General features: G+C 39.4%; 1 protein-coding gene across 1 annotated transcript; it reads left to right on the plus strand.

The window, feature by feature from the left end:
* Positions 1–19987: 19987 nt before the first annotated feature.
* On the plus strand, positions 19988–78344 carry LOC136335525 (tetratricopeptide repeat protein 6-like). Its single transcript, XM_066276722.1, has 11 exons — positions 19988–20045; positions 20470–20630; positions 24665–24799; positions 30342–30455; positions 33685–33804; positions 39899–39972; positions 56102–56312; positions 60012–60164; positions 61003–61173; positions 77559–77784; positions 78214–78344. The coding sequence occupies exons 1-11, from the start codon at positions 19988–19990 to the stop codon at positions 78342–78344; spliced, it is 1554 nt and encodes a 517-aa protein (XP_066132819.1).
* Positions 78345–144179: the final 65835 nt, after the last annotated feature.

Consider the following 144179-nt stretch of genomic DNA (forward strand, 5'->3'; position numbering starts at 1 on the left):
TTCACTCATAGTTTTTGTACAGTAAAAGAAGGCATGTGTTCAGAAAAGTGTACAAAACGCAAATAGACAGCTCAGTGACTACCGCACTGTAAATGCCTGTGTAACTCTCACTGGTCAAGAAACATTTCCCGCACTACAGGAACCCCAGTGTGCCTTTGCTTCCCCAAGAAGCTCATCACTGTCCTGACTTTTAATTTAATCACTTCCTTATAGTTCTTTATAATTTCATCATGTAAGTAATGTAAATGCCCCTTACATTCTTAGTTTAGTTCTGCCTTTTTTTTTTTTTTTTTTTTGTATTTTTCTGAAGCTGGAAACGGGGAGAGACAGTCAGACAGGCTCCCGCATGCGCCCGACCGGGATCCACCCGGCATGCCCACCAGGGGCGATGCTCTGCCCACCAGGGGGCGATGCTCTGCCCCTCCGGGGCATCGCTCTGCCGAGACCAGAGCCACTCTAGCGCCTGGGGCAGAGGCCAAGGAGCCATCCCCAGCGCCCGGGCCATCTTTTGCTCCAATGGAGCCTTGGCTGCGGGAGGGGAAGAGAGAGACAGAGAGGAAGGAGGGGGGGCGGGGGTGGAGAAGCAAATGGGCGCTTCTCCTATGTGCCCTGGCCGGGAATCGAACCCGGGTCCCCCGCACGCCAGGCCGACGCTCTACCGCTGAGCCAACCGGCCAGGGCCTGCCTGATTTTTTTTGAACTTTCTGTAAATAGAACCATATGGTAGCATTCTTCCACATATTGATTCTTTCACTGACTATTATGTACTGTTGCACGTGGCTCTAGTTTACTTCTTTTAATTCTTTATAGTATTTAGTTGCATGAATGTAACAATTTACTTATGTAGTCTACTGCTAATGAACATGTGACTGTTTCTGGTTTTCGATGATTAGGAATAATGTTTCCGTCAACATTCTTGAACATGTGTCTTATTAGATACATATAGTAGTTCCCCCTAATCTGCAGTGTCACTTTCCTTGGTTTCAGTTACCTGTGGTCAACAGGGGTCTGACAATATTAAATGGACAAGCTTAGAAATAAACAATTCATAAGTTTTAAATTGCATGCTGTCTGAGTGTGATGAAATCTTGTGTTGTCCTGCTCCGTCCTGCCTGGGACACGTATCACCCCTTTGTCCAGTGAATCTATGCTGTGTGCACTACCGCCTCTTAGTCACATAGAGCCGTTTGGCTTATTAGACCAACTGTCACTATGCTTGTGCTCAAATAGCCCTTAGTTTACTTAATACTGTCCCCAAAGTGCAAGAGTAATGATGTTGGCAATTCAGATTTGCCAAAGAGAGCCATAAAGTGCTTCCTTTAAATGAAAAGGTGACTGCAATACAGTAAGATATTTTGAGAGAGACCATTCACATAAGACTTTTATTATAGTTTAGTGTTGTAATCATTCTATTTTATTATTGTTTTTAAACTCTTACTGTGCCTAATTTAGAAATTAAACTTTATTATAGGTATGTATGTATGTATGTATAGAAAAAACCACATGGTTTCAGGCATCTACAGGGAATCTTGGAATGTGTCCCCCACAGATAAGGGAGGGTTACTGGTAACAGCATTTTTGTTGGATGTCCAACTAGTAATGGACTATTTGGTTTGTAGGATATACAAGTGTTCAGCTGATGGGCCAAACTTTTGTAGTTTGCAAGTTCCGCACCAGAACTAGATACTATTACAACTTTCAAATTTTAGCTATCCTCGTGGTCATGTTGCATTAATCACGGGATATAAATTTTCATTCTCTTCATTAGTTTTCTACATATGCTTCCAACCCTGTGCTTGCATGTGGACTTTTAATTCCTTAGAATACATAGAAACTTTCTACAGCCCTCACTCTCTAGGTATCTCCTGCTCCCGAATCTTCTTTCCCACATTGTTTGCTCTGTCTGTGGCTTGCCTCAACTGTTATCCTTTGCCCCAGATGGCAGCAGTGAATAGATTTGCTTTTGAGTATTCATGATAAATACCATCCCAGAAACCACATTAGCCCTGGGAAAGCTCTGAGGCAGACAAAACAAAGGGAATCCTTTGAGCCAGTCCTTCAGTGAACCACCAGCCGGCTCAAAACACACAACCACAGTTCTTTGAGAATAAGGTTTGTATCGCTCCCTCTCATACTAGTAACTTGCACCAGAAATGAAGATTGCTGCCCTCAAGGTCACCACTGAGCTGGAAAGCAGGAGAAGGAAATAGCTTAAGTTAGAAGACCACAGAGCTCTTTTACTACAGTTCAGCCGTTTCCCCCTTTATTAAACATCCCTTTGGTTGTTTCAAATTTTGGTTATTAAGTGAAAAGTGACTACTGTACAATAAGGTATTTTGAAAGAGACAATTCACATGACTTTTATTATAGTTTATTGATATTCTTGTTCTACCTTATTATATTATATAGATTCAAGTTCCAAAAAACCCCATTTCTGCCAGCTTTTGCCAGATTACTCATTGCTTTCATAGAAGGATGGAGTTGTGGAGTTTCCTAGGTTACTGTGTTTGCTCCACTCCTAACTCTTTATCATTGCACTGACTTTAACTTAACAATAATGTTAGTGATAATAAGAATCTTCATCTTTTGAATTTAATAAATGTGACTGGCTTTTACCAAAAAATATCATAGTTGTAAATTTTGAGCTGTGTATTCTTTAATTATTTCAAGGAATTATCTTTTTATTCCTGTTTAATTTGTTCCCCCTATAATCCACTTCTAAGAATCTCATGTTAATAGGCTAATTTTGAAGGATAAATGCCCATGACCATTATACATTTTTAGATAGCATATTATTAAACTATTCTGAATTCTCTTTGTCTTTACCTTCTTTAAGATTTATTGGTCTATTCTGGTTACCTACTTCTTGATTTAAGGGGAATTAGTTGCAGAAAGGCATTAAATTAGTTGAAGTTAACAAGAAGGTTGTTAATTCAAGGTGCCAAAAGATGCTGCTGTCTTATGGAGGGAGGTTTCTATGTTGTTTTAAAGAACTTGGCCTTATCCTGTTGTCAACCAGGGGCTGTAGAAGTTTTTTTTTTGTTGTTTTTTTTTGTTTTTGTTTTTTACAGAGACGGAGAGTCAGAGACAGGGATAGATAGGGGCAGATAGGCAGAACAAAGAGAGATGAGAAGCATCAATCATTAGTTTTTCGTTGTGACACCTTAGTTGTTCATTGATTGCTTTCTCATATGTGCCTTGACCGTGGGCCTTCAGCAGACTGAGTAACTCCTTGCTCAAGCCAGCAACCCTGGGTCCAAGCTGGTGAGCTTTGCTCAAACCATATGAGCCCACGCTCAAATGGCGACCTCGGGGTCTCGAACCTGGGTCCTCCGCATCCCAGTTCGACGCTCTATCCACTGTGCCACCACCCGGTCAGGCAGTAGAAAGTTTTTGAGAAAAAGTCTTTATTATCTGATAATCAAATCCTGTCACTCTAGAATGAGGAAAGGAGAAATCAGTAGCCCAGATGTGAGCTGAGGGTCACTTCTGCTTGATACTTCAGAGGAGGGTCTGAAGCATTGAGGTAGTAGAAATGAAAAAAGGACCAGATGCAAAAGTTAGTGCATTTGAAGAATTGACATGACTTAACAGCATCCCACAAAAATATTACTAAAGGTTTATGCTGTAAGATTTTAAGTTCAGAATTATGTATATGCAGTAAAATAATTAGCAGTATTCTCCAGGAATCAGAAATAATGAAAAATAAATATAAAATTCTTGTATTCATTAGAAAATTAATCATATATTTCTTTTTTTTTTTGTATTTTTCTGAAGTGAGAAGCGGGGAGGCAGAGAGACAGACTCCCACATGTGTCTGACCGGGATCCACCTGGCATGCCCACCAGGGGATGATGCTCCGTTGTAACCAGAGGCATTCTAGCACCTGAGGTGGAGGCCATGGAGCCATCCTCAGCACCGGGGCCAACTTTGCTCCATTGGAGCCTTGGCTGCGGGAGGAGAAGAGAGAGACAGAGAGAAAGGAGAGGGGGAGGAGTAGAGAAGCAGATGGGTACCTCTCCTGTGTGCCCTGACTGGAAATCGAACCCGAGACTGAAATTGGAGTCAAAGTTAATGGAGATAGAATACGGTTCACACTGTTGGTTTAAACGCTTTCATTCCTGTAGAGCAGCTTTGTATTTCTTTGGGCAAATCTTGAGTGTCAGGGGGAAAATGCCATAACAATTTTACCTAGGGAGGCCTATTTTGTTCACAATGGACTATTTGATTTTTTTATAGAACAATCTTGTATGAATTTGATAGAACCTTACATTTGAGTACTAAAAAACAATAAAAATTTTAAAACCTTATATTTATTTTATTGACATGTCTCTGGTAAATGTAAGAAAAAATCAGTAAGAAAATGATAAACATGGAGCTTATTATTAATAAGCATATTATTGTAGACCATAAAGTATAATTGATTTATTTAGAAAAAGTTCATATCCTTTTTGCTATTAACTTTTTTTTTTAAAGAGACAGAATCAGAGAGAGGGACGGATAGGGATAGACAAGAAGGGAGATGAGAAGCATCAATTCTTCGTTGCGGCACCTTAGTTATTCATTGATTGCTTTCTCATATGTTGCTATTAACTTTATGATAAAACTTTCTTGGGAAGCAAGGAGAAATAATCACAAATTAATAAGTATGAAACTTTTGTATAGGTTTGCCAAAAAGAGAAGATGTGCATTTTGTGATACATGTTAAAATGAATTTTTCTTTTTCTAGGACATACCGAGGGAGAGCATATTTTAAACGGTGCTTTTATAAGCAAGCAAGTGAAGATTTTTCTGTTGCAATTCACTTAGATCCTAATAACTGGTTAGCACTGTATTACAGAGCCTGCTTATTTAGAAAAAACGACCCCTTTAGAGCGCTGCAGGATTACAGTGTCTCAGGTACTTTGTCTTCAGCTGCACATACATAGGATTTGATCTAAGATTCAGCATCTCACCTTTATACAGTAGAATAATAAAGTGGGATGACTGATGAAATATGTATATTATATAGTTATATGTATACTTATATATTAATGTACATTTATATAATATATATTTGTATATGCTCATAAGCTATAATAGTTTAACTAAAAATATTTCTAATATGCCCTTTTAATGTGTGTGATTATATGTATATTTACACATGTGTGTAATTTTGGCAAAAGGAGAATAACATAACAAAGAAATCTCTTTCTACATCTTGAATTCTGAGGATATTTCTGGAAATTTGGGTCTGTTTCCTAGTCATCTTGCTAAAATGGTAATGGATTTTTCTGGTGGGCTGTGTCCACTGCATAGGCCCACCTCATGGATTAATCAAATTCTAAGTTTTTTAATCCTTAAACTAAAAGTGGGCTTTGAGAATCTTTAGTAAGATGACAGTTATCAGTACATTCTTGGTATATGCATATGCCCAGCACAATTCTGGGCATAGATAAGTGCTTGGTGAACAGCCCTCAGCTAAATAAATTTGACTGATTAGCAAATTCCACCCAACACTCCAAATATGGCAATGCTAACTTGGGTGCTAAGCGCTAGAATCCTAGATGAGGCAACAGCTAGAAACTAAGAGACAACTAGACTCACAAAGAGAACACAGAGCTCCTTAGGGCAGGCAATCTCAAATGATTGCTATTTGATGTCTCTGAATCCATTTGCTTTCTGAGACCAACCTTTTCATGAATATTCAAATAAAATTTACTCCAAGCTCACCTGACATGCTGAGAGGAGTCTAGTGCCCCCCTGTTCTAGTTCCAAGATTTCTTTGAAAAGAGGAGTATGGGTTCCTGTTTAATTATCTTGTAATTTTTGTTGTTAATTTATGTCCTCTGATTGACTCTTTGTTCTTTGCTTACCCACTCATTCCTTGTGGCCACTATTACTGAACATTTTAGGGTTCAAAGGAAATAAAGTTAGACAATTTAAATTTGAATGTCAAATACCCTTATTTCTGTAAGTTATCTGACCGTCAGCTCTGTCCATTTGCCATCTGGACAAACCCCTTTCACTCTGAAGGCCCCTTTCTCACGTTTTGGGTTTCTTGTATTTTTCTGAAGCTGGAAACGGGGAGAGACGGTCAGACAGACTCCCGCATGCGCCCGACCGGGATCCACCCGGCATGCCCACCAGGGGCAACGCTCTGCCCACCAGGGGGCGACGCTCCGCCCCTCCGGGGAGTCGCTCTGCCGCGACCAGAGCCACTCTAGCGCCTGGGGCAGAGGCCAAGGAGCCATCCCCAGCGCCTGGGCCATCTTTGCTCCAATGGAGCCCCGGCTGCGGGAGGGGAAGAGAGAGACAGAGAGGAAGGAGGGGGGGGGGAGTTGGAGAAGCAAATGGGCGCCTCTCCCGTGTGCCCTGGCCAGGAATCGTACCTGGGTGCCCCGCACGCCAGGCCGACGCTCTACCACTGAGCCAACCGGCCAGGGCCTGTTTTGGGTTTCTTATCCCCTTTTCTAAACTATTGCAATAATACAAAATCCTTGTTATTTAATTACTAGAGCAGAACAACTTGATTTTGGATTTTCCTAGTCTAGCCTAAGGAGTTTTATCTTCCACAATCAAAAAGGACCTTCAGGATATTTTTCTAAGCTAAGAATAATATCTACTATTTATTGGACATTTTATTACTTCACAAGCATTATTCTAAGTGCTATATATGGAGCGTCTCAAGCAATATTCAGTATAATGCTATGAGAGGTTTTAGTATCATTCCTGTTTTAGTGATGAGAAAACCAAGGCACAGAGAAGTTAAGTAATTCTAACATTATTTTTCCCTTAAGAAGAATTTTCCATTTTTCTAGAGCAACTGCCAACACTGCAGCCTACTTTCTCCTTGCTAGCCAACTATACCGTGAACTGAAGAGTCAGATAGCCTTCAACTGGTTATTTACTTAATCTGTATGACCGTATTTTTATGCTAGGTATGCTTCCTAAAATCTAGTACTGTGAGTATTTGTGTCCAAGACTGTGAACATAGTGCACATTTTTGGTAAAACTCTCCCTTCTGAGGCAGAACAAGCTTGAGAAGCTTAGAAGACATAGATAGAATATTGTGGAAAACTCATATACTTCAGTATCATGTTTTTGAAAATGAAAGAGGAATCTGTAAGTGAGGAGATGTGAGTAGAGCCCTCAACTGGTTACGGATCTGAGCTTTAACCTGAACTAGTGAGAGGAGGCTCTTGGCTTCATGCCTCGGCTATTCGGGACTTGCATAGTCAAGTTACCTGCCTTCACTCCAAGTCCTACTGCCCTTGGAGTAGCCTCTTTGAGCTGCCAGTCCTGGTTTATGTGTGTCAGCTGGAACCCTGCTGTGTGTGCCCCGGTCTGCACTTGTATTACACCCTGTTCTTTGTCCATTAGCAGAAGAAAGTCTCCCTGTCTTCCACTAGGGCCAAGGGCAGTGGCACCCTTCTGACTGCAGTCCACTGAAGTGAATTAGAAATTGGAGTCTAGATTCTAGGCCCATCTTTGTCATGGACTTGTTTGACAAGTATGGTCAGGGAACCCCCTCCGAACTGGGCCTTAATCCCCTCATCTGTAAAGTGAATGGACTATTCTAGATGACCACAAGATTTCTTCCAGCTCAAGGAGTTTGTGAACCCTGTTTGCCACAGTGTTACATTTTATGTGAATACTTTTGTTTATTCTTCAGCTAAGTGTACTCATTATAAATATGTTGTATTTTATATAATGTTAAAAAAACTAGGAAGGGTATAGGCTAAAATATAACTCAGATATGTTTGTTCAGAACCTGCATAAGAAATACATTTTTGTTTTTAAGCTCTCATAAATGATGGCTATGAGAATTTTGGTTGTTTTCTACATCGGGGCATAGTTTATGTGGATCTAAAGCTTTGGTTGCTGGCAATTTGTGACTTTGAAACTGTTATTTCTTTAGAAAGGTAGGTTTTCCTTTTTCATTTCTACTAATCTTCCTTTTGTATATATTTTCTTAAATGAAAGAAAAAGCTTTCCCACCTCATCATTAATAACCTGGTAAAAATTAGACAATTATAAAGTAATGCTAGAATTAGAATATTACTTCTAAAAATAAGATTACTTCTAAAATAAGACCTGTTATTAACATCTGTCTCAGATGCTTTTGAAAATTTTAGAGATTGAATGAGTTTCTGACGAATGAAATCCATTGATAAGAAAGTTAACAAGTTTTTAAAGCAGCTTGGGGATGCTTGGGGTTAGAGCTTTTTTAGGTTAACTTTATGGAACACTGTCATCAAATATTTAAATAATGACAAAATATTCTGCTTGATAAATCATTGCTATGCACAACACACATCTCAGTAGAAGGCAACCTCTGTTTAGACCTTCTGACTTCATTTTGCATAGTAAAGCAAAAGAAAAGAGCCAGTAACATATAAAACATGTTCAGGAAGGACCACAGACTGAAAGTTACACACCCTAGTCAGAAAGTTAAGCTGCAAAACAAAATTCAATTAAATAATTCCCCCTTTTCCCCATTTATTAAAATGGAAGATGTCAGAAAGAGTAAAAATTCATAAGAATTCCACCAGACTGTATAGTTAGCTTATCAATAAGGTAAATTTTGAACTTGACTCAGGAAAGACACTGAGTACGACTCTGTAACAGCCACAGTGCTTTCCTTTTGGATATTTCTGAGCTGGGAAGGGAAAGATGAGTTTCAGTTGCAACAAGCCAACAGTGCAGGCAGTGGGGACTTGGATGTCCTGTAGGTCACCTTTTTAGGGTCCAGGCTTCTATTAAGGATCTGTAGTTTCGTCATTTTGAAATAGAGGCATTGAATAAAGTAATTTTGTTTGATTCTAAAAGAGAAAACATTTATTTGATATAGAAAAGGAGCTGGTTCCTAACTGTGGAGAGGATACTTAAGCACAACCCTTGAGGCTATCGTTGTTTCTCGTTGTTACTAATGGCAAATATACTATAACCTGAGGCAAAATTTTTCAAGTTGAGGAAAACTAAGCTTGTAATTCAGAACAAATCAAGCTTAAGTCAAGGAAGAGTAAAGTATTGCTAAGAGTCTAGAACAGTGGTCCCCAACCCCAAGGCCGTGGACCGGTACTGGTCCGTGGGCAATTTGGTATTGGTCTGCAGAGAAAGAATAAGTAACTTACATTATTTCCGTTTTATTTATATTTAAGTCTGAACGATGTTTTATTTTTTAAAAATGACCAGATTCCCTCTGTTACATCCATCTAAGACTTACACTTGACGCTTGTCTTGGTCACATGATACATTTATCCGTCCCACCCTAAAGGCCGGTCTGTGAAAATATTTTCTGACATTAAACCGGTCCGTGGTCCAAAAAAGGTTGGGGACCAATGGTCTAGAAGACTTCAGGAATTTCATTCTTAGCACAAGCTCAACAAATGTTGATTCCTCGCTAAGAATTTTATAAGGGTATTTATAATTTTTAACTGAAAGTAATTCATTAATTTACTTTGCTGCAGTAAGACATTTAAAAACCCTGCGATATATTGATGTATTTCATTATGTTCATTCATAAATGGAGAACATTTGGAATAATTCAAATGTCTAACAAGATTTTACTTTCTGATGTTTTTAGAACTGTTACTTTGGCTTATATAAATATTGGCCTCATACATCTGCTGCACTTGGATAACTACACTGAAGCCACTTGGTATTTTTCTGAGGCTCTTAAATTTGATCCTTTATCTATTCAAAGTTATATTTGTCGAGCAGAAACTTATTATAAGGTATTTAAGGTTTGAGAACCTTAATTATATATTTTAAGGTTTTTAATTTTCTGGAATATGTTTAATAAAATTTAAGTTATATTGATATATTCTTTTTTCAGCTAATTACAGAGGCTAATGCATTTATAAGCAATAAATACTAAGTAGATATAGTTAACTATAATGTTCCAGTTACAAAACCTGTATTAATGAGATATGCATTTTTGTCTTTCATTTTCTTTAAAAAATGTTTTCTCCTTATTACAGAAGCAATATATATTTATTTCTATTAAGAATTTTATTGGTATATAAATAAAATAAATTTAAAACTATAATTTCATTAGCTAGAGATAACTGCTATTAATATTTTGGAGTCTACCAGGTGTGTGTGTGTGTGTGTGTGTGTGTGTGTGTGTGAATATCAATGAGTGGGTAGAATGGAATTTATGCATAGAATAGGGTCCTACTCATTTATACTTTCTTTTAGATTTTGTTTACTGTGTTTCCCCATGTATAAGATGCTCCCATGTATAAAACTCATCTTAATTTTGAAGCCCAAATTTTGAAAACAAAATGTATTACATAAAGTTATTGAACTCAAGTTCTATTCATCATAAAATTTATACAACTCCTCATCACTGTCAAAACTCCCATTCATTAGCTTGTCCTCATCTGTGTCTGATGACAAATCACTGTCTTTAACAATGAGCACAGAGAGTGACATGATGGGAGAAGGAGAGATTAGGGAGAGAAAGTCAGCAGGAGATTCCCTGCAGCAGAAAAAGGTGGATCAAGTTTAGCATTAGTAGCAGAAAAATTGGCAATGGAGTAGGTGGATGTTACAACTCCCACCTCCCAGAACCAAAGTGGATTATAACTTAAGAACAATCATCTTGAAAAATCAACTTTGGACTAAACTAAGAGGAATCTATAACCAAGCATCACTGAAGGAACCACACTGAGCTGGCAGGAAAGATGGAGAAGCAGAAAGAGCTGCCCCACTCCCAGGAGTTAAAGGTGGCCTGGAGGGTCTCTCATTGCAGAGTGGGATTCTCGGAGAGTTGTGGACCCTCAACCCTAGGACTGGAGCCCCAGCTTGGAGCCCCAGAGACTAGAGGAGGTGTACAGACAGTAGTTAGCTGAAAGAAGAGCTGGGTTACTGTTTGTGAGAGGGAGACAGAACTCTCAGACACAGGCTCCATCTTAAAGGGACTATGCAGAAAAATTCATTCACAGCCACTTATCTAGGGCTCTGGGAGTGGGGAGTGCCAAGAGGACTGGAGTTGTGAGAGGAGAGTGTAGTTTTGGGGGCACAGAGAGAGATTGTGGGAGACAGTAACCCTGACCCTTGTACTGGGTCACTCCCCAAACCCAAAGTGCCCATTCTTCCTGGGAGAACCAAGCCAGCAAAGGGAAGCAATTACCCCACCCACCAGAGGCTCTCCTGCTCCAGTCTGTGCAGAGAGACACTTAGAAGCAGGGGGTGCATCAGAGACACAGAATTTGAGTGCTGAGGTCTGGGCTACATGGTACCTCCAACCTGCTGAGTACCCTCTGAAGGGAGAGTACACCAGCTGTGGTGGTGGCTGTGGCACTTGGCCCACATGGCAGGCAGAGGTGGAGCCCAGCAAGAAGCTCGTGCAGTTACGGTGTGGGGCAGAGCCCAGAGAGGCCTCCCGTGTGCCCAGAAGGGTGGAACCCTGTGGAATGAGTAGTCCTCTGTGCCAGCATGGGGCTGACCCCAGCAGGGTTAGGCATCCCACGTTCCTGTGGGAGGTGGAGCCAGGTGATGGGTGACGTGTGCCAGTGGGGGCAGAGCCAGGCAGTTTGCATAGAGATGGCAAGGGGTGGAGCCTGGAAAGGCTTCTTGTGTGCCTACAGGGGGGGCAGAGCCTGGAGAGGCAGCCCAAGCACCAAAGAAGGGCAGAGCCTGGTGGCCTGCACTGTGAAGGAGAGGGGTAGAGCCAAAGAGGCATCCCACATGCCCGCAGGAGCAGAACCCAGTGAGGCAGCCTGTGTGCTTGCAGGGAGCAGAGCCCAGTGAGTCAAGGAGTCACCCGCGCCTGCGGAGCAGCCAGAGCTGTGGCCTGCGAGCCCACACGGGTGCCCGAGTGCCTGAGGAAGCAGAGGCAGAAGGGGGCCAGAAGGAAGACCTCACATCAGGAATAGAGAGGCCACAAACACTGGCCAAGAGTAGGTAAAAGCTAGCCTAGGAGTGCAGCTGACAGTCACAGTGGCATCAGGGTCCAGCAGAGGCAGCCACAAATTCTGGATTGCCTGTAGCTCCAAGAAGGTTACTAAGGGCCAGTCAAAAGCAGTGACCCCAAATGGTCTGTGCCAGGTTCCGGCCAGGTTCTGGCCAGGGAGGTCCAGGGCTGGTACATTCAATGGTCAGATATGGAGAGCATCAGCTCAGGACCTAACAACCATAGTTAGAGTGGTATCTAGTCTATACATAGACAAAATGGAAGACAGAGAAGTGCAATTCAAATGAATCAACAAGAGAAATCCCCAGAAAAAGAACTGAATGAAATGGAAATAAACAAGATACCAGATGCAGAGTTTAGAATAATGATTGTTAGGATGCTCAAAGATCTTAGGGCAAAAATAGATGGACAAAATGAGCACCTAAATAAAGAGATAGCTGACATAAAAAGGACATTGAAATCATAAAAAGGAATCAGAAAGATATGACAAATACAATATCAGAAATGAACACTACACTAGAAGGAATTAAAAGTAGGTTGGACGAAGCAGAGGATCAAATCAGCAATTTAGAAGAGAAGATAAACGAAAGCACGGAAGCAGAACAACAAAAAGAAAAGAGGATCAAAAAGTCTGAGAAAACTATATAAGAGAGCTTTGTAACAACATGAAGAGAAATAACATCTGCATAATAGGGGTTCCTGAAGGAGAAGAGAAAGAACAAGGGATAGAGAATCTGATTGAAGAAATCATAGCTGAAAACTTACCTAAATTGATGCAAGAAAAAGTCAAACAAGTTTAAGAAGCACAGAGAATCTCCTTAAAATTGAACACAAAGAGACTTACACTAAGACACATAATAATTAAAATATCAAAGTTAAGAGATAAAGAAAAAATACTAAAAGCTGCAAGAGAAAAGCAGTCAATCACCTACAAAGGAGCACCCATAAGGATGACATCTGAATTCTCAACATAAACACTTGAGGCCAGAAGGGAATGGCAAGAAATATTCAGAATATGTGCCTGACCAGGCTGTGGTGCAATGGATAGAGCGTCAGACTGGGATGTGGAGGATTCAGGTTTGAGACCCCAAGGTTGCCAGCTTGAATGCAGGCTCATCTGGTTTGAGCAAAACTCACCAGCTTGGATCCAAGGTCGCTGGCTCAAGCAAGGGGCTATTTGGTCTTCTGAAGGCCCATGGTCAAGGCACATATGAGAAAGCAATCAATGAACAACTAAAGTGTCACAATGCATAATGCAAAACTAATGATTGAGACTTGTCATCTCTCCATTTCTGTCTGTTCCTGTCTATCCCTCTCTCTCTATCTCTATACCAAAAAACAAAACCAAAAAAAAAAAAACAAAAAAAACAAAAAAGAAATATTTAAAGTAATGCAGAACAAGAGCCAATAACCAAGACTTCTTGATCCAGCAAGGCCATCGTTTATAATTGAAGGAGAAATCAAAAGTTTCCAAAATAAACAAACAAAAATAACTAAATGAATTCATTACAACCAAACCAATGCAAGAAATGTTAAGGGGCTGGTTGTAAACAGAACAAAGGGGGTGGTAAATTTAGTAAAAGAAAAATGTAGATTTAAAGAATAAAATGGCAATAAACAACTGTGTATCAATAATAATCTTAAATTTAAATGGATTAAATGCTCCAATCTTAAGACATAGGGTAGCTGAATGGATAAGAAAACAGGACCCATACATATGCTGTCTACAAGAGACCTACCTCAAGACAAAAGATACATATAGGCTGAAAGTAAAGGGATGGAAAAAATATTTTATGCAAATGAAAATGGAAAAAAAAAGCTGGGGTAGCAATACTTATATCTGACAAAATAGACTTTAAAACAAAGGCTATAGTAATAGATAAAAAGGTTACTACATAATGATAAAAGGAACAATTCAACAGGAAGATATAACCATTATAAATCTATGCTCCTAATATAAGAGGACCTAAATATATAAAGCAGATTTTGATGAACATGAAGTGAACAGCAATACTATAATAGTAGGGGATTTCAATACCTCATTAACAGCACTGGATAGATCCTCCAAGAAGAAAATTAACAAAGAAACAGCAGACTCAAAGGACATACTAGATCAACTGGATTTAATAGATATCTTCAGAGCCTTTCAACCAGAAGCAGCAGAATATATATTCTTTTCAAGTGCTCATGGTACATTCTCTAGGACAGACCACATGTTAGGACACAAAATAAATCTCAATAAATTTAAGAAGATTCAAATCATATCAAGCATCTTCTCAGATCACAATGGCATGAAACATATCAACTACAATAGAAAAACTGAAAAACACTCAAACACTTGGAAACTAAATAACATGGTATTGAATAATTTATGGGTTAACAATGAGATCAAGGAAGAAATAAAAAATTTTCTTGAAACAAATGAAAATGAACATACAACAACTCAAAATTTATGGGACACAGCAAAAGCAGTCCTGAGAGCAAAGTTCATAGCATTACAAGCATACCTTAAGAAGTTAGAAAAAGCTCAAATAAACAATTTAACCCTGTATCTAAAAGAACTAGAAAAAGAACAGCAAGTAAAGCCCAGAAGAAGTAGAAGGAAGAAAGTAATGAAGATCAGAGAAGAAATAAATGACATAGAGGCTAAAAAAACAATATAAAGGATCAGTGAAACCAAGAACTGGTTCTTTGAAAAGGTAAACAAGATTGATGAACCTTTAACCAGACTCACCAATAAAAAACAAGACAGGACTCAAATAAGTAAAATTAGAAATGAAAGTTGTAGTGGAATAACCCATTGCATGACCTTGAATGGGAACACAGCCAACAAGAAAAGAATGTTTTGCTCAGAGAATTGTTTTGTGACTCGAAGACAAGTCACTGGAACAAGTCTATGTGACTGAAGGCAGTTGCTAGACTCTCTTCACAGTAAAACATTCTCATAAGATTTTACTGTTTCCTTCAAGGCTATTCCTTGAGATAAAGAAAGGAATATTGTGAGAACTATAGAAGCAATAACAGTTAATGCCTTTTGATATTGTTTTGTTGTGAAGCTATCATGCAGATGTATTCCATGTCTCTTTAAGTAAAGGTTATACTTGATGCTATGCCCATTTCTAAGAAAACAAGATTTTTGAAATCTTGAGAATAAAAAAAGGACACAGCACAAACTCGGCACCATTTGTCTGAGCAAGCTGTAATCTTTTGCTAGTTGACTGACATTTCGTCTGCTGATCTCTCTCTGCACCCCCGACTCACAACAACAGAAAGTGGAGACTAAAAACTGACATAGCAGAAATACAAAGGATTGTAAGAAAATACTATGAAGAACTGTACGCCAAAAATTAGACAACCTAGGTAAAATGGACAAATAACTTGAAACATAATCTTTCAAAAATCAATCTGGAAGAATCAGAAAACCTAAACAGACTGATTACAACAAATGAGATTGAAACAGCAAAAAACTCCCAACAAATAAAGCTCTGGGCCAGCTGACTTCACTGACGAATTCTACCAAATATTCAAGAAGAAGTAACACCTATCCTTCTTAAGCTATTTCAAAAAATTTAAGAGGAGTGATAACTTCCAAGCTTCTTTTATGAGGCGAGCATAATTCTGATGCCAAAACCAGGAAAAGACAATACAAAGAAAGAAAATTATAGGCCAATATACCCAATGAATTTAGATGCTAAAATTCTCAACAAAATATTAGCAAACTGGATCCAGCAATACATGAAAAAAATCCTACATCATGATCAAGTGGGATTTATTCTGGGGAGGCAAGGCTGGTACAGTATTCTCAAATCAATCAGTGTGATTCATCATATAAACAAAAAGAAGAAATATCACGTGATAATATCAATAGATGTAGAAAAAGCACTTGATAAAATCCAGCACCCATTTATGATCAAAGCTCTCAGCAAGGTAGGAATACAGGGAACATACCTCAACATGATAAAGGTCATCTATGACAAACCCACAGCCAATATCATACTAATGGGCAAAAATTAAAAGCAATCCCCTTAAGATCAGCAACAAGTCAGGGATGCCCCCTTTCACCACTCTTATTCAACATAGTTCTGAAAGTCCTAGCCACAACAATCAGACAAGAGGAAGATATAAAAAGCATCCAAATTGGGAGGAAGAAATGAAACTATCATTATCTGCTGATGATATGATACTGTACATAGAAAACACTAAAGTCTCAGTCAAAAAACTACTGGACCTAATAAATGAATTCATCAAGGTGGCAAGATATAAAATTAATATTCAGAAATCAGTCATTTTAATACATAAACAGTGAACTGTCTGAAAGAGAAATTAAGAGAACTACCCCTTCACTATTGCAACAAAAGAAAATAAAGTACCTAGGAGTAAATTTAAACAAGGTATTTAGAGACTTGTACTTGGAAAATTATAAAACATTGATAAAAAATCAAGGAAGATACAAATAAGTGGAAGCATATACCATGTTCATAGATAGGAAGAATGAACATTATTAAAATGTCTATCTTACCCAAAGCAATTCATAAATTCAATGCAATTTCTATTAAAATACCAATGACATACTACAAAGATATAGAAAAAATATTCCAAAAATTTATATAGGACCAAAAAGAACACGAATAGCCTCAGCAATCTTGAAAAAGAAGAATAAAGTGAGTGGTATCACACTTCCTGATATCGAGTTATACTACAAGGCCATTGTACTCAAAACATCTTGGTACTGGCATAAGACAGGCAGATAGATCAATGGACCAGAACAGAGAACCCAGAAATAAACCCACAACTTTATGAACAATTGATATTTGACAAAGAAGGTAAGAGCATACAATGGAGTAAAGACAGTCTCTTTAAAAAATGATGTTGGGAAAATTGGACAGCTACCTGCAAAAAAATAAAAATAAAATAAAACTAGACCACCAGCTTACACGATTCACAAAAATCAACTCAATATGGATAAAAAAGTTGAATATAAGTTGTGAAACCATGATCATCTTGGAAGAAAACATAGGCAGTAACCTCTCCGACATCTCTCGCAGCAATATTTTTGCTGATTTAACTCCACGGGCAAGTGAAATAAAGGACAGGATGAACAAATGGGACTATATCAAACTAAAAAGCTTTATACAGCTAAAGACAATATGAACAAAATAGAAGAACAAACCACACAATGGGAGAACATATTCAAAAATACTTCTGGTAAGGGGTTAATAACCAAAATTTATAAAGAACTTGTAAAACTCAACACCAGGAAGATAAACAATCCATTCAAAAAATTGGCAAAATAACTGAATAGACATATGGATAGCCAATAAGCAGATGAAAAAATGTTCAACATCAATAATCACTAGAGAAATGCAAATTAAAACCACAATGAGGTATCACCTCACACCAGTCAGAATGGCACTCATTAACAAAACAACAGATAATAAGGTGCTGCCCAGGATGTGGAGAAAAGGGAACCCTCCTGCACTGCTGGTGGGAATGCAGACTGGTGCAGCTACTGGAAAACAGTATGGAGATTCCTCAAAAAATTTAAAATGGAACTGCCTTTTGACCCAGCCATCCCGCTTTTAGGCATGTATCCCAAGAACACCACATCACTGATTCAAAAAAAGAAATGCACCCCCATGTTTATGGCAGCATTTTTTTACAATAGCCAAGATCTGGAAACAGCCCAAGTGTCTGTCAGTGGATGAGTGGATTAAAAAGCAGTGGTACATATACACAATGGAATACTATGGGGCCATGAAAAGAAGGAAATCTTACCTTTTGTGACGACATGGATCGACCTGGAAACTATTATGTTAAATGAAATAAGCCAGGCAGAGATAGAATAATATCATATGACCTCACTCATTTGAGGAATCTAATGAACAATATGAACTGAGGAATGAAATAGAGCAGGGGTCGGGAACCTTTTTGGCTGAGAGAGCCATGAATGCCACATATTTTAAAATGTAATTCCGTGAGAGCCATACAATATGTTTAACACTAAATACAAGTAAATGTGTGCATTTTATGTAAGACCAACACTTTTAAAGTACAATAAGTCTCTGAATTCTTTTTAATAACGTTGTTATGCTGTTGCTAACCAATGATAAATAAAGTACTTCTTACCATTAATGCGACTTCTGGTGCTGCATGGATTTGCTGATGGCTTTGTAGTCTGGTTGATACGTGGTGAGGTTAAGCTTTATGCAGGCGTTGAGACTTCCATCCGTTAAACGTGATTGTAGGTTGGTCTTAACGTTCTTTAGATGTGAGAAAGACTGCTCACATGCATACGTAGAGCCAAACATTGTCAGTACAGCAATACTCACACGAATCTAATGGGAACCTGCAAGTGAATGGCGGCCATGACAGGCGTGACTACTGGCCATACAGGTGTTATAAATGAAGGTGAAAAACTGGAAAGCTAAACAAAAAGGGAAAACAAACTACGTTGTATTATGTAATTACATTTATGTAAAATTATATATGTGGGTATTTGTAAAAATTCTTCAAAATTAAAGATAAATAGTTTTAAAATCCAAAAGGCTACCTCAGGAACTTTTCACATTTTTATATTCCCGTTTGCTATAATTGTTCAGAAAAATGTGTAATAGGAGATGTTTCTACACAATTCCTGTATTGAGGATGAGAGGGAATAAACATCAGAAAAGAAACAAGGGATGTTATTATGAGCTATATTTCTGTTTATTACTCAATAGGTGCATAAATTGAAAAAGTCTGTAAGAGAGTTATCGCGTGCTATCCACCTTCAGCCAGATGGAATCCAATTATATATAATAAGGTATGAGCATAGAAATAGAATTCTTCAAACTCTCTCTTGAGCCTTCCAGTTTCCTCATTTTACATTTAATCTTTCAACAGTGGCCATCTCCCAACTAGCAAGTCAGATACAGTTGTTTTTGTTAAGCTTCAAGATAATTTATAATATAAGATAACCAGATCTTTCCCTTTGCTTTATCCTTGCATCAAACATGACTATTTGGTGTTTTAAAGTTCTCTGAGGCCTCTCTAGATTACTGCTTATATAGTTATCACATGGCTCATGAAAGTAAGGTGACATATTTTGAAGTTGTATGATTGTGTCCACAGGGTTACCAAGTGTAAAACTCAGCTAATTTAGTAAGACAGAAAAAGTGATACATTGAGTTGTATTTCAAATGCTGTAGAGCTTTGTTATGAGTTATCACTCACTGCAAATTATGAGTTATCACCACCAAAAATGTATTACAGCCTTTAACATGGAAAATGGACTTACAGACGTGAGAAAAGGGACCATAACAATGCTTTCTGATAAGGGCTGGCTTTGCCTGACCAGGAGGTGGCGCATTGGATAAAGCATTGGATGGACGTGGAGGGCCCAGGTTCAAAACCCTATGGTCGCCAGCTTGAGTGGGAGCTCATCTGGTTGTAGCAAGGTTCACCAGCTTGAGCCCAAGGTCGCTGGCTTGAGCAAGGAAGGGGTCACTCGGTCTGCTATACCCCCTCCACCCCCCATCAAGGCACATATGAGAAAGCAATCAATGAACAACTAAGGAACCGCAACGAAGAATTGATGATTCTCATCTCTCCCTTCCTGTCTGTCTGTCCCTGTCACTCTTCTGTCTCTCTCTGTCTCTGTCACACACACACACACACAAAAAAACACCAAAAAAAACCCCCAAAAGCAAAAACAAACCCGTAAGAGCTGGCTTTGTTTTTAAATTCTTGAACTACATTTTAACAATTTATGTAAATACTTTTCTACTTTTATTTCCCTTGAACTGTTTATCTTTTAGTAATTTCTCAGCAACAGAGCATAACATTTTAAATATAGTGTTTTTCTTTCAGCTTCACATTTCCTTGCTGTTTTCTCATCATATCTCTAAGCTCATTGGTCCATTCAGACTACATAAAGTGTTTATGATTTTCACATTGTTTTTATCACACATATGTCAGTATAAATGTATTTAATTGTAAAATTTTCAGTAACTGGTTATAAGACTCTTTGTTGTAGAAAAAGTCTTTTTAACTACTTAGAATTAAAGAGGCATTATTTCTTCCAGAGGACAATATCTCCTAAAGATGAAGTGTTATGATCTTGCAAAATTCACTATTTATCAAGTAGCAGAAATGAACAAAGGTAAATATAATTAATGCAATATTATAACCATCTTAACTTAAAAGAAAACACCTCTTTAACATTTTTTGTACTATTAGCAGTAGCTATGTATAGATAGCTTGAAGGGTTCACTTGAAAGTCAGTTTGATTTTGAAACCTTGAAGCTTTCATTTATTTTTACATAATCAATTTGTAAAATGCTTCATGGCAGTGGATTTTGTGAGACAGATCATTATAGAAAAATACCAGGTTTACCTTTTATTTATTTATTTTTATTTGTATTGGAAGTCTCATTTATTGATAGTAAATAGATTTTAGTATGTTATTGATTTGTTAATTCATATGAAAAAATAGATCATTGAGTTGCTTGGCTTTCTTAAATTATTGCATATATTTTCAATCTTAGATACTTGGTAAACATATTGATAATAAACTTTCCTCTTAGGCGCCATTGACTTGAGCCCTATACAGCAAGCACTCATTTATTCATTTTGTGAAAATCATGACAAGGCCATTCAGATTTTAGAAGAGGTGGCTTTGAATAGACCTGAGGTCACCATGTATGCTCTGTTAGCAAAAGCTTATATGAAGGCCAAGAGAAACAAGGTACAAAGTCTTGAGTAATGTTTACTAAACCTATTAATGGAATTTTGATATTTTGCTTAGAATGACTGCTTACATATCTTTTTACAAAACTAAATTTTATCATTTACTGATTGATTCTTTAGTTAACATTTGGTTTGTTTCCCTTCATCCTTTTTTATTTCCTATTAACTGTAGGCTACTATAAACACTTTTTTCATGTCTTTGATTAACACAGTGGTTCTCCAAGTGTGTGCCAGGGCACAGTGGTGTGCCCTAGAAGATTTCCAGTTGCCCCCTATGGTATTCCAGAGAAATATGTGCCTGTTGAGGACCAAAAAACCAACAGGGTTTTTGGAGTTTAGCTTTTTGGGGGACAGAGGTGTGGGGAATATGCTGTAAGCTGACGGTTTGCCCAACCTCCTACCTCACTTGCCTGATTAGGTTGCAAAAGGCTGTTAAGCTGTGGTGCTGGATTGTTTACACTACCCCCCATATTCCCTGGAAAGGCTGGAGACCAGTTTCTTCTATCCTTTGTTTGGTGTGAAGTTAAGATGATATGTATGATGGGAGTTTTCTGCACTCAACACAATTAAGAATAAGAAGAGAGAAATGCTTCAATGTATTGATGAGGAAATGAGAATTTGCCTTTCAAATATATGCCCAAACATTGAAGAAATTGCTAGGACACATCAGGCTCATGTTTCTCATAAACACAAGAATGAAAAAACTTAACACATTCACGCCAGACCTGTCAAATTTACTAGAGAAAGTATCTATCTATCTATCTATCTATCTATCTATCTATCTATATAAAAAGAATGTATTTATATATAAAAAGAATCTTACTGAGAATGTATGTATATACATGTATATATATATACAAAGATAACATTTTTGTCGTTTTTTATTTTTTAACCCCTCTTTTTTATGAATTCTAAAAAGCATAACTCAGAAAATGTAACATAAAAATATTTTTTAATGTCAGGATAAATTTAATTTTGTTGTATTTATTTTGTTTAATTACCATAAAAGCATGCTTGGACTTTGTATTTTTTCTTTAATATTTGACTTAATTATTATAAAATATTTCTCAGAAATTTGTATATAGTGTGCCTACAATTATTTGTAGAATTTTAAATGTGCCCCAACTTCAAAAAGTCTGAGAACCACTGGATTAACATGGGGAGTAGTTTTCCCAGAATTTCTTTAGAGTAGAATTGTGGTATGTAGAGAATGTCAATGCCTATCTTTCAAGAAAATGACACATCGTTACAATAGGATTGGTCAATTTATTCTCCCACCTGCAGTAGGTGAGTGTAAGACCTTACTCTTACCTGCATCCTCTACAATAACTGCTAGGGTCAGACTTTATTTTGTCAATTTGTTGGATAAAAACTGATTTCTCTTTGTGGTCTTAATTCACATTTCTTAGTTTGAGCACAGGTTGAATATCTTTTATATGTTTATTAGTCACTAATATTTCCTATTCTATCAATTTCCTATACACATTTTTTGTCTTGTTTGTATCAATTTTAGACATTTAAAAACTAAATTTTGTTATTAATTATTGGTTGGTTATATGTGTGCCACATATCTTTTTGAAATTTAGAGCTGTCTTTAATTTTATTTTTGTGGTGCCTTTTGATGAACAGAGGTTCTTAATTTTATATGGTTGAATATATCTGTTTTTTATTTTGTTGTCAAAGCTTTAAAAAACTTTAAGAAGTTCTTCCCTACTCCAAGGTCATAAAATATTTTTCCATATTTTCTTGTAAAAGTCTAAAAGTTTTGCTTTTTCCATTGAAGACCTTACTCTACCTTAAATATATATTTTTGAGTGTGAGATGGATAAAATTTCAATTTTTTTCCATATAAACATTCATGTATTTCATTATCACTTATTAACATGTTCTTAATCCAAAGATCTGAAATGTGATGTCTGTCATATTATGTTTTTATGAATGTGTGGATCTGATTTTGAGGTCTATATTTCTTTTTTTTAAGCAAGAGAGAGAGAGAAAGAGAGAGAGCAAAAGGGACAGATGGGAGAGACAGGATGGGAGAGAGATGAAAAGTATCAACTCATAGTTGTGGCACCTTAGTTGTTCATTGATTGCTTTCTCATATGTGCCTTGATTGGGGGGGCTCCAGCCAAGCCAGTGACTCTTTGCCTAAGCCAGCTACCTTTAGGATTAAGCCAGAGACCATGGGGTCATGTTTATGATCCCATGCTCAAGCTGGCCACCCCTTGGACTCAAGCCAGTGACCTTTGGACTCAAGCCAATAACCAAAGGTCATGTCTCTGATCCCACATTCCAGCCAGTGATCCCCTGCTCAAGCTGGTGAGCCCACACTCAAGCCGGCGACATTGGGATTTTGAACCTGGGTCCTCAGTGTCCCAGGCCGATGCTCTATCCATTGTGCCACTGCCTGTTCAGGCTGTAATTCTTGATATCTAGTAGAAGAAGTACTCACACCATATTCTCCAGGAAATTTCTGGTTATTCTTCAGCCTTTACTCCTCCATATATAGTTTGAATTCAGCTTGTCAAAATCCATTAAAAATCTCATTGGAATTTTGATTGAATTTTATTGAATTTCAAGGTTACTTTTAGGGAGAATTGACACCTTTATGATATCCAGTTCCTTTTAGGAATGCTCTTATATTTACTTTACCCCCCCCTCCCCACTCGTGTCCTCATTGCCCTGCTAGAAAACTGGCAATGAAAAATTGCCCTGTGATGCACAATTAGTAGTGATTCTCTCCCTTCTACTTTCTAAATATCTTTCCAATCTTCTTCCTTTCCTGATTTCTGTGATGATTCTAGACCAGAACATATTTTTATTTTGCTTGAATTATAGCAACAGTGTTTCACTCTTCCAAGCATTTATCTACACAGCAGCCACAGCACTGTTTCCAGAATGTAAATAAATATATTTGACTTGTAAGTCCCCAAGAGCTATCAAGGAGACTTTTCAGAGTAGGGATAGAGAGGAGGGTATCAGCCAGAGGAGGAAGCAGGAGGAAGTGAGGATGTGTTCATTTAAATTTAAATGAAGGGGAAGACTCTGTGGACTCAAGGAGACAGTGAAGGGTTGGAGATCCAAAGGAGGAAGGAAATAGGTTGTGGTTAGGCCAGGCAGAAGGAGATGGGGTCACGGGCATAGCTTGAGGAGTTAACTCTGAAAAGGTGAAGAAAGGAAACCATCAAAGACAGGAGAGAAAAAGATAGCAATGGAGGTAGTATATTCCTTCACAAAACGTTAAAAGGCAGTGAATTGAGGTGATGATTTTCCTAAGGCAAGGGCATATACTGAGAGTGGGGATAGAAACATGGATGTTGGGGTGGGCTGTACACATGGAGAAAATACTAATTTACTTAAATGGACATATGGCATGTTCAAGTTAAATCATTGTTTCTTTAGCAGTTTAATTAAAACAATGGGCTAAAGAGTCACAAGTATTTATGTTTCTGTATAGATGCGTATATTGATGAGGTAATTATGAATAGGCATTTCTATCTGGAAAATTGAATGTTTTTCATTAATGAGTTTCAGCTATCTGACTAAATAGTTTAAATGGGTGATTTTTTATGTTAGTTTGTTTTCTGGTGTCAATGGGACTCCATTTAGAGCACAGCATGACAAAATAAAGGTTAAGTAAAATGACATTAGATATTATCATTGGAGATTTTTTTACTACCTAAAAGCTGCTCAGTATGCCTTTATCAGGAAAATTATGAGAAAATTGGTCATAAACTAGTCTGTAACTATAAATTTAATTTAAGACTACAGAGAAATAATCTTTAGAAATTAGAAAGTGTAGGTGTAGAAGTCCTCATGTATAAGCCTGCTTAGGGACTGGCTTGTCGGACAGGCACCTGGTGGGGCTGCATGCAGTCAGGCAGGCCTGGGTCCTCTTCTTGCAGAGGTTCAGCAGGACCTGTGTGTGGGTAAAGCTGAGTGCTCAGGATTCCTTTTAGTGTTTAAGGCTGTTATGTTAAGTAAATACTAGAAAGAAACCTTCTCAACCCTCTTTCTCTTTTACCATTGTAGGAAGCTGTGAGAAAGTTTAAAAAGGCATTGGATGTCTTTTCTTATTCTGATATAGGACCAAATGCCTTAGAGGCATCCGTGGACTGTCTGTACAACTTGGGTCTTTGTTACATGGATGAAGGCAACTTACAGATGGTATTTTGTGTATTTAAGAGCATGGGTTATTTGTGATTTTAGAAGTTGCTTGTGTTCTATTTCTGAAAGCTACCTATGCAGAGAATAACCGATACAGTAAACCAAAGCTTCTTATAAAACTTACTACACTCAGTATACACTTTGCAAAACCTGCTACATTGTTTTATTTGTCCAACACATTTTATTTGGTGCTTACTTGTCAACAACACTCTAAAGCCTAATGTATGTCCCCTCATCAAAACAATCAATAGAATTATAAGAAAGTATTATAGCAAAATAATTTCATCACACTAATATGATTAAGACACATATCTTTTAATGATAACTGAACAGTTCAAACCAGATTGAAACAGGTTATTTAGACAGCCAGATTCATTTAATACCAGTTGATTTAATATTTTTATTCTTATCTAATATTTGGTTATTTTGCACAATTCTCCATTTCAAAATTGTCAATGATACGATAAATATGTGAAATAATTGATATTTTTCAATGGCTAATGTTAGATATATTAAAACTGTATCTACACACACACACACACACACACACACACACACACACACACAATATTCCTGTCCTGATAAGAGTGGATTGTATCTGAAACTTGCATCTCTAATCTTGAAAAAGAGTTGCACATGATTAGTTGTCCCATTAGGAAATTCCAATAAATATAAGATTAATTACAAATCTTTTTTATGTTTTTAGCCCTTTTGGTCAACTAGAACAAACCTAGCTTTACAATGTTGAGAAACCTTTTGGAATACTGTTGTTCTGAAATTTCATAACTATGTAGCTGCTATGAGTTTCTTGTCCCTCATGGAAAACAAATGTACTGGCTTTGATTTCTTTGAAGAAACACAATATGAAGAGTAATGATTAAATTACATCTGCAAAAGTATTGTCATCTAACAACATGGATTATGTAGACATTAATCTGGGAGTAAAGAGACCTGTAAATTATAATAATAAACCTGACTTGTTCATAAATATTACTTTTGTTTGCTTTGCTAGGTTCTCTGGGGAAAATTTATTTAAAATGACTATAAAAATGAAAATTTTCAACTGTAGTTATATACAGTAACTTCCTAACATTATAAATAAATAAATTCTACTTATTAATTTGCTTTGTAATACTATACTCTTCTAGGCTTTTGATTCTTTTACAAGAGCTGTGAAAACAAATCCTGATTTTGCAGATGGCTTTTATCAACGTGGTCTTTGTAAAGCAAAACTCCACAAGGATAGCTCAATCCTGGATTTTAATCGTGCAATTACCCTCGAGCCAAAACATTATGAGGTACATAAATGAACATTTCCAGTACTTTAGAGTGTGTTACATGTTTGCTAAAACTATTAAATCCCTTATATGTCCTTGTTATTAGTTAGCAATAATTGGTTACTTCTACCTCCATTTCAGACAACTGTTTTGATATTGCAAATATCTGGATTTTCCCTTAAACTAAAAATATTATTTCCAACAGTAATATTATATATGCAAAAGCCTTTTGTAAATTGTGATATATAAATATTGTTAATATTTTTATGTATCTATTAATAATTATAATTTTATATATAGTGGTCCCTCATCTATTATAGGGATTAAGTTTCAGAACCCCCCATGATAGGCAAAAATTTGTGAAGTATTGACCTTATAATTATTTTACTATTTATATATATTTTCAGGCTGTATAAACCCTCCCCATACTCTTCTAAACCTTTCCCACAGTGTTACTAAATTAACCTTTCCTACACTCTTATAAACACTTCCTGTGCTCTTAAACACTTTCTACATGCTTAAACCTATGTAATTTTAACCACATATAAAATTCTATATGGGTACTCACCAGTGAATACTAATATGTATAATTAATACATTTTATATTTTTTATATTGTTTTCAAATTTTAGGCTAGAAAATGCTTATTTTTACCGCAACAATAATTAAAATAATAAATATTGAAAAATACCGATATACCGTAAAATCCTGCAATATAGCGAAAAATCTGCAATAGAAAATTAGATATATACAATTTAAAAATCTGTGATACAGTGAGTCTGTGAAAATTGAATTGCAATATGGCGAGGGATGACTATACTGTTACTAACTTTATTTAGTTCTTGTTTTGCTATTGATGTTACACTTTTTACTTACTTTTAAGATACTGTAGAGACAACATGGAATTCAATAAAGGAGGCTTGATTGGCTCCTGAGTTTAAAAGTTCATTAATTTTATATATGGACCGAATAGAAGATGTTTCGAGGGCAACACTATTAATTTTCTTAGCTATATTATGGTAGTGAAACTGGAAGAATGACTTCCATGTCTGGCTGCCTGCCATGACTAAAAGTCAGTAATCATAGGACAGGTGCTGGTGCAACAGAAAGGTTTATTCAGGTGCCGGCCACCTGAGGAGATGGGACTCCTGTCCTCAATACCTGTTTCCCTCTCTTGGTGCAGGCAGGGGCTTTTATAAGGAGGGAGAAGGAGTGGGAATAAGCTAAACTAGAACAAAGGAATCAAAAGGAGGGGTTAGGAGTTCTTTATTGAAGGGAGGACTAGTGCAAGCTAGCTGGAGTGTTCAGATAACAGATTGAAGGAAACACCTCTCTCAGAGCTGCCTATCTGAAGGTCGGAATCCATTTTGTTGGTTGTCACAGGAACTGAAACTAGCAAGTAATTTATAAATTAGGGTCTTTGTTCCCTATAACAGGTTTCCACACATTTCTCTAGTCAGGCTATCCTCATGGCCTTGAGCAAGAACCAGAACTGCAAGCCTAAGCATGGTGGGTGTGAGACTGGAAGGAGTCCCAGGTGTAGCTCCTGCTCATGCTTATTCTTAACTGTTGGTGCTTCTTCTCAACCTTTGATGCCCATAAGCTAGAGGAGAACAGGCCTTTTAACTATAGCAAGAACTTGGCCAGAGATGAAAGCACAGGATTGATTACCTACTATTGATTTGTTACAGAATACATAACTGTCATCACTAAACCAGTAACATTAAATCATGGTAATAAGAGCAACAAACTGGACTTAACATTTTACAGACATTCTTTTATAATACTTTGTTAGAATGTTCTTGTTTAGCTCTATTTTATAGCTACTCACTAAGATCAGTGAATCAGTAATAGAGCATCTTTATTCCGAAGTTACATGTGTGTGATTGTACAGGAGAATATCGTCTTCTCAGGAGATGCATACTGGAGACTTGGGTGAATGGTATGATATCTACAACTTATTTTTAAATGATTCAGGAAAAAAATCGAAAAATATTGCAAATATGATAATAGTATTAAACCCAGATGATAAGCATATGGATGTTCTTTGTACTTGTCGTTATTCTATATGTTTGACTTTTTTTTAATAATAGAGTAGAAAAAGGCTACATTTCATACTATCTTTGGGTGGCATAGATTGGTCTAAACTGCCATCTATTTTGGTAAAATTGATGCTTGTTCTAACGCCCATTCCTGCTTTCCTCCTTTCTTCTCTGAAAAGGCGTATTTAAGCCGAGTAGCCTTCTATGGGTTGAAAGGTAGATACTGCAAAGCAATCTTGAACTGTAATGAGGCCATCAAAATTTATCCTCAGAGTGTGCGAGCTTACATCTACAGAGGCGTTCTGAAATACTACAACAAGGTAAGGAAATTTTCTGTCTTTTTTATGAAAATTTCAGAGTGAGTGGGTGCTCGGAGGCTAGTAGGGACTCACTTCCTTTGTCCTCTGTGAGAGAAGAAGCACTGTGGTATTAAGGGCAGAGCTACATAGAACACCTCATGGGTTCACAGTACATCAAAAGAGTTACAAAATAGTCTTTTTTTGACATTTACATTTTAAATAACACTTATTATTTAAAAAGTAGTATGTATTCATTCCAGCACTCAGGTGGGTCATAAAACTGAGACTGATGGACATAGATAAAAGTGCATTGGTGGACCTGGCAGGTTGCCTCAGCAGTAAAGCATTGGCCTGGTTTGTGGAAGTCCCAGGTTCAGTTCCTGGTCAGGGCACACAGAAGAAGCAACCGTCTGCTTCTCCACCCTTCCCCCCTCCTCTCTCTCTCTCTTTATCTCTCTTTTCACCTCCCAAAGCCATGGCTCGAATAGTTTGAGAAAATTGGCCCTGGGTGCTGAGGATGGTTCCATGGTCTTGCCTCAGGCACTAAAAAAAAATAGCTTGGTTGCCAAGTAACGGAGCAGCAGCCCCAGATGGGCAGAACATCAGCCCCAGAAGGGTGTTTCTGTGTGGATCCTAGTTGGAGTGCATGCGGGAGTGTCTCTCTCACTTAAAGAAACAAATGAACAAACAAAAGAGTGAAGTGGTTACTGGGGGAAGAAGATATGAGGGAGGGGGTGAGGGAGGGGGAGGGTGTAAAGAGGGACAAATATAAGGTGATGAAAAATGATTTGACTTTGGGTGATGAGTATACAACGTAATCAACAGTTCAAATGCTATAGAAATGTTTACCTGAAACCTATTGTACTCTTATTGATAAATGTCACCCTGTTAAAGTTAATTTTCTAAATAAAAATTAAAAATTAAAAAAAGAAGAATTTGGAAAATACCAAGAGAGACTAAAAAAGACTGAAATCACCTATTATCTCATCATCAATTGAAAACTCCTGAGAGCATTTTGGTATATTTGCATTGTCCTTTTTTCTAATAGTATAGGATATATATTTTTCTTAAATTGGGATTATGGTACTTAAATACTTTGTCTTGTGCCCTGCTTCTCACACTTAACCTTTGAAGATCCTGTTTTTAATGACTGAATAATATCCCATCACAGTTTATTTTTTACCATTTGATCATTGGAAATTTGGGTTTAAATAAATGTTTTTACTGTTTTATTACTTTAAACAATGCATTATACACACTGAGAACACAGTCGTTTTTTAAGTATCTAGTTGGATCCTGAGGGGGAGTTCCTGGGTCACAAGGTGTGTGTAGCAGCATTGGTATCTGATACTTCATGGAATACTTGATTTTCTTCCTACTTTTCCCTTCTCACCTTCTTTGTAGCTATTTCATGTGAAATATTTTGCAAATAATACATTCAAGCAAATGTAAGACCTTGTATTATGCGTTAATTCCATGAAAATTACTATCTATAGGAATGGATGATCTAAGGTATGAGAGATGCATCAAAGAGGAAGCAGAAGGGATCGTGGGTAGAAAACAGGACAGCCCTGTGAGATGACAGGACCAGTGACAAAGCAAGCCAGCCCTGGTGACTTTGCTGGAGAATATGGCTGGATTTTTTTTTTTTATCAATAAGAAACATGATTTTCTCCTTGCTGTATATCAACATTAGCAATAAGATAATCATCTCAATAAAGTTCTTTATATATTTAATTTTACTTGCAAGTTAATTATAATTTACCAAGGGATTTTCTTAATTAACTCTGTGAAAGATTAGTGTGTCTTAATATCACAGATGTTACAGTGTTCCAAAAACTCTGATAGACTCAAGAATTTATTTCACAATTAAATTTCTATCCATTATGACTAACCCTTCTCACGTAATTATTTTTTCTTTGTAGACTTATAAGCTAGCGATTACAGATTTAACTATAGCTATCAACATGGACAAAAGCAGTTTTATAGCATTTTATAACAGAGCACTGTGTTACACCAAGATAAGCGAACTTCAAATGGTAAGATGTAGTTAACAAAATGTTAAAGCATTTGTAAACACATTTAAAGTATATGTAAAGTATTTTTTTTTACGTTGTAATTTTGAAAAATAATTCGTGTGGAAATACACCATACACACACCCACACGCGCCCGTGCGTGCGCACACATACACACACACAAAACTTGAGGCTAAAGAACCATTTTAAATTATATTTAATTTCTTTGTTGGTGTTGACCAAATTTTCTTATACAATCTCAGCAATGTCAAATAAAAAATTGATTTTACAATGCTTAAATATGTATTTAAAGGCATATATAAAGTAAAATATATTATATGATTTTCAGTAGAGTAAATCATTCTCATTAGAGTAAATTCTCATTAGAGTAATGATACAGTGTGTGCAGAATTTTTAAGCAGTGATCGTTAGCAATATTGTTGCTTCAAAATCTCCATCACTAGAACAGTTTGTTGAGGTATTTTTGGTACAGTGCTCAAACCATGGATGCAGTTGGGAGTTTTGGGTGATGGTTACCAGCCCCAGCGACCAGTGACCAGTGTGACCAGTATTGCTTGTGCTTTGTGCAGGCCTAGTTGACGACTGAAATGAAACTTTTTCTCTTTCCTCTCCAGCTTCTTCCTGTGCAAGCCCCTTCTTTCTATTTTCTAACCTTACCCCTCTTTTCTGTCTGTGTCTGATCCTTTTGCTGTCCGAGCCTCACTGTGAGCAGCTGGCCCTGGTCTCCTTAGCGTCTCCCATCCTCTTCTCTCTCCGTCTCCCCTTTTTGTTTCCGTTCACATCCATAGACAATAAGGTTTTCCTTTAAAAGACCACACCCACGTTCCTGCTGTTCTGGGTGGGCATGCTCCCCCACTCTCCTTGAAACATGGGCAGTTAAATCTGTTAAAAACATTTAGAGATTTTGAAATTTATTTGCTGTGGAAAGGAAGTTGAGCAACATTGTTTGTACCTAAAAAGGATGTAGAATTCCTGGTAACTAGAGGATCAAGTTTCTTCTAGAAATGTTTACAAATGAACAACAAATTTTTTAACAAAGGAGTTGTTAAGATTCTAGGACTAATTAAGGGATCATTTATCAGGTGTCTTTGGTGACTCCCTCCCCACCCCCACTCCTGCTTTTCTGGGTAACTGAAGCCACAGACAATGGGCTGCATGGGGGTAGGGAACTCCCATTTTTGTTTTCTCCTCTATGTAACAGTGCCCAGTGCTCTATGATTAAGGAAAACGAAACTCTACCTAAATACAGACCTAACCAGTAGAATAAATCATGTTAGCTGTTTTAGAGCTGCCATGTACCCAGCCCATTTCATCCACTCATTTTACAGATGGGGAAAAGGAAGTGGGGAGAGGTTAGAAACACATCCAAGTCACACAGGGCGTGAAGACCTGTCCTGGTGTTCGCAGGTTTGTTTGCTTCTGGTGAGCAGTCCTCAGGCTGCCTTGTGAAAACATTTGGGCTTCAGCATGTGAACCGGATGTCATTTAACAGTGTCACCTCCTCCCTTTCTGTCTACTTCCACCTGTTTTTCAGCATTCCTGCCGACACTATATTGAGATTACCCAAGTGTTTTTCTGTAGAAAATGCACTTAGACATTTTCCCAAGATACTGTTTCATAAAAAGTAAGAAAAGGTGAATTCTGGTTCCTATCACCTTATATTAATAAGAGGAGTAACAGTTACCACTTACTTGGGGCTTACTGTGTGGTAGGCACTGGCTAAATGCTTTACCAATAAATATATCATCAAAATGGATTTTTGCAATGATATTGCAGGTGAGGAAATTGAAGCCTAGTGTAGAGTAACTTATCCAATACTCAAAAACTAGTAATAATAGCAGAGGCATGATATGAATCCTGCTCATTACCCTTCATGAATCTCATTTTATAGCCTTTGTTTCTGCTTGTGTCACATATTCAGCTGCTTAGTGGATCTTGCATCATCTTACAGGTTTTACATTCTGTGATTCTATGAAAGGAAAAGTGCTAACATTCTAGTTTTCTTTTTCATAAATATTATGAATTGTTTTACAGTTCTGGCAATGTTCATTAATAATTTGCTACAGTATACTTGTAGGATCTTTAACTGTACAATTCTTTTAGACACTTGAGTGTGTAATTATGAAACACTAGAGAACCACTGAGCAAATATAGTAAAATACTATTCACTTGCATTTTAAGTTACCACATGCTATAGGCATTTAAAATTTAGCCCTTTTCTGTTGAAATTAAATGGCTCTTTTGGACAATATCTTCAGTAAAAAAAATGAGTTAAAAGATTCAGTTCTAACTCAAATTTGGGATGTTTCTGGTATCTGGTACAGAGTAGATGACCAGTAAAACTTTGTTTATTCAATGAGTGAAAAAAAAGATAAAAGTAACGGAGAAAGTGTCTCTGAGTTTATTTATTCTCAACTAAGATTAATGTCTTAAAAAAAAAAGAAACCTAGTAAATCTATCAAAATATTTTAAAGTAATTTTACAATAAGTGTTTATTTGTTAATTTTATTAAAACTCATTTTCATTGATTCATGATTTATTCTCTCAACAAAAATTTATTGATTGCCTATTAAGTGCAGGTATGGTGCTAGTTACTAGCTTTACAGCGGTGAAAAAATGGATAAACTCTGCCTCCATAGAATGTAGGTTTCCATGAGGAAAATGATAAATACTAAAAAGAAATTAAATCACAAAATGTAATACCCTACTTTCATGTCAGTAGCCCCTTGGGGGAACTACTGAGTGAGGGAAGCTTGTTGTGTGCCCCCTTCCAGCCCAGAAATAATAAAAATGCTTAGGATGCATCACATATAATATGTGAGGTGCAAGCACAGTCAGCACCACTTATTAAAGAGTAGCAGTATTCAAATATTTAGGTTAGGGTATCTTTTAAATTCAATAACTGATTATTCTGGGACATCATTGTAAGTCAAGTTAAATACTAACGATGGGGTCCTAGTTTGGGCATAAACACATTTTTCCTTGGCCAATGTAATAAGGCTCTAAAAAGTTGAATCTGCCTGACCTGTGGTGATGCAGTGGATAAAGCCATTGACCTGGAACACTGAGGCCCCAGGTTTGAAACCCTGGGCTTGCCTGGTCAGTGCACATATGGGAGTTGATGCTTCCTGCTCCTCCCCTTTCTCTCTCTCTCTCCTCTCTAAAGTGAATAAAGTCTTAAAAATATATGGAAAGTTGAATCTAAGTTGTAAATGATTATTTTATTTTTAGGCATTAACAGATTATGGAATTGTGCTTCTTCTTGATGCTGGAGAAACCGTGACATTAAACACCTTCATTAATCGTGGACTCATCTATTTGGAACTAGGGCAGCACAGTTGCGCATTAGAGGTAAAAGTTCCCGATTGTTTGTGAAAATGCACACACTTGTTTGTACATGCTTACTTCTGAAAACAGTGAACAAGTTTTTCTTAATGCCAAATGGCAATGTTAATGAGCAATAACTCAACTTTAACAAAAATTATATTGAAATACTTTGAATGACTAATATAATTTTTGGGAAAAAATGTGTATTTTTACTTTGTTTTGGTTACAGGCAAATAGCCAATATATAAAAAAGAAAAATGTTTCCGGTTTGATGAAGTATCAGGACTCTCATTTTCCCCCAAAGAAGTACCTTGACTAACACAAAATTCATTTTGCAAATAAAATTATTTATGTATTATTTATTTTGCTACTTGGTACTAGCTTTTTCTTATTTACAATTGTCCTCATTACACACTGAAAATATATCAAAATAAATTTGCTTGATGTGTATAAAATGAAAAATAGCTGCTCAAAATAGGCTCTGAGAGTAGTGGGAATAGGCACTCAGAATGGGGATAGAAGATAACAGCTGTACTAGATCAAAAAGAAACAGATGGTTAAAAAAATGTTTTTAATAGAACAATTAAAATTCATCATTCTCAGTTTTAATCTTATCTATTTTAAATTAACTTTGGAATCAGGATTAAGAGATACAAGACAAATAGCAACTTGGAGGTTGCCATGCAACAGTGGTAGTTTTGCTTTGTTTCTGAGGAACCACAACAGAACATGATATGGTAGAATGTTTCCTACTTTGGGTTTGTATTATTTTTCTCCATCTGGATTCATCCTTTGGGATTCTGCCCCATAGAATGATATATTATTAAGAAAATGTCTGAGAAACCTTATTCTAAGTAATTTATATTATGAAGAAATGTAATTCCAAAAATCAAACTCCTTTAAGTTTTGTTTTTTAGCTATACCATTTAGAATTTCCACAGAGAGAGGGAGCTGAAGAACTTCCTTGTTTGGAGAAGGCAAGAAAGTTATGGGACTCTGGGCTGGGTGACACTGTTGGGAGTGAGGAAGTGAGGAAAATGAAGATCAGGAACAAAAGACCTCACCTGTTGGGGAGTTAAATGCAGCGCCTATGTTATCTACACAGTAAATATGATATTAATTTAGTATTTACCATCAACATACTAAGTTTTCAACAGAGCTGCACATTTTATAATTATAACTTATAGATGAAGAAGCCAACTTTCAAAAGAGGTTGAATTAGTCTTTAAATACTTTTTTAAATTTATTGAATTTCAGAGAGAGAGGAAGGGAGACAGACAGACAGAGAGAAACATTGGTTTGTTGTTCTACTTATCTATGCCGTCATTGGTGGATTCTTGCATGTGACCCGACCAGAGATCAACCTTGTGACCTTGGCATATTGGAATGATGCTCCAACCAACTGAGCTAACTGCCAAGGCCAAGGTTGAATAGTCTTTTAACCAAAAAGTTCTGGGGCAAGATCTGATTTCAGGTCTCCCAGATTCAAAATCCTATGTTCTTTCAGACAAGGCAGGTATTGCATTGACTTTGAAGATATGGAGATATATAAGATTGATTTCCAGTTCTTAAGTTGCTCATAGACTACTTGCAATCGTTCTTGAGCCTTCTCTTTCTTCATACCCTATAGCTGTCTCATAAGCAAGTTCAGTCAGCTCTACCATCAAAACTTATTTTCAGTTCAGTCATTTCTCGCTTTTGCCATAGAAGAGTCCTTTTTCCCCTGGACTACTGCAGGAGCATCCCACTGGCTTCACCACCATTGCTCTGGTCCCTCCCTCTACATGCTGCTCTTCAAACAGCAGCCAGACAGACCGCTTAGAAACATAAAGCTGATCAATGTATTCTTCTTTTCAGAACCTGCCAATGGCTTTCCCTCATATTGAAAATAAAATCTGAACTCTTGACTGTGGTCAGCCAAGAACCTTCATGATCCAACTGCTGCTTACTGATTTGATTTCATTGTCAAACGTTCTACTTTTCTGAACTCAGGTCATTCTACTCTGGCATTTGCTATTCCTTGGAAATGCCAGGCCTCTTCCTGCCTCAGGGTCCTCACACAAGCTGTTCTCTATGCACGGAGCACCTTCCTACTGAATGGTGCATGGCTCATGTCCTTCTTTCATACTCGGTTTCTGCTCAGATGTAACCTCTTCAGTCATAAGAGGTAGATTAATTAAAATGGAGAATTAAATTAAAATAATAAAAAATAAGTCTAGACAAGGAAAACAAAGAAAAAAACCTAAATCCAACCATGTTAGGGGTTATATTTAATTGAAATGGTAAAAATATACCAATTAAGTTAATGAACGTCAAATTGGAATTTTTAAAGTCCCATTATATTCTGGCTATAAAAATCACACTTTAAATACATTGATATAGATAAGTAAGGTAAAAGGCTAGAGAAATATGCCCTGCAAACACTAATTAAAAGCCAACAAAAAGGAATTTTTCTTTAAGTAAAAAATTAATTTGAAAAATTAAAGTAGAAAAATGAGGAAGAACCAATGAAGAAATATAAGAACTAGATAAAGAACCAGGAGAAAACAGTCTGTAAAGCTCCCCAGGGAAAATTTTAAGTGAGAACTGTTGATTAACCGAGAGGTCAAGTAGGATGAGTGCTGAAAACATATTAGTTAATTGATAGTTGTATGACTTTCACAGGCACGCCTTGATCAGGAAGTAGAGTGTGGCATTTAGACTGGCATTGTTTAGGAAGTTAATGGTTAAGCTTGTTAGATTGAGAACATCTGTTTATCTCTTTATCTTCCTGCAAACCTACCAGGAAGACAGTAAAGAAATAAAAAAGATAGAATTCCAAAGGGTTAAAGCTAGTGGAGGAGAGATGTTCAGACACCTAAAACTACCCTTTTATATTTTAACGCCTTTAACTTAAATATAAATGGTAGCAAAAGGTCCTATACTTGAGGGAGGTAAATAGAGACTAACAAATCGTTATCGGGATAAGGGTGGTGGGAGAAGGGGAGGTGTGTGGACTGATGGGCTAAGATAGCTTAATTCTTTCCTATGTGGAAAGTTAAACATGATATAATTCTCATGTTTGAAATTTGAAGGTAAGTAGCAAAAGAAATAAAAGCAAGATGTAAAAGAAAGATTGACTTTAGGGAGTAGGACTCAGGGGTAAGGAGAGGTGGAGCAGGGACCCCTGCAAGCATTGTACTTTTATTACTCTCACTAGAGCCTATAAACATTGTACATGGGTTGCCTTGATCAGAATAAAAGTAAATAAATAAAAAGTGTCCTTAGGTGCAGTTTACAAATGACAAAATAAAATTGGTCTTAATTAAACAACACCAGTAATAGGAAGTCGATGGAATTGAGGGATTTGGAGACAGGGGGTGCTAACAACACTTTTTAAGCAGATTGGTAGTGACCAGAACTAGAAAGACAGGGCCCTGTGTAGTTTGCCTGCATGGAGGCTGGAGGGAAGACATGCTACGTCAGGGCAGTGAAACGGCTTAAAGATACAGAAGTGAGCAGGAATATGATGGAGCAAGTCCAGAGGCAAAGGGAAGGAACGAGGTTAAGAGCGAACTTCCTGACACAGTTAGAAACACAATTTGGGTGAAAGTCCTTAGGAGTAAACTCATCAGTGGAGGGAATTTGCTTTATTTATTTTGTTTTGTTTTAGATATATATGTTATATATATATATATATATATATATATATATATTTGTATTTTTCTGTAAGTTGGAAACGAGGAGGCAGACAGACTTCTGCATGAACCCGACCGGGATCCACCAACATGCCCACCAGTGGGCGATGCTCTGCCCATCTGGGGCATTGCTCTGCTGCAACCAGAGCCATTCTAGCGCCTGAGGCAGAGGCCATAGAGCCATCCTCAGCGCTCGGGCCAACTTTGCTCCAATGGAGCCTTGGCTGCGGGAGGAGAAGAGAGAGACAGAGAGGAAGGAGAGGGGGAGGGGTGGAGAAGCAGATGGGCACTTGTCCTGTGTGCCCTGGCTGAATCGAACCTGGGACTCCTGCACGCCAGGCCGATGCTCTACCACTGAGCCAACCGGCCAGGGCAGTGGAATTTGCTTTATTTAAGAGTGGCCATTTGTGGCTTGTTATTTATGATCCTCATATTAGAGAAAAATTAATGCAGAAGAGAAAAATCACCTAAAAACTGTTCATTTTATTCTAAATAATGCTAATATGTAGTCATTACTTCTATTGTTGATAATTATGTATATAGAGTCAGGTTGACTTTTGTAAGTTTTATCTGATTACACAATTAAACTTGGTATTCTCAGTTTATTAAGTTCTTGGTTACTCCTCACAACTCCAAAGTAAACAGAAATGTTTGTAACAAATCTCAATTTCACTTGTAAGTATGCCTCTACTTTAACAAAACAGTCCTTTTAGGGGAGTTATCTGGTAATAAACTTGATTAGACAATAGATTTCTTATTTTCTTCCAATAGTTCTATTTAGTATCAAAATGTGCTTCAGGAAACTAAGTGGGGATTCCACACCACACTGATCACTGACTGAAGCCTTCCGTCCTGCAATAGGATGCCAGCAGCTCTGCTTGACTACTACTCCGTCTGCCACGCCCAGTATTTGTAGAAAACTCATTCCATCCCCACAGACAGCCAGATGCCCCCTCTGCAACAGCCAGGGATGGTTTGTAGAAGGGGGAGGGAGAGAAGGAAAATGGAGAGCGAGAGAGAGAGGAGAGGGAGACTATGGGTTATGGCTAGCTTCTCTCCTTCCTACAGGGTGGTCACCAGAACTCCACCACTTGCCCTGTGAGGCTGACCATGCGGGTGTCCCAGCCTCTAGGAAAGGAGTCTGGGAGGAGTCCCTTACGCCACTCCAGAGGAGGTTACAGTTCTCTGCAACCACTTTTTAGTTACATCACAGGAGGCTACAACCAAAACTGCCCGGGAAGATTACTGCCAAAGCAGTACTTCGGGGAAAAGAAGAATTGTTGCAGTTTACATATTTTAATTAGGAGATATTTATTTAAATATTTTATAAATTTCAAGTTAGTGATGTTCTTATTTTGCTTCAGTTCGCAAATATTTTTGTAGGGCTTTGAAAAGCTTATGCACCTTGGACATTGTGCCTCTGATGCCTAATTGAGGACTATGTTTAGGGACATAGAGGGAAGATATGTTGCAGACTTTCAACACTCTTAAAATGACCTCTTTCCCAGGGCCATCAATGTCCATGCTAGCTAACATTTTTATTTTTTGGTGAGAGGAGGGGAGATAGTGAGGCAGACTCCCGCATGCAACCTGACTGGGATCCACCTGGCAATGCATCTGGGGCCAATGCTCCAGTACTGAGCTATTTTTAGCACCTGGGGCTGATGCACTCCAGTAGAGCTATCCTCAGCACCCAGGGCCATACTTGAACCAATTAAGCCACTGGCTGTGGGAGAGGAAGAAGAAGAGAAGGGGGGAGAAGAAAAGGGCTAGAAGCAGGTGGTCACTTTTTCTGTGTGCCCTGACCAGGAATCAAACTTGGGATATATATATGCCCAGTCAGTGCTCTATCCACTGAGCCACAGCCCAGGGTCCCGCTAACTTTCCTAACTCAAAATCTTTGGGAATTTTTTATTGCTCCCTCTAAGAAGCTGCTAGGGTCCCTAGACAAAATGATACTTTTCTCCCCAGAAGTGTGAATTCCAAAAGTATGAGCAGCCTTAGCTAAACCACAAAAAAATGCCCAGTTATGCACTAATCTGAGCCTGGGTATGTGTTTGCCCTGTAATGCCACAAGTTCTCTATAGGTGAACTTCCATTTCTATCTAAATGGGCAAGTCTCTGGTGGTGTGCACTGGGAAAATAACCAACAATAAATAGAATGCAAATGAAATACCTCATTCCATATAGCAGGGCAAAACCATAGGAAGAGTGGAGACCAGGAGCACAATATGCTAAGTGAGTGTTCAGTTATGGGTTTCCTCTGCTCCATCCAGTCTCGCTAGATGTGATACTAAAATGAAAAAAAAAGTTCTAAGATAGATGTCTGTTTTAATGCTTATGTTAAGTATATTCATGGTAGAACCGAAGTTAGAAGGAGGTTTCAGAAGGTACAAAAGATAATGATGCAAAATTAATAAAAATTTATAAAACTGTTTCAGGATTTTAAACAAGCTGCGGTGATGAGCAAGACTAACGTGAGCCTCTGTCAGGCAACGGCCATGTGCTATCACAGGTACGGAATGCGATTTACGCTGACGCAAAAGCAAGTGGCACTGTTTGATAACTAGAAAAATGGAAGAAAGAGAAGAAAATGTGGAAGTGAGAGAGTACGAAAATGGGGAGAGACAAAGAAACCCTGTCCAGAAGTAGGGAGCACACCTATGTGTGTCATTAGCAGCCTTTTACCATCTAATGACATATTTTAATCAAGTCCACAAGTAAATACCTGCATCATGGCATTGGGGTGCTCCTCTGATTCAGGACCTGGGTAATATACAGAATAAATCATACACAGCTTAAAAAGGCTAAGAATAAAATCAAGCAATAAATTTTGTTTCTAAAATGAAACTTTTATTAATTAATATATTTATTTTTAATTGAATTTTATTAGAGTGAGACTAATGAACATAATTACCCAGGTTTCAGAAGCTCACTTCTAGAATACATTTTAAAAAACCTGTTTTCTACAAGATTTTAAAAAGTTAAATATTTTCAAAAATATTTTGCATTTAGAAAACAATTTTAAATCTAAAACCAATTAAAACAATACCAGTAAATATCTACAAAGTACAATAAAATCTACAAAAACATATTACTTAAAGGATTATTAACCTGTTTCTGCAGGGATTACTGCAAGAATAAGTTGTTATTGAAGAGGATAAGAGAGCAGTTACATAAGGATAAAATACAGAAGTTTAAAATTTGTTCTGAGATAAGATTACATGATTTTTTTTTTTTTTGAGAGAGAGACAGGAAGGGAGATGAGAAACATCAACTCGTAGTTGTATCACTTTTGTTGTTTATTGATTGCTTCTCATATGTGCCTTGACCAGGGGGCTCCAGCAGACCTCTTGCTCAATCCAGCGACCTTGGACTTCAAGTCAGCCACCTTTGAGCTCAAGCCAATGACCATGGGATCATGTCAGTGAGCCCATGCTCAAGCTGATGCCCCCACGCTCAATCTGGTGAACCCAGGTTCAAAGCTAGCGACTTTGGGGTTTCCAACCTGGGACTTCAGTTTCCAGGTTGATGCTCTATCCACTGTGCCACCACCAGTCAAGCAAATATATAGATTTTGCTAGCTATAATATACATTTGACATCTAATCTACATACAGTGGTACCTTGAGATACAAACAGACCAACATATGAATTTTTAAGATACGAGCTGCGACTCGGCCCATATTTTTGTTCAAGATCCGAGTGAAATTCCGAGATACGAGTTGTGATTCGGAAAGCTGCAGCTTGTTGGCATGTTGGCACATGCATCCAGTATTGGCAGTTTGATATACAAGTTGACTGACTGACTGACGAGCTCAGTTACAGAACGAATTAAATTCATATCTCAAAGTACCACTGTGTATATTTGGCATCTGAAAATTAATTTCTGGTCATTTTGCTTTTAAAAGTATAGAGATTCAGAATGTGAGGATTTTAATGTGGGATAAATGTGTTTGGTTAAGTAATAGTTTACAGCAGGGGTCCCCAATCTACGGCCTGCAGGCCGCATGCAGCCCCCTGAGGCCATTTATCCAGCCCCTGCCACACTTCCGGAAGGGGCACCTCTTTCATTGGTGGTCAGTGAGAGAGCACAGGATGCATCCTGTGCTCCTGGAGTACTGTATGTAGCGGCGCTGCAAAGCATGGCATTTCTCATTTACAGTACTACTTCCGGTGATGCGGGACGTTCGCGTCATGGCTCTGGAAGTGCGTCATATCACTTGTTACGGCTAGCAGTGACAAATATGAAACTGGACATTGACCATCTCATTAGCCAAAAGCAGGCCCATAGTTTCCATTGAAATACTGGTCAGTTTGTTGATTTAAATTTACTTGTTCTTTATTTTTTTTATTTTTTCTGAAGCTGGAAACGGGGAGAGACAGACAGACTCCCGCATGGGCCTGACCGGGATCCACCCGGCACGCCCACCAGGGGCGACGCTCTGCCCACCAGGGGGCGATGCTCTGCCCCTCCGGGGTGTCGCTCTGCCGCGACCAGAGCCACTCTAGCGCCTGGGGCAGAGGCCAAGGAGCCATCCCCAGCGCCCGGGCTATCTTTGCTCCAATGAAGCCTTGGCTGCGGGAGGGGAAGAGAGAGACAGAGAGGAAGGAGGGGGGGTGGAGAAGCAAATGGGCTCTTCTCCTATGTGCCCTGGCCGGGAATCGAACCCGGGTCCCCTGCACGCCAGGCCGACGCTCTACCGCTGAGCCAACTGGCCAGGGCACTTGTTCTTTATTTTAAATATTGTATTTGTTCCTGTTTTGTTTTTTTTTACTTTAAAATAAGATTATGTGCAGTGTGCATAGGGATTTGTTCATAGCTTTATTTATAGTCTGGCCCTCCAACGGTCTGAGAGACAGTGAACTGGCACCCTGTGTAAAAAGTTTGGGGACCCAAACTTATGGGTTTACAGCATTATGCTGGTTTACAGCATTATGATTTAAGAGCAAAATAATAACAATTAATTGGAGGGGGAAATTAGGATAGTTCATAAACTATAAGATTAGGCTGTATGAATATCCAATTTTGAATTATTTGAAAAATTAACATTCTTTTTTTTTCCCTTTTAGGATATAGCACAGCTACATTTCTCTATGAGAGTTAGATTTTGTATTTTATGAACATAGTAATATAACTGAAACTTGTCAAGCTCTCTTTGAGTTTAAAGGCCTAAACCGGGACCTTTATTGTATATAAACAGCAAAACATAGTCACACCAGTGTCTATTTTAATTTAGCAAACTTCATACAATCCATCTCTTGAAGTAATTGTCATTCTTTAAAAGCCATAAAATAATGATGACTGATGTGTTTGTTTTGGTAGATGAGCACAGAACAAAAATGTCTGAGGTCATTGCATTTTCTCAAAATTAAAAACAGACTTCAAAATTTCTCTCAACCTCATTCCTATATTTAACAACTATTAGAGTCAGTCAGTTTCTCTGTGTGTCAGTTCCCAATCTCTTTCATGAAATGTAATCACTGGGTGTACTATATGGCAGAGCCTTCTTAAGCTGATTCTACTTTGCAATTCCAAATAACCAGCTTTCATCAGTCGACGAGAATCTCTATTGTCCTTTAATAAAAGTAGAATTTAAACCAACAGTAAATCCCTCCTAACTCAATTCCATGTGTTTTGAGTTTTAAGAGTTTTACTGAATTCAACACTAAGAAATGTTCAGTGATAGGTTATATTTATTTCAGAAAAAATTTTTGCTTTTCAAGATAGTCTACAACATACATCATAGCAGCATGGTTTCTCAGTATTGGAGATTCATTACTGGTTTCCTAGAGTGAGGAAAGTAAAATTTTTCCAATTGGAAAAATTTTTTTTAAGGAGTAAATCTTTAAATTTTAGAGCTTTGGTCTTTGAACTCATGAGGTTGCAGACTTTTTAAGTACGCCTTTATATATCTCTCGTTCTCACTCTTGTGGTTGCTAGGAGACAACATTCCTTAGGCTGAATATTCCACTTGTTGCCCAATTTGGTCACTACGAGTGTTGTACTAGAGTTAAGTTTTAGGTCTCTTTGAGAAAGCCACCTTTGTATAAAAAAAAATGTCACAGAGGGAGAGCTTGATCACTCAGTTACACATTCTAGCCACTTGTCACTTCAAGCAAGTTGATTTTACCATTCTTATATTTGCATGAAATATTTTTGGATCTTTGACTCTGCAAGTCACATTCTTTAGTTTTGGGAGGTATTTATGATTTATTTGTACAACTCAGTGGGGCCCATCTGGTCATGTATGTGATTAATTTAGAAAGTTTGGTGAGCCATCCTGTCTGGCCTCGCCTGTGGGCTGTGCACATGGTCCGGAGCCATGGGCACCGAAGGGAACCATGCACCTCTGTCAGTGGTCACACTGTTTCATACAAACACACTTTATTTTAGAAACATTAATATAATGTGCTTTTACTAAATGTGCTAAAATGTGCTTTTAACTATAAAAAGCACATTATAGTTAAGTTATTTGTGGTAACTGATACTTAACAGTTTCTGTGCTAATGAACATGTGTCCTAACATAACACATTGTTCCAGTTGAACTGTCATGTGATTATTTAACAAGAAGTTCAGTTTACAGGACACCTGGTGAGATACACATCTTCAAAAAATGAAATGACCATTTCTCTAGCGGCATTTGTTTCATTTTACCCCCCTGTTGATGCAAGGTGCTGGGGATACTGGCTTTGACACTGTTACCTCCTCTGGACTTTATTTTTAGTTCTCTTCTTTTAAGAGCTTAAAAGGTGGTTTTCAAGGTCCCTTTCGAGTGATAAAGTTCAGTGATTATTTACTTAGTCAAAACAGACTAGATGCTCATTAAATGCTAGTGCTGATAACTAAAGAAGTATAGAAAAATAGCTTTCCCTATGTTGAGATTAAATATAATTGTTAGATATGCGTATCAGATGGAAAAGTGACTTCTTTATGAAAAATATTTGATTCCATTGCTTCCCTCACCCTACTGCAAGAGAAAAAATAGGGAAGAAAAAACAAGTTATTATTTAATCACTTATATTTACAAATTAATAAATAAAATAAATTTTTATTCTATTCTCTCCTGGTGTTCAAAAAGAAAGAACTCGCCCTTATAAAAGATCTGAAGGACTCCCATGTATAAAAATTTGGTTCATTTTGTTGTATAAGGAAATATTTAATACCTATAAACTTATTATACTCTGCTTTAGAGTATTCTGTCAAAAATAGTATATCTTTCTATGTTGACCACTGATAAGGTATTTTTTTAAGTGAGTGGAGGGGAGATAGTGAGACAGACTTTTGTATGAGCCCTGACCAGGACTCACCCATTAGGGGCCAATGCCTGAATCCACAGAGTTACCCTCAGGGACCACCTGGGCCAATGCTGGGAACAACTGAGCCACTGGCTGCTAGAGGGGAGATGTAGGGAAGGGGAAAAAGGAGGAATGGAGAAGCAGATACTTCCTCTGTGTGCCAAGACCTGGGATCAAACCTGGCACATTGTATGCTGGGACAATGCTTTATGCATGGAGCCAGGGCCCTGATAACTATTTAAAACAGATTCGGGGGGTGGTGGATGGCAAGATAATGATGGAGAAGGCAGATGTTCCAACTTCCACTTCATAGAACCAAAGTGGATTACAACTTAATTTTAAGAACAATCATTTGGAAAAACCAACTTTGGGCTAAACGAAGAGGAATCTATAACCAAATATCACTAAAGAAGCCACACTGAGACTGATAGGAAAAGTGGAAATGCGGAGAGGGCTGCCCAGCTCTTGGGAGTGAGCAGCGGCCTGGAGGGGCTCATGTGGCTGGGTGGATTTCCCCGAGAGGGGAGGGTCCTGGGCCCCAGGACCAGAACCCCAGCCTGGAGCTGTGGAGCCTAGAAGAGGTGTACAGACAGTATTTAGCTGTGAAATGAGCCAGAATACTGCTTTCAAGAAAAAGACAGATTTCTCAGACCCAGGATTCGTCTAAAGGGACTGTGCAGAAAACCTCTTTCACAACCACCCACCTGGGGCTTTGGGGGATGGGGAGAGCTGAGAGGACTGGAGTAGCAGGAAGAGAGTGTAATCCAGGAGGCACAGGGAGAAACACTTTGAGGGATAGCTACCTAACCCCTGGGCTGAGGGGCATTGTAAATCTAAAGTGAATATTTTTCCTGGAACCAGCTATACCAGCAAAGGGAAGCAGGTCAACAGCCAAACAGAAGCTCTCCTGCTACAGTCAGAAAAAAGAGTAGCTTAGAAGCAGGGGACCATCAGGGCTACAGTATTGAGTGCTGAGGTCTGAGTTGCATTGCCACCTCCACACTACTGACTGCTTGCTGGAGGGCGGGCGGTGGTGGACTGCGAAAGCGTGGTCTCATCTGCAAGGGGCGGAGGCTGGGGGCTGGCTGCGGTGGCCCCAGAGTGTGAAGACAGTCCCGGCCATGGGGGCAGAAGCTGGGGGCTGGCTGCAGCTGCAGACTGGGCACATGAACACAGTCCATCCCACAGCTGTAGGATGAGTGTGCAAGTGTAGTCCGGCCTGTGGGGGTGAGGCAGAAGTCAGAGAACTGGCCAAGGCTTGTGGCCTGAGTGCTTGAGTGTAGTCCTGCCTTTGGGGGCAAGGCTGAAGCCCAAGAACCGGCCAAGGATCGCAGCCTGGGTGTGCAAACACAGTCCAGCTCGCAGGGGCAAAGCAGAAGCTGGGGAACCAGCCAAGGCTTGTGACTGGGTGCGAGAATGCAGTTCAGCCCACGGGGGTAGGGCAGAGTCCAAGGGCCAGCCATGGTGGAGGCCCGTGTGTGTCTGTGTGTGCGTGTGCATGTGTGCGCGTGCATGCACGCACGCAGTCCCACCCACTGAGGTGAGATGGAAGCCACCAAAGCTACAGCGGAGGGCCAGCGCCAGCAACATTGGTGCCCCAATGCTTGAGGTGGTGGCAGCAGTGGTGGCGGGCATACAGACAGACACTCCTTGGGAACACAGAGGCCACACCCATTTGACTCCTGTGGCCACAACCTTCTGAGGGCTGAAAAAGAAGAAAAATATAAAAGGAGAGAAAAGAAAAAAGAAGTCTGGATAGAATGACACCTGAGGCTAAGGGACAAGCCACATCCAATACCTTACCTAACCCCTGATTTATAATACTGAGCCCAACAAGTAGCCACCAATAAGAGATGGCAGAAAGCAGATCTCAGAGGAACCTGAACATTTAAATGAACACCCTTTAGGCCAAAAGTAGATAAAAGCCAGCCTAAGAGCGCAGTTGATATTAACAATGACACCTGAACTCAGCAGAGGCAACCACAAATTCTGGATTGCCTGTTGCTCCAAAAAGGTAGATAAGGGCAAGTCATAGGCAGCGATCCCCCTCTGGTCAGCATCATGATCCCGCCAAGAAGGTCCAGGGAGGGCACATCCAGAGGTCAGATGTGGAGAGCATCAGTTCAGGACCTAACAACCCTTGTTAGAGTGATTTAAAGAAAGTCTTCTCACACTTGACCCAGTTAAGATATAGAAAACACCAGTACAAATAACAAAAAGAACAGTGACCAAAAAAATAGCCCACAGCAGTTTACAAACAGCAGGTGATGCCAACCCAAGAAGTTCTAGAAAAAACACAACTGGAAACTGGAGGCTGACAATACCAACCCTAAACTCATCTAGCTATACAAACAACACATCCAAAGGAAAAGTCTATATACAGACAAAATGGGAAGGCAGAGAAACACAACCCAAATGAATCAACAAGAGAAATCCACAGAAAAATATCTGAATGAAATGAAAATAACCAAATTACCAGATGCAGAGTTAAAATAATGATTGTTAGGATGCTCAAAGATCTTAGAGCAACAATGGATGGACTTAATGAGTACCTAAAGAGACAGCAAGCATCAAAATGGACATTGAAATCATAAAAAAGAACCAGTCAGGAATGACAAATACAATATCAGAAATGAAGACCATATTAGAAGGAATTAAAAACAGGATGGATGAAGCTGAGGATCAAATGTATGGAGAAACTCTAAGAGAGCTCTGTGACAACATGAAGGGAAACAACATCCACATCATAGGGGTTCCTGAAGGAGAAGAGAAAGAACAAGGGATAGAGAACCTGATTGAAGAAATTATAGCTGAAAACTTCCCTAAAATGATGAAGCAAAAAGTCACACAATTTCAAGAAGCCCAGACAGTCCCATTAAGGATAAACCCAAAGAGGCCAAGACCAAGACACATCATAATTAAAATACCAAAATTAAGGGATAAGGAAAGAATACTAAAAGCTGCAAGAGAAAAGCAGTCAATTACCTACAGAGGAGCCTCCATAAGGATGACATTTGACTTCTCAACAGAAACATTAGAGGCCAGAAAGAATAGCAAGAAATATTCAAAGTAATGCAAAACAAAAGCCTACAACCAAGACTTCTCTATCCAGCAAGACTATCATTTATAATTAAAAGAACAATAAAAAGATTCTAGGCCAAAAAAACCCCAAACAAGCAGACAAAAAATAAACTAAAGGAATTCATTACAACCAAAACAATGCTGCAAGAAATGTTAAGGGGCCTGCTATAAACAGAACTAAGGGGAAAAAAATCTAGAAAAAGAAATGTAGATTTAAAGAATAAAATGGCAAGAAACAACTACATATCAATAATAACCTTAAATGTAAATGGATTAAATGCTCCAATCAAAAGACATAGGGTAGCTGAGTGGATAAGAAAACAAGACCTATACATATGCTGTCTACAAGAGACACACTTCAAAACAAAAGAGACACACAGACTGAAAGTGAAGGGATGGAAAAAAATCATTCAAATGGAAATGAAAAAAAAAAAGCTGGGGTAGCAATACTTATATCTGACAAAATAGACTGTAACACAAAGGTTATAGTAAGGGAAAAAGAAGGTCACTACATAATGATAAGAGCAGCAATCCAACAGGAAGATATAACTATTATAAATATCTATGCACCTAGTATAGGAGCACCCAAATATATAAAGCAGATTTTGATGGACATAAAGAGTGAGATCAACAATAATACTATAATAGTAGGCGACTTCAATACTCCATTAACATTACTGGATAGATCCTCAAGAAAGAAAATTAACAAAGAAACAGGAGACTTAAAGGACACACTAGATCAACTGGATTTAATACATATCTTCAGCGCCTTTCACCCTAAAGCAGCAGAATATACATTTTTTTCAAGTGCTCATGGTATATTCTCTAGGATAGACCACATGTTAGGACACAAAACGAGTCTTAATAAATTTAAGAAGATTGAAATCATATCAAACATCTTCTCAGATCAAAATGGCTTGAAATTAGAAATCAACTACAATAGAAAAACAAAAACACTCAAACACATAGAAACTAAATAGCATGTTATTAAATAATGAATGGGTTAACAATGAGATCAAGGAAGAAATAAAAAGTTTCATTGAAACAAATGAAAATGAACTTACAACAACTCAAAATTTATGGGACACAGCAAAAGCAGTCCTGAGAGGGAAGTTCGTGGCATTTACAAGCATATCTTAAGAAGCTAGAAAAAGCTCAAATAAACAATTTAACTGTATCTAAAAGAACTAGAAAAAGAACAGCAAGTAGAAAGCCCAGAGAAAGTAGAAGGAAGGGAATAATTAAGATCAGACAGAAATAATGACATAGAGGTTAAAAAAACAATACAGAGGATAAATGAAACCAAGAGCTTGTTCTTTGAAAAGGTAAACAAGATTGATGAACCATTAACCAGACTCACCAATAAAAAACAAGAGAGGACTCAAATAAATAAAATTAGAAATAAGAGTGGAGAAGTAACAACTGACACAGCAGAAATACAAAGGATTGTAAGAAAATACTATAAAGAACTGTATGCCAAAAAATTAGACAACTTTGGTGAAATGGACAAATTTCTTGAAACATACAATCTTTCAAAAATTAATCTGTAAGAATCAGAAACCTAAACAGACCAACTACAACAAATGAGATAGAAAACAATTATCAAAATCTCCCAACAAACAAAGTCTTGGGCCTGATGGCTTTACTGGCAAATTCTACCAAATATTCAAAGAAGAACTAACTTCTGTCCTTCTCAAGCTATTTTAAAAAATTCAAAATGAGGGAAAACTTCCAAGCTCCTTTTATGAGGCAAGCATAATTCTGATTCCAAAACCAGGCAAAGACAATAAAAAGAAAGAAAACTATAGGCCAATATCCCTGATGAATTTAGATGTTAAAATTCTCAACAAAATATTAGTAAACTGTATCCAGCAATACATGAAAAAAATCATACATCATGATCAAGTGGAATATATTCTGTGGAGGCAAGACTGGTACAATATTTCAAATCAAACAATGTGGTTCATCACATAAACAAAAGGAAGGAGAAAAATCACATGATTGTGTCAATAGATACAGGAAAAGCATTTTATAAAATCCAGCATCCATTTATGATCAAAACTCTCAGCAAAATGTGAATACAGGGAACATGCCTCAACATGATGAAGGCCATCTATGACAAACCCACAGCCAACATCATACTCAATGGACAAAAGTGAAAAGCAATTCCCTTAAAATCAGCAATAAGGCAGGGGTGCCTCTTTTCACCACTCTTATTCAACATAGTTCTGGAAGTCCTATCCACAGCAATCAGACAAGAAGAAGATATAAAAGGCATCCAAACTGGAAAAGAAGAAGTAAAACTCATTATTTGCAGATGATATGATACTGTACATAGAATACCATAAAGTCTCAGTCAGAAAACTATTGGACCTGATAAATGAATTCAGCAAGGTGATAGGATATAAAATTAATATTCAGAAATCAGAGTGATTTTTATATACCAACAATGAACTGTCTGAAAGAGAAATTAAGAAAACAATTACCTTCACTATTGCAACAATAAAATAAAGTACCTAGGGGTAAATTTAACCAAGGAGGTAGAAGATTTGTACTCAGAAAATTATAAAATATTGATAAAAGAAATCAAGGAAGATGCAAACAAGTGGAAGCATCTACTGTGTTCATGGATAGGAAGAATAAACATTATTAATATGTCTATATTACCCAAAGCAATTTATAAATTGAATTCAATGCTATTTCAATTAAAATACCAATGACATACTTCAAAGATATAGAACCAATATTCCAAAAATTTCTATGGAATCAAAAGAAAACACAAATAGCCTCAGCAATCTTGAAAAAGAAGAATAAAGGGGGTAGTATCACACTTCCTGATATTGAATTATACTACAAGGCCATTGTACTCAAAACAGCTTTGTACTGGCACAAGAACAGGCATATGGATCAATGGAACAGAGCAGAGAACTCATAATAAATAAACCCACACCTTTATGGACAATTGATATTTGACAAACGAGGTAAGAGTATACAATGGAGTAAAGAAAGTCTCTTTAACAAATGGTGTTGGAAAAATTGGACAGGTACATGCAAAAAAATGAAACTAGACCACCAATTTACACTATTCACAAAAATAATCTCAAAATAGATAAAAGGCTTAAATGTAAGTTGTGAAAATATAAGCACCTTAGAAGAAAACATAGACAGTAAGTTCTCCGACATCTCTCGCAGCAATGTATTTGCTGATTTACCTCCATGGGCAAGAGAAATAAAGGACAAAATCAACAAATGGGACTATATCAAACTAAAAATCTTTTGCACAGCTAAAGACAATAAGGACAGAATAAAAAGACAAACCACACAATGGGAGAACATATTCAAAAATACTTCTGCTAAGGGGTTAATAACCAGAATGTATAAAGAACTTGTAAAACTCAACACCAGGAAGATAAACAATCCATTCAAAAAATGGGCAAAAGAAATGAATAGACACTTCTCCAAAGAGAACATACAGATGGCCAATAGGCTGATGAAAAAATGTTCAACATCACTAATCATTAGAGAAATGCAAATTCAAACCACAATGAGGTATCAACTCACACCAGTTAGAATGGCGCTCATCAACAAAACAACACAGAGTAAGTGCTGGCGAGGATGTGGAGAAAAGGGAACCCTCCTGCACTGCTGGTGGGAATGCAGACTGGTGCAGCCACTGTGGAAAACAGTATGGAGATTCCTCAAAAAATTTAAAATGGAACTGCCTTTTGACCCAGCCATCCCACTTTTAGGAATACATTCTAAGGACACCACATCACTGATTCAAAAGAAGAAATGCATTCCCATGTTTATGGCAGCATTTTTTTTTACAATAGCCAAAATCTGGAAATAGCCCAAGTGTCTGTCAGTAGACGAGTGAATTAAAAAGCAATGGTACATATATACAATGGAATAAAATAGGGCCATGAAAATGAAGGAAATCTTATCTTTTGCGACATGGATCGACCTGGAAACTATTATGTTAAGTGATATAAGCCAGCAGAGAAAGAAAAATATCATATGACCTCACTCATTTGAGGAATCCAATGAACAATGTGAACTGAGGAACAGAACTGAGGCAGAGGCAGGATCAAAGGGACCAGAGGGAAAGGGGATAATAGGATGGGATCAGAGAAGGGAGATTGGTGAACTTATATATATAAGGTCTACCAGAAAGTTCTGTCCATTTTTGGAATAAAACAAAATATAAATTTTTCTTACCGCCAATAAACTTTATTAAATAATATATTTCCACACCAATCCTGTCTTCTGAATATGGTCCGAAATGGTTTGCTGAGCTGAATTAAGCCTTTCTGTGATCTCTGATGTTGTCAGAAAAGGATTTTGCTTCAACATGGTCTTAACAACATCATCATCGATCAAAGATGGTTGCCCAGAACGTGGCTTATCAGAAAGGTCGAAATCACCTGTTTCGAATTTTTCAAACCATCTTCTGCATGTCCTATCAGAAACTGTACCTTCACCAAACACTTTCAATAAATTTCTACATGCTTCTGTAGCATTTCTTCCTTGTTGAAATTCGTATACAATACAGTGGCGTAAATGAACTTTATCAGTAGCCATGGGTACACTATCACTTCACACATAAGACTAACATGAATCAACTTTGTTTTAGTTAATTTGCTATGTCAGTATGTATACATTAAGTGATAAAAATAGAGAGGCACACATGCGCCAAATAAACATGTGCTTACGTGTCAAAACTTGTTGTGATAGAAATGGACAGAACTTTCCTGTAGACCTTATACATAACACAGCGTTATAGAGAGCAGAAAAGCAAATCCTGGAGGGAAGGGTGGAGGGTGGCAAGGGAGAAGTTGAGAGGAACAGGGGTGTGGGGGGGATGTATTTGGTGGGACACTTGAGTCTATGTAAACACAATAAATTTAAAGCAATAAAAAAATAAAAAATAAATCAAATTCAGGAATGCTATTCAGCCTTTTATAATTCTGAGAAAAGGACTCTAGAATATTATCCCAGCTTATTCTGGTATGAAAATTGCTCTTATCTTCTTTTTTTTCTTTCATCACAATCTTCAAAGACCCCTTCAGCTTTTCTTAGGTTGTATGGACTCATGTACTTACTGTAAGGTATTTTCCCTGCCAAGGAAGAAGGAAGAGCGTAGCCATGAATTATGGAACAGCAAGAGCTTTATTTACAGTAGAGCACTTCTTGGACAATGTTCTCTGCTCCACAAGACTGGGGCCAGAGAAGTCACACTGATTCTCCCACGTGAGGGTAATTTATAGGGTCGTTAGGGTGGTCGAGTTGATATGACGTGATGAAATTTCATTGGCTGACAGATGGTCGTTCTTTTTCAAAGGGCTTCTGGGAAGTTTCTTTTAGCATGCATGGGTGTGGGCGGTTCCAGCCAAAGTTCCCAGGCCTGGTTCCTCACGTGACCTTCCCCCATTGCCAACTGACCTCATATTCTGACCCTTTATGTTAGAGAGGGGCACCACTATTTGTCTGGGTACTTCCTGCTGGTTAGGGGCATCGTGGGGAGAGGAGGTCAGAAGGCTGCAAGCAGCCCGATCACTGGCAGAGCAATTGCCCCTTTTGGGCAATAGGCTTTTCATCATGCCTCTACGTGGAGGACAAGCCACTCAAATGGGAGGCCAAGTCAGTCAGGTAGGCCCTGAGGGGAGTTGCGTATATGGGTGTAGGAGCATCTGTTTGACCATGACTTGAGAAACCTCGCAGATGTGGCCCTGTAAGAATTTAAAAATAGAGGAGTAAATATGAGTAATATGTTGATAATTAGAAGAGGACCTAGGATAGGGGCAGCCCAGGTGAGGATGGGTGGCTGCTACCAGGAGTTAAGCGGGTTGTAGAAGGAGAGATCCTTGCACAGTTTCTCTTGCAGATGGTGGAGGACCCCGATGCTTTCTTCCATTGGGCCAGTCTCATTGAACAGCATTGCTCCCTGCTTTAGCTCACTCTGGTGGCAGGTTCCTGGTGGAAGGGACAGGAGCAACAGGGGAATCTGCAGGGCCCAAACTTTTAGTGAGCCAGAGACAGGTAGGGCGCAGTGGTTCCAACTGCCAGTGGTCCTGCATGGGAGCAAGCTTGAGTCGATAAACATGGTATTAAGATGTTTGTCCTAGGAGTTTGGCTGCAGTAGGAGTAATCAATATTACCGTATGGCATCCTGTCCAAATTGCATTTCAGGGGTGGCATGCAAAGGAGAAAAGAAGGGGTCCCATCTATACTCCCATAACAAAGACCTGTGAGGGAACTAGAGGTTCAGAGTGTGCTGCAAGAAATGAGATGGACTTACCTGCTACCTGTAGCATTACCCAGGGCTTGGCAAGGGTGATGGGGGTCTCTGAGTCTGGGCCGCATCAGTCGTCCATGAGGCCTAGGAGTTTGAGCGATGGGCCTGCCTGACTGACTTGGCCTCCCATTTGAGTGGCTTGTCCTCCATGTAGAGGCATGACGAAAAGCCTATTGCCCAAAAGGGGCAATTGCTCTGCCAGTGATCGGGCTGCTTGCAGTTAGGGCAGGGCTTAGTGGGCGGCCTCGGGCATGGGGCACTGTCAGGCCCAGTGACCCTCCTTGCCACATTTAAAGCAAGTTCCTAGTGGGGTTCCTCTTTGCAGTCTGGACTTGGGTCGGGCACCTCCTATGCCTTGACCCTGATGCTCTGCAGGCCTCAGGGCTGCCACAAGAGCCTGGGTTTGGAGCATGCGGGCCTGGTGAGCAGCCTTGGTCTTTTTCTACTAGTTGCAACCATTAAAAACTTAAACGCCATGTTCATCAGGTCTCGGATAGGGGTTCGGGGGCTGAGAATAAGAGGAGGGGGGCTACTGGGGAGCACTCAGATCTGGCTGGAAACGCTGGAGCCATAGGTAGGACAGGGCCAGAACTTCTTGCAAGAAGACCAGGGCTGCGCCGTGGGGTCAGGAGCCCTGCAAACCAGTTTGAGGACCAATGGCCTGTGGAGGAGAGGACCTTATGGGGGAGGGGTTTAAGAACACAGTGGAGAAGGGAGGGGCCTCTGGCCAGCAGGGGAGGAGAAAGAGGGACTGGTATTTGCAAGTGAATGAGAAACAGGATCCATCGAATGGAGGGGAGGAGCTGATAGGATGGAGGGAGCCTGCAGGAGGGGAAGAGAGTTGGGGGTCAGCGAAGGAGGAAAGATCAGGAGTGGAGGGTTTAGCTGAGGTTTCTCTGGCCAAAAAGGGCCTGTGCCATGGAGCAGGTGGCACAGAGATTAGGACGGGACTGCAAATACTTGAAACACTGAATGTAAGGGGTCTCCAACCATTTCCCAGTTTTTTTGGCAATAAATTGGTGAGGATGTTAAAATCGAAAGTCCCTTCAGGAGGCCACCTGGTTCAATTATCCAGTGGGAATTGTGGCCTGGCCACAGTGGAGAAGAAGAACAGTTTCTTCTTCTTTAGGGAGGGAGAGATTTTGGATAAGGCACTCCAGGAGTATTTTTGATTCTTGTGCCTCTATGGCCACCTTCAGCCCTTGGAGCGATCAGAGATGAGAATTGGCATCCCACCACTCAAGCTCTGGTCACTGGACAGTTAGGAAGAGTGGGTGTGGCCTGGATGTCTCCATGGGCACACATGCACTCGGAATGGATAAAAGGTTCCTGACACAGCTGCGATTACAGACAGGGAGTCTTGGTGGAAAGAACTGAGGGGAGGCGGGAGGCAGGGGACTTACCGCACCATGTGCCGAAGTGGGTGGAAAGTCAGAGATCCTGGCTCTTCCTCGGAAGGGAAGGGGAGAGGAGCGGCCCCAGTGGGCTTCAAACTCCTCCCAGGTTTCAGCACCAAATGTAAGGTATTTTCCCTGCTGAGGAAGAAAGAAGGGCATAGCCATGAAGTGTGGAATAGCAGAAGCTTTATTTAGTAGAGCGCTTCCTGGACGATGTTCTCTGGTCTGTGAGACAGGCGTCAGAGAAGTCGCACGGATTCTTCCATGTGGGGGTAATTTATAGGGTCATTTGGGTGTCAAGTTGATATGACGTGGCAAAATTTTATTGGCTGACAGATGGTTGTTCTTTTTCAAAGGGCTTCTGGGAAGTTTCTTTTGGCACGCATGGGTGTGGGCGGTTCCAGCCAAAGTTCCCAGGCCTGGTTCCTCACATGACCTTCCCCCATTGCCAACCGACCTCACACTTACTTTCTATCATGGATAATAAAGTAAAAATTTTTAATAAGGTTCCGTGCAAATCTTTATGAAAAGTTTACATACAAGAAAGTATCAATAATTTTATTTATTTTCAGAAACAAAGAGTTTGAAGAAGCTGTTGATTTCTTCACCTGGGCTCTTAATATTAATCCTTGTTTTGTGGATGCTTACGTTGGACGGGGAAATTCTTACATGGAATATGGTCATGATGAAGGCAACAAGCAAGCACAGAAGGACTTTCTGAGAGCCTTGCATTTCAATCCAACGTACACAAAAGCCAGAATTAGTTTAGGCTATAATTTGCAGGTAATATTATTTATTAATAAGAACATTTTGTGCCATGAAAGCAAATTTTGCACCAGAGAAAGAATATATTTGGCTCTTTTCTGATGATGAGGATGCATGCTTTCTTTCTTTTCTTTTTTTTTTTAGTGAGAGAGAGACAGACACAGACACAGACAAACAGGAAAGGGGAGATATGGGAAGCATCAACTTGTACTTGTGGCACTTTAATTGTTTATTGATTATTTTCTTATACATGCCTTAACTTGGGGGTTCCAGCTGAGCTAGTGACCCCTTGCTCAAGCCAGTGACCTTGGGCTCAAGCCAGCGACCACGTGGTCATGTCTATGATCCATGCTCAAGGTGGAGACCCTGTGCTCAAACTGGTGAGCCTGCACTCTAGCCAGATGAACCCGCGCTCAAGCCAGTGACTTCGGGGTTTCAGACCTGGGTCCTCAGCATCCCAGGTCTATGCTCTACCCACTGCAACACCACCTGGCCAGGCAATATTTCTTTAGTTTTGAACATTTTACCTTTCCCTTGCTATTCATATCTGAACAGCAGTGGGAAGCAGTTTCAGGGAGCTTGCCTAGGGAGCACTTCTGAGTACTAGGTACAGTAGTGAGATGAGGATCTTTTGAATCTGAGCTTCTTTAATACCTTCACCCCTTTCTACCTTACCCCCACACTTATAGACAACTTTTAAAATTTGTCTGATGGGTTTCACATGAAAGAACCTGGCTAACATTTGTTTCTTGAGCTCATACCTGGGCTGTATAGGTTCTGTCCTGCTGAATTAGTGGAAAGCTAAAGAGGATGCACAGTGTATGAAAGTTCTGAGGTGAACTCTAGCCCTGCAGTGGGTCAGACAAGCACTGTACAGGGACTTCAGAATTCAGATCATTTCCCACTGGCAATGATTTAGAATATACCGAGAGGGCAAGACATCAGGCATTTGTCCTTCTGGCAAGATGGAAGAGTGCAGCTCTGTGTGAGGCCAGGCAGGTCTCTAAATGCTTTCTGGGACACTTGAACTTGACCCATGCACTCACCAGGTTCTTTGCACTAATAGGAGATGTAGTGATATACTTGGGATAAAGTGCTATTCCATTCCAAGTGCTATTCTCCATGAAAAGGAAGTAAGTAATCTTAAATCCTCTTTTTACCCTTTTTAATATTCAAAAGTTTAAACAAAAAGTATGTTCAAATTGCTGAAATTCCTATTAATAAACTTCCATTAAAGTTGAATTTTTAAAAATTTAAATATAAGTGGGCTTGGCTGATCTCAGGCTAATAATGTTGGGTGGGGTTATTGGGATTGGTGATTGTAGGCCCCGTAGTCACGGCCACCGTCACTGCCATGCACTGCAGGTTCCTATTAGATTGAGGCAGACAGTAAAGAAGCAGTGGAGCCAAAAAATGGTGGGCCATTCCTTTATTCTACTCTCATACTGGCGATCGAGCAAACACACAGGACTCCAAAACCCTGACACATTCTCTGGTTCCACAACCAGGAGGAACTTTTCTGCTTTTTCCTAGAATCAAAGGCCACACCAGTCTTAATCATCTCTGGTTCCCTATCTGCACACCTTCTCTCTTCTCCTCTCTGCACAGACTGGCTTCTCCTACAGCACCGGCCATCTTGGCTTCTCTCCTCCTTCCTCACTCTGCGAAAAAAATGGCTTCCTTCTTTCCTTCTTCTTCTCTCCTTTGTAAACTTCTTTGGTGCCAAAAACTTCTCCTCCAGTGACATTAGCATAGCAATGACCCTTCCCAAGAAGGAAGGTAATTAGCAGTTTCACAGACCAGCACCATTTTTAACAATAAAAGTGAGCAAACTCAAAAATCATATTTTAAAAACTCATTTGCCCAACAGTGATTATAGTGAGGTATGCCCAAGAACTCATTACTAAGAGACATAAGATTGCCTTCTGAGAATTAAACAAAAAATTAGCCATTATTGGATCACAGTAGAAATTTGCAAAGTCAATTTAAAAAGACACGATGACTCCCAAAGCATGCAGAGCTTACTACAGTCTTACCAAATGTGTTACCATTGTTTACTACATTTTGATAGGCATTTACTGACCACCTATTATTGACAGGTAGTGATCTAAGTCTAAAGATACAGAAATGAGCGAACTATACTTAGTTCTTTCTCCTTGTAGAGTTTGCTACCTGAAGAGGTAGAGGCACCAAGCAATCATAGGATTCATTATTTAGTTATATGCATGATAAATGCAACAAAGGAAAAGGATGGGTTTTAGGACAGTTTATAAGTAGGGAACCTAGCTTTGTTTGAGGAGTGAAGGAGGGCTTTTTAAGAAATTAACATTTAAATTGAGGCCTAGAAGACTAGTAATTAGTCAGAGGGAGGGGTTTGGGGTGGGGTGAGACACAGCGTTCCTGACTGATGAAGAGGTGGAGGGCCCAGGGGAAGAAATATTTTGGAGGGGGCAGAAGTGAAGTGAGGTGGGTCTAGAAAATCGAACAATGACTGGAAGTGAAGGGCTTGCAAGCCAGTTAAAAATGTATCATTAACCAGAGCAGTGACATCAGATTCATGTTTAATGAAGATGCCACTGGGTTTGTATCAACCTGGAAGAGAATTGGGAACACATCAGTTTGAGGAAGGGTTGAATCAGGAAAGGAAAAGCGAGAGTTAGAGAGCCCACACCCAGTCCTGCTCAGGGGAAATAGTGACCTGATGTGCAACAAATACTTTCAGATTTCCCTACTGTGTGCTTAGCACTAGGGATGTGAGAGTGAGCATAACAGTTGTTGTCAGGAACAGGTTACAGATATAATCCTACTGTGAGGCTGTTTGCGGTTTGCTATTCTAATAACTTAATCTCAATTTGCCTGATTATTAAGTGAACTTGTGATGATGATGGTGAATCTCGCAAAATTTGCCAAGAGGGAGAAGATTTGCTAGTTAAAGAACAGTAATCTTATTAGTTATATCTTAGTTATACCCTTGTTAGTTTTATGTCAAAGTCAGTGGGCTTAGCATGGTTCATGTGAGTCAGTTTCCTAGATGCCGTGGACTGTGCTGAATTCATCAGCTTGATGCCCTCCTGTAATGAGGTACTCAGTTTCCTGTTGGTCTTCTCTAGGAAATATTCTGATATCATTCTATTCATGATGTCCCTCTCCTGACCTTTTTTTCTTGTTTTCCAGTTGTCACTAAGGTTGGAATAAATAGATGTTTGGTAGATTTGCATGCATTTTCCACAGAGTATGTGAAGTGATCCTAAAATTCCAAATGCTGGCACAATTTATCAATATAGGTTTTATGCCTGTGGTTTATGCATTTATTTATTCAACATATATTATGTATATTATGTATAACTGGAGGTTCAATGCCAAGCAAATAAATATAGTATCTGCCTATGTGTGCAGACAGAGCTCAACGTAAATTTTGTGGTGATTTCCAAAGCATAGGTGCTTCACATGGTGGCTGTGATTTTAAATTGTCCAAGATTGTTATGCAATTATTCTGACAATTGGATTTATTTTTATTAATTACAATTTCAACATAAACTCTCAGAAGTAATTAGTTGATTGAATCCACTCACAGTACAGCCTACTTGTTTAAAATATCTTAAATTTAGCACTGTATAAATAGACCCTTTCTAAAGGTTTTATTTGATTAAATCAGAATCAAACAATTGTCATGTTATGAATAATATCCTATTTCATGTAAATGGAAAATTATTTTAGGCCCAAGAAAAATTCCAGAAAGCTTGGACCCACTTTACCATTGCCATAGAAGTTGATCCAAAGAACTACCTAGCCTATGAGGGAAGAGCTGTGGTCTGTCTTCAGATGGGTAATAATTTTGCTGCAATTCAGGATATTAATAATGCCATAAAGGTAAAAATCCATTTAGATTATATTTTTAGCATTATCAGTTAATAAGATGAAATAAAATATTCTCTTGTTATCTCCTAAAAGTGACTTGTAGAGAAAATGATATTTGTATTTTTGTTGTTGTTATTCCTAGAGTAAAGAGTTATTATGGCTTACCAGTTCTATAACCAGAAGGCATTTAAAGTTCAAAAATCAAAAGCCTGATAAATGATTCTCTCAGTAAAAGCAGTTTATAGTTTCATGAGACATCAACATTATTTTGTTATAAACAAATGAATGTAAACAATAAAATACCATTCTGAGTGTGAAGGAACTACGGAAAGAACAATGTACCATAAATCCCAGAGTCTTCTGTAGTGAAACGGCAAATAAAAATCTCAGGTTTTGCATATGGTGACAGGTCTTTTTTTTTTTTAAAATAAATAGAGTTTTGGATGCTGTTTCTGTTGATTTATGTAGATATTCCAACCTTTGACATGAGAAAAAGGAAAGAACTGAAAGATAATTTTTACTGCTTAGGACAAATAAATGTGTTTAATTTACTTTCCAGCTTTAACAGAACTAAGCAGATAAGCTTTTCCCCCATGTCTGCTCTTTGGAGAGGAACTGAGTAAAGCAGTAAGATTATTTGTTTTATTACAACCAAGTCAACAAAGTTTTGACATTGAACCAACTTCATACTGAGCCCTTTCTCAAAATATTTGCTCTATTGGGGCTTCATCTGAACTATAAAATTACTAATTGCCCACAAGTAGATTTCATGACGTTCATTTTTTGTAGACTTGAAATTGGAAATAAATAATATTCTCAGATGCTAAATACTCATACTGTTATATTGCAGATCAATACTACAGCAGAATTCTTAACAAATCGTGGTGTAATTCATGAGTTTATGGGTCAGCAACAAAATGCAATGAAAGACTATCAAACAGCGATTTCTTTAAACCCCACATACTCATTGCCTTACTTTAATGCAGGAAATATCTACTTACACCACAGGCAGTTTTCCCAGGTAATGTGAGTTTTCCTTAATATTTTCTTTTTGACACTAAATGCTTTCTTCGTTATATATACAGTGTGTCCATAAAGTCATGGTGCAATTTTTTTTTTTTTTCCTGAAGCTGGAAATGGGAGAGACAGTCAGACAGACTCCCGCATGCGCCCGACCGGGATCCACCTGGCACTCCCACCAGGGGGTGATGCTCTGCCCCTCCGGTGTGTTGCTCTGCTGCGACCAGAGCCACTCCAGTGCCTGGGGCAGAGGCCAAGGAGCCATCCCCAGCTCCCGGGCCATCCTTGCTCCAATGGAGCCTCGCTGCGGGAGGGGAAGAGAGAGACAGAGAGGAAGGAGAGGGGGAGGGGTGGAGAAGCAGATGGGCGCTTCTCCTGTGTGTCCTGGCCAGGAATTGAACCCAGGACTTCTGCACGCCAGGCTGACGCTCTACCACTGAGCCAACCAGCCAGGGCCTCATGGTGAATTTTGACCGGCCACAGGAAAGCAACAAAAGATGATAGAAATGTGAAATCTGCACCAATTAAAGGAAAACTCTCCCAGTTTCATACCTATTCAGTGCAGTTCAATGTGGGCTCACACAGATTTTTTAGGGCTCCTTAGGTAGCTATCCCATATACAGACTCGTCACTGACTGATGGCCTACCAGAACGGGGTTTCTCCACCAAACTGCTGGTTTCCTTTAACTGCTTATCCCACCGAGTAATGTTATTCCTATGTGGTGGCGCTTTGTTATAAATGCGCCAATATTCACGTTGCACTTTGGTCATGGATTTGAATTTAGCGAGCCACAGAACACACTGAACTTTCCTCTGTACCATCCACATCTCAACTGGCATGGCCGTGGGCTGCTCCGCTGTATACACGGTGTTACATCATCATCTGTGCATGCGCACCTGCTGCCACCTCATCCTACAGAAACTGGAAGGGTTGTCCTTTTATTTGCTGCAGATTTCACATTTCTATTGTCTTTTGTTGCTTTCCCATTACCGGTCAAAAGTGCACCATGACTTTATGGACACACTGTATTTCGTTACTCTTAGTTCAAATTTTCGTCTTAGTTCTCCAGTTAAGTATATTCAGTTCTCATCATCAGACTGTTTGCCAGTTTCCCTCCCAACTGATTGTTTCTTGGTTGTCTGAAATGAGCCATTTCTAAGAGTCCTGAGGAAGGGTTCATGGGAATAATATTCCTTGAATTTTTCATGTTCATTACTGTTTGCCTGTAGCCTTTATATCTTAAGGAGGCATGTCTCGGTTTAAAATCCTTGGCTCACTTTTTCTTCCCTTGAGTGTCTTGTGTAGTTTCACTGTTTTCTGTGTTGTACATTGATGTCAGATAGCCAGATGCAAATTGGTTTTTTTGTTATTTGTGACTTTTTTTGTTTGGATAATCAAAGTTTTTCCAACACATGGGTCAAAGTTAACAAGTACACACTGTGTGTTTTCTATATGTAGATTTTAGAAAGGTTTTGTTCAATCCAGTAGAAAATTTTTTTCTATAGTATTTCATAGTTCTGATTTTCTTCATTAGGAATACTCTATAGTCTCTCTCTCTCTCTCTCTCTCTCTCTCTCACACACACACACACACACACACATATCATGTCCTTTGACTTCTAAATAACAACTATTTTCACATTATTTTAAGTTTTTATTTTTAATTTACAGTGTTGACATGGTTTCAAGCCTCCCACTCAGTATAGCTCCCTTTACATACCACACCTCAGGCCCCAGGCAAAGTCTCTTTATACCCTCATTTCACCACCTTTGCCCCCTTTCCCACCCCCCTTTCCCTCTGGCTATTGTTGTCTGTATCTGTTGTGTATATATAACTTGGCTAATCTCTTCACCTTCTTTGATCTTGTTCCTTCTTCGCCCTTCCCTCTGACAGCTGTGCTTCGGTCCCCTGTGACCCTGCCTCTGTTTCTATTTTGTTCCTTAGTTCATTATGTTCATTAGCTTCCACATATAAGTGAAATCATATGGTATTGTTTTTCTCTGCCTAGCTTATTTCACTTAGGATAATAATCTCCAGATCCATCCATGTAGTCACAAAAGGTAAAATTTTTTCTTTTTCACAGCCATGTAGTATTTCATTGTGTAAATGTACCACAGCTTTTTTACTGTTATTTATTTATTTTTAGGGATAGAGACAGTGAGAGGGATACCAGTATTCAGCTGTTTTGTTGCAATGACCTTGTAGTATAGCTTGATATCAGGAAATGTGATACTTCCCCTTTAGTTCTTCATTTTCAAGATTGCTGAGGCTATTTGAGTTATTTTTTGATTCCATATAAATTTTTGGAATATTTGTTCTAGATCTGTGATCTATGCCATTGGCATTTTAATATGAATTACATTGAATCTATAGATTGCTTTGGGTAGTATGGACATTTTAATGATGTTAATTCTTCCTATCCATGAACACAGTATTTGCTTCAACTTATTTGTATCTTCCTCGATTTCTTATTTTAATGTTATAATTTTCTGAGGACAAGTCTTTTATGTACTTGCTTACTGTGTTTCCCCGTGTATAAGATGCACTTTTTAATGAAAAATGTGTGGTCCAAAAACTGGGTGTATTTTATAGAATGGTTGTAGATTTTTTTACTGGCATTTCTCACTTTTTCATGCTTGCTTTTGCACTCATTGTTGTGGATTAATAAAACTTGAATTCAGGCCCTGGTCAGTTGGCTCAGCGGTAGAGCGTCGGCCTGGCGTGCGGGGGACCCGGGTTTGATTCCCGGCCAGGGCACATAGGAGAAGCGCCCATTTGCTTCTCCAACCCCCCCTCCTTCCTCTCTGTCTCTCTTCCCCTCCCGCAGCCAAGGCTCCATTGGAGCAAAGATGGCCCCGGGCGCTGGGGATGGTTCCTTGGCCGCTGCCCCAGGCGCTAGAGTGGCTCTGGTCGCAGCAGAGCGACGCCCCAGAGGGGCAGAGCATCGCCCCCTGGTGGGCAGAACATCGCCCCTGGTGGGCATGCCGGGTGGATCCCGGTCGGGCGCATGCGGGAGACTGTCTCTCCCCGTTTCCAGCTTCAGAAAAATACAAAAAAAACCCCCCAAAAAACAACTTGAATTCAATAACTTCATGTAATACATTTTTTTTCCCAAATCTCAGACCCCAAAATTAAGGTGTGGCTGAGACTTTAGGGTTTTCTATGTACAATATCATATCATCAGCAAATAATGATAGTTTTACTTCTTCTTTCCCAATTTGGATGCCTTTTATTTTTCTTGTTTGATTGTTGTGGCTAGGACTTCCAGTACTATGTTGAATAAAAGTGGTGAAAGGAGACACCCTTGTCTTCTTCCTGAGTTTAGGGGATTGCTTTTAATTTTTGCCCACTGAGTATGATGTTGGCTGTTGGTTTGCCATATATGGCCTATATTATGTTTAGGTATGTTCCCTGTATTCCCATTTTGCTGAGAGTTTTGATCCTAAATGAGTGCTCAATTTTATCAAATGCTTTTTCTGCATCTATTAATATAATCATGTGATTTTTATCCTTTTGTTTATGTGATGAATCACATTTATTGATTTGCATATATTTTACTAGTCTTGCCTCCCTGGAATAAATCCCAATTGATCATGATGTGTGATCTTTTTAATGTATTTTTAGATCTGGTTTACTGAGAATTTATCATCTATGTTCCTTAGGGATATTGACCTATACTTTTCTTTGTAGTGTCTTTACCTGGTTTTGGAATTAGGATAATCCATGCCATGTAAAATGAGCTTGGAATTCTTCTGTCCTCTTGAATTTTTTTGAATAGTTTGAGAAGGATAAGTGTTAGTTCTTCTTTGAGTGTTTGTTAAAATTCACCTGTAAAGCCATCTGGTTTAGGACTTTTGTTTCCTGGGAGTTTTTTGATAACTGTTTTAATTTCACTTGTCGTAATTATTTTTTCTATTTCTTAATCTGTTAATTTCTCTTTCATTTTTGTTGCTTTCTTCACATCTCTCTTTACTATATTTTTTGTCAACTTTTTTTTTTTAATAAATTTTTATTAATGGTAATGGGATGACATTAATAAATCAGGGTACATATATTCAAAGAAAACATGTCTAGGTTATTTTGTCATCAAATTATGTTGCAAACCCCTCGCCCAAAGTCAGATTGTCCTCCGTCACCCTCTATCTAGTTCTCTGTGCCCCTCCCCCTCCCCCTAACTCTCTCCCTCCCTCCCTCCCATGTCCTCCCCCTCCCACCCCTGGTAACCACCACACTCTTGTCCATGTCTCTTAGTCTCATTTTTATGTTCCACCAATGTATGGAATCATGTAGTTCTTGTTTTTTTCTGATTTACTTATTTCACTCCTTATAATGTTATCAAGATCCCACCATTTTGCTGTAAATGATCTGATGTCATCATTTCTTATGGCTGAGTAGTATTCCATAGTGGATATGTGCCACATCTTCTTTATCCAGTCTTCTATTGAAGGGCTTTTTGGTTGTTTCCATGTCTTGGCCACTGTGAACAGTGCTGCAATGAACATGGGGCTACATGTGTCTTCACGTATCAATGTTTCTGAGGTTTTGGGGTATATACCCAGTAGAGGGATTGCTGGGTCATAAGGTAGTTCTATTTGCAGTTTTTTGAGGAACCACCATACTTTCCTCCATAATGGTTGTACTACTTTACAGTCCCACCAACAGTGAATGAGGGTTCCTTTTTCTCCACAGCCTCTCCAACATTTGCTATTACCCGTCTTGTTGATAATAGCTAATCTAACAGGAGTGAGGTGGTATCTCATTGTAGTTTTGATTTGCATTTCTCTAATAACTAATGAAGCTGAGCATCTTTTCATATATCTGTTGGCCATTTGTATCTCTTCCTGGGAGAAGTGTCTGTTCATGTCCTCTTCCCATTTTTTATTGGATTGTTTGTTTGTTGTTGAGTTTTATGAGTTCTTTGTAAATTTTGGATATTAGGCCCTTATCTGAGCTGTCGTTTGAAAATATCAGTTCCCATATAGTTGGCTGTCTGTTTATTTTGATATCAGTTTCTCTTGCTGAGCAAAAACTTTTAATTCTGATGTAGTCCCATTCATTTATCTTTGCCTTCACTTCTCTTGCCATTGGAGTCAAGTTCATAAAATGTTCTTTAAAACCCAGGTCCATGATTTTAGTACCTATGTCTTCTTCTATGTACTTTATTGTTTCAGGTCTTATATTTAGGTCTTTGATCCATTTTGAATTAATTTTAGTACACGGGGACAGGCTGTAGTCGAGTTTCATTCTTTTGCATGTGGCTTTCCAGTTTTCCCAACACCATTTGTTGAAGAGGCTTTCTTTTCTCCATTGTGTGTTGTTGGCCCCTTTATCAAAGATTATTTGACCATATATATGTGGTTTTATTTCTGGGCTTTCTATTCTGTTCCATTGGTCTGAGTGTCTATTTTTTTTGCCAATACCATGCTGTTTTGATTATCGTGGCCCTATAATATAGTTTAAAGTCAGGTATTGTAATACCCCCAGCTTCATTCTTTTTCCTTAGGATTGTTTTGGCTATTCGGGGTTTTTTATAGTTCCATATAAATCTGATGATTTTTTGTTCCATTTCTTTAAAAAATCTCATAGGGATTTTGATGGGAATTGCATTAAATTTGTATATTGCTTTGGGTAATATGGCTATTTTGATTATATTTATTCTTCCTATCCAAGAACAAGGAATATTTTTCCATCTCATTGTATCTTTTTCGATTTCCCTTAACAATGCTTTGTAATTTTCATTATATAGGTCCTTTACGTTCTTTGTTATGTTTATTCCTAGGTATTTTATTTTTTTTGTTGCAATCGTGAAGGGGATTATTTTTTTGAGTTCGTTTTCTAATATTTCATTGTTGGCATATAGAAAGGCTATGGACTTTTGTATGTTAATTTTGTATCCTGCGACCTTACTGTATTGGTTTATTGTTTCTAATAATCTTTTTGTGGAGTCCTTTGGGTTTTCGATGTATAGGATCATATCATCAGCAAAAAGTGATAGCTTTACTTCTTCTTTTCCGATATGGATGCCTTTTATTTCTTTGTCTTGTCTGGTTGCTCTGGCCAGAACTTCTAGCACCACATTGAATAAGAGTGGAGAGAGTGGACAACCCTGTCTTGTTCCTGATTTAAGGTAGAAAGTCCTCAGTTTTATGCCGTTTAATAGGATGTTGGCTGATGGTTTATCATATATGGCCTTTATCATGTTGAGATATTTTTCTTCTATACCCATTTTGTTGAGAGTCTTAAACATAAAATTGTGTTGTATTTTATCAAAAGCCTTTTCTGCATCTATTGATAAGATCATGTGGTTTTTATTCTTTGTTTTGTTGATATGGTGTATTACGTTAACCATTTTGCGTATGTTGAACCATCCTTGAGATTCTGGGATGAATCCCACTTGATCATGATGTATTATTTTTTTAATATGTTGTTGTATTCGGTTTGCCAGTATTTTGTTTAGTATTTTAGCATCTGTATTCATTAGAGATATTGGTCTGTAGTTTTCTTTTTTTGTGCCATCCTTGCCAGGTTTTGGTATGAGGGTTATGTTGGCCTCATAAAATGTGTTTGGAAGTATTGCTTCTTCTTCAATTTTTTGGAAGACTTTGAGTAGAATAGGAACCAAGTCTTCTTTGAATGTTTGATAGAATTCACTAGTATAACCGTCTGGGCCTGGACTTTTATTTTTGGGGAGATTTTTAATAGTTTTTTCTATTTCCTCCCTGCTGATTGGTCTGTTTAGGCTTTCTGCTTCTTCATGACTCAGTCTAGGAAGGTTGTATTGTTCTAGGAATTTATCCATTTCTTCTAGATTGTTGTATTTGGTGGCATATAATTTTTCATAGTATTCTACAATAATTCTTTGTATTTCTATGATGTCTGTGGTGATCTCTCCTCTTTCATTTTGGATTTTATTTATTTGAGTCCTGTGTCTTTTTTCCTTGGTGAGTCTTGCCAAGGGTTTGTCAATTTTGTTGATCTTTTCAAAGAACCAGCTCCTTGTTTTATTGATTTTTTCTATAGTTTTTCTGTTCTCTATTTCATTTATTTCTGCTCTGATTTTTATTATCTCCTTTCTTCGGCTGGTTTTGGGTTGTCTTTGTTCTTCTTTTTCTAGTTCCTTAAGGTGTGAAGTTAAGTGGTTTACTTCGGCTCTCTCTTGTTTGTTCATATAGGCCTGAAGTGATATGAACTTTCCTCTTATTACTGCTTTTGCTGCATCCCAGAGATTCTGATATGTCGTATTTTCATTTTCATTTGTCTGTATATATCTTTTGATTTCTGCGCTTATTTCTTCTTTGACCCATTTATTTTTTAGAAGTATGTTGTTTAGTTTCCACATTTTTGTGGGTTTTCCCCCCTCTTTTTTGCAGTTGAATTCTAGTTTCAAGGCTTTATGATCAGAAAATATGCTTGGTACAACTTCAATTTTTCTAAATTTGCTGATATTGTCTTTGTGGCCCAACATATGGTCAATTCTTGAGAATGTTCCATGTACACTAGAGAAAAATGTATACTCTGTCGCTTTGGGATGAAGTGTCCTGTAGATGTCTATCATATCCAGGTGTTCTAGTATTTCGTTTAAGGCCACTATATCTTTATTGATTCTCTGTTTGGATGACCGATCTAGAGCCGTCAGCGGTGTATTGAGGTCTCCAAGTATGATTGTATTTTTGTTAGTTTTTGTTTTAAGGTCAATAAGTAGCTGTCTTATATATTTTGGTGCTCCTTGGTTTGGTGCATATATATTAAGGATTGTTATGTCTTCTTGATTCAACTTCCCCTTAATCATTATGAAATGACCATTTTTGTCTCTGAGTACTTTTTCTGTCTTGTAGTCAGCATTATTAGATATGAGTATTGCTACACCTGCTTTTTTTTGGGTGTTGTTTGCTTGGAGTATTGTTTTCCAGCCTTTCACTTTGAATTTGTTTTTATCCTTGTTGCTTAGATGTGTTTCTTGTAGGCAGCATATAGTTGGATTTTCTTTTTTAATCCATTCTGCTACTCTGTGTCTTTTTATTGGTAAGTTTAATCCATTTACATTTAGTGTAATTATTGACACTTGTGGGTTCCCTACTGCCATTTTATAAATTGCTTTCTGTTAGTTTTGTATCTAGTTTGATTCTTCTCTTTTGTTTTTCTATCATTTGTTTTTGTTTGTTTGTGTTCCATACTTCTTTCCTCTGTTGCTACCTTTTTTAAGTCAAGTGTTTTTGTGGTGGTTTTTTTAAGGGTGGTTACCATTAAGTAATGAAAAGGGTACCTACCATATTCATTGTAGTACCCTATCTTATAAGTATTTCTGCACTTCATCATCCTTTGCTACTGTTAATCTCCATCCTCTCCCCCCTTTTTTTCCTTTGTTGTCACAGTTTAAGTTTGGTTTTATTGTGTTCTTGGTGGAGCTGTTACTTGTGGTGTTGTTTTCTTTTGTTCTTTGAATCTGGTTGGAAAACCCCCCTTAGTATTTCCTGGAGTGGGGGCTTTCTGTTGATAAATTCTCTCATCTTTTCTGTATTTGTGAATGTTTTTATATCTCCTTCATACTTGAAGGATAGCTTTGATGGGTATAGTATTCTTGGCTGAAAGTTCCTCTCTTTCAGGGCTTTAAATATTGGGGTCCACTCTCTTCTAGCTTGTAGAGTTTCTGCTGAGAAATCTGATGATAATCTAATAGGCCTTCCTTTATATGTTGTACTCTTCTTTTTTCTGGCTGCCTTGAGAATTTTTTCTTTGTCATTGGTTTGTGTCATCTTTATTATGATGTGCCTTGGAGTGGGTTTGTTGAGGTTAAGAAAACTCGGTGTTCTGTTTGCTTCTTGAATTTGAGGCTTTAGTTCCTTCCACAGGCTTGGGAAGTTCTCGTCTATTATTTGTTTGAGTATATTCTCCATTCCATTTTCTTTCTCTTCTCCCTCTGATATACCTATTATTCTTATGTTATTCTTTCTGATGGAGTCAGACAATTCCTGTAGGGCTTTCTCGTTTTTTATTATTTTTGAGTCTCTTTCTTCTTCTCTCTGTTGTGCCTCAAGTTGTTTGTCTTCTATTTCACTAATCCTATCTTCAATTTGGGCTGTTCTGTTAGCTAAGCTTGTTACCTCGTTTTTCAGCTCGTGAATTGAGTTTTTCATTTCTGTTTGATTTGTTTTTATAGTTTCAATTTCCTTGGTAATATATTCTTTGTGTTCATTGAGTTGTTTTCTGATCTCCCTATATTGCCTTTCTGTGTTTTCTTGTATATCTCTGAGTATTTTTAAGATTTCTATTTTAAATTCTCTGTTATTTAGCTCCAAGGCTTCCAATATGTTAAGTCTTTTCTCCATAGATTTTTCCACATCTATTTGTGTTACCTCTCTTTCTTTTGTATCCATAATATTCGATTTCCTCTTTCTTATCGGCATCTGAGGGTGGTCTTATTGATAGCACGCAGGCGCACTCCCTGGCGGCTTGAATGAGCGTCGCTGCTGCGGTAGCTTCCTCCACACCCTCGTCTCTCAGATTCAAGTGATAACAGTCCTTTTGTTTTCAGTTTGTGTGGAACTCCGGAATGCTCCGAGGATAAATTTTTCTCTTTCTAGTTGATAAATTTGTTGTGATTTAGGGGAGAGCTGTCGGACGCGCTTCTCACGGCGCCATTTTCGTGACGTCACCCTTTTGTCAACTTTCAAGTTGACAAAAGGTCTACTTTTTGTAGACCTTTCAATTCAAGTTTCCTTAAAAGTTTTTTTTTCTAAGCCCTGGCCGGTTGGCTCAGCGGTGGATGTCGGCCTGGCGTGCGGGGGACCCGGGTTCGATTCCCGGCCAGGGCACATAGGAGAAGCACCCATTTGCTTCTCACCCCCCCCTCCTTCCTCTCTGTCTCTCTCTTCCCCTCCCACAGCCAAGGCTCCATTGGAGCAAAGATGGCCCGGGCGCTGGGGATGGCTCCTTGGCCTCTGTCCCAGGTGCTGGAGTGGCTCTGGTCACGGCAAAGCGACGCCCCGGAGGGGCAGAGCATCGCCCCCTGGTGGGCAGAGTGTCACCCCTGGTGGACGTGCCGGGTGGATCCCGGTCGGGCGCATGCGGGAGTCTGTCTGTCTCTCCCCGTTTCCAGCTTCAGAAAAATGCAGGGGAAAAAAAAAAAGTTTTTTTTCTAGTTCCATCCCATGTCCATGTCATACCTCCAGGACCACTTCTCTTCTGAAATCCTCTATTTCTGAATTACTTTTTTTTCTTAAGTGCTATTGCTTCTATAATAATTTTTTTTCCGTTCATTTGAAATGTTATAAATTTTTTAAATCTAGATTGTAGCAATACTTTTTTCTTTCTGGCATTTTTATCTTTCTAAAAATTAGTTATTTTTCATCCTTGTTTTTACCATAAAGGTAGGTGAATTATTTTTCTCTCACTCATATTTGAATGCAATACATTAGTTTCCTGTTCTAATGCAGAGGTTCTTGTGGGAATTAAAGGAATAAGCCATGAGAAATTTCCAACTTGAGCTTCCTCGGACACTATAGTGAAGGATTTCACAATATGTCCTCTCTAACTTCCCTAGTCTGTAAGGCTACCTTAAGCTCTGTGTCTCTGAACTTCTCATAGCCTTTGACTTCTAAAATGATACACTCATTTGAAAAAGTTGGGTGTTTCATTTTTGCTTGCATTTTTTGAGACTTGTCACCTCTTCCTTCTCCTTCACCACCCAATCCTGTCACCATACTCTTTAATGAAATAGTCTTTGGGACTTATTTATGTGTGAAGAGGCTCTGGTTCTTGTTTATATTTTGCTGGAAACATTTAGTAAGTATTCCCTGTTTTCATTTAGCTTCTCATTCTTTCAAGTTCCACATATTCATGATGTACCTGCCATGTGCTAGGCATGAGGCTACAGAGATGAAGAAGGTAAAAAAGGATTCTTTCATGATGTAGTTTACATTTTATTGGAGGAAGAAATAGAAAATAAGTTTTAACAATATTTGTAGTGATATATTGTTAATATAGTTTCGTATCAGCATTCGCATTCTGTGGGACTACAGAAGATTACCGGGCAGGGGGGATAGTATTGATATAAGCAGAAAAAAGGGGTTTAAGGAGCAAGCCCTGGGTAGCACCACTGTGTAGAAGTGAAACAGAGAGGAAATGCCAGTAAGCAAACTGAGAAGGGAGCATCCAGACAGGATGATAACAAAAGTGGAAGAGATGTCACTCTGGTGAGTAAGTGCTTTAAGAAGAGAAAAATGTTCCTGTGTCAAATGCTGCTGAGATGTCAAGGAACAGGAGGGTGCAAGAGACCGTTGATAACTTTGGCAAGAACATCATTGAAATAACGTGGAGCAGAAGGTTGAGTGAAAAAGGGTCTTGGAGGAAATGTGAGGTGAAGAATTGGGGACCGCTCAACTTGTTCAAGAAATTCTTCTGTGAAGAGGGGTAGTGAAACAAGAGTGGTAGCTAACGTGGGTTAAGAAGTGTTCTTTTGTTCTCGTTTTGTTCCGAGGACTAGTTGATTCCTGCGCCTGTTAATGAGAAGGATCTAATAGAAAGGGAGAAGTTGCTGATGCAAGAGAGAGTAGCAGGGATAATTAGTATCAAAATCATTGAGAACTTGATGAGCTAAGAGTTTGTGAGTCACAGAGGTGGCCTTTATTTGGAGCAAGACACACTGTGCATTATGTCATGAGGGAAAGCAAGAGAGCCAGGACACACAGCTAAACATAGTTTGGTAAATATTGATAGTAGGCATTCCTATTGATTATATTTTCTCCATGGAACACAAATACTTGTCATCAGTTGAGGGTGAACAGTTAAAAAGAGAAACAGATGGCTAGGAGTTTTGAGAAGAGAGAAAACGTGAAAGGCTTGTGTTAGAGAGTGGTAGGGTGATCATACTAGGGAGCTGTAGCAGAAAACATTAGGTAGGTTATAGTTTTTTTGGGTTTTTTTTGTCTTTTAGTACATGATTTTTTATTTCTTTTTCTTTAAAAAATATTTTAACTACAACTGACTGTCAATATTTTATATTAGCTTTAGCTGTATAGCAAAGTGGTTAGATATTTATATAATTTACAAAGAAGATTCTTCCCCTCCCCCTGACATTATACATAATTATTGGAGAACATTAAACTCTCACTTGAGGTTTGTGGTTCTGAATTTACAATGAAATCTTGACTCAGTACTGGCTTGAATACAATTCTTTCTATACAGAGGCAGTACTATTTTGTGTCACTCCATAGTTGCCTCTGTGTGCTGATCTTTTATCTCCTCACTCCAGTTAGATTGTAAGCTCTTTAGGGCCAGGAATCATACTCCTTCCTCTTCTCCCTAGATTTTCTTATTCAGAAAGCCAGTCTATACCCCTAGTTTGGACTACATGTTTGCCTCCACCTTTCTTCTGAGCTCCTAACCCATATTTATTCAGTTGCTAAAATTAGATATTTTTACAAGGGCATCAGGGCCAAAATGGAATTTATATATCCTCTACTCGCAATCCAGTGCTTCTTTGTATACACTCTCTCTCAGTTCAAAGTGTCATGTTCCATAGAATCACCTGAGTAAAAACAGTGTCAACCACGGCTTTCTCTTCTTCTCCTCTTTCATCTAATCCTGTCAACTTTGTTCTTATTTTTTTCCTCAAACATGTTCCTTCCATTCTGTGTCTTCTGCCATTGCTTAGTTTAGTTCTTATTCTTTCCCAAGTTAACCATGACCCTGAGCAGCTTGCTGATCTCTGTAAAGAGTCTGGTTGACCTCAGTGGTGAGGCTAGATGCAGGAACAGAGAATTTTTTTATTTTTATTTTTTGTATTTTTTTGAAGCTGGAAACGTGGAGAGACAGTCAGACAGACTCATGCATGTGCCTGACCGGGATCCACTCGGCACGCCCACCAGGGGCGACTCTCTGCCCACCAGGGGGCGATGCTCTGCCCCTCCTGGGCATTGCTCTACCGCGATCAGAGCCACTCTAGCGCCTGGGGCAGCGGCCAAGGAGCCATCTCCAGCGCCCAGGCCATCTTTGCTCCAATGGAGCCTTGGCTGCGGGAGGGGAAGAGAGAGAGAAGAAGGGGGGGGGGGTGGAGAAGCAAATGGGCGCTTCTCCTGTGTGCCCTGGCCGGGAATCGAACCCGGGTCCCCCGCACGCCAGGCCAACGCTCTACCGCTGAGCCAACCGGCCAGGGCCGGAACAGAGAATTTTTGAAGTTATAATTCTGTAAGTCATAAATCAGACTGTCGTAGCTCAGGTCTCAGGAGACAGCTGGGAAGCTACTGTTTCTCTAGGTTGACAAGCAAGCGTCAGTTGCCTTAAACTTCATCAAACTGGCTGGGCTCTAGCAAAGTTTCTCTGCATTGTAGAATTAGTTAATGAAATGAAGACAAACCCAATACCCGGGGAAATTTTCTGTGCCCTTAAATGTTTGAGATAGGAGAGCCTCGTATTTTAAATGTATTTATCTTTATTAAGTCTGGGCATCATTATATGGAACTATTTGGTTAGATCTGAAGTGTAGTTTGATTTTTTATTTTATTTTAGTATGGCTATATTTCCTCAAAACTAGGGACACATTACATTATCTGGACAAATATTTTATCTAAAATGTATTTTGTCCGGTGTCCTGATACATTAGATCAGTGGTAGTCAACCTGGTCCCCACCGCCCACTAATGGGCGTTCCAGCTTTCATGGTGGGTGGTAGTGGAGCAACCAAAGTATAAATAAAAAGGTAGATTTAACTATAATAAGTTGTTTCATAAAGATTTATTCTGCCAAACTTAGTGAAAATATGACATAAAGTACTTGGTAAGTAATTATTATTATATGCTTTAACTTGCTGTAACTCTGCTTTATAAATTTTATAAAGTAAAGTTACTTCCTTACTTTATAAATCACCATTACTGTGGAACCAGTTGGCGGTTAGAAAATTTTACTACTAACAGAGACACAAAAGTGGGCAGTAGCTATAAAAAGGCTGACTACCCCTGTATTAGATGCTTGGGATTCACAGTGCACACTCCTTCCAGAGGCAAGCAGACTGGGAGAGCAGTTGCTCAGCTATATGAGCATGCTCTAGGCTCCTTTGTGCACATTTGTCATTAATGTATCTTTGGCACCCCCCCCCACCTTTATTTTTGACGATACTGGTCAGGAGAAAGGATTGTTCAATAGAACAAATAATCTCTAGAGGGTTAAAACACGGATGTGTTTCAGCTCCTTTTATCGTTAGTGACTTAACAATTTTTAAACCACATTTGGATGAGCTTCGTGTATGCATCGTGAACTACAGGTGACTTTAAAAGATAATTGGATCTGCTTTTCTAATTAATTACAGATATAAAGGCATTAGATCAATTGTTAAAAAATCACCATTTAGGGTGGTTGGTGGCTTTACCCTTTAATTGCTTCATAGATAATACTCTTGTACTTCAAATAACTTCATTATATTTATAGGCTTTCATTTTCTAAGTAATATATTTGGGAAGTTTTAATAGAAATATTTTCTTTCTTTTTTAGAGAAAGAGAGAAATGGAGAGACAGACAGGAAGGTAGATGAGAAACATCAACTCGTAGTTGCAGCACTTTAGTTGTTCATTGATTGGTTTCTCATGTTTGCTTTGAAGGTGGTGGGGGGCTTCCATTGAACCAGTGGCCTCTTGTTTCAAACCAGCAACCTTGGGCTTCAAGCCAGTGACCTTTGGGCTCAAGCCAGTGACCATGGGGGTCATGTCTATGATCCCACACTCAAGCCAGAGATCCTGTGCTAAAGCTAGATGAGTCTGTGCTCAAGCTGGTGACCTCCAGGTTTTGAACTTGGGTCCTTACCATCCCAGGTTGACACTCTATCTGTTTAGGTTAGAGAGAGTTTTAGGAAGAAAGGAGAGATCAAGAGTGTTAATGCCACAGAAATGTCATGGAAGAAAATAACTAGAAAATATTCACTAGGCTTGAGGGTGTCTTCAACCTTAATAAGAGCAAAACTCATGGAATAGAGAGAGGTAAGTAGAAGCCAGATTCTAATGTATTGGAGAAAATCAAGTGGTAAGGAACTGGAGAGAGTAAGCTTTTTCCTTTAGGGAAGTTTTAAAGTAGGAGCAAATTTTTATCCCTCATGGAGTTAGAGAAGAGATTCCTACCTTGAATGGTAGGATGTCTGATTAACATCTCAAGTCATTTGTGATAAAGGACCAGTTTTTTTTTTTAATTTCTAATTTGTTGTTGATCAAGACCCCAATACTGGTCCATGGACCACACTTTGAAGGGTTCTTCCAGATTGATGATGATTTGTGAATAATCTAGAGTCTTTCATCTTCTTGACAAGCTGATTTCTACCTTCTCTTGTCCTTCCTTATAGCATTTCATAGTATAATTGAGTTTTTATCTTCTTTTGGAATGCTTTAAAACCTTATTTAAAAATATATTTATCTCTGTAGCTTTTAGATAGTTTGCTTTTATATGAAAAATGTTAATATTCTAACTTATATTTTATCTTCTTAGTATGACCTTTATTTTATGATATATATTTTACCTTTTTTTACTGCTGTACAGGGATGTGGGTTTTGTGGGGTGCATGTAGGGTGGTGAAGCATTTCACTTTAATTAAGAGGATTATTTTATTTTATTTTTTTTTAATTTTGTTAAATTCATTGGAGTGACAGTGGTTAATAAGGCGATATAGATTTAAAGTATACGATTCTATAATACATTGTCTGTATATTGCATTGTGTAGTCAACTCCATTTTTTTAATTTTTAAATTTTTTTATTTTTCTGAAGCTGGAAACGGGGAGAGACAGTGAGACAGACTCCCGCATGCGCCCGACCGGGATCCACCCGGCACGCCCACCAGGGGCGACGCTCTGCCCACCAGGGGGCGATGCTCTGCCCCTCCGGGGCATCGCTCTATCGTGACCAGATCCACTCTAGCGCCTGGGGCAGTGGCCAAGGAGCCATCCCCAGCGCCCGGGCCATCTTTGCTCCAATGGAGCCTTGGCTGTGGGAGGGGAAGAGAGAGACAGAGAGGAAGGAGGGAGTGGGGGTGGAGAAGCAAATGGGCACTTCTCCTATGTGCCCTGGCCGGGAATCGAACCCGGGTCCCCCGCACGCCAGGCCGACGCTTTACCGCGGAGCCAACTGGCCAGGGCAAACTCCATTTTTTTTTTATCACTGACATTGTCTAGAATTGCTTACACATGGTGATAACAAAAAGCAGAATGACTATTGATCAGTTCTATTACTGTTTCTTGCATTCTCCATAGACAGTGCACCTCCTTATTATCTGTATCTGGGCTGAAATGCTTGCACGACCCCTTAGAAGTAATGTGGGCCTTAATTTTACATTAAGAGTAAAAGTGCTTCAAATTGCTGTCTAGCTACCAATTAAAATATATTCCAGTTATCATTCTCTTCACATGTTGTAGGCCAGTGACTACTTCTCAAAGGCTTTAAAGTTTGATCCAGAAAATCAATGTGCTACCATGAATCGAGCTATCACAAATACAATGTTAAAGAGATACAAAGAAGCAGAAGAAGATTTTGCAAGTGTAATTGAAAGCTGTCCCTACTGGGCTGTGGTATATTTTAACAGAGCCCAGTTCTACTGTTGTTTAAAGCAGTATGAACTAGCTGAAGAAGACCTAAGTAAAGGTATATGTTTTGGTAATGTTTTGGATAATATTGCAGTGGTCAAGGTGTTTGTTTACAAAAGAATAAACCCATTTGGTCTATTTGTCTAGATAAGCTTACATTAGAATGAATGTTTTTATATATCATATATTTAATGTAATCATATGGGTTCCTTTATGTAATCACTTACAGAAGCTAAGTGAGCTAAGATACAGAAAATTAGGGAAACTGTACACAAGCATTGCAGCCTTTCAAAGAAAGACACTGTACTGTTTCCCTGATTTAATTTTCTCAGAAAGATTCAATATTTTAAATTTAAATAACTAGGTGCAAATGAATAAAAATGTTTTCAAATAAGTAATTCTAAAGTTATGTTATAAAATTTTTATTTAAAAAATGAGATTTTTAGAGTATTAGCATAAAATATATCTTGATTATTTTCTTTTACAGCTCTGTCTTTGAAGCTCAATAATGCTCTGGTATATAATCTTCGAGCAGAAGTTCGCGGTAAAATAGGTGTGATTGAGGAAGCTATGTCTGACTATAACCACGCACTTGATCTTCAAGAACATGCCCAGTGATACGATTACATACAGTGTGGTTTCTGTAGCAGTTTACACAGCTTTTAAACCAGAAATTAAAATGTATCCATTGTTTAAAACAAAGGTTGCACTATCTTCATTACTATACTCAGTATGTTTCGTCTTCTCTATAACACTTTAATGCATTTTAGCAACATATTATGTTATATATTATAAAACATTTAGATCATTTTATGCATATTTAGCACAACTCAATAACTGAACTTCTTTGCAGTGTACAGAATTTAAATGGGAATGTTTCTTAAAGAATATTAACATGTAAAATATTTTCTTTAAAGTAGAACAATTCCTTTTGAAATAATATTGCATGATTGCATAAAAAGTGCCATGGACCTTTTTATAAATACAACTCATAGTATACTCAACAGTATCCAGATTTTAAAACATAAATATAGAGCTGATGATTATAAAGAAATTTCCTTTCTCCTCCTTTAAACAATGTCTCTTCAGGCCTGTATTCTTCCTGCTACTCGTATTCTTTTAACAGATAAATATGTTCCTGCTTTTCCTGTTGCCTCTCTTCCAGGACAGCACGTATAAAGAATTTGAGCATCCAGTTCCTTGAGATTGTTTTCTCTGTTTTAATGTAAATTCATAAACATATATATAAAAATCTGCATGCAGTTGTAATTAGTGCTTCATAGAAGTTGACAAGGGAAAGTAAATTAAAGCAGTTAATAATTCACTATAAAGCCCTGGCTGGTTGGCTCAGCAGTCTAGTGTTGGTTCGAATATTGATCAGAGCACACAGGAGAAATGACCATTTGCTTCGCCACCCTTTCCCTTTGCCATTTTCTCTATTTCTTTTCCCCTCCTAAGCAAACCCAGAATCTTCGAAGGTCAAAACAATGACAGTATGAATCCTAAATTTTGTTCTTATTTAACATTTCTTGTTGAATAGAGAATTCTTTAGCATACACACAATTTTCACAATGCCTAACGCGCTCTCTCTCTTGTCTCTCTGTCACACACTCACACATACACCCCTCTTAGGATCACAAGATAAGATGAATAAACTTAGAAAACAAAATTAGGGGAAAAAATGTAATGAATCAGATTAGTCTGCTCTAAAAACAAGTAGGTAGCTAAAAATTCTGTCAAGGTGATAAAAGTGAAATGTCAAATCATGGTGTATCAACATCTCAAGTTAATCATTGTAATTTTTATATTTGGATGATGCTATGACATAATCAGGCTGTAACCCAATCAAGTATAGTGAATAAAATACCATAACAAAATGTTAACTTACCACCCTATCTTAAGAAAGATTGCACTTAATCAAGGGGTATGGTGTGTATTGAACCTAGAGTGGGGGTGGGGTGGAGGCACGGTCAGGGTACAGACGTTGTACGCAAGTTCCTGGCTCTGTCTGCTGAGCTGACGCTCTAAAGAGTAAGCAGGAACCTTTTGATACTTTGATCTCTCGTTGGTTGGTAAATTCCCATAAAGTAAATGGAGCATACCATAGTCATAACTTGAAGCCACTAAATCCTTAGGCAGTTCAACCACTGATTCCATTCTAGCCAAGAAATCTAATAAAAATTTAGTTAGTCTATGTGGATACATAGAACAATATTTATAGTATAATTCTGTTTTATCTTAAAATTACACATATGCAATATATATCTATTATATTTTCCTTAAAAGTCTTAAATACTTTTTATGCACCAACCTTGAACAGTGAGTGCCTGAGAATATATTGCTGGTGTACTTTTTTTGGTAGAAGATGTGTGGGAGGTTTAAGAGAACCTCAGTTTGATTTATTTTATTTTATTTTTTTTTTACTTTTGATATTTCTGTGCTCTCTGGTTTATTTATTTCCTAATTATTGAATGTGTCTTGGTTTCCTAAGAGGAAACAATGAAAATATCTATCCTGGCTCCTATGTTAAATAGTTTATTTGAGGCAACAGTTAGAATTATGAAGAATGCACATTGCCTTTTTCTCTGAGCATAGGCTGGTGGGTAGTGCCCCTGTAGAGGTCCGCTGGTTCAGGCAGGTCTTAACCACAAAGCATCTCAGATCCAAACACCCAGACCATCTCTTCCGAAAATTTAACCTTAAAAAATTTTTTTTTAAAAAATATGTAGGGTAATAATCATTGTTAAATTTCCAAGAAAAGTATAAAATTTGCTGTTTAAATCTGGGAGTCAGTTGAGGTTTTGTATCTTCCCAGCTCTACATTTTAATGTATTTGCAAAAAGAGGAGAATACAGTTTGCATGTGCTCATATGGTGATTTTGTATCACTTTAAAGCTCTAGTTCTCTGCAAGTATAAAGATCTCCAAAACTTCTGATGAAAAGAAAAAGAAATCATGAAACTTTGGGCTGGACCTATGGCGGTACAGTGGATAGAGTGTCAACCTGGAATGTTGAGGTCACCAGTTCAAAACCCTGTGCTTGCCTGGTCAAGGCACATACAGGAAGCAACTACAATGAGTTAATGCTTCCCACTTCTTCCCTCGCTCCTAAAAATCAACAAATAAAATATATTTTAAAAATTAAAATAAAAAAGAAATCACGAAGCTTTGTATTAACATATCTGTGACTTCATGACACAAATTTTAATAGAACAAAGAATCTTAAGAGACCAGTGATTTATGCTGATAATATGTGTGATTTCATAACCATCACTGAAAAGAAATAAATTACTAAGTGGAAAAGCACTTCAAATATAAAAATGCTCCTTAATTTTATTTCAATTGGTTAGTAGGTTAGATAATTCCATTTATTATAATTATATATATTTTACTATTTGACACTTTATAGTTTTACAGTATTTAGTGTGGTTCTGAAGCCTAAATAATAAATTCCTAATGACATTACATGAAGTGTTTTTTTAAAATTTTTATAACCTTCCCATAGGAAAGCTATGTACGTCTATAAATCAACTTAGTTTGACTTACTTTCAGATAAATACAAATAACTGAGAATTTAACTTAGTATTTTATGGCATTATGATTGTTACATTGTAGAAAGTTTATTTTAAAAGCTTATAAATCACAGGATTCTGAATTTATTAAACTGGGAGACCACCATGTATTATAAGCTATGAACAAATCTAAAATATCTCTTTTAACTCTGAAGACCAAGATAAGAATTTTAGTATCCAGGTTAAGGTGTTTCATTACACAAAAACTAGAGATGAGTTGTTCCTTCCTTAAAAATGATAGAGCAACAATTTCATTCAAGTCTTGGGGCCCCATTCTGAAAATCTATAAATTCAATAGTACAACTCTGTGCTTTTGAAATATGGGAGACATCTCACCACTGCTCTCCTGGGAGTGTATTATGCTGAGTAATGTGTGTGTGAGTCCTGCAGTAGCTCTGTGGAGCATCCTCCTGTCTGCGGAGTGCTGGCTCCACTGGCATTGCGTCTCCTGCTTTCAATTCCTGTGCTCCCTGTTTACACACAAAGGTCCTATATTGGATCTTTGATGTTGAGTATAAAGTTAGGGTGAGAATATCTAAGAATTGAAAACCCTTGGCAATGCTGGAAATAGTTGACTTCACTAGACTATTGTTGTAGTAATATAATGTTATAGTAATTAAATATATAGAAATATAAAAAACAAAAATATGGAAGATATATAAAAGTAATTAAGATGTAATATTAAAATTAATTAAGGAAATTAAGTTAAGTTATGCCATCTGGATAGGAATTAATATAGTGTGTGCAGATGTGATAAGCAGACTCTGACTTTCGAGCAGGGCCCAGTTAGTGTGTGTGTGAAGTTATACGTAGATAAGAAGTGGCTTGGTGTCATAACTTTGCAAGTTAAGATAAATAAGAACATCTTAAAGAGTGGTTTGATGTAACATTTCAGTAGATTAACATAAAAGGGGTTCCCTGTGAGGAACTCCCAAAAAGGTGGTTTGAGGTGATAATCATACAGATTGACACCTGCTAGAAGGTAGGTTGAGGTGATAATTCTGTAGATTGACACCTGTTAGAAGACGTTGGCCAGAAAAGGTACTAAAGCTGAGGGGCCCCATGCTGCAGTAGTTGCCCAGACTCCACACCGCTCTCAGCTCTGACCAAAGACAGCCGAGAGGAGCACACCGACGGGGCACCCTTAAGCTGTACCCAGGCATGCCAAAAGGATTTGTGAGTAATAAATTGCCTGTGTGATTCTTGCAACTAACTCTGTGTGCCGGTCTCATGTTTTTCCTCCAATGGCAGTTAGTGTTGGCACTGATCAGTAGAATCCTCACAGCTGCCTCAAGAGTAGCCTCGGCCCTGACCGACTGGCTCAGTGGTAGAGCATTGGCCTGGTGTGTGGGAGTCCCGGGTTCGATTCCCGGCCAGGGCACACAGGAGAAGCGCCCATCTGCTTCTCCACCCCTCCCCCTCTCCTTTCTCTCGGTCTCTCTCTTCCCCTCCCGTGGCCGAGGCTCCATTGGAGCAAAGTTGGCCCAGGCGCTGAGGATGACTCCATGGCCTCTGCCTCAGGCACTAGAATAGCTCTGATTGCGGCAGAGCGACGCCCCAGATGGGCAGAGCATCATCCCCTGGTGGGCGTGCTGGGTGGATCCCAGTCAGGCGCATGCGGGAGTCTGTCTGACTGTCTCCCCATTTCCAACTTCAGAAAAATACAAAAAAAAAAAAAAAAAAAAGAGTAGTCTCGAAGAGGCTGCCAGCCCTGCTGATAAGCAGGAGTGTCCCACTGGGGAAGTCGAATCAGGGACGCCTGATCGACATAGAGCTTGGGTTCTACTGAGACAACTGTGCATTGTAACTTGGTTGTGAAAATGTGGTTTTTGCATAGAACTTTCTCCTCTAGGGTTTCTTTTTTTTTTTTTTTTTTTTTGCATTTTTCTGAAGCTGGAAACAGGGAGAGACAGTCAGACAGACTCCCGCATGCGCCCGACCGGGATCCACCCGGCACGCCCACCATGGGGCAATGCTCTGTCCACCAGGGGACGATGCTCTGCCCATCCTGGGCATCGCCATGTTGCGACCAGAGCCACTCTAGCGCCTGAGGCAGAGGCCACAGAGCCATCCCCAGCGCCCGGGCCATCTTTGCTCCAATGGAGCCTTGGCTGCGGGAGGGGAAGAGAGAGACAGAGAGGAAAGCGCGGCGGAGGGGTGGAGAAGCAAATGGGCGCTTCTCCTGTGTGCCCTGGCCGGGAATCGAACCCGGGTCCTCCGCACGCTAGGCCGACGCTCTACCGCTGAGCCAACCGGCCAGGGCCTCTAGGGTTTCTTAAAGGGATCTTCTTATCTCTACGGGAATAAGTGGGCAGCCAAGAAGTATCAGGTTTACTGAAGGAGTATTACAGGAAGACAGGAGTGAGATATTTAAGTAATTTAATTAGAAAGCAATTTAAAATACGCTTACATAGAGAGTGCTATGCATTGGAACAGAAATGTAAAAGTTCACAGGGAGCTGAAAGGTAAGTGACGAGATTTTGGAGACATTTCCTCCCTTTTGGGTGGCTATTTTGAGAGGTGCCACAGACCCTTGAGTGGTAGGACTCTCCTCTGTCTGTTGCTGGGAACGCTGAGACAGTGGCAGGCTACACCCACAGTGACACAGCAACTGTTCCTAAGGCTCCCTCCACACCACGCGCTCATGAGCCTGTTTTACAGATGGGGAAATTTGGGTCCAGAGAGATTAGGTGGCCCATCAAGGTCCTACATTAGAGCCAGAAGCCTCAATACAAACCCAGGCAACCTGAGAAATTAGAAAAATGCTGTGTCAGGGTTACTTTGGAATGGAAATACCAATTAAGTGGGTAAAAAACTCTGAAGCTCCTCTCTTTAAGGTTTTCATTTGTTGGTTTGTTGGTTTTTAGGATTCTGATCTTATGAATGCTTGACTAGGTAAAAAGTCTACTCTCAAAGAATTTTCAGTGACACCTGTGTTTTTATATAATATTTTAAGTGCCATCTTCATGTCTACTTAGATCCATTCTATGCTATATAAAAAACCTGGAATTATAAAACCATTTAGGGGCCAAGTGTCAAGGCCTTTTTTAAAGTGCTCTGTTGTCTCTTTAATTGTTATAACCACCCCAGGAAGTTATTATGATCAACACACCTATTTTACAGATGAGAAAACTGAAGCAAAGGAAGAGATTAGGTAATTTGCCTGAGGTCACACATTACTTATGGGTCCTTTACCCACCCACCCCCCACTTGACCCTGCAGAAGAGAGTGCAGACACCGAGACCCGAACTGTTTTTTAAAAGTTTTCCTGGCAGCAGCCTGCACATGTTGGGAGATCTGTGCCCCAGAAACTCTGTCTCCTGGTGCCCCAGGAATTACCTACCTCTTTGAGGACTTCAGGAACTCCATGTTTTATCCTCTGTTTGGAATAAACTGTGTCCAAAGTGGGCAATTCAATTTGTTTTCGAGAGAGAAGGATTTGAGGATAAAATTCAACCTTCAAAGTTAGTCATTAACATCACTGTACTATGGGTTTGTAGCTTCTACTGAGTCAGAACTTCATTTTCCAGCCACTAAGTCTCTCTGAGATTTACCTCTAAAAGTTTGTGGGAAAAAGAAAGGAACCTCTGAGATGAAATGACTTATGTTGATGTGGCTCACGAAACAGGACAAGGCTTCTGCCGTTAGCTCTCCTGTGACCCGCAAGGAATAAACTGGTGCTTTTCAAAACGGCAGTGGCTTATCCAGTTCTTGGGCCTCAGGCAGGGAAGAACTCAGCTATTTCTCTACACTTGTGATGTCAAGAGGAGTCACACTCCGAGAGACCTCTGCTATGAAAGAGGAATTGTTTACGGCACTTGAAAAATCCTCGTGGAACTGTCCATCAAAGTTTATGAGACGTGTGAGACTTAGGTATCAGCTTTCTGGGTCTTTTCTTTACAGAGCATTTAGAATCAAACCCTTTCCTTGGCTGGTTTTATATGGATAAACAGAGCTGTTTTACTTTTTCTTCTTTCCTATCTGTTTTTGTTGACTCCTCCCACGCCCTTTCCCCCCTCTTCTTTCATCCCTATTCTGAGACAATTAACTCCTTGTTTCTCAAAATGGGGTCTGTGGTCTACCTGTGTCAGAATGGGCTGGGATGCTTATGAAAAGTGCCTATTTCAGTCCTTACCTCCACCTAACTGAATCAGATTCCCTAGGGTGTGGGAGGGGAGCTCAGGAGTCATCATTTCAACAAGCTCCTACCTAAGGAGTTTCCTATCCATCCTGAAGCAGAAAAGATCTAGCCCTGTGTTTCTCCAACTTAATTGTGGAAGGCTTGATTCAACAGAACCCAGGGCCTGGCCCAGGGCTTCTGATTCGGTAGGTGGGGCGGAGAACTTGCAAAACTATGGCGTTCCTATATGCTAACGCTGCTGATTCGGAAGCTCCAGTTGAGAAGCTCTCATCTTTGAAGTCCTGAGAAACCTTTTAATAAAACATGCCCTAAAATGGTGAATGTTAAGCATTTTGGTTGTAGAAATATAAATGTTAACAAAACACCCACATTTCTATTTATACAACTGTGCGGACCATTTCTTATCCTGTGTCTCTCCATATTCAACCCGGCTCCTCAGCCTTTAGAGGGGACTACCCTCCTCTTCATGTAGCCTTGAGTCACACAACTGTGCATCTCTCCTCAGTCCCCCAACCTCCACCACTTTCCATTTGTTTTAGAATGTGATTCTCTTCCACACTGGGGCTCAGTTATTTGTGTTTGGGGAAGATACTTTATTTCCTCATATGTAAGACACACCCTTTTCACAAAATTTGGGGTCTAAAAGCTGGATGTGTCTTATACAGTGGTTGTGGCATTTCAAATGCCATGGATGGAACCGAGGACGAGGCAATATATGCAGACAGTGACTTGTCATCAGACACAGATGAGGACAAGCTAATGGATGGGAGTTTTGACAGTGGTGAGGAGTTGTATGAATTTTAAGATGAATAAAACTTGAGTTCAATAACTTTATGTAATATTTATTTTTTCAAATTTTGGGCCCCAAAATTAAGGTGTGTCTTATACATGGGAGCATCTTATATGTGGGGAAATATAGTACTGTTGTTCATCTTTCCTACCATACTGCAAACACCTTAAATACAAAGTTTATGTCTTTTTAAATTCTGTCTTGCCTGACGGTGACACTAGTTTGATGTTCAACAGATGAGTGAATATTTTGGTGGGAAAAGGATGAGTTTAATTCCCTTAATTTAGGGCTAGATTGTTAATGCTTTGGAGCAATAATGGTCACCAACCAATTCAGCTGAGACAGTGGGTAGTGGAAGGTCGGTGGATAATGGGGGATGGTCACGTGGGGAACTCAGACCCGCAAACTTTGGCTAGGAACGCCCACAACCAAGCGCGCCAAAAGAAACTTCCCTGGAGCCCTTTGGAAAACAGCGACCATCTGCCAGCCAGTGAAATTTCACTATGTCATATTAGCCAAACTTCCCTAGAGGACCCCTTTAAATATCCCTCACACGGGTCACCCCTTGCGACTTCCCTGGCCTCCATCTTTCCTCGGGGCCAGGGAACCTCGCTGGGCAGGATGTGTGCTCTGTACTCAATAAAGCCTTTTACTATTCCACACTTCGTGGCTCTGGCCCCTTCCTTCCTCCTCAGCAAGGAAAAATACCTTACATTTTGGTGCCAGAAACCCAGGAGGAGTTTGAAGTTCGCAAGGACCACTCCTCTTCCAGTCCCCTCTGAGAAAGAACCAGGATCTCCAACCTTCCACCCACTTCAGTGCACAGTGCGATAAGTCCCCTGCCTCTAGCCACCCTTGAGTTCTTTCCTCCGAGACTCCCTGTCCAAAACCGTAGCTACATCAGGGAAGACTTTTCCGTTCCGAGTGTGTGTGCTTATGGAGATGTCCTGAGCATTTCCACTTTACCTTTTCCTTCCGTGGCCAGACCTTGCTGATATTTAAATCTGACCACTCCGAGGACTGAGGGCAGCTGTGGGGGCACAGGAATCTCCCTCCTTGAAGAAGAAGAAACTGTTCTTCTTCTCCGCTGTGGCCAGGCCACAGAACCCACTGAATTAGCTTCCTGAAGGGACTTTCGGTGTTAACACCCTCACCAATTTATTGCCAAAAAAGCTGGGAACTGATTGGAGATCTCTTAGATACACGGCTTCTAATTATTCACGCACCCGTCCTTAATCTCTGTGCCGCCATTCCACACCGCACACGCCTTTTTCTGGCCAGAGAAACCTCACCTAAAACCTCCACTCCTAATCTTTCCTTTTCTGCAGACTCCCAACCCTCTCCCCCTCCTGTCTGACCCCCGGGGCACCCCTCTCTTGGGACTTCGGAGGACCTCTTTATGCTCGAACCTCTTCCCTCTGAGAGCCCCCTCCCCTCCCTTTGCAAAAACCTGTTTCTTATTCACCACTACCATCTCTCTTTCTCCTCCCCTGCTGGTCAGGGGCCCTTCCCTTCTCCACTGTGTTCTTAAACCCCTCCTCCATCAGGCCATTCTCAGCCTGGCATTGGCTCTTACACCGGTTTTCAGGACGTCCAACCCCAATTTTCTTGCAGGAAGTTCTGGCCCTGTCCTGCCTTTGGCTCCAGTGTTTCCTGAGGAATCTGGGTGCCGGACTCTGCATGAGCCCCCCTCCTCTTATCTCAACACCCCAAACTCCTATCCAGGACCTGTGAACATGGCATTTAAAGTTTTTAACGATACCAACTAGTAGAAACAGGCCAAGGCTGTTCGCCAGGCCTGCATGCAGCAGAAGGTAATGCTCCAAACCCCGGCTCTTGTGGCAGCCCTGAGGCCAGTAGAACAACAGAGGCAAGACACAGGAAGTGCCCGACCCAAATCCAAGCCACAACGAGAAACCCCACCAGCAGCTTGCTTTAAGTGTGGCAAGCAGGACCACTGGTCCCGGCAGGGCCCCTGCCCATGGCTGCCCACTGAGCCCTGCCCTGACTGCAAGCAGCCCAGTCACTGGCAGAGTGATTGCCCCTTTGGACAACAGGTTTTTCCTCAGCGCCTCTACGTGGAGGACAAGCCGCCCGAATGGGAAGGCCAATCCAGCCAGGTGGGTGCATCGCTTGAACTCCTAGGACACGGCCTGGACTTGGAGAACCCAGGGTATGCTGCAACAAGTGGGTAAGTCCATCTCATTTCTTGTGGACACGGGGGCTACCTTCTCTGTTTTGCCATCACACTCTGGACCTCTAATTCCCTCACGGGTCTCGGTTATGGAATGGATGGGACTCCTTCCTTTCCCCTTTTTATGCCACTCCTGACATGCAGTTTTGCCTCAAGCTTGCCTCCATACAGGACCACTGGCAGTCGGAACCACTGGACTCCATCCATCTCCAGCTCACCAAAAGACTGGACCCTACAAATCCCCCTATTACTCCTCTTTTTTAAAAATCCTTACAGGACAGCATCCGCGAAGTTTCTCAACTCACAGTCACACAGATGTTCCTCCTGATACCCCTCAAAACCACCACCTTCCAATCTCCCCCTCCCCACGATGCCCCTAATCAGCAGGAAGTAGCCAGACGAATAAATGATGCCCCTTTTCTATTTAACACAAAAGGTCAGAATGTAAGGTTGGTGGATAATGGGGGATGGTCACGTGGGGAACTCAGACCTGCAAACTTTGGCTAGGACCACCCACAACCAAGCGCGCCAAAAGAAACTTCCCTGGAGCCCTTTGGAAAACAGCGACCATCTGCCAGCCAGTGAAATTTCACTATGTCATATTAGCCCGACTTCCCTAGAGGACCCCTTTAAATATCCCTCACACGGGTCACCCCTTGCGACTTCCCTGGCCTCCATCTCTCCTCGGAGCCAGGGAACCTCGCCGGGCAGGATGTGTGCTCTGTACTCAATAGAGCCTTTTACTATTCCACACTTCGTGGCTCTGGCCCCTTTCTTCCTTCTCAGTGAAGAAAAATACCTTACAGGTAGTGTTTGGGATGAGCCTCTTTATAGTAAAACTTATCAAACTCCAAGAAGCAGCCCAGGAGGGAGCTGAAGCTTTTTACTGACTTCCTAGTTCTCTTCTCTGGCTCCACAAAGTGTGATTCCTGGACCAGCAGTGCTGCTGGCCTCGCTTGGGAACATGTCGGATATAGAATCTCAGCTTCACCCATAATCACAATTAGAGTCAGAATCTGCAGGTGCTTTATCTGCAGTCAAGTTTGAGAAGCACGATATTACTCAGAAGTTATCTATTTCACTGAAAAAAAAAAGTGCTTAGAAATAGTTTCAAGTCAGTGCAAGAATCTTTATTGTTGGTGATTATAAGGTTAACATTTTTTTTTACAAGATATCCTTGGGGTAACTGGGAGTTCTGCTGGGGATCTGTAACCACCAACACAGTTTCTTATTAAATGGGCACCATATTGTGCTAGACACTATTAAAGAAGCATAATGAATCTGAGCTTTACCACAAAGCCTGACGTCAGTGATGTGGGTAAGCAATATTAAGACACAATTAAACATATTAAGCATGCAGATGCAACATCACTACAACATGAGTGGATTTGTTTTTAAAAAGTTCTTTTTAATATTCATCCCCTATAATCCATATTTCTTTGATTTGAGAATTTCAAAACAAGATTTTCTTAACTAATTTGCTACAGAAATTTGGTATTCAGCAGTAACCTGAATGGGTTATATAAAGATGGATGTTTCTGAGTACTTTTCCACTCTATCTCAATTTGTAATGGAGAAGAGTAAATATGTTTTGATATGGAAAATGAGTTATATTATGTGATACCCAATAAAAAATGTCTTCTCTTTGAATTTCATATACAGGATAACTCATGTGTAAATGGGTCAGGCAGCAGAGGTCTCATTAACAGTTTTTAAATTGTCAAAAATAAGAAGTGTTTATGTGCTGTGTATTAAGATGTTTATTCATAATTTAGGGTTCAACATATGTCATTATTATCCAAATATTAAAACATTCAATGAGGCTTATTTGAGATTACCATACTTAGAATATTGATTTTATAGCTCCCCAGGAACAGATTATGCAGCATTTAATGTGTGAGGCTTAGTGGGAGATGAACTTTTTTAGTTAATAAGATCTCTTTCCTTTTATTGACAATTGTGAGTCTCAAAAGATGCTCATTAGAAAGGTCAGAATGGCTGCTTTGAAAGTGTGTTCAGTAAAGGATGAGTATATCAGCAAGGCTATAGGAGTCTGGGAGCTTTATATGTCTTGTTCATTACTGTATTGTTTTTCATTTCTCTGGGATGTTTTGTTTGACAAAATTTAACCAAAGAAGAACAGTGTCATTAGAAAGCTATTTAGAATATGAATGGTTGTAAACATTCTGCTCACTTAGACCCAAAAGTATTAGAACAGGGGAATATAGCAATTCATTATATCTTTTTGCATTTTACATAATACTACAGCATTTAGATGAATTATTTCTTCGCTGTTGAAGACTTTATTTTTAAATGGTCTACTTATTAATTATACCACTGCTGTTAAACTTCTAGCACATAGTAATTCACATATTATTCCTGATAATTTTGTTTCATTGATGTCTTTGAGGCCATTGTACAGTGTGTCCATAAAGTCATGGTGCATGCACTTTTGACAGTTCACAGGAAAGCAACAAAAGACGATAGAAATGTGAAATCTGCATCAAATAAAAGGAAAACTCTCCCAGTTTCATACCTATTCAGTGCAGTTCCATGTGGGCTCACACACAGATTTTTTTAGGGCTCCTTAGGTAGCTATCCTGTATAGCCTCTACAGACTCGTCACTGACTGATGGCCTACCAGAATGGGGTTTCTCTACCAAACTGCCGGTTTCCTTCAACTGCTTATTCCACCAAGTAATGTTATTCCTATGTGGTGGCGCTTCGTTATAAACGCAGCGATATTCACGTTGCACTTTGGTCACAGATTCGAATTTAGTGAGCCAAAGAACACACTGAACTTTCCTCTGTACCATCCACATCTCAACTGGCATGGCCGTGGGCTGCTCTGCTGTATACACGGTGTTACGTCATCATCTGTGCATGCGCACATGCTGCCACCTCATCCTACAGAAACTGGGAGGGTTTTTCTGTTATTTGCTGAGATTTCACATTTCTATCATCTTTTGTTGCTTTTCTGTGGCCGGTCAAAAGTGCACCATGACTTTACGGACACACTGTATTAAAAACAATCTATGCTACCATTTCAAAATACAATAAGATTACCATGTTCGTTATGAGTAGAAACAAAATAATACACACCCCTTTTTAATAAAAGTATTAAAATGTCTTCAGATTTGATATGCACCTTTCTAAGTAATGTGAACATTAGTGTTGTAAGCAGTCAGTTCTCTTATAAGCTTTACTTCCCCAAGGATAATTTCACATACTTTCTTTTCTTCCTCTCCTTAGCATAAAAACCACGGAGTCCTGAATTAATAAAGGATTGCACAGCACGTAGTAGGCATCTGATGTGTATTTGTTGAAATCAATGAACTTAATATTGGGGAATTTGAGCTTTAAAGAGGAAACAGAATTTAAAATGTGAACGTGGATTTAAGTAATTCACAGTGAAAAGTCAGTTTTCACGGCCAGGATATGGAAGGTCGTCATGTATGGTTTAGTTGGAAATAATCGACTGACATACATTTCAGTCTCACATTACTGTGCTTTACTGTTCAGAATAATAGACTTTATATAAATGCATATAAGTTCCTTTATCTTACTCTGTATTTTTTAAATTAAAGTGAATTTAAAATAAAATAATGTTGTTTCCAAAGATGGAATAGTTTAGAAGACTACGGCACTTCTTCTTTTTTATTTTTTTTATTTTTTTATTTTTTTATTTTTTTAAATTTCCAGAGCATTTTATTTTTTATTTATTCATTTTAGAGAGGAGAGAGAGAGGGAGAGAGAGACAGACAGAGACAGAGAGAGAGAGAGAGAGACGGGTGAGGAGCTGGAAGCATCAACTCCCATATGTGCCTTGACCAGGCAAGCCCAGGGTTTTGAACCGGCGACCTCAGCATTTCCAGGTCGACGCTTTATCCACTGCGCCACCACAGGTCAGGCCGGCACTTCTTCTTTTTTAAAGTACATATCTAGACTGGGTTTAGAATTGCATGTCTGGAAAAGCTATTCATAATCTGCTTTTCCTCCCCTTTCTTTTATTTTTGCATGTATTTATTTTGGCCAGCTGGTGAGACAGATCTTTTTCAGGGCTCAGCCTTCCAGTCTGAGCGTGGTTCTCTCTCAAACCAATCTTTAGATCAAATTCCTGTCTTAGTCGCTCCGGTGTCTGAACAGCGTTGATGTCACGGGGGCGTGGTGACCCGGTTATCTGTCCCAAATGCCTGGTGGCTTGCCAAGTAAAGGACTTAGTTAGGTGGCCACACACACTGCCCCACCTCACGAGGGGAAGGAGACTGCAGTGCAAACTTTAGGCAGCTGGTCTCCTCTTTGTATCTCGGCAGCTGTTCTATAGGAAGGTAGACACAGAGGCCTTCTGAAAAACAAATGGTCCTTTATTCCCTTCCTAGCTTAGTTGTCACCATGTTAGTGCACCAGTGGGCTTACACAAGGGTTAGTTAGTTGTAGGGTCAGGGGCTGGTAGGTAATCTTTATCCTGGAACTAGTCCAAGGCTTTGGTTCTGGAGGAAAATGTTCAATTTTATTCCATTGTCTGTGGAATTCGTTCTAACAGAGCTCAGATTTTTCACTAAGTTTGGGCTTTCTGCATTACAGTCAGCCTTAGAGATGGTCTTTTTTTTTTCCTCAGCGATGTTAAAATTCCAGACCTAAACATCCCCTGAGAAAGCCAGTGGGGTTCACTGACTGGGAGCCAGCATCGCCTTAGAGCTGGAAAAGCTGAATGAAGGGCTTCCCACTTCTTTGTCACCTGCAACATCGGCACACGAACCACAGAAGGTGTGAGGGGTTCTGTGCCTCACACTGTGGGGGTTTGAATATGAGGGTCCTGGCACCACACTCTCCTTCCTTCCCTTGTGGCCATCTACAGAGTAAATGACCACTCTTTAGCCTTCCTTCCTTGCGCTAGGTGAAGCATCGTGCTGCGGTAGAAGGTGTCAGAACTAGGTTCCCTAGTCCCATCTCTGCCAGTTGTGTCAGCTCAGCTGCTCTGAACCTTTTTTCTTATCTGCAGATGAGTCTTCAAGTCCCATCTAGCTTCAGGATCTATGGAACTGATGGGAATAATATTACCTGCTCAGCCTACCCGACTGGACTGTTGTGGGAATTAAAGGAGATCACATTTATGAAACTACTTTGTAAATCCTCTACAAAAGATTAAGCAATGTGATACTATTAATTCCCTCTGAAGAATCAAAATAGCTTGCAATTTGCTCTTAATCTTCAAGACTGTGTATAAATCTTTTGTATTTGGGTCTTTAACGATGTACACTGTAATGCAAGACCAATGAACAGAACAATCTCTCTCACAATACATGTGACTCCAAGTGTCATTCTAAAGTAATGGACTGGAGGGAAGAATGTATGTATTTTTAACGCAGGTAAAATTAACCTTAGGTACAAAGGATTCAGGACTTTTTTTCTACTCCTTTTAAAGTTCTGAAAAGCAGGTAAGTTACTGCTTCACACCAGAGATTGTTTAAATAGAGCAGGAGGCCCTGGCCGGTTTGCTCAGTGGTAGAGCGTCGGCCTGGCGTGCAGAAGTCCCAGGTTTGATTCCCGGCCAGGGCACACAGGAGAAGCGCCCTCTGCTTCTCCACCCTTCCCCCTCTCCTTCCTCTCTGTCTCTCTCTTCCCCTCCCGCAGCCAAGGCTCCATTGGAGCAAAGATGGCCCGGGCGCTGGGGATGGCTCCTTGGCCTCTGCCCCAGGCGCTAGAGTGGCTCTGGTCACGACAGAGCGACGCCCCGGAGGGGCAGAGCATCGCCCCCTGGTGGGCAGAGCATCGCCTCTGGTGGGCATGCCAGGTGGATCCCAGTCTGGCGCATGCGGGAGTCTGTCTGACTGTCTCTCCCCGTTTCCAGCTTCAGAAAAAAAAAAATACAAAAGAATAAAAATAAAAAATAGAGCAGGAAACTCAACATATCGTTGGAGAAGCAAGTGCTGGGGGGGGGTCCAGAACAGCCCACAGCTGGGGGCAGTGAGTGCTGATTAAAGGAGGGGCACTCTCAGAGCCCAAAGGGAAGCAACAGTATCCTTTACACCTGCTGTCACTGTTGAGACACTGTGGCATAAATTAGATCCTCTATCCAGGTGTGGTATTAAAAGAGTATTTTACATTATTCCAGTTTACAGAGTGAAACAGAAACTAAAGTACCACAAATAATTTTTCTATCTCTATCTAATCTCTCACCTATCTATCGTCTATCTACCTGTCATCTATTTATGGTCCACCTATGTATTGGATAGCTATCTAGGTATCTATCAATCATCTATTTATTTATAATTGGATGCAGCTCAGAGTAGTAAAAAAAAAAAAAAGAATACTTAAGAAACCATGTCTTTGGCTCTTATTCTCTCCCTTACTCAACAGCACGAAACCTAGCCTTTGGGCCATAATAGGGGCTTGATAATTTCTACTTCTGAGGGGAGGATGTTCCGAGAGGAAGAGTGAAACATTGAGGCAGGAGCCCCTATTTTTACTCCTGCCCTCTCTTGTGTCCTTGTGTTTTGAATATATAGTTAAAGCTAAAGGTTGCACACTGTCCTTTCAACTGCTAGCAAAACTTGGGGAGGCGTTGCAAGGGAATGCAAAGTGCCCCAGAGGAACTGCGTACCCTGGGTCCACTCATGTGATGAGTTCTGGACCACCTAATATGAGCAGCTGGTAGGAAGAAGAAGCCATTAAAAAATTTTTTTTAAAGAAAAATAGGGCTTCTGGAGAGTGGGACAGATTGAATGAAGGGGACCAGTGGTGTTTATAATGGTACTGAAATTTAATTTCAGTGCTGACCTTTCATTTGACATTTTAGATAATGCTATGGACGTGCTCAGCTATTTGTTTTTAACATATTTTCTGTCCTTTGGGGACACAGGCTTAATTAAATTTGAAGTCAATAAAAGAATAAAGTAAATTTTTGGCTTTAAAAAATCAAATTTTGAAAAAAAATTCACAATAGCAACAAATATGCAAAGCATATGAATAATTTAAGCAGTGTTCAAGACTATAAAATATGCAAAACTTTACAAAGAGGTAAAAGAAAATATCAGTAAGAAAAACTATGTTTTGAGATGGGAGAGTTCATATTAATATTATATATAAGGACTATTTTTTTCAAATAAATATATAAAGTTACAAATTCTGTTAGAACTTGACAACACTGTTCTAAAGTTGACATAGAATAATAAATTGATCAGACTGGTAAAAGTTGAAAACACTAAAATGTGGTGAGGTTGTGGAGCAATGGAAACTCTTACACACTGTTAGTTTAGCAAAGTAAATGTGCAACCAATCTGAAGAGCAATGGAACGATACCTAGTATAAAGTTGAAGAGTTGAAGACGTGACCATTCCTCACTCATACATTCTACTCATAAGTATCTACCCCTGAGAAATTCATATATATATATATATATATATATATATATATATATGCGCAAACAGGGACAAATAGGTTCATAGCAAAACAAAAAAAAACCACACACAAAACAAACATAAACAACCTATATAAAAGTTTACTTACAAGACAATGGATAATTTAAATGATACATTTCATTCATACAATGGATTAGGAAGTAATGAAAATAAAAGACCAAATCTACATAAATCAATTGCATAAACTTCGTGAACATAATATTGAACACCACCAATGTTAAGTGTACATACTGACATACATAATAAGGATATAAATAAACTCAAACGAGCCTTACCTGGCTGGATAGCTCAGTTGGTTAGAGCATCATTCTGATGTTCCAAGGTTGTGGGTTTAATCTCTGGTCAGGGCACATACAAGAGCCAACCAATGAGTGCTTATGTAAGTGGAAAAAAATTTACTGTTTCGCTTTCTCTCTCTCTCCTTTTCTCTCTGTCTAAAACTAATAAATAAAATATTTGGCATAAGCTTTGCCATGTATGGTGGATACATGGATATTCATTTTACTATTCTATATGCCTTTTTAAATGATTGAAAAATTTCACAAAATATTGAAAAATGTTAAAAGATAAATATGTGAGACTAGCATAATTTCTAGTTACAAGGTTTTATAAAGCTTAATTAAATTAAAATAAATTCATAGTATTAGCTGAGGAATGAAATCCTGATGAAAAGAAAAACATAGAAAAATCTTCAAACTGGTCCTTTCACCTATAAATATTTGGTATGTAATTATATGGGAAAACAGTGAAAAGGAATGAAATTTTTACCAAATAGTGTTAGGACAACCAGATAGCTACTTACAAATCATATAGGGACAAAACACTACTTGGCTACCACGTACCAAAATAAATTCTAAATGGATTAAAGAAGTTTAAATGGCAAAAATTCATGCAATAGTATAAAAGAAATTGATGAATATTTATTTAATCCTGAGGGTACTAGATTTTCTTTTTTCCCTTTCTCTCTCTCTTTTAAAAATTTTATTTAGAACTTGATCCCCCCAAAAGCCCCATCAAAGACCCCCTAGAAATTATTAAAGAGAAAGATAAATACATTTGACCATGTCCAAATATAAACTACTCTGTATCAAACTGGTACAAAAATGAGAAAATAAAACATATTAAAAATATGGTTGCTGCTGAGCTTTGTGAATTCTTTGTATAGTTTGAATATTAAACCATTATTAGAGCTGTTTTTATAAATATCTCCCATTTGATTGGCTGCCTTTTTGTTTCATTGTCAGTTTCTTTTGCTGTGTAGAAGAAGCTTTTTAGTTTGACATAGTCCCATGTATTTATTTTTGCCTTTACTTCCCTTACCTTTGGGATCAAATTCATGAAATGTTCTCTTCAGCCAAGGCCCATGAGTTTAGTACCTATGTTTTCTTTTATGTGATTTATTGTTTCAGATCTTATGTTTAGGTTTTTGATCCATTTTGGATTCATTTATGTGCACAAGGACAAACTGTAGTCAAGTTTCATTCTTTTGCATGTGGCTTTTTAATTTTTCCAGCATCATTTATTAAAGATTCTTTCTTCTCTCCATTGTGTGATTTTGGCCCCTTTGTTGAAGATTATTTGTCTACATATATGTGGTTTTATTTCTGGGCTCTCAATTCTATTCCATTAGTCTGTGTGTCTGTTTTTCTTTGAATACCATGCTCTTTTGATTATTGTGGCTCTGTTGCATAATTCGAAGTCAGGTAGTGTGATGGCTCTGGCTTCATTCTTTTTTCTCAAAATTACTTTGGCTATTTGGGTTTTTTTTATGGTTCCATATATTTTTTTGTTGCACTTATAAAAGAAATTATTTGAGTTCATTTTCTGAAGTTGCCTTGTTGGCATGTAGGAAAGCAATAGACTTTTGTATATTGATTTTGTATACTGTGACTTTACTGTGTTGGTTTATTGACTCTAATAGTTTTTTGGTAGAATCTTTGGGGTTTTCTATATACAGTATCATGTTATCTGTAAACAGTGATACCTTCACTTCTTCTTTCCCGATATGGATGCCTTATATTTCTTTCTCTTGCTTAATTGCTCTTGCTAAACCTTCCAGACCTATGTTGAATAAGAGTGGAGAGAGTGGGAAGCCTTGTCTTGATCTGAATTTTAGAGGAAAAGCCTTCATTTTTTTTCACCATTTAGTATGATATTAGCTGATGGTTTGTCATATATGGCCTTTATTATGTTGAGGTACTTTCCTTCTATACCCATTTTATTTATTGAGTCTTTTAAAGATAAAAGGATGTATCTTATCGAATGCCTCTTCTGCATCTATTGATAGGATCATATGATTTTTGTTCTTTGTTTTGTTAGTGTGATGTATCACAATGATTGATTTCTGTATGTTGACCATCCTTGTGCTCCTGGAATGAATCCCACTTGATGATGATGTATTATTTTTTAATGTATTGTTGTATTCTAGGATTTTTCATCTGTATTCATTAGAGATATTTGTCTGTAGTTTTCTTTTTTGTATTGTCCTTGCTAGGTTTTGGTGTCAGGGTTATCTTGGCTTCATAAAAAATGTTAAGGAGTATTGTTTTTCTTCTACATTTTTGGAAGACTTTGAGAAGGATAAGTACCAAATCTCCTTTGAATATTTGGTAGACTTCATTAGTGCAGCCATCTGGTCTTGGACTTTTATTTTTGGAGAAATTTTTGATAGTTGTTTGCATTTCCTCCTTGCTTATGGGTCTATTTAAGTTTTCCATGTCTTTGTGACTCAAACTAGGATGATTGTAGCAAACAATCCAATTAAAAATGGGGAGAGGACCTTCTGCCAAGTAGATGTATAAATGGCCAATAGATATATGAAAAAATGCTCATCTTCACTAGTTATTAATGAACTGTAGAAATGATCCCTGAAAGTATAGTCTTTTCACTAGTTGTTAGAGAAATGCAAATCAAAACTACAATGAGATGCCTCCTCACACCTATTAGATTGGCTATTATCAACAAGACAGGTAATAACAATTGCTGGAGAGGTTGTATAGAAAAAGGAACCTTCGTCTACTGCTAATGGGAATGTAAACTGGTATAGCAATTATGGAAGAAAGCATGGTGGTTCCTCAAAAAATTGAGACTAGAATTACCATATGAACCAGCAATCCCGTTACTGGGTATCTACTCCCAAAACTCGAAAACATTGGTATGCAAAGACATATGCACCCCCATATACATAGCAACATTATTCACAATGGCCAAGGCATGGGAACAACTAAAGTGTCCCTTGATAGAGGATTGGATAAAGAAGATGTGGTACGTAGATACAATGGAATAAGAAATGATGATATATTGGCATTTATAACAACATGGGTGGATCTTGAGAACATTATACTGAATGAAATAAGTAAATCAGAAAAAGCTAAGTAAGAACTCTATGCTTTCACAAATAGATGGGATATCAACTGAGACAAAAGTGAAGTGGTTGCGGGGAAGGGGTTTGTGGAAGGGTGGGTAGAGGGGAGTAAAGTAAGACAAATATACGGTGATGGAAAATGATTTGATTTTGAGTGATGGGTATACAACATAATCAACAGTTTAAGGGCTGTAGAAGTGTTTACCTGAAAGCTATGTACTCTTTTTTTTAATTATTTTTATTTTTATTTTTTTTTGCTTTTTTTGCTATGTACTCTTATCGATCAATGTCACCCCATTAAATTTTATTTTCTAAATAAAATTAGTATATATAGAAATAATAAATAAGTGTAAATATATATATTTATAGATCTATGTTTGCAGCATATATAAGAATGGTTAAACATATGAATGGAAAATCCCAAATATACAAAATTTAAATTGGATAAAAGACATAATTCAAAAAGGAAGAAATCACTTGAAAAAGATGTATTATAAAGTATTTAATTGAAGAAATAATAAAATACAATAATAGTATCCAGTGTTCAGAAAAATGGTCACTGTTATTTACTTTAGAAAAGAAATTACATTGGTCTAAGATTTCCAGAAGATTTCTCAATACTTATCAAAACCCTTTAAAATATACTTATATTTTGACTTAGAAATTAGATTTCTACAAATGTGTCTTAAAGATGATTACTCATAGCATGCTTATAAAAGTTTAACTTTAAATGTTGAAATATTGGAAATACTCTAAATGTACAAACACTTGTTAAGTTATGCTATTTGTCTATTAAAAAGTACTATACATCACAGCTGAATACTTTTTCCATAGAAAGATATTTAATATATAACTATAAGATAATATGCAAGCATGCTCCTGTTTACATATGCATGTAGAAGAATATATATATATATATATATATATATACACATACACACATAATATTGTGTTACTAGTCATATTTGAATGGGAAGGAATAAAAGAATTTTCTTTTTTTTAATTGTATTTTTCTGAAGTGAGAAGCAGGGAGGCAGAGAGACAGACTCCTGCATGTGCCTGACTGGAATACCCCCTCTGGGGTGTTGCTCTGCTGCAATTGAAGCCATTCTAGCACCTGAAGCAGAGGCCATGGAGCCATTCTCAGCACCTGGGCCAACGTTGCTCCAATGGAGCCTTGGCTGCTGGCGGGGGAAGAGAGAGATAGAGAGAAAGGAGAGGGGGAAGAGTGGAGAAGCAGATGGGTGCTTCTCCTGTGTGCCCTGGCCAGAAATCGAACTTGGGATTTCTACATGCCAGGCTGACACTCTACTGCTGAGCCAAATGAATTTTCTTGGCCATTCAACAAAGTTTAATCTTCATGAAGTAATAACCATCTTATCAAGTCATTCTTTTGTATTGAATGTTTAATAACTTCCAATTACTTTATAATCTAACAGTCAGATTTCTCACACTGGCACTGGGCCCACCATTTCTGGCCTAGCCCACTCTCCTGACCAGGTTCCCCACCCTTTTCTGTGCACCAGAGCCGAGTCTGAGGCAAGCATCTACTCTTATTTTTAAGCGTGTCCAGTCTTTTTGTTTCTCCCTGAGCATACTTTCTATACCTCCTTGCACAAATTGATTTTACCTCAGCTCTTAGCTCTTACACAAAGCCTTTCCGGGTGCCCTCAATATGGGGATCATCATCTCTCTCCCTGAGTTGTGCCAATTCAGACTCGCCGTATATTATGAGGTCCCTGGGCGCCAGCTCGTAGGGTTTCATAAACAAACCCCGATGGTTGTTATGTCAGCAGCTGTCATCTCTCTCTAAAGTTCTGCCTTTCTTTGGCAATCTCTTTGTAGAGGCCCTTGTTGCGGTCTGATCATGCGTCTGACTCCATGGGAAGGGTTAGGTGGTCCTGGGCAGTGGAGCCCTCGGGGGTGGGGACAGAGAGGAACCAAGGGCTGGACCACTGCTCTTCCTTGCCCCATCAACATGGTGTCCTGCTTGCCAGCTTCTTTCATTTATCCTTTTATTCTCTATTTTTCTCATGAGATCTTTGTGCTGCTCACAATCAAGAGTCTTTAAAATAAAAAAGCACAGCAGCACAATCCATTTAACTCAGGGGTCCCCAAACTTTTTACACAGGGGGCCAGTTCACTGTCCCTCAGACCGTTGGAGGGCCCGACTATAAAAAAAACTATGAACAAATCCCTATGCACACTGCACATATCTTATTTTTAAAGTAAAAAAAAAAAAAAAAAAACGGGAACAAATACAATATTTAAAATAAAGAACAAGTAAATTTAAATCAACCAACTGACCAGTATTTCAATGGGAACTATGGGCCTGATTTTGGCTAATGAGATGGTCAATGTGCTCCTTTCACTGACCACCAATGAAAGAGGTGCCCCTTCCCGAAGTGTGGTGGGGCCGGATAAATGGCCTCAGGGGACTGCATGTGGCCCACAGACCGCAGTTTGGGGACCCTGATTTAACTAATCCCTACAGTATTTAGAAGCAACAATGAAAAGTATTGTCGTCTTCCCACGGACAAACAGGGATAGTAACCTCCTTGGCAGTTTAGTCCAGTGGTTTGTGTCTCTCCTGTGCTGCTTGGGGCCACCCTGTGCTGCGGCCTTTAGCATAGCTGGAGGAAGTGAAACATCACGCAGGTGAGAGGCATCCCCTGCAGGGAAGGATTCACTGGGAGCTAAGCCACCTCTGCAGGTGGGTCGTATAAAGAAGCCCGTCTCCTGCACCCCAAGAACGTGGATACCTACGTGCCTCGTTTCCTTTGAGCTGCGGCCCTCTCCCACTCTGGCAAGTACAAGAGTTTGGCAGGGAGGCTGGCAAGCATTTCACAAGACCGTAAAGGTTAAGGTACGGTGGAGGTTGTTTAGTGCAGGATTGTAAATATTTGTTAAAAGCTTTGTGTGTAGTTGCTTCTTTTGATACCTCTAATCCACCGAGACAGAAATAACTTCAAAGCCATGCCTAGTCTAACTTGGTCCTCGACCAAAGGGAAAGATCAGCTACCGCTAAGCGATGTTTTCACTCCCAGGCGGCAGCCCGCCTTAGTAGGCTCCTGGAAAATGAATCATCACTTAATTGTCTTTGGGCCTGCTTGGAAGTGTGAACAGGGAAGGAGCCAAGCTGCATGAATACATGTGAAGGAGCCTTTAGTTGACAGGGTTCCGTGCTGTCAGCAGCGGAACGAGAAGTGACGTTTGTGTCTGTTGAAAAGGATGGGCTGAGCCACTCTCCTTTTCCGGGCGAGAGCAGAACCCCGGCTGGACCCCCACGCTGCTCAGCAGTGGGAGCGCAAAGGGCTCCACCCCTTCCAGCTCCTCCAGAATTTCAGGGTAGGGACTCCCAGGTTGTCCAGTGAGATCCAGGCAGCTGAAGGTTTGAAGGTGGAGGAGAGAGGAGTTGGAGGCTGTTGTACAATCACAGGTGGATTTTTGGAATTTTGGTAATTTTTTTTTTCCATATTTTAAATTTCTATTAGAAATTACTGTTAAATCCAGTTTCTTGCCTGACCTGTGGTGGTGCAGTGGATAAAGCATCAACCTGGAATGCTGAGGTTGCCTGTTTCAGACCATTGGCTTGCCTGGTCAAAGCATGTGTGAGAAGTAATCAATGAACAACTAAAGTGAAGCAGCTACAAGTTGATGCTTCTTCCTCCCTCTCTCCTAAAATCAACAAATCCAGTTTCCTATTTTTCCTCCATTTCCAAATTATACCTATTTTCATCTCATAGATCAGGGGTAGTCAACCTTTTTATACCTACTGCCCACTTTTGTATCTCTGTTAGTAGTAAAATTTTCTAACCGCCCACCAGTTCCACAGTAATGGTGATTAATAAAGTAGGGAAGTAACTCTGCTTTTTAAAATTTATAAAATTTATAAAGCAGAGTAACAGCAAGTTAAAGCATATAATAATATATAATTACTTACCAAGTACTTTATATCGGATTTTTGCTAAGTTTGGCAGAATAAATCTTTATAAAACAACTTACTATAGTTAAATCTATCTTTTTATTTATACTTTGGTTGCTCCGCTACCACCCACCATAACAGCTGGAATGCCCACTAGTGGGCGGTAGGGACCAGGTTGACTACCACTGTCATAGATTGTCAGTGTTCTTCAAAATGATGAAGGGCAGATGAATGAATAGCAGGGAGAAAATTAATTGCATGAATCTCATTATGTGCAACTAATGGACGCTAAAAGTGAAGACAGTTTTACACCTTCTACTATTCTCAACCTTACTGCCTTCAATATGGTACTCCTATGATTCATTATTTCTCTAGTCAATACTACCATCTACTTATCATAGGTCATTAGGTACAAAAAAAGTATAAATTCTACCCTATTTGTTTTATGTCTAAATTGTTAGTGTCATACAACTTGACTGAACAGTTGAAGAGGCTTTAAGACCTTTGAGAGATTTCTGGGTTGGGGTTGGCATTTTCTCTAGCCAGTGCTTCCTGGCTTTGAAGTTGAGGTTCAAGGTCAGCCTCCCAGCCACTTTTGCCAGAAAAATCATTCTTTGAGGAGAGAGTTCTCAGTTATTCCATGGAAAGGAGAACTGAGCCAGCCATAGAGCTCACAGGAAGCCTGAGAAGGTCTGAGATCACAGACCATAATGTAAGAAAGTATTTCACTGGCCCTGGCCGGTTGGCTCAGCGGTAGAGCGTCGGCCTAGCGTGCGGAGGACCAGGGTTTGATTCTCGGCCAGGGCACACAGGAGAAGCGCCCATTTGCTTCTCCACCCCTCCGCCGCGCTTTCCTCTCTGTCTCTCTCTTCCTCTCCCGCAGCCAAGGCTCCATTGGAGCAAAGATGGCCCAGGCGCTGGGCATGGCTCTGTGGCCTCTGCCTCAGGCGCTAGAGTGGCTCTGGTCGCAACATGGCGATGCCCAGGATGGGCAGAGCATCGCCCCCTGGTGGGCAGAGCATCGCCCCCTGGTGGGCGTGCCGGGTGGATCCCGGTCGGGCGCATGCGGGAGTCTGTCTGACTGTCTCTCCCTGTTTCCAGCTTCAGAAAAATGAAAAAAAAAAAAAAAAAAAAAAGGAAAGTATTTCACCAAGAAGGGTGCTATCAAATTTTAACATCTTAGATAGTCTGAGAAGAAAGAGAACTAATAAGCCTTTGTGATTTAACAAAAAGAAGGCTAATGAATCTAAGAGTAGTATTATCAATATGTGCTAGGAGTTTCAATTTAGAGAATAATATCATCAGCTAGATTGCTTCAAAAGGACTTCATGAATGAAGGCAGGCTTGAGCTGGCATTTGAAGGATGCATCTGGGAAATACATTCTGGAAAATATATTCTAGTTGTGTGTCTTGGGTGGTGTTGCAGGACAGCGGGCTGTTCACCAAACCTGTGTCCTCTTCTTGCTGGACACTCCACTGGGTTTTCTCAAATGCTGTTATGTAACTCGCTCTGATATGGTGCCACCTTCCGGTGTGGCCCATAGTTATCTCCCTTGTGTGATTCTCTGTGCCCACCCTACTTTTGGAGTGACCCTGGAAAACACATGTTAAGGATGATGGGACCATAAGATGGAAGAATCCTAAATACTTGAATCATCACTTGGAGGAGAACCATATGTCAAGTAGGAACACCTGTTTTGGATTTTAAGTGAGCAAGCAATAAACTTCTCATATATTATGGCACTGACGTTTTGGTTTATCTATTACAGCAACTAACACTATCTGAAAGTGAAAGACAAGTTTGAAGGGAAAAAAACAGATGGATGAGTCCAGGTAGGAAGGCTGGCAATGGGAGTCGAAGAAAAGATTCGAAGAGTGGTGGCAGCCAGCTAATGGAGGACTTTAGTTCCAAAGGGAAGTGTTTGAATTTTCATATTATTCTTCACATTTGTATTTTCACATTAAAAACCCACTCACACTCATTGTTAAATCTTTTCTTACAATTGCCCTATGAGGCGCAGATTCACATCACAGTTTACAGATGATGAAATTTGGGCTAAAGGCAATCAAAGTTACAAAAGTTATTCAAGCACAGAGCTAAGATTTGAACCTAGTTACTGACTCCAAGGCTACAATTCTCCCCACTTTAACTTACCTGCTTCATATGGCCAATTGAAAGTCAGAAACTACAGCGAAAAGTTTATGTGTTCATGGCAGCATATAAGGATGATTGTTGTGGGAGCAGCTTTTAGGATAACTTAGCAGAGCAGTGATTCCAATTAATGAACTTCTGAAGTAAGACTGGAACAAAGAGATAAGCTTGAATGAAGATGAGAAGGAAAGGAAAAGCCAGGATCAAGCTTTATGAAGGAAAAGTTGCAAAGATCTGGTGCCTAGGTGTGAGAGACAGGGTGAGGCAGGATTAGACACTCTTTTTTTTTTTAATATTTTATTTATTTATTTATTTAAATTTTTTTATTTTATTTATTCATTTTAGAGAGGAGACAGAGAGGGACAGAGAGAGACAGAGACAGGGGGGAGGAGCTGGAAGCATCAACTCCCATATGTGCCTTGACCAGGCAAGCCCAGGGTTTCGAACCAGCGACCTCAGCATTTCCAGGTCGATGCTTTATCCACTGCGCTACCACAGGTCAGGCGGATTAGACACTCTTGTGAAGGCTCAACTCTATCTTGGCATGTGTATCAAATGGAGAGAAGGCCCCCGAGGAGGTCATTTGCATGGGGACTTTGATTTCTCTTGGAAGCAGAACATCTGTGCCCCTCTGGGTGATGGAGGAGAGGTGTTTGTCCATTCCCAGGGCTTGGTCTGATCTGAGATGGGCAGAGAGAGAAGCAGAAGTCAGAAGCATTTGAAGATGTTTTCAAGGAAGATTTTGAGGGGGCGGAGCACAAATCAGGCTGCTTCAGGGCTGTGAAGCAAAATGAAACGTGTGTTGGCCTGGGGGACCTTCTCACCTTTGTGCTGCAGAACCCACGTGGCTCTGACCTGTGAGGCTTGAAGGGCATGTGCATCTTTGGGCAGCTGGTATGTTCGCAGATTTGGGAGCATGGGGGGAGCACCAGGACAAGAATGGAATTTGGAAATGATATTCTCTCAGAATCTCTCAGAAGATGCCTTCAGTGGGGGAGTACCCATGCTTGCTGAGGGAGCAGGTGCAGAGTTCCCTCTGCACATGTGAGACGTGTCCAGGGCATCTCAGGAACACCTGGTTGGAGTGAGGGGAGGGCCCTGTCAGTGGGGACAGTAGGTGAGCAAACTCGGAATTATTTATCGCTGTTCATGTATTTATTTGTGGGTCCCATTGGGACCTACACTGAGAATACAAATGTATAATTTAGTGAGGGGACACCTTCCATGCATGAGATAGGCTCATTTAAAGATTGTGGCCTGAACAACAAAAACGAGCTTATTTATCCAGATGTAACTTAATCCTCACCCATTTTAAGCTTCTTATTGTGCCTTATTACTTGACGGGACTTGGTCTGGCAGTGTTCTTGGTGTTTAAGAGGTTATATTTTCAGAAAATAAGGGTATTTTTTTTTTACTTGAATGTTTCAAAATGCTTTCATGGTATGTGAAGAAAGCCACTTGATTAAAGCGTTTGTAGTTTACATTAAATCCTTTTCTTCTTTCCAAAGAATTCAAAGTTCTGGCACAACCTAAAAGGGTTAACCTACACCTGGCCTTTCATCGTGTCTTTTTCCAAGCAGTGAATATTGTGAGTAAAGTCCAAAACATGAGTCTTCATGGTAGTTTCTTCCTGCCACGCCCCTCTGCGTCCCCCGCCCTGCCCCATATACCTCATGAGGTAAATATGTACTCATTTATCAAGTTCTGTGTGGCGATGAAGCAGATTGCAGGTTTTGTCCCCTCTTCATTAGTAAAGAGGGAGAAAGCCTATAGAGACTAAACTTTTGCTCACCAATCTGTTCATTTTACCTCCCTGTCCTTGCAAAATCCACTAACCTGAGCCCCCTGGCGAGGGTTCCACCTGTGTCTACTCCTTCTCCGCATCTTTGAAATGCCAGTGGAGGGCTGGCTATATAAACACACAAAACCCATCTCAAGTTGAGTTGAGATGAGCCCGTCCTAAGCCGAGCACTATTATTTTTCTTGCTTTGAATGTCATTACCTAGGCTCTGCCTCACTCTCATTTGTCATCCTCAGATAAACAGCTCCCAGGGGACAGGGAAAGCGGGGCTACACCTTCCCAGCCCCTCTGCGCAGCCAGCTTATTTTGACAGATTGCTCCATTAACACAAGTCTATTTACTTAAAAACATACCACCTGACTTCTATCCACACCAGTGAGAGAAAGACAGCGCTGTTCCTTGTTTGGGCCCAGCTATGATTCACATTTGTTTCAGGCTTCTTATATTTGGGACTAGAGGATGGAGGCTTGCAGCCGATGCTGCCACATGTCCTGCAGTAGCCGTTTCTGGCACGCTGGGTGTTGCCGAGTCCTTACATCAAGGGAGCCAGTGTTATTTTTAGGCAAGAATGCAAAGCAAACTGAAATCCTGAAGGAAATGGGTTGGCAGAGCATATGACACAGGCCCAATCCAGCAATGGGCTAATAACTTAATATTCGCCTATTTGTTTTATCCTTTGCAGAATATGCTTTAAGGAAAAATTAACATAAATAATTCATCCATTCATCCAGTACTTATTGAATGCTTATGATGTGCCAGGCACTGAAGTAGGCAGTGAGGATATGGCATTGAACAAACCAGATAAAAATATTTGCTCTTATGAAACTTATATTCTGGGGCAAAGAGGCAATAACAAATAGTGAGTTGGGCAAAACTATGCAAGTAAACATAAAATTATAGCCTTTTCACATATTTCATAAATCTATATTTTAAACAACTAACAATGGTAGATTATTTTATAGTTTATAAGTAATTTTTTTAAATATTAGGTTAGATCATAGGCAATTTCATGTTTCAACCTCTGTATCACCTCGCCATATCATTTTGATAACTCTGTGGGTATCAGTGTTTAACCTACATACAAACTGTGAAAGAGTAGATTATGTAAGCCTGTGGTCACCTCAAAATGATATGCTCTAACTGAGCTACTACAATAGCAAAACTAGCCTGACCTGTGGTGGCGCAGTAGATAAAGCATCGACCTGGAACGCTGAGGTCTCTTGTTTGAAACTCTGGGCTTGCCTGGTCAAGGTATATATGAGAAGGAACTACTGTAATAGCAAAACCAAAACCATAGATTCTATGTGTTTCAAGTTTTTGAAAAAATACTGGTAAAACTTAAAAAAGTCAAAGTTAATAATTGCTCCATCAGTTTTTTATGCAGAGGGGATTCAAGAAGATTCCTAATTCATGCTATTACCACTTTCCCTAAATCTTCTCAGATGTAGCCTCTCACAGTGACATATACTCAAGAGGTCATGGAGGGAGAAGGGGTCAGGATACAAGCAGTGTGGACAAGGACCATGCGTTCCTGGCTCATAGTGAGATATGGTGAGAAGACCACAGTGTTTAGAGTTTCCACACCTGAGTTGGAGCTGAATTTGTGATGAGCTGGAGATGATAATTAATAGGAGAATATCTGTGGTAGCTGGGCTCTCCCAACTCTAGAAACTAAAACCCAAAGTTCTCTTCGGAGGCAAAGGTCTGCACTGAGAAGACACTGCTGCGAATAGAATCCAAAATGAGAATAGAAATAATAATGGCGGAGGAATGAGAAGTTCCGATGAAAACAAGAGAGGAGGGGAGAGGAGGCACATCTCACAAAGCTAAAGGGCATACATGTTTATCTCTTCAAAAGCAATGAAGGGGGGATCTAGAACTATGAAGCTAGGAAAACTATCCACTTACCCTCTTTCCTAAAGGTGTAATAAAAGTATTAAAAAAGGAGCAACAGAAAAGAATTGCAAATCAATATAAAGTTATAAAAAAAGAGAATAATAATAAGATTATTAAGATTAATATCTCCATTCAATAAAAATCCCAGAAAAATATACCCACAAAATGGATGATAATTATAAACTGATATTTCAAAACAAGCCAAAAGAAATAAAAACATTGATAGAAACTGAAAGAACAACAGAAATCAGAATGAGAGAAACTCAGAAATAAGATAATTGCAGAAAAAAGATATAAGTGACAAATAACACAACTCAAAGGAGAAGCAAAAATTAAAAAAATTCATAAATGACAAAACGAGGAAGAAAACAAAAACAACTAAATACAATGAATATTGCTTCAGAAAAATAAAAGAATGAAAAAGGAACCATTTTAAAAATCAGCAAGAAATGAAGGAGAGAAATGGGATTTTGAGAGAAAGTGATCAATTTAAGGATAAGCAAAGAAGATTTAATATACATATGATAGGAATTTCCAAAGAAGGACGCTACATAAATGGAGCACAACAAATACTAAAATCTGTAATTCAAGAGAAGATTAAAATGGAAAATACTTGGGAAAACTAACACCAAAAAACAATAATGGGACACAGTCTAATAAGCATATTGGACTTTAAAAAGAGAAAGAAAATGTCTTCAGCCCATCCAGTCTGAAAGACATTCGTGTAGCAGGAAAAGAAAATCAATTTTCATCACAGTTCAAGAGTAATGCATTATGCTGGAAAACAAAAGGATTATATAATTAAGATACTCAAAAATAGAAAATATAAGCTAAGGAGTTTATATCTAACCAAACTCACCTTCAAATACAAAGAGTTCAGACCTGCTGTCACTACATGCCAAAATTTAGGAAGTATTGGTCCCATGAGTTCCTGCTGAGAAATCTACTAGGGAATGTGCTCTAGGAGATGACAATGACCAGGGGGAACTGACACCAGACGGTATGCGCCATTACATCGAGGAGAAAAACAGAAGAAGAGCTGGGTTCAGGAAATATGGGGTCCAACACACACACAAAAATGTGAAGCTGAGAATAATCTGACATATCTTCATATATGGAAAACTGCCTTGTGAAGAGACATTCTACAGAAGAGCTAAAGAATGTGGGGAATTTAGTCAGATGGTCAAAGTAAGACAAAGGACAATTCTAGGATGAACAGAAACTTGTATAAAAAATTAAATATAGTCATAATATATTACCTGAATACCATAATAAAAATATGAAAACAGTGACTATAGATATAATAAAAATAAGATAAATTATATTTGGAGAATAATGAAAGGTAAGATGGTGTCATTGAATTAATATCCCAATCCATCATAGTAGAAAGTCAATAGATACTTAATCAAGTAATAGGATTATACTGTACATATTTTTGGGAAATATAAACACATATTTGGAGAAGAAACAGCATGAGAGTTCAAAGACATTGCTTTTGGGGAAAAGGATGAGGAAGAAGAAAGAGATGAAGGACCGTTGTGCTGGTGATAAGTCTTATGGTCCTATTTGAATTTTTAATCAATTTGGATGTCATCTTTGATAACAGATTTTAAAAATAAAATAAAAACAATATAAATTCCAAAACCTCCACAGATAATCTCACTGTCAGACAAAATCTATTTACTGCTCATCCAGGTGCCATTCACACAGATTAGGACATGCTAGGCCCCTCCTGGTAGACAGCCATCTCCCCTTGGACTGTGCTCCCTTTGATAGCCCATTCTTTACCTAGAGAATAGGAACCCTTCCAGTTTCCTCAATCTGAACAAGAAAGCACAGATCACAGAACGTGAGGTTAGGAACACCCTTCAGAGATCACCCTTTGCACTTCTATTTTATTTTATTTTATTTTTTTAATTTTTTATTTTTTTTACAGAGACAGAGAGAGAGAGAGAGAGTCAGAGAGGGATCGATAGGGACAGACAGGAACGGAGAGAGATGAGAAGCATCAATTATCAGTTTTTTGTTGTGACACCTTAGTTGTTCATTGACTGCTTTCTCATATGTGCCTTGACCGCGGGCCTTCAGCAGACCGAGTAACCCCTTGCTTGAGCCAGCGATCTTGGGTCCAAGCTGGTGAGCTTTTGCTCAAACCAGATGAGCCCGCGCTCAAGCTGGCAACTTTGGGGTCTCAAACTAGGGTCCTCTGCATCCCAGTCCAACACTACATCCACTGCACCACTGCCTGGCCAGGCCTTTCTATTTTGTTGATGAGGGAATCATGGCTGATTGTGACGAGTGGTGGGCCCAAAGGCACCCCTTATTAGTTTCGACGCCTGAAGCTGATACTGGGTTTCCTGACTCCCTGATGGGTGTTTTTTCCTGCTACTATACTGCTCCCCACTGTAAGTCCATTCTGGCCCATCTGAATATCTCCCTCCATGCTACACATTCTCTCTCAGTGTCCTGCTTTTCCAACTGCCCTCGTACCCACGCAGTTTTGGAATTGCCTTTCAGGTAAGTTAGCCTATGGATAAGATAGTGCAATTTACCCTGCCCTCTGCTGCCCTCTGCTGGTAATATATGGTCTTTGCTGGTTCCCCTTCAGATTCCGGCCCCACCAGCCACTAAAAGATGTTTGTTACTTTTGGCACTTTTTTCACTGCTACCGAAGAAAATCCTTTGTTTCAGGGCATACTGCCCTCTGACCCGTGTCAATCCCTAACCAATCCTGTCATTTATTTATAGGTCCTTGTTTGCTACTTAAAGGTGATCCTCGAATGAATTGCGAGACATTAGAAGTGAGCTGATTAGAAGTGCAGCCTCTTGGGCCTCCCTCTACATTTAGCAGATCCAGAAACTGCTGTCTGACTAGATCCTCACACAAGTCATTTTGCATGAAAGTTTGATAAATGCTGCTCTAGTTCAAAATCAACCTCACTTCAGGGAAAAGTAGAGATCAATCTTATCTGCTTGGCAATTGTCCCTGATCAGTGCAATACCCGTGCCAGTCCTGTCACCTGGCAGTAATGAATTCTGGCCCAGATGCTCTTTTCTCCTTCATTTCTGCCCAAATGGTTGCCTACAGTAATGGAGAGCAGGAGGAAGTAGCATACATGTAATTTTAGATTTTAAAAATTCACTAAATTAAAATGAACCCAGTCACTAAATTAAATAGTTGAAAGGCAAGGCACATGAATTGTGTGACAGTATTTTCTCACTTGCCCCCCCCCCCAGTTATTAATAAAAGTGTCATAGTTTGGTTTTGAAGATAGAGTAAAATGATTCTGTAAGTTTTTTTTTTACCAACTCTATTTTGTTTATAATTTATAAAACCTATCTCTTTAATTTTAACGGTATCTATAAAACTGGTGGGTTTTCAGAATGTGAGAAATGGAATGTGTTACTACTTGAAGGGTCTGTTCTCCTGCACAACGTCATGCTCAGGCATTCGGTCAGCAAGGGTTTACTGAACACCTGCTATGAGCCAGCACTGTGTTAGGTGCTGAGAAATAATGCAGGTTGGACATGGCTCCTGCTTTCATGAATCTCCAGTCTCCGGCAGGAAACAACCATTCAACAGATTATGACTTAATAACAATATAACATATGCCTAAAGAGAAAACATAGAATAATGGAAGATCAAGTTGGCTTTCAAGAAAAAAAAATGACACTTAAAAAATATTGGAATTGGTGAGGGGTGGGGGGACATTTAGCAGGTGAAATTCTAGGAGGGCACCTATTATTTCGGTGCCATCAAAATCAATAAGGGTATTTCTAGTGGACGAGAAATGTTTTTTTCCTGCAGGCAGATAGGAATCACATACTTTCATTTTTTGGAAAATATAATAAATGCAGTAAAACATGTGATTTTTCTTTAGATGTTTGGGTGTTTTTCTTTTTTTCTGTGAGAGTTCTCTTTATGCCTTTTGCTGTGTCTGCTGTTTTGTGTTTCTGTATACAAGGAAAAAAAGTGCTGCTAGTGTGACTAGTGGCAAAAGCCAGCCAGTCTGACATCTTTGCCTTTGCTTACTTCCTTACAGTAAGGGGTTCATTGTGGCGGTGGGGGTTTGCAGAAAGAATAAAACTGGTTGAGGCTACAAAGAAACTCAGGGACAGAGAAAGGGGCTACATCGACATTTAAAATGTACTGTTTTCTGCAGAGGCCCATATAACAAACAAACCTCTGAAGACAGAGCCGTGCTCACAGTCCCATTAAAAGCTTGAGTCTGGAAGACACCTCTAGAATTTGTTGGCCCATTTCTCATCCCATTCTTGCCCTGGCTGGGCTTAGGAACTTAGGCTACCCTGGTGAAGAAGAGAAAGGGAAGTGACAGAGAATCATGTTTAGAATGAGAGCTTTACATTTGAAGAGACTGAATTAACTTAAATGGAAATAAAGGCCCAAGAGCTAAAATAACATGAATTTTTGAAAAAAAATGTACATTTTTGCAGATCCCAGTGTCAGTGCCTAACACATGAAATTGATGTCTGCTCAGTCATGAAGCAAGGCACAGAGCAGCAGATGCAACATGGGTCTCCCCTAGAGCACTTCTATGTGTGGCACCCAAACCCACCCTGGGGCTAAACTAAGAGGACTCTTCAACCAAGGAACGCTGAAGAAGCCACACAGAGACTGGTAGGAAAAGTCGAAACGGGGAAACGCAGAGAGGGCTGCCCAGCTCCCCAGAGCGAATGGCAGCAGGGAGAGACTCGCGTGGTGGAAAGTGAGTTTAGCAGAGGGGGAAGGGTCCTGAGGCCCAGGAACAAAGCCCCAGCCTGCAGCCCCAGAGCCCAGAAGAGGTATAAGGACAGTATTTAGCTGGAAAAAAGTCAGGATACTTGTTTTTGAGAAAGAGTCTGATTTCTCAGACCCAGGATCCTTTTTAAAGGGACCGCGCAGAACATCTCTCTCATAACCACCCACCCGGGGCTCCTGGGGATGGGGGGAGAGAGGAGAGGACCAGAGTAACAGGAAGAGAGTGTAATCTAGGAGGCACAGGGAGAAGCATTTTGGGAGATAGCCACCCTAACCCCTGGGACGAGTCACTCCCCAAAGCTGAAGTGAATATTTCCCCCAGAAACAGCAATACCAGCAAAGGGAAGCAGGAGAGCAGCCAAACAAGCTCCCCCGCGGCATTCAGAGCAGAGTCGCATAGAATGAGGGAGCTTTTGGGTCTACAGTAGTGAGTCTTAGGGTCCTAGCTGCAACGCCCCCACCCACGTGGCTGAGGGCGTGCTGGAGGGTGGTTGGCAGCGGGAGACAAAAGCGCGGTTCTGCTAGCAGGGGCGGAAACTGGGTGGCCACCACTGGGCTCAGGTGTGAGCTCAATCTTGCCCGGCTGGGGAGAAGGGGCCGTGCAAAAGCTGTCAAGCTCAGCTGCCGGCAGCCTGTAATCCAGCCTGCGGGGGAAAAGGGCGGGAACCCCGGAAAGGGTGGAGACCAGCCCCTGAGCAAGGGCAGAGGAGCACAGCCTTGCCCCACCCATGCAACCCAGGCTTGCAGTCTGACTTGGTAGCTGGCTTCTCCCGCGGGGGTGGAGCCAAAAGCCCAGAAGAGGCAGAGTTCCGCTACTGAGCTGAGCTTGGGAACACAGTCCTGCCCGGCAGTAGAGTCAAGGCTAGCAGCCGTTCCTTGAGTGGGCTCCTTCTGCAAGGGCAGGGCGAAAGCTGGGAAACAGGCGGAGACCCACAGCTGAGCAAAGGTGCTTGCCAGTGCCCTCAGGACCGAGCATAACATCACACATGGGGGCGGGGCAAAGGCCAAGGCCACCAACGCTTGTGCACCCGAGCACATGATCACAGCCACTCCTGTGAAGAGAAAATGCGGAGGCAGAGAAACACACCCCAAATAAACCAAGAGAAATCTCCAGAAAAGGACCTAAGTGAATCAGATATAACCAAATTACCAGATGCAGAGTTTAAAATAACGATTGTTAGGATGCTCAAAGATATCAGAACAACCATAGATGGCCATTATGAAAACCTAAATAAAGAGATAACAAATATAAAAAAGGACATTGAAATAATAAAAAAGAATCAGTCAGAAATGACAAATATAATATCTGAATAAAGAATACAAGGGAAGAAATTAAAAGCAGGATGGATGAAGCAGAGAATCGAATCAGTGAGTTAGAGGACACAATAAATAAAGGCATGGAAGTGGAGCAGAAAAAAGAAAAGAGACTCAAAAAGTCTGAGGAAACTCTAAGAGAGCTCTGTGACAACATGAAGAGAAATAACATTCGCATCATAGGGGTTCCTGAAGAAGAAGAGAAAGAACAAGGAATAGAGACTTTGTTCAAACATATTATAGCGGAAAACTTCCCCCAAGTAAGGCAGGAAAACATCACACATGTTCAGGAAGCACAGAGAACTCCATTAAGGAGAAACCCAAAGAAACCAACACCAAGACACATCATAATTAAAATACCAAAGCTAAATGATAAAGAGAAAATATTAAAAGCTGCTAGAGAAAAAAAGACTATCACCTACAAAGGAGCCCCCATAAGGATGACTTCTGACTTCTCAACAGAAACACTTGAGGCCAGAAGGGAATGGCAAGAAATATTCAAAGTAATGCAGAACAAGAACCTACAACCAAAACTACTTTATCCAGCAAGGCTATCATTTAAAATTGAAGGAGAAATAAAAAGCTTTACAGACAAAAAAAACTCAAGGAATTCACTGCAACCAAATCAAGGCTGCAAGAAATGCTAAGGGACCTGTTGTAAACAGATCAAAGGAAAAAAAGAATATAGCAAAAGAGGAATACAGTTTCAAAGAAAAAAATGGCAATAAACAATTATTGTACATATCAGTAATAACCTTAAATGTTAATGGATTAAATGATCCGATCAAGAGACATAGGGTAGCTAGGGTAGCTGCGTGGATAAGAAAACAGGACCCATACATATGCTGTCTACAAGAGACACACCTTAAATCAAAAGATGCACACAGACTGAAGATAAAAGGATGAAAAAAAATATTTCACGCAAATGGAAATGAAAAAAAAGCCGGAGTAGCAATACTTATATCAGACAAAATGGACTTTAAAATCAAAACCATAGTTAGAGATAAAGAAAGTCACTACATAATGATAAAGGGAGCAATCCAAAAGGAAGATATAACCATTATAAATATCTACGCACCTAATATAGGAGCACCTAAATATATAAAGCAGACTTTGATGGACTTAAAGGGTGAGATCAACAGCAATACTATAATAGTAGGGGATTTCAATACCCCATTAACATCATTAGATAGATCCTCAAGAAAGAAAATCAACAAAGAAACAGCAGACTTAAAGGACATATTAGATAAACTCGATTTAATAGATATCTTCAGAACCTTTCACCCTAAAACAGCAGAATATACATTCTTTTCAAGCGCTCATGGTACATTCTCTAGAATAGACCACATGTTAGGGCCCAAAAGCGGTCTCAACAAATTTAAGAAGATTGAAATCATATCAAGCACTTTCTCTGATCACAATGGCATTAAACTAGAAATCAACCACAATAGAAAAATTGAAAAACATTCAAACACTTGGAAACTAAATAGCACGTTATTAAATAATGAATGGGTTAACATTGAGATCAAAGAAGAAATTAAAAAATTCCTAGAAACAAACGATAATGAGCATACATCAACTAAAAATTTATGGGACACAGCAAAAGCAGTCCTGAGAGGGAAGTTTATAGCATTACAGGCATACCTCAAGAAGCTAGAAAAAGCTCAAATAAACAACTTAGCCCTGCATCTAAAAGAACTAGAAAAAGAACAGCAAGTAAAGCCCAGAGCTAATAGAAGGAAGGAAATAAAGATCAGAGCAGAAATAAATGACACAGAGGCTAAAGAAACAATAGAGAGGATAAATGAAACCAGGAGCTGGTTCTTTAAAAAGGTAAACAAGATTGATGAACCTTTAATGAGACTCACCAAGAAAAAAAGAGAGAGGACTCAAATAAATAAAATTAGAAATGAGAGTGGAGAAATAACAACTGACACAACAGAAATACAAAATATTGTAAGAAAATACTATGAAGAACTGTACACCAGAAAACTAGACAACCTAGATGAAATGGACAAATTCCTTGAATCATATAATCTTCCAAAAATCAATCTGGAAGAATCAGAAAACCTAAACAGACCAATTACAACAAATGAGATTCAAACAGCTATCAAAAAACTCCCAAAAAAAGAAAAGTCCTGGGCCTGATGGCTTCACAAGTGAATTCTACCAAATATTCAAAGAAGAACTAACTCGTATCCTTCTCAAGCTATTTCAAAAAATTCAAGAGGAAGGAAGACTTCCAAACTCCTTTTATGAGGCGAGCATAATTCTGATTCCAAAACCAGGCAAAGACCACACAAAAAAAGAAAATTATAGGCCAATATCCCTGATGAACTTAGATGCAAAAATCCTCAACAAAATATTAGCAAACCGGATCCAGCAATATATGAAAAAAATCATACACCATGATCAAGTGGGATTTATTCTTGGGAGGCAAGGCTGGTACAATATTTGCAAATCAATCAATGTGATTCATCACATAAACAAAAGAAAGGAGAAAAACCACATGATAATTTCAATAGATGCAGAAAAAGCATTTGATAAAGTCCAGCACCCATTCATGATCAAAACTCTCAGCAAAGTGGGAATACAGGGAACATAACTAAACATGATAAAGGCCATCTATGACAAACCCACAGCCAACATCATACTCAATGGGCAAAAATTAAAAGAATCACCTTAAGATCAGGAACAAGGCAGGGGTGCCCCCTTTCACCACTCTTATTCAACATAGTCCTGGAAGTCCTAGCCACAGCAATCAGACAAGAAAAAGAAATAAAAGGCATTCAAGTTGGAAAAGAAGAAGTAAAACTATCATTATTTGCAGATGATATGATATTGTATATAGAAAACCCTAAAGTCTCAGTCAAAAAACTACTAGACCTCATAAATGAATTCGGCAAGGTGGCAGGATATAAAATCAATACTCAGAAATCAGAGGCATTTTTATACACTAATAATGAACTGTCAGAAAGAGAAATCAAGGAATCAATCCCCTTTACCATTGCAACCAAAAAAATAAAGTACCTAGGAATAAATCTAACCAAGGAGATTAAAGACTTGTACTCGGAAAATTATAAAACATTGATAAAAGAAATCAGGGAAAATACGAATAAGTGGAGGCATATACCGTGCTCATGGTTAGGAAGAATAAACATCATTAAAATGTCTATATTACCCAAAGCAACTTATAAATTCAATGCAATACTGATTAAAATACCAATGACTTACTTCAAACATATAGAACACATATTCCAAAAATTTATATGGAACCAAAAGAGAACACGAATAGCCTCAGCAATCTTGAAAAGGAAGAATAAAGTGGGAAGTATCACACTTCTGGATATCAAGTTATATTATAAGGCCATTGTACTCAAAACAGCATGGTACTGGCATAAGAACAGGCACATAGATCAATGGAACAGAACAGAGAACCCAGAAATAAACCCACAGTTCTATGGACAACTGATATTTGACAAAGGAGGTAAGGAAATACAATGGAGTAAAGACAGCCTCTTCAACAAATGGTGTTGGGAAAATTGGACAGCTACCTGCAAAAAAATGAAACTAGACCACCAACTTACACCACTCACAAAAAGAAACTCAAAATGGATAAAAGACTTAAATGTAAGCTGTGAAACCATAAGCATCTTAGAAGAAAACATAGGCAGTAAGCTCTCTGACATCTGTCGCAGCAATATATTTGCTGATTTGTCTCCGCAGGCAAGTGAAATAAAAGACAGGATAAACAAATGGGACTTTATCAAACTAAAAAGCTTCTGCACAGCTAAAGACAATAAGAACAGAATAAAAGGACAAACTACACAATGGGAGAATATATTTGACATTGCGTCTGATAAAGGGTTAATAACCAAAATTTATAAAGAACTTGTAAAACTTAATACCAGGAAGACAAACAATCCAATCCAAAAATGGGCAAAAGAAATGAATAGACACTTCTCCAAAGAGGACACACAGATGGCCAATAGGTATATGAAAAAATGTTCAACATCACTAACGATTACAGAAATGCAAATTAAAACCACAATGAGATATCACCTCACACCAGTCAGAATGGCGCTCATCAATAAAACAACAGAGAATAAGTGCTGGCGAGGATGTGGAGAAAAGGGAACCCTCCTGCACTGCTGGTGGGAATGCAGACTGGTGCAGCCACTGTGGAAAATAGTATGGAGATTCCTCAAGAAATTAAAAATCGAACTGCCTTTTGACCCAGCTATACCACTGTTAGGAATATACCCCAAGAACACCATAGAACGGGACCAAAAGGAGAAATGCACCCCCATGTTTATGGCAGCATTGTTCACAATAGCAAAGATCTGGAAATAGCCCAAGTGTCCATCAGAGGACGAGTGGATTAAAAAGCTTTGGTATATATATATACTCTGGAATACTACTCAGCCATAAGAAATGATGACATAGGATCTTTTACAACAACATGGATGGGCCTTGATAACATTATATTGAGTGAAAGAAGTAAATCAGAAAAAACTAAGAACTATATAATCCCATACATAGGTGGGACATAAAGATGATACTCAGAGACATGGACAACAGTGTTGGGGGTACAGGGTGGGGGGAGGAGAGGGAGGGGTTGGGGGAGGGGAGGGGCACAAAGAGCATGGCTTTTCAGCATTTGCCATATTCCCCCTTTAATCTATAGACAGACAGCAAATATTTACTTATGGTGTTTCCACTATAAAGATTGCTGTCTTAGGGACAAATGCTGATGAACTATTTCAGCAGTTCCTCCTTCTTCAAAGACTTATAGGTCAACATAGAGCTCCATGTTTCATAGGACATACTCAAGCTCACTCCATGCTCCCTGGAGCTTTAACACAAGAGAATACCCCCCCCTTTTATTTTGGTTGTATTATTTCTTTTATTTATTTATTTTTGTATTTTTCTGAGGATGGAAATGGGGAGGCAGTCAGACAGACTCCCGCATGCGCCTGACCGGGATCCACCTGGCATGCCTACCAGGGGAGAATACTCTGCCCATCTGGGGTGTTGCTCTGTTACAACCAGAGCCATTCTAGCAACTGGGGTGGAGGCCATGGGGCCATCCTTAGTGCCCGGGTGGCTTTGCTCCGGTGGAGCCTTGGCTGCGGGAGGGGAAGTGAGAGACAGAGAGGAGGGAGAGGTGGAGGGGTGGAGAAATAGATGGGCACTTCTCCTGGGTGCTCTGGCCAGGAATCGAACTCGAGAATCCTGCACACCAGGCCAATGACTCCTATGGGTCTACCATATCATGCTTTTTACTTAAAAAAAAAAAAATTTACATTTCTTTTGAAGGCTGATGAACAGGAGACACCAAATCTTTTTCACCTGCAAACTACTACCTTCTTTATTAGATCCAGCTAATAACACTGTTTTGTCTTTTTCCAAATAGCTCCAGATATATGGAAAAGATTTATATAGGCGGATGGGGATCCTCAAACCCCTCAGTGAGATCTTCTGAGCATGGCTTTTAAGATACCTAGAGGCAGAAAAAGCCCAATAGAGATCAGGGGAACTACCAGCTTTTAGGATACACCCTTAAAGGCTCCAACGCCCCAAAGGGGTCTCATAGGATGCCATCTGGGTCCTGCTTCAATAGTGGAAAGGAAGGTCATTGAGCTAAAGACTGCCAGTCTTACATGCCTCTACTGTGAGGAAACAGGGACACTGGAAGGTAGGCTTCCCCCTTGCTCCTGTAAGGGAGGGTTCAGTCTCTTCCAGCCCTGCTCCAGCCACCTATGACCTAACCTTGCCCAGAAAGCTGGGGTTTGCCACTGAAGGCTGAAGGTGCCCAGGGCCGTCAGCCCCATCTATGACACTGTGGACGAGCCTAGGGTATTTCTTCCAAGAAGCAGGTAAACTGATCTCATTTGCACAAGGGCCACTTAACTATGTTTTGCCTGAATAGTCAGGTTTTTTATTCTTCCCTCAAAGATCTCTGTTGTGGGTGTTGATAGTCCTATTTTCTGCTGCTTTGCTTAATATATAGTGTTTCCTTTATCCCTCCTACCTCAATGTCCCACTCATTTTTCAGGCTGGGACCTACTCCTAATTTAGAGCTCTCTTTCCCCCTTTTGCCAACTTGTATTATGAATTTACCTTTGCCACCCAGCTTAGTGTATCCCAAGGTTCTCTTTACCATGCCACAGTTGCAGAACTCCAGGGAAAAGCAACCTGGTCTCAACTCTCCAGGCAGAGGAGAACAGAAGTTCCATATCCACGCATGCTGCAAATGGCTTTTCCAGTCTACCTGAATTATTACCAGCTAGAAGCAGTGGTCATTGGGACTTGGACATGAGCTGCAAAGTATAGAATGGTGACAACAATTCCAGTGCCATGCAGACTTTTCCTGTGGGGAACTTTCCTGGACTCCTGCTCCCTGTGACAGCTCCTAACAGACTGAACTGTGGTTGGGTTGCATTTTTCAGGGATTTGGCATGGTGATGGGGCCAATTTGGACTTGGTGAACAGATTAAGGATACTACTCTTTTATGGATTCTTGCTGTATTGGCCAAGAGTTTGCTTAAGGGCTTTTAATCACTGTAAAAAAATAGAAGACTGGATAAAGAAGATGGGGCACATATACACCATGGTATACTATTCAGCTAGAAGAAACGATGACATTGGATCACTTACAGCAGAATGGTGGAATCTTGATAACATTATGCGGAGTGAAATAAGCGAATCAGAAAAAAAAAAGAACTGCAGGAGTCCATACATTGGTGGGACATAAAAGCGAGACTAAGAGACATGGACAGGAGTGTGGTGGTTACGGGGAGTTGGAAGAGGGAAGGGGGTAGAGGGGGAAGGGGAGGGGGAGGGGTACAAAGAAAACTGGATAGAGGGTGACAGAGGACGATCTCTCTTTGGGTGATGCGTATGCAACAGAACTAAATGACAAGATAACCTGGAAATGTTTTCTTTGAATATATGTACCCTGATTTATTGATGTCACCCCATTAAAATAAAAATTTATTTATTAAAAAAAAAACCACCCTGGGGAGTATTCCCAAACAAAATCACTTCCAAAGGTAACCAGCATTTACTTGCAGAAATGTGAAGACTGGCAGGTCCTCACTGGCTGTTCTTTTGCTTAAAAGAAAAATACAGTTCTTCATGTGGTATTGGCCAGTATTGTGGTACCTAAACTGATATCTGTTAAATGCATATGGCATGCTTGGTACTGTGTAAATCTTGGGCACAGCCATCAATGTAAATGGGATACTGTCCTGCCCAGGAAAAGCTTACATTCTAGTCAAAGAACAGGGATACATATTATTGAGTAAATAGTTTAGAGAAGGACAGGGTATAATGATATCTTATTGTGGTACCACTGAATAATAATGTTTATTAAGCACCAATTAGGTACCAACTTCTATACTAATTGTTCTATTTTTATTAACTAACTTATCCTAACAACAGCCTTATGGCTTAGGAGCAATCATTATCTCCATTGGAAGAAGAGGAAGGTTTAACACCATCACCCAACTAAATAGCTGAACTAGCAGTCTAGGAAGGTGCTCGATCTCTAACCTCTAAGCTTTATTTCCTCCCAGAGTTAGAAGGGAGGAGAACATAGGCCAATGCCATCTGGGTGGCTTCCTGCAAAAAAAACAACAAACAAGGTTTGAGCAGGGGTCAGAAATACTTGTAGGCAGGTGTGAATTGCTAGAAGCAGAGGCTGAAAAGGCCTTCAAGGTAGGGGAACAACACGTGCAGGTGGGCTCCAGGCAGGGGGACGGGAAGGCAGTAAGGAGGCACCCACTTGGAGGCCAGTGTGTTCCAGTGGAAGGAGAAGGGGTTCTGGAGTTATACCCATTTTAGCTCAAGTTTTAGCTCAGTCACTTACTTGCTTAATCCACTTCCCTAAGCCTCAGTTTTTTTATCTGTCTATTGGGAAGAAATCAATACCATCATCACAGGGCTGTTAAGAATAACGGTATTATACATGTAGTCTCTAGTACAGAAACTGTCGTATTGTAGGTAACCAGTAAAAGGAAGCTATTACATTATTTTAAAAGCTGTGTTAGGAGAAGTGGGAACTCATATAAGACAGGGGGATGAACCGGATTGTGGAAGGCCTTGCAGATAGTCTGTCATGGTAGCAACTTGGGAAATGAAATCACAACCGTTAGGCCAGTGTTTTTCAGGCAGGGTTGTGACCCATTAATAGCAGTGATCAACACAGTGGGTATCAACAAGTTTGTTTTATTTATTTTTTAATAAAATAGATCTGGGATTAAAATTTCAGAATGCATTCATTGCCCTGGGTGGATAACTTAGTTGGTTAGACTAGAGCATCATCCCGAAGCACAGGGGCTGCTGGTTTAATCCCCAGTCAGGGCACATACAAGAACAGCTATGTTCCTGCCTCTCTCTCTTTCTCCCCTTTCCTCTCTCACTAAAATCAATAAATAAAATTAAAACAATTTTTTTCAGAATTCAATCGGGAGAACTGTTTCCCAAAACAATCGTAAGCTATTGTTTCACGATTCTCTTGATTCAGTTTCTGTGTATTTCTGTGGATTTTGCATATGTGTGTGCAGGTTCATGATATAAAAATTATTTGTACTATGGATTGAGATAAAAAAAAAAGTGTTTCAAAGCTGTAGGTGGTATCTTTTCTACTAATTCCAGATGTCCCAATAGATAATAACTTGCCAGTTAAGATCCACAGTGATTTTGAAATGCATAGCGCTGTAGTAAGTGCAGGTTATAAACCACAGCAGAGTGAGATTGTAAGAAGTTTATCTTGTGAAGCTGCAGAGGCAGAAACGGTGGCCCATGCCCAGCAACATGACTGGAGAGGGTTTTTTTTGTAAGAGTCATGCTTTACTGCTTGACCTCAAGACGTCTGTGGTGAAATTTGTGGGAAACCTGGCTAACAACTTTTACAAGTCTTTTGGAAAATGTGTGTCAGTTCAAAACTTCCTAGAGAAAACAAAACATGTGGGAAATAATCATCCTTGTAGGAACACTATTTTAAGTTTTGTTAAATGGAAAGATTTTTCCGCAAAGTGTTCCCCCCCCCCCCCTCCATCAGCAGGATCTTTGAACCTGCTTGAGATGTTGTGTCTGTAGAATTGCTTCATTGTTAGAGAGCAAGAGCAGGTTTTTCCGGAATTGTTGCCAATGGCTACCATGAAAGAAAAAAGAAAAGGTGAAGGGTGGGGAGTTGAAGGGGGGGAAGGTAAAAAATGTTCAGTAATTACCAGTTAATAACGTCAGTGTAAATAGTACCGTGTCCTGAATGGTGCTGTAAAGCAGGCTCCTCCGCTCGCCACTGCACAGGCTGCCACTTTCCCCTCAGCCTCCCGGCTACTCCAGCTTTTCTTCTTCACTCCACGTGGAAACTGTCAGACACCACTTCTCATTAGATATAATTGCTTAATTTACTACCAAGGTATTTTCAATATCTAAGATCCGCACTGTCCAATATTACAACCACTAGCCACAGGTGCCTACTGAGAACTAAAAATGTGACTCATCCAAATTGAGGAGTGGGTTTCAAAGACTTAGTATGCAAAAATACATATAACATGCCTTGTTGATAAATTTTTAAATTATTGATTACATATTGAAATGTTAATAGTTTAGATATAGTGGGTTAAATATAACATTATTTATTTATTTATTTTTTGTATTTTTTCTGAAGCTGGAAACTGGGAGAGACAGTCAGACAGACTCCCGCATGCGCCTGACCGGGATCCACCCGGCACGCCCACCAGGGGCGACGCTCTGCCCACCAGGGGGCGATGCTCTGCCCCTCCTGGGCGAGGCTCTGCTGCGACCAGAGCCACTCTAGCGCCTGGGGCAGAGGCCAAGGAGCCATCCCCAGCGCCCAGGCCATCTTTGCTCCAGTGGAGCCTTGGCTGCGGGAGGGGAAGAGAGACAGAGAGGAAGGAGGGGGAGTGGAGAAGCAAATGGGCGCTTCTCCTATGTGCCCTGGCCAGAATCGAACCCGGGTCCCCCGCACGCCAGGCCGACACTCTACCGCTGAGCCAACCGGCCAGGGCCTATAACATTATTATTAACATATTAATACAATTAATTTTACCTGTTTCTTTTAAACATTTTATTTTTTTATTTTTTTATTTTTTTGCATTTTTCTGAAGCTGGAAACAGGGAGAGACAGTCAGACAGACTCCCGCATGCGCCTGACCGGGATCCACCCGGCACGCCCACCAGGGGCGATGCTCTGCCCACCAGGGGGCGATGCTCTGCCCATCCTGGGCGTCGCCATGCTGCGACCAGAGCCACTATAGCGCCTGAGGCAGAGGCCACAGAGCCATCCCCAGCGCCCGGGCCATCTTTGCTCCAATGGAGCCTTGGCTGCGGGAGGGGAAGAGAGAGACAGAGAGGAAAGCACGGCGGAGGGGTGGAGAAGCAAATGGGTGCTTCTCCTATGTGCCCTGGCCGGGAATCGAACCCAGGTCCTCCGCACGCTAGGCCGACGCTCTACCGCTGAGCCAACCAGCCAGGGCTTAAACATTTTAATGTGACTACTAGCAAATTTTAAATTCCCTAGTAGTCACATTAAAATGTTTAAAAGAAACAGGTAAAATTAATTGTATTAAAGCCCATCAATAGATGACTGGATAAAGAAGATGTGGCACATATACACTATGGAATACTACTCAGCCTTAAGAAATGATGACATCGGATCATTTATAGCAAAATGGTGGGATCTTGACAACATTATACGGAGTGAAATAAGTAAATCAGAAAAAACCAGGAACTGCATTTTTCCATACGTAGATGGGACATAAAAGTGAGACCAAGAGGCATTGATAAGAGTGTGGTGGTTATGGGGGGAGGGGGGAGAGGGAGAGGGAAGGGGGAGGGGGAGGGGCACAAAGAGAACTAGATAGAGGGTGACGGGACAATCTGACTTTGGGTGATGGGTACGCAACATAATTGAACTTTAAGATAACCTGGACATATTATCTTTGAATATATGTATCTCGATTTACTGATGTCACCCCATTAAAAATAAATACAATAAAAAAAAAATTCCCTTTGTAGCTTGCATTATATTTCTGTCAAGTAGTACTCATCTCAATAGAAGCTGATAGAATTGACAAACTTTATTGCCCTTATGTCCTCTAATTAAGAAAGGTGACTTTATTAATTACTACTGTGTGCCAGGCTGATGAACGTGACATGAGCACTCCCTTGCCCTTGAATGTGAGGTTCGTCCTCTGCTTAGGGAGTCTGAGCCTTTTAATGGTCCCTGTCAGAAGCTCATCTGTTCAGCTCAAGGTTAGTGGGCTGCTTTGGCTCCCACACAGATGTCTCATTTTCTTGGCTGGCTGTGTGCCAGGCTGTCTGTCTGCAGCTGTGTTGTGCTGTCTCTCAGGCACCAAAGTCAACGTTACCTTGTTCTCCTTCAGACCATTGTGAGACAGTCTTCAGAGAACTAATGGACCTAAAAGGCTTGGCCAAAGGTGTGAGTGTTTAGAAATGGTTCTAAAGCCTCAGGTAAACAGTATATTATCTGGGTAGAAACAGACAGATCTTCTCTTACCCATTCAAATTCTATGCAGATATCTGACCAACCATGCTGCTATCCTTGCACCCCTTGGCATGACTTAAAATTCACATCATTCTTATCTTTTGAGTAAACTTTTAATATGCCCAACCAAGTCCTGAATTATGAGTTTGCTTGAATGATGAATAAAGAAGAAAATGTAAAAGTAATGGGTCATTTTACTGACCAGATTGTCTGTGTCAGTAAATTAAATCATATGAAACTCTCATCATGTATATTTAATTTATTCTATTCTACATTTAACTATTCATTCATTAGTATAACTCTTACTGTGCAGTAGGCATTTCAGAGTACCTTAGTGATATGTGTTCCTTCCCCTCAAAATCTTTTTGCAGACATGCATGCAAATAGACACAATGAGGCTTAAGTTTGGGGGGCAGGAACAGAGTGGCTTTTTGGAGTTTAGAGGGAAAAGAACCTTTATCCCAAGGTGACCAGGACAAACCTTTTAAAAAGGTGTTATAATTTGGATTTAACTTTAAGAGGTCAATTTTTTTCCTGTATCCTCCTAGGTTCTTTCAGCTGGTCTAATAATCAAATTGACTTGAGACAAATCAACAAGAGAAAACAACCATATTTAATTCTATAAGTGTATATGGGAACTATACCTGAGAGGTGCAGAGACAGAAAGTTAAAGTGAGGTATATATGGCATCTGAGTTAAGGATGAGAAGAGGATGTAGTTTCAAAGGGAAGGAAGGTCGCTTAAAGAATAAGAAGAGGGGATATTCCGTAATTAGAGGTTTGACGTGTCCTACGGGTAGGACATAAAAAGTTATTTGTGGTGATAACTCTTATTATGGGCTAGATTCCTAGTTTATATTATTTAAGGGATACGTACAAGTTTCCTGTGAGCCTACAGGGTCCTGATGGCCTTCAGGTCAGAATATTTCACGTGCCAAAGTGGCACACCCTGGGGCGCCTGTTCTGAACCCCTTCACAGGTGATCATGAAAATCATTAGCCAGGCCTTGTCTTTATAATGCAACCTGAGTGATGAAATATTTTAAATTTCTGCACTTTTTGGAAATTTGCCAAATTTTTTATAGTCATCTAATATAAATATAGTATGATAGCAATTTTCACAGAAACAACTAATGTCTTTTTACCTACATTTTGATCACTTTATATAATATTTAACCAAATTCTAAATCATTTTAACAAAATTAACTAGTATATAGATTTGAGAGAAAACACAATTGAATCTTGGCAAGAAAATAACTGGGGACACAGAAATTGTTCAGATTTGTGAGCTGCTGGCACCCAGCTGGCCAGGGGCTTTCCTCGGTGCCTCTCCAGAAGGAATGGCCAGCCAGCGGAATAGGTGTAGGTCAGCGGTGTGACTCCAAGAGAGCTGAGGCCAAGAACGCAGCTCTCAGAGAACCAGGCTGGAGAAATCGATAAAGGCCTGGAAGGGCAGCGTGTCCTCCAACAATATTCCTTATTATCTTGACTTGATGGAAGCTGGACAGCAGCAAATTCATCACTGTACTCAAATCTTCCTTACTCAGGGCAGGGTTCAGTGAATGGCTGTTGCTGATCTAATGGTTCTGGAAGGCCCAGGTTATCCAGAACAAGCCAGTGTGTGGCGATGTTATGTCAATAGAACTTCCAGTTTCTACCCAGGAGCGGGACTCCCTGAGGGGCCAAAGTTTCTGTGTCTAACCAGCCACACACTAGCGACAGAATGGGACAAAGTGATTTGAGCACATAAGATACAAGGAATCAATATATTGAGCTGTATAAAGACCTCCTACATTTAGGTCAGAAGAAAACCCAGTTGCCAAACAGGAAAGTATTAGACCATTTAATTTACTCAAGAAGTTCTCAGGGAATATAGATAAAAATAATCCACTGGCTGAACAAAAATTTAGAAGTCTTAAAAGATTCAGTGCTAGCAAAGATGTGGGTCAGTGGGCACTCGTGCACTGTTGTGATTATGTAAACTGGTAAGTCTTTCTGAAGGATAATACCACATTCACTTATTCAAAAAGTATGTCTGAGTGCTTCTTATGGGCCAGCACCACTCTAAAGGCTGGGGTTACAACAGGAGAAATACAAAGTCTTGTTTCTTATAAGGCTATATTTTAGCGGAGGGAGGTAGACAATAAACAAATATATATCTGAAGTTCATAAAAGCTGAGAAGAAAATCAAAGTATAGACAAGAATGACAGGTGGGTGTGGTGCTATTTTATATAGGATGAGCAGGGCTGCCCTTGCAAAAGATGGTATTTGACTTTTTGCTTCTGTTAGAAGAGGGACATATATACACGGCACAGGCATTGGAAGGGCTTCGAGACCCATTGTTTACAGAAGACAATTTGTAGCAATGTAAATTGGGTATAATCCCTTTATAGGTTAAACAAGTGTGTGTGTACATCTAGTACATAGATATAATACAATAAATACATAGAGGCATACCCATGTACGTGAACACACACACATACACACACACACACACACACACATTCCAAACCCTTAACTCCGGTTACCTCTGGGGTTATGGTTGATTGCACAGGCTGTGATAGGAAGGAGAGGACCATATAATATCTGTATTTTTAAAATTGAATTTATTGGGGTGACATTGATGAATACAATTCTATGTTTCAGGTATTCAATTCTATACTCCATCATCTGTATATTGTATTGTGTGTTCACCAGTCAAAGTCAAGTCTCCTTCCGTCACCATTTATCCCTCCTTTACCTCCTTCTACCTCCCCAACCCCCTTTCCCTCTTATAACAAGGTATTTTTTTTAAGTAAGAGGCAACACAAAATACTCGAAGGACTCAATAGCATTTGGAAAAAGTTATGGATTTAGAAGAAGATGACACTAATAAAACACATTAAACTATTTTTTAAATAAGTTATCCCTTTCCAAACTAATATTCGTCAAGTATTCTTTTTTTCAAATGTATTTGTCTATCTTTTTAAAAAACCAAGCATTTGGAAGCTTAAAAAATGTATCAGCAGGCTTAAAGAGAGTGAGAGTGAGTGAGTGAGTGAGAGAGAGAGAGAGAGAGAGAGAAAGAGAGAAGATAGGACTACAAAGGCTTGATGTCCCAGAGGAAAGAACAGTTGGGAGCCACAGTTCACATTCTGACATCCCTGGAGGCTTCGGGCTACTTAACCTCGCAAAGGTCAGTTTCCTTAATGGAAAATTGGGATAACTGCTTCTCAGAGTAGCTGTTAAAAACACGAGTTAATTCACATGCAGTGTTCAGATACTGTTGGGTTCACAGTTAAATGCTTAGTAAATGTTAGCTATTGAAAAGGTCCTCATATCCACCAAGCTGGGATGGCTTCAGACGGGGCAGGAGCCCACCAGCAGAAGGCGCGACCCTTGACTCGTTCTTTAGCATCTTGACACTTCTTTCTTCTTAAATTAAAAAAAAAATTTAGACAATTAATTTTAACGAGGTGACATTGAACAATTAGAGTACATAGATTTAGAGAAAACATCTCCAGATCATTTGACATTTGATTATGTTGTATACCCATCACCCAAAGTCAAACTGTCCTCTGTCACCTTTTATTTGGTTTTCTTTAAGCCCCTCCCCTCCCCTCCCTCATCCCTTCCCAGGTCTCCCTTCCCCTCCTCCTGATAACCACCACACTCTTGTCCATGGCCATGAGTCTCAATTTTGTGTCCCACCTATGTATGGAATCATATAGTTCTTAGTTTTTTCTGATTTACATATTTCACTCAGTATAATGCTATCAAGGTCCATCCATGCTGTTGTAGATGATCCTGTTATCATTTCTTATGGCTGAGTAGTAGTGTATATATACCACATCTTCTTTATCCAGTCATCTATTGAAGGGATTTTTGGTTGTTTCCATGTCTTGGCCACTGTGAACAATGCTGCAATGAACATGGGGCTGCATGTGTCTTTACATATCAATGTTTCTGAGGTTTGGGGGTATATACCCAGTAGAGGGGTTGCTGGGTCATAAGGTAGTTCTATTTTCAGTTTCTTGAGGAACCACCATACTTTCTTCCATAATGGTTGTACTACTTTACATTCCCACCAACAGTGAATGAGGGTTCCTTTTTCTCCACAGCCTCTCCCACATTTGCTATTATCTGTCTTGTTGATAATAGTTAATCTAACAGGTGTGAGGTGGTATCTCATTGCAGTTTTGATTTGCATTTCTCTAATTACTAATGAAGATGAGCATCTTTTCATATATCTGTTGGCCATTTGTATTTCTTCCTGGGAGAAGTGTCTGTTCATGTCTCTTCCCATTTTTTGATTGGATTGTTTGTTTGTTTGTTGTTGAGTTTTATGAGTTCTTTGTATATTTTGGATATTAGGCCCTTATCTGAGTCGTTGTTTAAAAATATCATTTCCCATTTAGTTGGCTGTCTGTTTATTTTGTTGTCAGTTTCTCTTGCTGAGCAAAAACTTCTTAGTCTGATGTAGTCCCATTCATTTATCTTTACCTTCACTTCTCTTGCCTTTGGAGTCAAATTCATAAAATGCTCTTTAAAACCCAGGTCCATGAGTTTAGTACCTATGCCTTCTTCTATGTACTTTATTGTTTCAGGTCTTATATTTAGGTCTTTGATCCATTTTGAATTAATTTTAGTACAAGGGGACAACTATAGTCGAGTTTCATTCTTTTGCATGTGGCTTTCCAGTTTTCCCAGCACTATTTGTTGAAGAGGCTTTCTTTTCTCCATTGTGTGTTGTTGGCCTCTTTATTGAAAATTTTTTGACTGTATATATGTGGTTTTATTTCTGGACTTTCTATTCTGTTCCATTGGTCTGAGTGTCTACTTTTCTGCCAGTACCATGCTGTTTTGGTTGTCGTGGCTCTATAATATAATTTAAAGTCAGGTATTGTAATGCCCCCACTTCACTCTTTTTCCTTAGGATTGCTTTGGCTATTTGGGTTTTTTTTTTTATAGTTCCATATAAATCAGATGATTTTTTTTGTTCCATTTCTTTAAAAAATGTCATTGGAATTTTGATGGGAATTGCATTAAATTTGTATATTGCTTTGGGTAATATGGTCATTTTGATTATATTTCTTTTTCCTATCCAAGAACAAGGAATATTTTTCCATCTCATTGTATCTTTTTCAATTTCCCTTAACAATGCTTTGTAGTTTTTATTACATAGGTCCTTTATATTCTTTGTTATGTTTATTCCTAGGTATTTTTTGTTGTTGTTGTTGCAACCGTGAAGGAGATTATTTTTTAAATTTATTTTCTAATGTTTCATTGTTGGCATATAGAAAGGCTATGGACTTTTGAATATTAATTTTGTACCCTGCAACCTTACTGTATTGGTTTATTGTTTCTAGTAATCTTTTTGTGGAGTCTTTGGGGTTTTCTATGTATAGGATCATATTATCTGCAAAAAGTAAAACCTTTACTTTTTCCCTTCCAGTATGGATGCCTTTTATTTCTTTATCTTGTCTGATTGCTCAGGCTAGAACTTCTAGCACCATGTTAAATAAGAGTGGAGAGAGTGCACAACCCTGTCTTGTTCCTGATTTAAGAGGGAAAGTCCTCAGTTTTATTCCATTTAACATGGTGTTAGCTGATGTTAGGTTTATCATACATGGCCTTTATAGTGTTGAAATATTTTCCTTCTATAACCATTTTGTTGAGTGTTTTAAACATAAAATAGTGTATTTTATCAGATGCCCTTTCTGCATTTATTAATAGAATCATGTGGTTTTTGTACTTTTTTTTGTTGATATGGTTATTATGTTAACTGTTTTACGTATGTTGAACCATCCTTGTGATACTGGGATGAATCCTACTTGATCATGATGAATTTTTTTAAATTTTTTTTAATTTATTTTTTAATTTATTCATTTTAGAGAGGAGAGGGAGAGACAGAGAGAGAGAGAGACAGAGGAGAGACAGAGAGAGAAGGAGGGGAGGAGCTGGAAGCATCAACTCCCATATGTGCCTTGACCAGGCATGCCCAGGGTTTCGAACCGGCGACCTCAGCATTTCCAGGTCGACGCTTTATCCACTGCGCCACCACAGGTCAGGCCCATGATGAATTTTTTTTAATGTGTTGTATTCGATTTGCTAGTATTTTGTTTAGGATTTTAGCATCTGTATTTATTAGAGATATTATTGGTCTGTCGTTTTCTTTTTTTGTGTTGTTCTTGCCAGGTTTTGGTATGAGGGTTATGTTGGCCTCATAAAATGTGTCTGGAAGTATTGCTTCTTCTTCAAGTCTTTGGAAGACTTTGAGTAGAATAGAAACCAAATCTTCTTTGAATGTTTGATAGAATTCACTAGTATAGCTGTCTGGCCCAGGACTTTTATTTTTTGAGAGGTTTTTGATAGTTCTATTTTCTCCCTTCTTATGGGTCTGTTTAGGCTTTCTACTTCTTCATGACTCAGTCTAGGAAGATTGTATTGTTCTAGAAATTTATCCATTTTTCTAGTTTGTTAAATTCAGTGGCATATAGTTTTTCATAGTATTCTACGATAATTCTTTGTATATCTATGATATCTGTAATGATTTCTCTTTCATTTTGGATTTTGTTTATATGAGTCCTTTCTCTTTTTTCCTTAGTGAGTCTTGCCAAGGGTTTGTTATTTTGTTAATCTTTTCAAAGAACCAGCTCCTTATTTTATTAATTTTTTCTATAGTTTTTTTTGTTCTCTATTTCATTTATTTCTGCTCTGATTTTTATTATTTCTTTTCTTCTGCTGGTTTTGGGTTGCCTTTGTTTTTCTTTTCCCAGTTTTTAAGATGTGATGTTAAGTTGTTTACCTGGGTTCTCTCTTGTTTGTTTATATAAGCCTGTAGTGCTATAAACTTCCCTCTTATTACTACTTTTGCTGAATCCAGAGTTTCTGATATGTCGTATTGTCATTTTTACTTGTCGTATGTATCTTTTGATTTCTGCTTCTATTTCTTCTTTGACCCACTCATTTTTTAGAAGTATGCTGTTTAATTTCCACATTTTTCTGGGTTTGTTTACTTTTTTTTTGAAGTTAAATTCTAGTTTCAAAGCTTTGTTGTCAGAGAATATGCTTGGTATAATTTCAATCTTTCTGAATTTGTTGACGTTAGTTTTGTGGCCCAACAAATGGTCAATTCTTGAAAATATTCCATGTACACTGGAGAAAAATGTATATTCTGATGTTTTGGGATGAAATGTCCTGTAGACGTCTGTCATATCCAGTTGTTCTAGTGTTTCATTTAAGGCTCATGTTTCTTTCTTGATTTTCTGTTTGGATGAGTGATCTAGAGTCATCAGCAGTGTATTGAGGTCTCCAAGTATGATTGTATTTTTGTCAGATTCTATTTTAGATCAGTTAGTAGATGTCTTATATACTTTGGTGCTCCTTGGTTTGGTGCATATACAGTGTGTCCGTAAAGTCATGTTTCACCTTTGACCAGCCACAGAAAAGCAACAGAAGATGATAGAAATGAGAAATCTGCACCAAATAAAAGGAAAACGCTCCCAGTTTCTGTAGGATGAGGTGGCAGCATGTGCACATGTGCAGATGATGTAACATGGTGTATTACATTTATCAGGGCATCTGATAAAATACAGTGGAGCAGCCCACAGCCATGCCAGTCAAGATGTGGATGGTACAGAGGAATGTTCAGTGTGTTCTGTGGCTCACTAAATTTGAATCCGTGACCAAAGTGCAACATGAATATCGGCGCGTTTATAATGAAGCACCACCACATAGGAATAACATTACTCAGTGGTATAAGCAGTTGAAGGACACTGGCAGTTTGGTGGAGAAATCCCGTTCTGGTAGGTCATCAGTCAGTGATGAGTCTGTAGAGGCTATACAGGATAGCTACCTAAGGAGCTCTAAAAAATCTGTGTGTGAGCCCACATCAAACTGCACTGAATAGGTATGAAACTGGGAGAGTTTTCCTTTTATTTGGTGCAGATTTCACATTTCTATTGTCTCTTGTTGCTTTCCTGTGACCAGTCAAAAATGCACCATGACTTTATGGACACATTGTATATTAAGAAATATTATGTCTTCTTGATTCAATGTACCCTTTATCATTATAAAATGATCATCTTTGTCTCTGATTACCTTTGTTGTCTTGTAGTCAGCATTGTTAGATATGAATATGGCTACATCTGCTTTTCTTTGAATGTTATTTGCTTGGAGAATAGTTTTCCAACCTTTCACTTTGAATTTGTTTTTATCCTTGTAGCTTAAATGTGTTTCTTGAAGGCAGTATACAGTTGGATTTTCTTTTTTGATCCACTCTGCTACTCTGTGTCTTTTTTATTGGTGAATTCAATCCATTTACATTTAATGTAATTATTGGCACTTGAGGGTCTCCTATTGCCATTTTATATATTGCTTTCTGATAGCTCTTATGTTGTTTGGTTCATCTCTTGTTTTTCTGTCATTTGTTTTTGTTTGATTGAAGTATTGCATACTTCTTTCCTCTGTTTCTTCTTTTTTCAAGCCATGTGTTTGTGTAGGGGTTTTTTCAGGGGTGGTTACCATTAGGTAATAAAAAGGATATATATCATATTCACTGTAGTATATTATCTCATGAGTGCTTCTGCACTCCATCCTCCTTTGCTACTGTTAATCTTTGTCCTCTCCCCCCCTTTTTTGTTGTCACAGATTAATCTTGCTTTATTTTGCTCTTGTTTGAGCTTTTTAAAAATTATTTTGTTTTGTTTTGTTGTTTGTATCTGGTCAGATAACCCCTTTTAGTATTTCCTGAAGTGGGGGTTTTCTGGTGATAAATTCCCTCATCTTTTCTATATCTGTGAATGATTTTTCCCCCTTCATATTTGAAGGATAGCTTTGATGGATATAGTATTCTTGGCTGGAAGTTCTTCTCTTTTAGTACTTTAAATATTGGGGTGCACTGTCTTCTGTTTTGTAGAGTTTCTGATAAGAAATCTGATGATAGCCGAATGTGCCTTCCTTTATATGTTGTATTCTTCTTTTCCCTGGCTGCCTTGAGGATTTTTTTTTTGTCATTGGTTTGTGATAATTTCATTACAATGTGTCTTGGAGTAGATCTGTTTGGGTTAAGGTTTCTTGGTGTTCAGTTTGCTTCTTGGATTTGAGGTTCTAATTCTTTCCACAGGCTTGGGAAGTTCTCATTGATTATTTGTTTGAATATGTTCTCCATTCCATTTTCTCTCTGTTCTCTTTTTGATATATCCATTATTCTTATGTTGCTATTTCTGATGGAGTCAGACAATTCCTATAGGGATTTCTCATTTTTTTTAAATTTGTGAGTCTCCTCTTCTTTCTGTAGTATCTCTAGTTGCCTACCTTCTATGTCACTAATTCTCTCCTCTATCTGGCCTGTTCTATTAGCTAAGCTTGTTACCCCATTTTTCAGTTCATGAATTGAGTTTTTCATCTCTGTTTGGTTCCCTTTTATAGTTTCAATTTCTTTGATGAAGTATTCTTTTTGTTCATTAAATTGTTTTTTCAGATCTCTCAATTGCCTTTACATGCTTTCTTGTATTTCCCTATTGTTAGAATTTTAATTTTTAATTCTTTGTCAGTTAACTTCAAGGTTTTCAAGCAATTGAAATTTTTTTCTGGAGATTTTCATCATCTAACTGAGCTACATCTCTGTCATTTGTATCCATATTATTTGATTTCTTTGTCTTTATTGGCATTTGAAAGTGATACTGTTAATAACACTAATAAGAGATAATTAGGCAGAGTGACGTTAGAGAAATGGTGCCATGAGGAGTGCTCCTGATACCTCTCCCCAAGATTTCAACAAGTTCTACTATCAATGACAGAAAAGTCTATCCTTGGAGCATCTGGAAGTCCCACACACTGAACACAAAGGTATAATCAAGTGAAAAATTGACTAAATATATAATAAACCCTGTAGGATATAAGAAGGAGAATGGAACACTCTGCCTTCCTCACTAACCTGAGCAAAGGCTGCTTTCCACTTGGAACTGAGAGAGAGTGGAGGCTGGGAGCATGGAGGGAACTGGGCTGGGGCACAGGCATCCAAGCCGAAGAAAGAGTGTGACTACAGTGATTTAGCTCACGCAAGCTAATGCCAGTGCTGGATCCCGGCAAAGGCTGGCGAGTGGCAGCCTCCATTACCCCCGATATCCTGGTCGGCGAGTGCGGATAGTGTGCGAGAGGTTCCTCCTAGCACCCCAGGAGTGGGTGTCCATGTTCCTGGACAAAGGGGTAGGGTCAGAGGCCTCTGCATGGGCTGGGACCAGAGTCTTGGTGTAATTCCTGCTTCCTGAACAACAGCACATGGGGAGTACATGAAAGTGAACTTCCTTATGCCCAAACTGCTCTGGGTGGGAAGGGCACCTCCGCCAGTCTAACAAAGCACAATCCTGAGGAAGAAAAAATACGGAAGTGCTAGGGGGAAGGGCATGCAAGCAGCTTGCAGTCTGTCTGTGGAGCAGATCTGTGGATCCAATTGCTGAAATTAGCTTCATCCACAGTCTGCTCACCCCCAACTGACTTACACGGCTCTAATCGACAAGGTCTCTCTCAGATCAGCAATCTAAGACAAGAGATGTGATATTTTTTAATTCCTCTTGTTATGCACATAGGGGTGGGGGCAATTTCCTGTCAGCCAATACAGGGTGAAAAACACATTCCTACAGAACAAACCTCAGAGAACACTGCAGAAGTTAGACAGGATAAGCTGTAGACTTTTTAACAAGAAAGAAGCCTGCAGGAAACAATCCCATGGAACGCTAAGGCAAATTTAACTAGATATACCTGGGAAACTGAACAGAAGTCAACACGCCCCCCTACCTGCTTAAGCTGGTGGCTTTGATTGGCAGAGGTTTCATACTCAGGGCTGTATGTTAAAAAGAGGGACTTGGCAGCTTTTAAGACCTCCTGTTCTGCAAGCAGTGACTAGAGCATCTTCTTCCTAGCCAAAACAGGTTACAAAGTGCAAAAAGCCTGGGGAGAGTGGTCCCACAGAATGCTGAGGCATACTGAACACTCCTGGAGGCTCATAGAAAGCCACCTTGAGAGCAACTGGCTCCCAGTCCTGCCTGATTATGCTGATGGCTCTGACTGACAGAGCCTTACCCAGAGCCCTGTGCTAGGTGGGGATAGAGTGGGGATTTGCCAGCTCTTTGAGCCTGTTAATCTCCAGGCAGAGGCATTGGTAACCTCAACCTCATAACTGGATCATCAGGCTGCAAATTCAGGAAAGAGAGACTAGGAGAGAGGCTCCGGGAAAATGGACTCTCCCATTGTTGGAGCCTGCAAATGCTAAGACTGAAGCCTAGTATATGACACTGCCTTAGAGACTCATCAACTGCAAATCTGTACCTAAGCATGCCACAGGAGAAGAGCCTGGGGTACAGAGAGCCACCAAAAAGAGGGAGAGGAAAGAATAAGGAAGAAGATAACCTCTCAAAAATCAAGAAAAATTCACAGACTTCATTTTTTCTACTTTTTTTGGTTAACTTCATCTTCTTATCTTTATTATTTTTTTCTTTTACCTTGGTCCTTTTATTCTCTGCTTGTCTTATTCTTTTTTCTTCATCTTGAACTACATTACCCATAAGTGTTACATTTTTTATTTTTTTCTTTTCTTCTTTTTTTTCTATGAAGGTTACACTCCAAAACCCTTAACTCTCTTTTCTTTTTTCCCTTTTTCTTTTTTCTCCCTTTCTCTTAGTTTCTTCTTTTCTCCTTTACTTTTCCTCTCATTCAATCCTCACTCACAAACAAATTATTTTATTTGGGACTCAAATTTTTTCTTTGTGGCATTTTGGGTGCTTTTTACTTTGCATTTTAACTCATTAGCATTCCCCCCAACCCTGGCTCCCCATTCTATCTAGTTTTTGTTCCACTTAATACAATAGTATTTTTTTCTTATTCTTGTTTCCCTTTTATCCCTTTCATTATATCACTCAGTCAACCATCATTTAAAAGCAAATCATTTTATTCTTGATCCAAGTTTTTTCTTTTTTTGCATTTTGTCGGGCTCTACCTCCATTTTTGCCCCTTTGTCACTTCTCCCCAACTCAGGCCCTCCATTATAGGTAGTTTTAGTTACATTTAGCACAATATAATTCACAAATTTTCATGGTATTTTCTCAAAGAGGAAGAGAAAAAAGGAAAAAAAGAAATAGTAAAAATTTTTTAAATTTATATATTTTTTTCACTTTTTATTCTTTATTAATTCTCATTAGTGTTATTAACAAAATTACCCTCAGATGCCATTAAGGAAAAGAAAATCAAATATCAGGGATACAAAAGACAGAGATGTAGCACAGATAGATGAAGAAAAATCTATGGAAAAAAATTTAATAGATTGGAAACCTTGGAGTCAAGTGACAGAGAATTTAAAATAGAAATCCTAGAAATATTCAGAGATATAGAAGAAAACACAGAAAGGCAATTTAGGGAGCTCAGAAAAGAACTCAATGAACACAAAGAATATATTACCAAGGAAATTGAAACTATGAAAACAAATCAAACAGAGATGAAAAACTCAATTCATGAACTGAAAAAAGAGGTAACAAGCTTAGCTAATAGAACAGGCTAGATTAGAAGATAGGATTAGTGATATAGAAAACAAGCAACTTGAGGCACAACAAAGAGAAGAAGAGAGAGACTGAAAAATTAAAAAAAAATGAGAAAGCCCTACAGGAATTATCTGACTTCATCAAAAAGACTAACATAAAATAATAGGTATATCAGAAGGAGAAGAGAGAGAAAATGGAATGGAGACCATATTCAAACAAATAATACTTGAGATATTCCCAAGCCTGTGGAAAGAACTAAAGCCTTAAATTCAAGAAGCAAACAGAACATAGAGTTATCTTAACCCCAACAAACCTACTCTAAGGCACATCATAATGTAATTGGCACAAACCAATGACAAAGAAAAAATCCTCAAGGCAGCCAGGGAAAAGAATACAACATATAAACGAAGGCCTATTAGATTATCATCAGATTTCTCAGCAGAAAATCTATAAGCTAAAAGAGATTGGATCCCAATATTTAAAGTTCTGAAAGAGAGGAACTTCCAGCCAAGAATACTATACCCATCAAAGCTATCTTTCAAATAAGAAGGAGAAAGAAAAACATTAACAAATACAGATAAGATGAGGGAATTTATCATCAGAAAACCCCCACTTCAGGAAATACTAAAGGGGGATTTCCAACCACATACAAAGAACAAAACCAAACCAAACCACAAGTAAAAGCTCCACCAAGAACACAATAAAACCGAATTTAAACTATGACAACAAAAACAAAAAAAAAGGGAGAGGGGACAGAGATTAAGAGTAGCAAAGGATGATGGAGTGCAGAAGCACTCATAAGATAGTGCACTACAATGAACATTGTAGGAACACTTTTTTTTTTTTTAATTTTTTTCTGAAGCTGGAAACAGGGAGAGACAGTCAGACAGACTCCCGCATGCGCCCAACTGGGATCCATTCCGGCACGCCCACCAGGGGCGACGCTCTGCCCACCAGGGGGCGATGCTCTGCCCATCCTGGGCGTCGCCATATTGTGACCAGAGCCACTCTAGCACCTGGGGCAGAGGCCAAGGAGCCATCCCCAGCGCCCGGGCCATCTTTGCTCCAATGGAGCCTTGGCTGCAGGAGGGGAAGAGAGAGACAGAGAGGAAAGCGCGGCAGAGGGGTGGAGAAGCAAATGGGTGCTTCTCCTGTGTGCCCTGGCTGGGAATTGAACCCGGGTCCTCCACACGCTAGGCCGATGCTCTACCGCTGAGCCAACTGGCCAGGGCTGTAGGAACACTTTTTATTACTTAATGGTAACCACCCCTGAAAAAACTACCACAGAAGCACATGACTTAAAAAAGTTAGTAACAGAGGAAAGAAGTGTGCATTAAAACCAAACAAAAACAAATGATAGAAAAACAAAAGAGAAGAATTAAACAAAATACAAAACTAACAGCAAGCAATTTACAAAATGGCAATAGGGAGCCCTCAAGTGTCAATAATTACACTAAATGTAAATGGATTAAATTCACCAATAAAAAGACACAGAGTAGCAGAATGGATTAAAAAAGAAAATTCAACTATATGCTGCCTACAAGAAACACATCTAAGCAACAAGGATAAAAACAAATTCAAAGTGAATGGCTAGAAAACAATACTTCATGTAAATAACATCCAAAAAAAGGCAGTTGTAGCAATATTCATATCTAATAATGCTGACTACAAGACAGCAAAAGTAATCAAAAACAAAAATTGTCACTTCATAATGATTAAGGGGACACTGAGTCAAGAAGACATAACAATTCTTAATATATATGCACCAAGCCAAAGAGCACCAAAATATATAAGACAGCTACTGATTGACCTGAAAACAAAAACTGACAAAAATACAATCATACTTGGAGACTTCAATACACTGCTTACGGCTCTAGATCATTCATTAAAACAGAAAATCAATAAAGAAATATTGGCCTTAAATGAAACACTAGAGCAATTGAATGTGATAGACATCTATAGGACATTTCATCTCAAAGTGACAGAGTACAAATTTTCCTCTAGTGTATATGGAACATTCTCAAGAATTGACCATATGTTGGGCCACAAAAATAACATCAGCAAATTCAGAAAAACTGAAATTGTACCAAGCATATTTTCTGATCATAAAGCCTTAAAACTAATAAAATTTAACTGCAAAAAGAGTGTAAGAAACCCCAAAAAATGTGGAAACTAAACAACATACTTTTAAAAAATGAGTGGGTCAAAGAAGAAATAAGCACAGAGATCAAAAGATATATACAGACAAATGAAAATGACAATACAACATATCAGAATATCTGGGATGCAGCAAAGAAAGTAATAAGAGGGAAGTTCATATTAATTCAGGCCTATATGAACAACTAAGAGAGAGCCCAAGTAAACCACTTAACTTCACACCTTAAGGAACTAGAAAAAGAACAAAGACAACCCAAAACCAGCCAAAGAAAGGAAACAATCTAGAAGAAATGGATAAATTCCTAGAACAATACAACCTTTTTAGACTGAGTCATGAAGAAGAAGAAAGCCTAAACAGACCAATTAGCAGGGAGGATATAAAAAAAAAACTATTAAAAACCTCCCCCAAAATAAATGTCCAGACCCAGAAGCTATACTAGTGAATTCTATCAAACATTCAAAGAAGACTTGGTTGCTATTCTACTCAAAGTTTTCCAAAAAATTGAAAAAGAAGCAATACTTCCAAACATATTTTATGAGGTCAACATAACCCATATACCAAAACCTGGCAAGGATGGCACAAAAAAAGAAAACTAGACCAATATTTCTAATGAAAACAGATGCAAAAATACTAAACAAAATACTAGCAAATCGAATATGACAACATATTAAAAATAATACATCATAATCAAGTGGGATTCATCCCAGAATCACAAGGATAGTTCAACATATGTAAAACAGTTAATGTAATACACCAAACCAACAAAACAAAGAACAAAAACCACATGATCTTATGAATAGATGCAGGAAAGGCATTCGATAAAATACAACACTATGTTTAAAACAATCAACAGAATGGGTATAGAAGAAAAATATTTCAACACTATAAAGGCCATGTATAATAAACCTAATATCAGCTAACATCTTATTAAATGGCATAAAACTGAGGACTTTCCCCCTTAAATTAAGAACAAGATAGGTTGTGCACTCTCTCCACTCTTATTTAACATGGTGTCAGAAGTTCTAGCCTAAGCAATCTGACAAGATAAAGAAATAAAAGGCATTCATATTGGAAGAGAAAAAGTAAAGGTTTCACTTTTTGCAGATGATATGACCCTATACATAGAAAACCCCAAAGACTCCACAAAAAGATTACTAGAAACAACAAACCAATACAGTAAGGTTGCAGGGTACAAAATTAATATTCAAAAGTCCATAGCCTTTCTATATGCCAACAATGAAACGTTAGAAAACAAATTCAAAAAAATAATCTCCTTCACGGTTGCAATAAAAAAATAAAATACCTAGGAATAAACATAACAAAGAATGTAAAGGACCTATATAACGAAAACTGCAAAGCATTGTTGAGAGAAATTGAAAAAGATACAATGGGAGATGATGTCAGAGTAATGGCGGGGTAGGAAGCGATACCGATAAATCTCCCCCAAAACTCAACAAGATCTTCAACCAGAAACAGAAAAACCTATCCTTGGAGCCTCTAGATGTTTCTCAATACACCCAAAGGTATGATCGAGCTAAAAATTGGCTAAATATATAACCAAACCCCGAAGGAAATAGGGAGTAAGAAATGCTCAACCTTCCTCACTAACCTAAACAGGGCAGCTTTCACTGGAAACTGAGAATATGGAAACTAAGGCAGGCAAAGGGGGTGAATAGATCCAGGCTGCGGCACAAACGGCCGAATCAGGCTGTGACATGGAGATCCAAGCTGAGGAAAAACTGTTCCTGTGGCAACCCGGGCAATACAGCTAACACTCGCGCCAAACCAAGACAAAGAATGACAAGCGGGGCAGCCATTTTACCCAATCTCCTGGTCGGCGCGCGCAGATAGTGGGCGAGAGATTCCTTCCAAAGCCCCAGGAGGGTGCGCCCATGTTACCCCACAGAGAAGCAGAGTCAGAGGCCTTTGTGTAGGCCTAAAGCCTCTGGGCCACCCCAGCACCCTGGGAGAGCTGCACATGGGGAGGGAGCGAGAACTAATTCCAACGCTGGTCCGTACGGGTGGGGTTTTCACTCAGAGGGTGAGGCTGCTGGTGTGATATCCTGGTCTGCGCATGCAGATAGTGAGCGAGAAATTCCTCCGAGTGCCTCAGCAGTGCCTGCCCATGTTATCCCACAGAAGGGCAGAGTCAGGGGCCTTTGTGTGGGCCAAAAAGCAGAATCTTGGGCTGCCCCAGCGCCCTGAGGGAGCCGCGCACAGGAAGGGAGTGAGAGCTAATTCCAATGCTGGAACTTTTCAGTGCAGGCGGGGGATTTCACTCAGAGGGCAAAACTTCTGGCCTGACATCCTGGTCTGTGCGGACAGAGAGTGGGCAGGAGACTCCTCCCAGCACCTCGGAAGTGGGAGCCCGTGTTGTCCCACGGAGGGGCAGAGTCGGGGGCCTTTGTGTGGGCCAAGGGCAGAGGCTCAGGCCGCCCCAGCGCCTTGAAAAAGCTGCACATGGGGATGGAACGAGAGCTAATTCCAACGCTGGAAATTTTCAGTGCGGGCGGGCAGTTTCACTCAGAGGGCGAGACTTCTGGCCTGACATCCTGGTCTGCGTGCACAGATAGTGAGCAAGCGTTTCCTCCAAGCACCCCGGAAGTGGGTGCCCTCCCGTGTTACCGGACAGAGTGGCAGAGCCAGAGGTCTTTGAGTGGGCGTAAGCCCCGCCTGATTATGCTAGCAGCTCTGACTGACTGAGCCTTACCCAGAACCCTGCGCTGAGTGGGAATAGAGTGAGGAGTTGCCAGCTCTTTGAGCCTCTTACTATCCAGGCAGAGGCAGCAGCAACCCCTTAGCTGGATTATCAGGCTACTAATTGAGGAAGGAAAGACTAGGAGAGAGGCTCCAAGAACACGGACTCTCTCACTGTCAGAGCCTATAAATGCTAATGAGCCTCAACTGCCAACGA

This window comes from Saccopteryx bilineata, chromosome 4, assembly GCF_036850765.1.
Source record: "Saccopteryx bilineata isolate mSacBil1 chromosome 4, mSacBil1_pri_phased_curated, whole genome shotgun sequence".
Taxonomy (NCBI): domain Eukaryota; kingdom Metazoa; phylum Chordata; class Mammalia; order Chiroptera; family Emballonuridae; genus Saccopteryx; species Saccopteryx bilineata.

Coding starts and splice junctions, on each gene's coding strand:
- LOC136335525 (XM_066276722.1), top strand. CDS start 19,988: ATGAAGTGTTATGATCTTGCAAAATTCACTATTTATCAAGTAGCAGAA. Junction 20,631..24,664: donor TGAAGGCCAAGAGAAACAAG/GTACAAAGTCTT, acceptor TTACCATTGTAG/GAAGCTGTGAGAAAGTTTAA. Junction 77,785..78,213: donor TGAAGAAGACCTAAGTAAAG/GTATATGTTTTG, acceptor TTTCTTTTACAG/CTCTGTCTTTGAAGCTCAAT.